The 129,687-nt window shown below is 34.9% G+C and overlaps 8 protein-coding genes and 3 pseudogenes across 10 annotated transcripts; 3 read left to right on the top strand and 8 right to left on the bottom strand.

Moving 5' to 3' along the window:
* Positions 1-685: 685 nt before the first annotated feature.
* LOC132253736 (uncharacterized) lies at positions 686-3,507 on the bottom strand. Its single transcript, XM_059736657.1, has 4 exons — positions 2,023-3,507; positions 1,189-1,802; positions 982-1,054; positions 686-819 (listed from the first exon to the last, which is right to left on the bottom strand). The coding sequence occupies exons 1-4, from the start codon at positions 3,482-3,484 to the stop codon at positions 686-688; spliced, it is 2,283 nt and encodes a 760-aa protein (XP_059592640.1). The 5' UTR covers positions 3,485-3,507.
* Positions 3,508-23,961: 20,454 nt separating this feature from the next.
* Positions 23,962-38,848, bottom strand: LOC132253764 (uncharacterized; annotated as a pseudogene).
* A 1,316-nt stretch (positions 38,849-40,164) lies between these two features.
* Positions 40,165-41,573, bottom strand: LOC132253735 (uncharacterized). Its single transcript, XM_059736656.1, has 3 exons — positions 41,036-41,573; positions 40,706-40,940; positions 40,165-40,625 (listed from the first exon to the last, which is right to left on the bottom strand). The coding sequence occupies exons 1-3, from the start codon at positions 41,336-41,338 to the stop codon at positions 40,165-40,167; spliced, it is 999 nt and encodes a 332-aa protein (XP_059592639.1). The 5' UTR covers positions 41,339-41,573.
* A 107-nt stretch (positions 41,574-41,680) lies between these two features.
* LOC132253734 (L10-interacting MYB domain-containing protein-like) lies at positions 41,681-42,720 on the bottom strand. The gene is made up of 3 exons (XM_059736655.1): positions 42,313-42,720; positions 41,742-42,218; positions 41,681-41,689 (listed from the first exon to the last, which is right to left on the bottom strand). The coding sequence occupies exons 1-3, from the start codon at positions 42,634-42,636 to the stop codon at positions 41,681-41,683; spliced, it is 810 nt and encodes a 269-aa protein (XP_059592638.1). The 5' UTR covers positions 42,637-42,720.
* A 14,440-nt stretch (positions 42,721-57,160) lies between these two features.
* Positions 57,161-58,873, top strand: LOC132253763 (uncharacterized). Of its 2 annotated transcripts, none has more exons than XM_059736734.1 (3): positions 57,161-57,315; positions 58,118-58,170; positions 58,248-58,873. In XM_059736734.1, the coding sequence occupies exons 2-3, from the start codon at positions 58,157-58,159 to the stop codon at positions 58,783-58,785; spliced, it is 552 nt and encodes a 183-aa protein (XP_059592717.1). In that variant the 5' UTR covers positions 57,161-57,315; positions 58,118-58,156; the 3' UTR covers positions 58,786-58,873. The 2 variants fall into 2 exon arrangements, with proteins under 2 accessions (XP_059592717.1, XP_059592716.1); XM_059736733.1 differs by having other exon boundaries at positions 57,169-57,315; positions 58,132-58,170.
* Positions 58,874-59,767: 894 nt separating this feature from the next.
* On the bottom strand, positions 59,768-63,431 carry LOC132253733 (uncharacterized; annotated as a pseudogene).
* Positions 63,432-77,880: 14,449 nt separating this feature from the next.
* On the bottom strand, positions 77,881-78,330 carry LOC132253732 (pectinesterase inhibitor-like). The gene has a single exon (XM_059736654.1). The coding sequence runs from the start codon at positions 78,328-78,330 to the stop codon at positions 77,881-77,883; it is 450 nt and encodes a 149-aa protein (XP_059592637.1).
* Positions 78,331-82,306: 3,976 nt separating this feature from the next.
* On the bottom strand, positions 82,307-84,288 carry LOC132253731 (nucleolin 2-like). The gene is given in 3 exon segments (XM_059736653.1): positions 82,307-82,548; positions 83,487-83,612; positions 83,615-84,288. Coding segments are annotated over 3 exon segments (783 nt in total). The 5' UTR covers positions 84,030-84,288.
* Positions 84,289-88,821: 4,533 nt separating this feature from the next.
* Positions 88,822-89,538, top strand: LOC104879269 (protein TRANSPORT INHIBITOR RESPONSE 1-like). The gene has a single exon (XM_010651722.1). The coding sequence runs from the start codon at positions 88,822-88,824 to the stop codon at positions 89,536-89,538; it is 717 nt and encodes a 238-aa protein (XP_010650024.1).
* Positions 89,539-92,540: 3,002 nt separating this feature from the next.
* On the top strand, positions 92,541-107,457 carry LOC132253761 (uncharacterized; annotated as a pseudogene).
* A 1,572-nt stretch (positions 107,458-109,029) lies between these two features.
* Positions 109,030-111,397, bottom strand: LOC132253713 (putative pectinesterase 14). 2 transcript variants are annotated; one of them, XM_059736634.1, is made up of 2 exons: positions 109,913-111,397; positions 109,030-109,692 (listed from the first exon to the last, which is right to left on the bottom strand). In XM_059736634.1, exons 1-2 carry the CDS (start codon positions 110,718-110,720, stop codon positions 109,031-109,033), a joined length of 1,470 nt encoding a protein of 489 aa, XP_059592617.1. In that variant the 5' UTR covers positions 110,721-111,397; the 3' UTR covers position 109,030. Both variants share the same exon structure in this region, with proteins under 2 accessions (XP_059592617.1, XP_059592618.1).
* Positions 111,398-129,687: the final 18,290 nt, after the last annotated feature.

Raw genomic sequence — 129,687 nt, 5'->3', positions numbered from 1 at the left:
ATACAAGTGCAGCTGCTTTATTTTCACAAACATCATATCACAAAATCCGCATATTAAACAACCAAGCTTTTTAAGAATATTTGCCCTCTTTACTGGAACAAGGAAAATGATGTAGATTATTAACAAGGAAAACACCTTGGTAAAAAGCCAATCCTAGCTGCTTTTCAGTGCAATTCAGTACTTTTAAGTACTGGAGGGGAGACCTGAAACAGGTTTAAATAAAATGGATAGAACCTGGATGCAGTGATCGCACTGGCTAATAATTGAAGATAAAAATGTTGACAAGTTTGATGAGATTCCAAGGCTCGAATATGGGTTATGTTCTCACACAGATAAAATAAAAATAATTTGCACACCTAATGTATTCACATATGAATGACGGTACCTATATCACCAGGCCAGGGATCACAGAATTGTAATGCTCGCCGAGTCCGAAGGCATGCCTGTGGTATGACAGCATAATGCTCGCCTATACTTCCATGAGGGACTGATAACAAATAGTAAAGGCCCATACCTCTTCTGCTGCCTTGTGGCCAAAGCCTTGTCTTGCTGCGAATGTTTCCTTCACTACTATGCCTGACTGGGAATTGGAAGGCTCAATTTCACGTCATCCCCATTAGGCTCAACACCTACTTCCCTGAGCATGTATGCAGCATCATCTCCATCTTATGCTTCTGAATTGTGATCATACTCCTTCCCACACCCTTCCCGTCTCCATCTCTACACTGCAGATGTATTCAGTGGCAACAAACATCTTGGTCAACGTAAGAATCTTCTCATCAAGAGCAAATTTCTTAGTCATCTCCTCGTCAAAAGTGACTTCACATCAGAGGGAGTTGCAATAATTATGTTCTTTATACACCACCACCACACCTGGGCTTCATTTCCTGGTGATACATGTATCATAGCTGATATCCCCCTCCCACAAGCTATCTATTAACCTTCTTCAAAGATTCTCTCAATACTACAATATTAACTTACAGCCAACAAGAGATGGTTCAAAGGGATTCTGTGAAGACCAGTATGCTGACTTTATATAGATAGCATAAGAAATCTAGTGTATTACAACAAGTAGATTAGAATGCTAACTCACAATACATAGAATGATAATAGTGTATTGCAACAAGTAGTAACTAATGTTCATGCCAAATCCAATTTACAATGTATGTCTTTACATAAAATCCAAACTGTACTACTTAAAAATTTTCTAATAGTAAAAGAAGAAGCATCCTTAAGGCTGATATGGTGGAAATTGGGAGATGTTCGCTCTAGTCTAGCTCCTGGACCTGTATTTTGGTATTCACCAAAATAGATAGACCTTGTCCTATTCTTCACTAACCATCCCAAAGGACTAATAGATCTATCTAAGTATGATTGCATAATTACAATCAAAGATGAAGGTCCAGAAGAAGCACCTAAGTAATTAATTGCTTTTTGGGTACTAGCAGAAAAGGTACATAAATGAAATACAAATCCCCCACCAACTAAGAACTTACTTCTTCTTTCTTGCAGTGCAATCACAGCCCCCACTTCTGGCTTCAAATTATTTACATGGATGGTACTTCTTTGAAACATGGCATGTCCATCTCCATAGATCAAGTGTTGTGAGCCACTAATATAGCAATCATGGTAGAGTTGTTGCCCCACATGATCACTATGAATGGAGACTTGTTGTGACATGAAGCTGCATCTATGGAAGATAGACTGATCTCCTGAATTTTTCAATGCAACACTCTCTAGTTGATCAGCTCCCATGTTTTCAAATGAAATATCCATTGCCTTGAATCTTTTTCCTAGAACCCCTATAAAAGTGTCACAAAAATAAAATATTAAATAAAACGGAATCATAACATTTAAAATACTTAAAAAAACTAAGGGATTAAAATACAACAAATAATTAACTAATAAAAGTCTTTTGCAATAATATTTTTTTCAGCCATAAAACTACTTTAACATGAAATAGCTTACATAATATAAACCTAAAACTGAAAAAATAAATAAAATTAAAGTTGAAAAACTTACAAATGGTTGCGAGTTCTGAAATATAGCGATCGGTGGACAAGACAGCTCCATTTGATGATATGATGGTTTTGTTAATTCCTTCCCCCACCAAAACCAAATTTCTTTTATTTCTTTCTATCACAATTCTTTCTTTATAAACTCCTTTCTGTATCAGTATACAGAAAGGCCATTCATTATCACCCGGTGCTGCATCAACTGCTGCCATGATAGTCCTAAAGAGGATGGGGGCACCCTGAACGGTGGAGCTAGGTGCATTACTTTCCTTGGTAACTGTCGCATTGGGAGTGGTGCACCAGATGTTCGCGTCATTCTTCTGTGATGTGTGAATGCTCCAACTAATCAAAAATAACAACCCAATAGCTGCTATCATGCATATAATCCACCATCTCCGAAGCCATAATTTCAACAACGTAGGGTGCATGAACAGTGGTGGTGGAGCTGGCTGCTGCAATGTGGCCTGCAGAGATGATATATGAATCGACTCTGACTGTAATGGGGATCCCGGATGCTCCAGCACCTGCTGCACTGTGGCCTGCGGAGACGACAGATGACTCGTCTCCGAATGGAATGGGGATACTGGATCCTCTCGTGGAAGTGGCTGCACCGTAGACTCTGGAGAGGATGGATGTGGAGCTGGCTGCTGCAATGTGGCCTGCGGAGATGATATATCACTCGACTCCGACTGCGATGATGATCCCGAATGCTCCAGCACAGGCAGCTGCTGCACTGTGGCCTGTGGAGACGACGAATGACTCGTCTCCAACTCAAATGGGGATACTGGATCCTCTCGTGGAAGTGGCTGCACCATAGACTCTGAAGAGGATGGATGTGGAGCTGGCTGCTGCAATGTGGCCTGCGGAGATGATATATCACTCGACTCCGACTGCGATGATGATCCCGAATGCTCCAGCACAAGCAGCTGCTGCACTGTGGCCTGTGGAGACGACGAATGACTCATCTCCGACTCAAATGGGGATGCTGGATCCTCTCGTGGAAGTGGCTGCATCGTAAACTCTGGAGAGGATGGATAAGTCATCTCTGACAGAAATGGCTGCTGCAATGTGGCCTGCGGAGAGGATACATGACTCAACTCCGACTGAGATGGGGATCCTGGATGCTCTAGCACAGGCAGCTGCTGCACTGTGGCCTGTGGAGATGACGAATGACTCGTCTCCAACTCAAATGGGGATGCTGGATCCTCTCGTGGAAGTGGCTGCACCGTAGACTCTGGAGAGAATGGATGAGTCATCTCTGACAGAAATGGCTGCTGCAATGTGGCATGCGGAGATGATATATGACTCAACTCCGACTGAGATGGGGATCCCGGATGCTCCAGCACAAGCAACTGCTGCACTATGGCATGTGGAGACGACGAATGACTCGTCTCCGACTCAAATGGGGATGCTGGATCCTCTCGTGGAAATGGCTGCACCGTAGACTCTGGAGAGGATGGATGAGTCATCTCTGACAAAAATGGGGATGCTAGATGCACTGTAGAAATGCAAAAATAAAATGGGGTTGGAAAGTATATATGAAAACCAAGATTTAAGAATTAATTAATCAAAATTTTACCATTCGGTAACATGAAAATTTCAACCAAAATAAAAACTTACAATAATTGGAAGGAAAAACTCTAAGAATATTAATAGAAATATCAGTTCAAATTACGATAAAATGAGGACAAAAACTAACTAAAAGATTGTAAGATTGCCAACAAGATATGAAGGGGGGACTGACAGATATGTGGCAACTAAAAATACCAAAACTCATGGTTGAAATAACTCTTAACATCTACAATGATATGATATGGAATGCACAAATGTGTGGTAATATGAAAAACAACATATGAAATGGATCTTACAATGATTCCCCTAAACATGTTATTTAAGCAAACACCATTTCAGTTTATTAGGATTTTTTATTTTATTTTTCTAGTTTTGCTTCAGAAAACAGACAGTAACTACTGAGAAAAAAATGAACAAATGAAAGCAGAAAAAACAGAAAACAAAGAAGAGAGTGGAATAAAATGAAATAAAACTAGGAAATGAAAAAAGCAAATTATTTGCTCCAAGCGAGAATGGATCACTAGTGATCATAAGTGAAGTTGAGAAAGGGTGTTTCGAGTCAAAAAATGGAAAAAAAACACAAGGAATGCATGTGATTTGATTTAGTACTGCAAAAATAGAACAATAAAAGGTGGGGTAACTTTAATTTTGCAAGCAAAAAGCAGCAAGAGACCATCAAGAAAAATTAATATTTAATAAACACCAAACCAAGCGTGACATAGGAATGTCCCATTGTATGATCTAACACCTAATTAAATAAAAGTTGCAGCTCCTTACTTAATTATGTGAGATGCAGGGAGGTAAAAACTACTTTTGTAAGGGTATATTCATGGTAAATCAAGTACTGGGATATTGAAAATTCCTATGCATACTATATGCCACATTAAAGGTCTTTGAGTTAAGATTCCAACGCATTTAACGGGACTTCATTAGGAGTTCTAGAGAGAAAGTTATATTTAGTTTTCCATAGAAAGGTCCAGCTGTCCAGTGCTACTTGAGAATTGGAGAAGTTCTACTTCTTAGGTATATTACAGTGGATTTTGAGATCTTAGTAAGGCTTTATAATTTACCTAGAAAATATAGTTTTGGAAATTGTTCATGCTTGGAGGGTTGTTCCAAGTTATGGTAATTGGAAGTCAAAGAGAGAAAGAGTATTTCTTAGTGTTTTCTTCTTGGATGGTGAGCTTGTATTTTTCCTTCCTATCTATTTAGTTCTTTTCTTTTTTCATTTATGTTGGGGTCAATCAGTATCAAAGCATAGATCCTAAGTTCTCATGGTTGGTCGTCGTCACATATATAAAATGTTGAAGAAGAACGTCCTGGTCATGAAAGAGACGTTTGTGACATTGAGGTGAAATAATTAAGGAGACAAGTACAACAACCACAACATCATTTAAAATGTTATGAGGCTCTTGGGCACAATAAATTCCATCATGATACAGAGCATGAGGCTCCTAGCAATGAAAATGAAGACATCAATCCTTTTCATAGAGATCCAAGCCAACATTTAAGAGAAGTCTCTCCTCCTCCTTGTGTACAAAGAAATCATAGTGTTCTAAAAGACTTTGATGTTAAAGTTGATATCCCAGAGTTTGAAAATAGAATGCAACCAGACGAGTTTATTGACTAGTTTCACACTATGAACAGGTGTTTGACTACAAAGAAGTTCTAGAGGTTTGTAGGGTGAAACTTGTTGCTATTAGGTTGAGAAAGTTCTTTTTTTTTTTTATGGTGGGAAAATCTTAAAAAAACAGAGGGCTCATGAAGGAAGGGGAAGCATAATGACTTGGGAAAAGATGAGGAGGGAACTGAAGAGAAAATATTTGCCAAACAACTCAAGGAAAATATTTTTCTTAACCTTCACAACTTCGAACAAAAGAAGCTGTTTTTAGAAGAATATACAGCAGAGTTTGACCACCTCACGATGAAATGTGATCTTGTTAAACTTAAAGAACAAACCATAGCATGTTTTCTTAGAGGTTTGAAACCTAAAATTGGTAATGTTGTCCAATTGTAGCCTTACTAGACTTATGGTGATGTGTGCAAGCTTGTTTTTAAAGTGGAAAAGCAACAGAAGGAAGTGAAGGGTAGTGGGAGCTTATGCCTCAAGATGGACCTTCTAGTTAGGGACATATCTCTAATGCAAAGGCCAATCCAATTGTGAAACCCACGTCTAAAATAGCTTTGAAGGGTGATTGTAATACCTAGTAGTAATGACATAAATAAACAACAATACCTAAGTACTTAACCTTAAACGTGCTTAATTAGAGTCTAAAACTAATTTAACGCTAATCTTGTTTAATTATGAATTAAAATTTGATTGAGGTTAAGTATGATTAGTTAACGGCTTAAGAAGATGTATTAGCTTCATGGGAGTTAATTATAATTAAGAGGACTTAAGTGATTGATTAGCAGCTACAAAAGCATAAAATATCACAAGTAGGAGGACTAAATTGGAATATGGAAAACTTATGGTTAGTGGTAGCCTTAGAGCTTGCCACCTCATGCATGGTTGCTTGTGGACCATTATATAAGAGTTGTGAGCCTTCATTTCAGTCCATTCTCTACAAAATTTTGGTGGGTTAGAGAGAGAAAGGGGAGGAATCAAGGTGAACAAAAAGACAAGGTTAGAAATTTTGGTAGATTTAGAGTCCAAATAGTCTTTTGAAGTAAATTAATGGTAAAGTATGTTTAAAAACTGAATTTAATTAGCTATAAATTAAAGTTAATTAGGGTTTTAAGTATTTCAATTTAAGTATCTTTTGATGGAAGAATCAGCATGCTCGTTTGTTTAGTTTGCTTTAATTGAAAAAAATAAATTAATGAATCATGTGATTAAGTAAGTTTATCTGTGCATTTGGAGCTTGTTAATGGGTTGAGTTTAAGGAGAATCAAAATAATTAGTGTATGTTCATTAGTTAGGGAATATCAATATGTAGATGAAATATTGTTTACTTCACCTTAAATTTGATTTGAAAACTTACGGGCATATAGATTAGAGAGTATGGAAATTAAAGTTAGCAACTGTAAATTGTTAAAATTAGGAATAAAGAAAAAATGTCATAGCCTTAATTGTGTAATTTTTATGGTAGGAAAACCTAAATTATATTGTTTCATTTCAGTTTCTTGTAATGGCTAAGAGTTGTCTACATAGAAAAATTGCAAAGGAGAAGTCAATGTAAGGTAAAGAATTTTATATCATTCTATTGTGTATCTTTATTTTCTTTTCCTAAAGTGTTTATTGGAAATTCATATCTTTAATATGATTTTATAAAATATTTCAATGTGCTATAGTGTTGTTAGTTCATTGTTTTAAAATATAGCAATGAAATCAAGGTGAACAATGATAGATAATATCCAAAGAACAAATTAGTATGTGGGAAGTATCTATGAGAAACTACAGACACTGCCTTTCGATATCGTGTGTCTATGGGTGAAAATCCTTAAAGCCCTTGAGAAAGACACTTTGATGTAGGTGTATAAGGTTAGTCTTGCCTCTAGGTTTTAGTCCCTAAAGACACGGGGTTGGTGATGTCCTCGGGTTGTAGTCCCAAAAGACAAGGTTGGTCCTATCATTGGGTATGAATCCTAAAAGACATGAAATATGACTTGTCCTTGGGTGGTAGTTTAAAATAGTCATTATTTATGATCAAGCATCTTTTGGAGCATTGGTGGTTAATATGTACATTGGTGGGGATTGACACTTTGTCATGTGTGAGAGAATATATGAGGCAAAGCAAAAATGAAACCATCACTCATATGCATGCATATTTGAAATTATTGCATATTTGTTAATGGTTATAAAATGTTTGTCATGCATGCTACTATATGTTTAATTTAAGGTTTTTAAGGATATATATAGGATGATCATACTCCTACTGAGTTGTATACGTACCCTATTCTTTCCACTTCTAGATGTAGAGTAAAAGACACTTGTTGGGATTAATGCTTGAGTTTTGCATGTGCTATTGATTGGATGTTGTTTTACTCATGTTGAGAGCGTCTTGAGGCTTTTGCCTTTGCATCATAGGAAGACTAAATCATTTTGAAGAAATGATATAATTTATGCTTGTTTTGTATACTTGTAGTATAGGCTACCTGTGGATCCTACATTTCTGCTCATGTACTTTCACTCGATGGCAAACTCGCTTTTTATTTGAAAACGATTTATTTTTTAGAAAATGACTTAGAGTCGCCACTTATTTTTGTTTTATTTTTAAAGAATAAACAAAATAAAAAAGAAAACCCTAAACATGACTCATGAAGGAAAACAGGTCTGTGAAAAACCGAGTCTGGGTCCGAGGGTCGGGTTACCTATTAGGAAGGTACGGTGAAAAACTGTAGCACCCTTCTAGGCCCTAAGAATTAGGTCTCTACTAATTAAGTCAAAGCAAGTGTGACAACTGATAGATCAAATATGGATACCAAGAGAATATCAATTTAGAAATAATCAAGTGGACAAGGAAGACAAGACGTGTAATTGAGTAATGAGTTGTTTGTTTCATAGAAAACAAAAGTTAGTAAACGAATAATCACATGTGTCACAGAGCAAATCAAAGTCAAGAATGACAATCAATCAATCAATGAGAAAATCCTAATGTTGGGCTCCACCAAAACCCGATTTATTTTTGCATGAATTAATCTCATGAATTTCCATTATTCGGAATTACGAAATTAAATTCACGCTTATTCCAAAACATTTTAAAAATAAAGGAAAATACGAAAGTTGCTTGCCGCAAAGAAAATGGCGGCAAATCTTATTGGAAAATGGATTTTTGGAACCTAATAAAAAAATCTAAGGATGAAGATTTGAAAACTTAAAATTATTTGGAAATCTAGAAATTGGAAAACTATTTGAAAACTAGAAATTGAGAAATTATTTTTAAATCAAAGGTGATGAAATAAAATAAAAAATAAAAAAATGACACGTGGCCCAAAGGTGACCATGCAAACCATTCAAGAGTGGGTCCCCAGGGGTGCAACTGTGTTGAGTTTTGTTGCTGTACATGAAAATGCAGTGTCTTCATGCCACGGATGATCAGATATGCGGCATTCGGGTAGAGACCACCACCCAGAACATGATGCAAATTCCGAATTGCTGATACACACTGCCAATATCACCACACCCAAGCCGTCTGAGCAGTGTGAAAAGCTTCCATAGATTTCATCCACATCGGCTGCTGGTACATAAATTGCATCCTGCAGTGAGCTGTGTCTTCTCCCATAGAATCCATAAACGAGCGTTCCCATCACCAACCATATAGAAACCCGGGTCCAGGTAGCAGATCCAAGATTCACCAATAAGTAGACGTTGATGAGAATGCAGGCAATAGGTAGGAGTGGGACGAAGGGGCAAATGAAACCTCATGAATGCCCAAAGTTGTGCCTTGTATCATCTTGATAAATGAAGCAGCAGATGTAAGGAGAACCACTTCATAGCATCATCCTTCGTAACCCTGTGCTGGATTCTAACATGCTACGAAGGCCAGCACGGTAACCCAGGCGCTCCAAAACAACAAAGAGGTTCATACCATAAATTCCAGTTGAGGGATCATATTGGATTCCAAGATCAATGTGCTCATGGAGATGCAGCCACTGGGTAGGATAGGAACTAAATCAGTGGGAAACGGACGGTGAATACTGTACCCGTAGAGACTGCATGCCAAGCTGTAGCAAGAACACCAAGATGTATACCGTGTTCCCCCTACACGAAGTCCCCCCTTTTTCACCTCTCAGGAAAATAAAAGCATCCCCTGTAACAAGCTTTTTTGAAACTGATAAAAAAAAGACTCCAACCACTTTGAAGAAGGTGCTTCTTTGGTTGGCCTCAAAAAATAGGGCGGAATCGCCACTCATTTCCATGCAAATCCTTGGCTACCAAAATCGAGCAGTGCAATCTTCAGAAAAGGTTACAGGTTTGAGTTTTCTGAGGCAAAAGTAACAGACGCTATGAATACTGGAGAGCGAAGGATGAGTTATGAGAAGCTTCGCTGTGTGGATGAGATCTCCGCTTCCCATCCTCCGAGTCGCGAACACGCCTCGCCCTGCCATTTCGGTGATCGAGACTCGAATCGGAGGGGGTCCCGGTGACGCCGGTTTCTCATTCTTTTCCTCCACTGTCCAACCAACATGGGTTTCCACAGATTTTCTCCCTACCCTTTCACTTTTGGACCCGTAGGAAGAAAACTCAGAACCAGTTTCTTTACCAATTCTAGCATCCATGTCCGCTATAGGAGATTCATGGTCTGCAATACACAGCTTTGCATAAAGGTGCCCAACATGTGGTAGTTACAGAAGAGGTGGCTTTGGTGCAGAGTGTGGTTGATGGTAAAAGGGCCATTTGTAACCGTTGGAAGAGCACTCTCTTGTAGTTGTTCGGCCAATCCAGATCTGATCCTCACACCCGGGACTTACCAGAAACAGGGGAATGAACAAAAGAAAATAGGAGCAAGGCAAGGACTGAAGAAATATCCAAAGGAGATCAAGCAAATCATGAACGTAATGAGCCTCATTTCAGGTGACATCCATGGGCTAATACAGGTGAGATCAAAAGGAAGCAAGAGTGTGATTTTTGAAAATCGGATGCAGTTATATATTCAAATCATTCATAAAACAGAGGAATGTTCAAGTTGTTCATAAACAGAGCCAAAAGTGCCAGACTAGAATCAGATAAAAAATGCATAAAAATTGTCTTAGATTCCACAAACACACATAGTATCTGATGTCTACATTCAAACATCCAAATGAACCTGAAAATCAGCAGGAAATAGAATGGAACAATCTGAAATAGAAAATGTAAAGCATGCTGAAATCATACCTGGACCGAAAAGACAAGCTCCTCCTCTGCTCAGCTCGAAACGCCTCTTTCTCCTCTCAACTTTCTCTTCCTCTAGCTATCCTCTTCAAGCTCTCTGAAAAGCTCCCTCCACTCTGTAAAAAAAAACTCACTCTAAACCTCCATCTCTCTCGCTAGACTGCTCACCTCCATAACAGCCCTCTCTGCCCAGCTCGGGTTTTCCTCCAGCCTGTGAAAAACTCACTCTGAACCTCCATCTCTCTCACTAGGCTGCTCACCTCCATAACACCCCTTCATTCCCCCAAGGCTCTCTACTGGTTCTCTCTGCCTTCTCTAAGCCTTTCCCCCAAGCTCTCTGTTCTTTTCTTTCTCAAAGAATACCCCCTGAAAAATCCCTTCTCCCACTCTGTCTTGCCTCCCAAGCAACAAAAATATCTCCTCCCCTCAAATATTCTTGCCCTCCAAGCTATCCACCCCCTCTCTGTAACCTTCCCCTTGAGCAACCAAAGACGCTCCCCCTCTGTTACGGCCTGTAGCAGCTCTCCACTATCTTCCCAAACGGTCTCCAGAATATTTCGAGTACGTGTCGTTCTCTGATTCCTCAAGAAAATGTCACTGCCGGCCTACTCTTTCATGCACGTGCTGCCAAAAATAAAAAAATGTGGTAAAATTGAAACCTTATCAATCTATTCTGGGGACGGTAATATTGGTCGATGATGATGGGATTCTCTGTATCATAGAACTTAATGCTATTGAATGTGATATTCCTGGCATGTCCAGACCCTCCCTGCCATGTCTTGATCCTTGCTCTATTTTGAGTTTCTTTAAAGCTGCAACTATCCACATGTATTGCTTCCACTTGGACTCTTCCTCCGTTCATTCTCAGGCTTCCAAAACTTATACCATTGCCCGAGATCACATGCTACACCTTTGACATATCTGAAACTCATCAGCTTCTAATGGATTTTCAAACTCATGCATCTTCCTTCTTGTCTTGGCTTTCTCTTTCTCCGCATACTTGTCGACATTCTTCCTCTTCTCTAGTGCTCGATCGAATCTGATTTCATGATGTGTAAAATGGATTCTCATATAACGCTGGGCCTCCAAAGCTGCAACCAAATATCTTGACAGGATTCAAACAAAATCTTGGACCAACCTCAACTAGGGTAATTTCATCTAAGCCTTCCTGATCCACCTTATAAGATTCGTTATGAGGAACAGAAAGCTGATGGTTCAGACTTCAGAAACCATATATGGTCATCGACTATTGAGAAAACAAAGTCATGATCATGATAAGGTTTAGCTTTCCTGAGAAAATGAATTCTTTCATGGGATCAGCGACTGTATTTGGTTGAGTGTCACATGCTTGTAACCCAAAGTCACATATGTCGTCTGGTTCACAGCCAAGCCGAGTTGCATGCAGCTGCAGGAGAAGTGAGTGATGCCTTGAATTATCAGTCTTTGTTCTTTCATTTGATTTTTGCTTTCTCATCAGTTCCACTGTCAACAGGACCATTTTCAGCAAGAAGGTAAAACCCGGTATCTCAAGCTTATTTGGAACTGAATCACCATTAAAATTCAACCCACTGCTCAAAGCAAAAGATTCCAAAACAGAACTCTTCACACGATCATAAGTCACAGAAGCATATAGAACACTGCTTTCCGACAATGGTACTGATGAATACCATGAATGAAATACATAAGCTCCAATAGTGGGAATGAAAGTGCCACATTCAAGGCTTGAGGGTGAACCGATGCCAGAGCTTCTTCTGGTACAGACCTGCAAGAGATCAGTATCATTCTTCCAGCTCGGGATGATACGTGTGCAGTGACTCTGGGTATTGCAAGGTGGCCATGCATGCATATTCTGGAGCTGAGTAGCCAAAAATTCCCTTTATGCATTTTACACACATCAATTTTTAAATAAAATCATAAACTTTTTTTTTCTTTTTTCTGTTGTCACTTGTGAAATGCAGTAATATTTTTATTAACATTTTTTAAAAGATTAATTTAGGGGGAAATTAATGAAGTTAACGTTTTTTATAAATTTTATAACAAGCTAATTTGCATTGATAATAGAAAGAAAAAGATGTAAAATTATTTGTTTTACCATGCCATGTTAAACTAAAATAAAATGTACTAAAAATAATTTAATAATTAAGCCAAAGTGATGAAACTTTTTATTGAAAAAATATATATAATCTAATAATTAAGTATTATTGTAAATGTACCATTATTTAATCAAGCATTCAAATCCAAATTGTTTAAAATTTTCAAAATCATATGAGAATCAGAATCTACTTTTAAAATATTAAATATAAAATTACAAAACTTTTAATTTAAAAAAATTAAAAACCTTTAATTTATTAGAAAAGTATATAAAACCAAAAATTGTACATAAACAAATATAAAAGTTGAAAAAGTAAAAGTTAATAAATTAAAAGAATGAAAAATAGATTAGAATGAGAAATACAATGATAAGTAAGTATATTAAATAGATTTATAAAAGATTTTACTTGTTTTTTATATCATTGTTTAAAATTTATGAAATTATATTTATTTAAATCCCAATTATATATCATATTAATTTGGATTCATTTTGAAATGAACTTGAGATTTATTTTTTTGAGTGATTTTTTGTTTTTTGCTTTTTAAATTTTTCTAAAAAAAATATAATCTCCATTTAGAAAATGTGTTTAAAAATAGTTATTAGAAACAATTTTTTTCTAATATTTTATATAACACATATTTAGAATCTAAAAGGTTTTTAATTTGTTTTTTGATATTTTTTAATGTTTTAAAAATATTATTTTTAATCATTCTCCTTTTTAAAAACAACTATTTTGGAAGAAAAGTCATTTTCATTTCTTATGATCTTTAGGTTAATGTTTTGCATTAGAGTTAGGGCTAGGTTTAGGATTAGGGTTAGGGTTTAGGGTTAAGGTTAAGGTTGGGATAAGGTGTATTTATGACACAGGTTCGTTCCCTGCAGTTCTCTCAACAAGTCTGAAGTATGTCATGATTGACTAAAATTTTGATGTGGAGGGTTTTTGATTAATCTTTTATGGGGTGGGTTTTTAATTAATCATTTATAAGGTTTAATCGAAAATGTCGAAATTGGGTACGTTTCCAATGTTCTATGGGCTTCAATGGGAGATTCATGTAAAATCCGACACTGGGCTTTCCTGAATTGCAATTTGCAGAGGTAAGAGATAGCCGAAACAATTTCATAAAGTTCCAAAGCCTTTAGATTTAGGTTATTGCACTTTAATTTTCTTTATTGTGTTATATTAAATTATAGTTTTGGATATAACCCGGAATAAGATAACTGAAACTAAAGGTTTCTGGCAAGAAGTTGAGTCGGTGGAAGGGGGAGAACACCCTGGACAATAAAGAGATTTTGGTGGGATCGACGCTTTGGACTAGGTACGTTTAACAAGAGCAATGTTCTGTTAGTTTGATTCTATTGGTTGGGAAGCTATTTGCTAGGATTCTCAAGGGTACTTTTCTAGGGATTCTGATTCCTATTTTTGTTTGTAGTTAACTTTCTTTTAAATTTATTATGTTTCCTACAAACGAAGATTCCACCTAAGACATAAGACTCCATGGTGGTGCAATATTTTTGGTCTTCAACTATCTCAAGTTTCATACTATCTATTAATTATTCCTACTCATCTGAAGCAATTTCCTAGTGAGTTTTTGACCCTGATTTTATAGGGTTTCTAACCTTTTGTCAGTTTTTGTCTAATCCTTCTAGATATGTTGAAGAATTATATGATACGAACATGCAAATTCAGGTTAAGAAAAAATTGAGGCCACTTTGGGAATTTATATTTTTAAATTTTTTTAGTTATTTTACCAACATCATGGTAGTATTAGTGATAAATGGTTTTAGATTTCTCAATTATTGAAAAAAAGGGTAAGAGCCATGCCCCTACTTTGATGGATTTGAGATGAGGTTGGAACCAATAAAGTTTGGAATTTGAATTGTTATAGGCTATCATTTGTTTCCCAAATTGGATATGGATATACTTTTGCCTCGTATCATTTGGGGAATATTTATATCAATAATATTGTGTCATTGTAGATGAGGTACTTTTCAGAAAAGAAAAAAATATATATAACTAGTTTTACAATCATGTTGGTTAAAGAGCGAGGAGGAGTGTGCCTACTTAGGCCTGCACACACCCTTCAATCATATTGTTTCTTTTTCTCTCTCTCAATGCAAATCGCTTTCTTTTTATCTCTCCCAAGGAAGATTATAGATACAACTTGATGATGAGTAGTGGAAAATTTTTCATGGTGATTGAGACTAACATGGACATTGGGTTGAAGTATTTCCTATAACTATGATAGATTGTCGCTTTCATTGAACATAATTACCTTTTGTATTTTTTTGCTATTATAATCATAGACCGTATGCATTTGAGGTTTTATTTATGATTTATAATGTCGACCAACTTTCTCATCCATCAATTCTCCTGTTTTTAGATTTTACTTCATGCATCCTATGGGTCTACTATGTGTCTACTTTCTAAATATTTGTTTTTTGTTGAAATGAGGGTTCCTACGTTTTTTTTGTGCTGATTGGTACAAGTTGAAATTATTACAGTTCATCTACCAATGACTTAAATGTCACGGTCTAGATGGCTCTGTTATGAACCTTAGAGCTTTGCATCAACAATTTCGATGTGATCCTTTATGTGGCATGAAGCTCTTTTAGGCAAGATAATTGGTGATGGTATCCAATTATTTGTTTCAATTGACTCACTTTTTTTTAATATATTTTTTTTTCAAAAATATAATAATTTATATAATATAATAATATAATAATATAATTTATATAATAATTATATATTTTTTTCTATTAATTAATATAATAATTTATATATATTTTTTTCTAAATAGGCATTTATAATTTATTTATTTTAAATAAATATAATTTATTATATTATATTTATATTTAATTTTAATTAACTAATTATATTTATATTAAATATAGTATCAATTGTTTTAATAAAATTTATTTATATATTTAAATAAAAATGTGATAAATTTTAAACTTAAATTAAACTTATATATATATACCACTTACATATAATATATAAAAAATTATTAATTAATATAATAATTTATATATATATATATTTTTCTAAATAGGCATTTATAATTTATTTATTTTAAATAACTATAATTTATTATATTTTATTTATATTTAATTTTAATTAACTAATTATATTTATATTTATATTAAATATAGTGCCTATTGTTTTAATAAAATTAAAAAATATATTTTATATCAAATTAAAAATATCAATTATTTAATTTCATATATTATTATTTTTTAAATAATGAAATAAGTATATTTAAAATCAAAATAATATAATATTTTTATTTAAAAAATTAAAGTTATATATAAATATATATAAAGTTAAAGTCACAGTTGGTGACTACGGCTTTGACCATTTTTAAAAAAAGTCAAAACCGTAGTCACCAACTACGGCTTTTAACTTAAAGTTAAAACCGTGGTTGGTGACTACGGTTTCTAAACATTTAAAAAAAATAAAACCATAGTCACCAATTACGGTTTTATGACATGACAGCTTATGTAGTACAAACGCACTAAATTGGGTATTATTTTGGAAACAATGTTAGTTTTTGGAATTTTTTTTTAAAATGTACTATTTTGGGTCAAAGCTCCATAAATTTAGTGGAGTAGTAGGTTTCATCAGAGACATGTAAAAGTAGAGCACCTCTTTAAAAATGTAGAAAGGCCTAGGAAGTACAACATTTACAGTGAGAGTTGAGAAAATGAGCTAAGAAAATTAACGTTAGGGCTTTTCGAGGAGGAAGAAGACTACTAAGACAAATCCTTATAGCAAAATGAAGAGAAAGAATGCTACTACGAAAACAAATCCGATTATGATGGCGAACACTATCCACGTCGTATCGAAGGACGTTATCACGTTTGCTCAAGAAATTTTCGGATCATCTGGTTAGATTAAGAGGAAACGAGATCCTCAAGCTCTCTATTTTGACTCACTTTGGCTAGGGTCGACTCTGTTGAAATGGGGTTCTCTATATCTTTAACTTAGAGTTTTTTTGTTCCAATTCATTTGGCTTGCTGATTGTTGCCTTTTTGGTTAAGCAAGACTGGTAGCAAAAGGGTACACTCAAACTTATGGAATTGACTACACAAAGACATTTGCACTTGTAGCTAAGATCAACACAGTTCGAGTATTACTATCTTTAGCTGCAAACCTAGATTGGCCATTACAACAATTCGATGTGAAAAATGCCTTTCTGCATGGCGAGTTATCTGAAGAAGTATACATGGATCTTCCACCAAGATGCATGGTGTTAGAAAAGCAATGTTAGAAGGTGTGCAAATTGAAGAAGTCATTGTATGGGTTGAAGCAATCCCCGAGAGCATGGTTTGGAAGGTTCACAAAGTCAATAAGAGCTTTTAGCTATCGTCAAAGTAATTCAGATCACACTTTGTTCCTGAAAAAGCAACATGGTAAGATTACGATACTCATCGTATATGTGGATGACATGGTAGTTACAGGAAATGATCCTAAAGAAAGAAAAGCTCTGCAAAATTATCTATCTAGAGAATTTGAAATGAAAGATCTAGGTCCTCTGAAATACTTTCTTGGGATTGAAGTTTCTTGATCAAGTGAAGGAATTTTTCTGTCTCAAAGAAAGTATGCCTTAGATCTTTTACAGGAGACTGGAATGTCGGGATGTCAACCTGTTAATACACCAATAGAAGAAGGTCTGAAATTGTGTGTTAAGCCTAATCAAGTATCAACCAATAAGGGAAGATACCAGAGACTTGTGGGGAGATTAATGTACTTAGCTTATACAAGACCAGATCTTGCTTATGCATTGAGTGTAGTGAGTCAATACATGCATAATCCTGGAGAGCAACATATGAATGCAGTCATGCGTATTTTGAGGTATTTGAAGAATGCTTTTGGGAAGGAAATTTTGTTCGCTAAAAATGTTGATCATCAGAGTATAGAAGTATATACTGATGCTGATTGGGCCGGTGCAGTGGATAATAGACGATCTACATCTGGTTACTTTACCTTTGTAGGTGGTAATCTTGTGACATGGAAAAGTAAGAAGCAGAATGTCGTCGCCCGTTCAAGTGCAGAAGCGGAATTTAGAGGTATGGCTCTAGGACTTTGTGAGGCATTATGGCTAAGACTTCTCTTACAGGATTTAGGTTGCCTATCTAGGCAACCAATCCGATTGTTTTGTGACAATAAAGTCGCATGTGACATTGCTCATAATCCAGTACAACATGATCGTACAAAGCATGTCGAGGTGGATAGATTCTTCATTAAGGAAAAGTTGGATGATAAGATTGTGAAATTGCCTAAGATTTGATCAGAAAATCAATTGGCCGATATCCTCACCAAAGCTATCTCAAGTCAAGTGTTCTCAAAATTTTTAGACAAGTTGGGCATGTGTGACATCTATGCACCAACTTGAGGGGGAGTGTTGAGATATTAGGAATGCTTTCCTTATATCATTCTTTCCTTATATCATTTAGTGTTGAGATATTAGGAATGTTTAGATATTAGGAATGTTTAGATATTAGGAAAGTTGAGATATTAGGAATATTGAGATATTAGGATATTAGTTGTTATTTCCTTATATCATTCTTTCTCATTCTTAGAATGGTGATTACCCTCTATATATACTCTGTACATGAGCAAATGAAAGAATTAATGAAAAAACTATCATTTATCAATTTGAAGACATCCAATAGTCCTTCTCCTGCTTCGAACAATCCCTCTGCCACCCCATGGCAACCAAGAGCCCATTATGCCTCCAACACTCCCAACCACACATCTTGGCTCATCGACGGTGGCGCATCTCACCATGCTACAACTGATCTACACAATCTCTCCATGCATACTCCATACAATGGCTCGGATGACATTATGATTGGTGATGGCTCGGGTCTCTCCATTACTCATATTGGTTCTTCCTCTCTCCACACAACTCATAACACTTTTAAATTGAACAATGTTCTCTGTGTTCCTACTATGAAAAAGAATCTCATTTCCATTTCTCAATTTTGTACCTCAAATAATGTCTCCATTGAATTCTTACCAACTGCTTTCCTTGTAAAGGACATTCAAACGAGGACAACACTTCTGAAGGGCAACACTAAAGATGGCGTCTATGAGTGGCCGATATCTCCACCTTTGCTTGCATTTTCCAGCCGCAAAACAACTTTATCTGAGTGGCATCAAAGATTAGGACACCCAACTTTCAAAATTCTGAAACAGATTGTTTCCAAAAATAAATTTGATTTCTCTTCTTCATTATCCAATAATTTTCCATGTAATGCTTGTTTGAGTAATAAAAGCCACAAATTGTCATTTTCTAAATCCACCATTGTCTCTTCTTAACCCCTTGAAACTATCTTTTCTGATGTTTGGACATCTCCTATTATATCAAATAATGGATTAAAATATTATGTCATTTTTGTGGATCACTTCACCCAATATATTTGGTTTTATCCTCTTAAATAAAAGTCATAAGTCAAAGATATTTTTATTTAATTTAAAGCAATTTTTGAGAAACACTTTGATAAAACCATCAAAACACTTTATTCGGACAATGGTGGTGAATATATTACCCTTGCCCATTTTCTTTCAACAAATGGTATTTCTCATCTCACTACACCACCTCACACACCTGAACACAAAGGATTTTCAAAACGTAGACATCTTCATATTGTAGAAACTGGACTAACCTTACTCTTTCATGCATCTCTTCCTTTAAGTTATTGGCCTTATGCCCTAGCCACAACAGTTTACCTAATAAATCGCATGCCAACACCCATACTGAACCTTTCCTCTCTTTATGAAATTTTTTTTACAACAACTCTTAATTACTCAAAACTCAAAATTTTTGGTTGTTTATGCTATCCCTGGCTTAGACCATATACTACCCACAAACTCCACACTCGATCCAAACCATGTGTCTTCCTTGGATACTCTTTAACTCAGAGTGCCTACTACTGCCTTGATCCATCCACGTCTAAAATATATGTTTCTAGGCATGTTAAATTTGTTGAGTTTGTCTTTCCCTTCCGTCATATCTCTGCTCCTTCCTCTTATCCTCCATCAGATTCCATTGCTACTTGGCTTCCACCACCCCTTCGCATTCCCAACTTGCCTTTAGTACCACCACTCAATCCGTCATCTGTCGTGGACGCTCAACAACAATCCCCCAGTGCCGCTTCACCACCACCAGACCTGCCTGCCACATCACCTCCATCACCATCACGTGAACCTTCACATCCCCACAATCCCTAACACCCATCAACACATATAAGCCCACATCAGCTTCAGCCACAACCCACCCACCCCATGACTACTAGAGCCAAAAATAATATCCGCAAACCCATCACCAAACCGAATTTTCACACTCAATTAACCAAAAGTGATGATCATGAACCACCCACCTTGACCCAAGCTCTCAAAGATCATAAATGGCGTCGAGCCATGTCTGAAGAGTATGATGCTTTAGTAAAGAATGGCACATGGGCTATAGTTCCACCGGATAGCAGTCAAAATCTGGTTGGTTGCAAGTGGATTTTTAGAACTAAACGCAAATATGATGGCTTTATTGACAGGTTCAAGGCCCGATTGGTGGCAAAGGCTTCCACCAACGTCCTGGAATAGACTACCACGACACATTCAGTCCCGTTGTAAAACTAACTACTGTCCGCATTGTTCTCAGTATCGTCGTCAGTCGTGGCTGGTCCTTAAAGCAACTTGATGTTAATAATGTCTTTATTCAAGGACATCTATCAGAGAATATATACATGGCACAGCCACCGGGATTTGTTGATAATGACAACCCCTCTTATGTCTGCAAACTCAACAAAGCAATATATGGCCTGAAATAAGCCCTTCGGGCGTGGTACCATGAACTCAGAAACTTTCTTCTATAGTTTGGCTTTCAGAATTCATATGCTGATACATCACTCTTTGTCTTTCATGCTGATGGCCACATTATGTATCTCCTTGTTTATGTTGATGATTTAATTCTCACAGGCGATAATGATACCAAAGTTAATCACTTCATTGCCATCCTTGCTCGGCAATTTTCCATCAAAGACCTTGGTTTACTAACTTACTTTTTGGGTGTGGAAGTTGTCCCAAACAAACATGACTTGTTACTCTCACAAAGGCGATATATTCTGGATCTCCTCACTCAAACCAAGATGCAAGATGCCAAGACTATTCCTACTCCCATCCCAACCAGTCCGACTCTCATGTTAAACTCAGGTTCTTCTCTGTTTGATCCCACTGAGTATTGCCAGGTAGTTGGGAGTCTCCATTATTTGCTCATAACAAGACTAGACATCGCCTTTGCTGTCAACAAATTGTCCCAATATATGCACTGCCCAACAACTGCATATTGGTCCTTTGTCAAACGCCTACTACGTTATCTTGTTGGCACCGTTGATGATGGTTTACAACTCTACAAAGACTCTACTCTCAACTTGCATGCATTCTCAAATACCTCTCTCAATCTCCAAGCCTTTTCTGATGCTGATTGGGCAAGGGACAAGGACGTTTTTTGCTCAACTGGTGCTTACGTTGTTTATCTTGGTAAAAATCTGATCTCCTAGAGTTCTAAAAAGCAACAGACTGTTGCTAGATCCTCCACTGAGGCGGAGTATCGCTCAGTTGCAAATATAGCTGCTGAACTTAATTTCATTTGTTATCTCTTGACTAATCTTGGTATTTCGCTTTCCTCCTGCCCTGTCATTTACTGTGATAATATAGGGGCCCCTCAACTCTGTTCCAATCCATTTTTTCATTCCCGTATGAAGCATGTTGCAATGGACTTTCATTTTATCAGGGATCAAGTTCAAAATGGAGCTCTTCGTGTAGCCCATGTCTCCTATGAAGATTAGCTTGCAGATGCTCTTACCAAGCCACTTCCACGACAACGTTTTCTTCAACTTAAACACAAGATTGGACTTCTCTCCCGAGCTTCATCTTGAAGGTGCATAATAGAGATAATCAGTTGCTTGACTTAGTTATTCATCTCAGCTTGACTTAGTCTTTCATATCAGCTTGACTTAGTCTTTCATATCAGCTTATTCAAATGTATTTAATTGTATTTATCTATCATCCATAGATATAGGATTCAGTTTGTAACCTTCTTAATTTGTAGGATCTTCAACCACTCTTGGATATGTATTTATACGTTGTTTCATTAATGAGAAGTATTGAGCTTTGCAATCTGTTAGTACTTATTAATGAAATATTCTAAAAATAAGAGTTGAAATATGTGATATGAAAGAAATATTTTTTTTCTTGAAAGAATGAAATATTCTACTAAAACAATATTTGAAATTTGTGATTTGAAAGAATCATTTTTTTTTTCTGAAATTTATAATTAATGGAAATGCACGCATAAAGCACACTCCCTAAGTGAAAATATTTGTATAGGTTAGAAAAGATAAATAATTACTATGAAACACATTTTTTTTCCTAAAAAAAATGATATATTCCATTGAAACAATAACTAAAATTTGTGATTCGAAAGAAACATTTTCTTTTTCCTAAAATTTGTAATTAATGGAAAGTTGCACAACCCTCTCTTATTAGACAATTTTCATGGGTATTTGAGGGGAGCCTGAAGCTTCCGTTTTTTTCGACTGGGGTTTGAAGGAAGAGGGGTTGAGGAGTGAATGTGGTATGAAGGGAGAAGGAAACTGGTAAACGAATAGGTTGTGGGTTTTTTGAGGAGTTTTCTCTCTGGTATATGGGAGGTTAGCTACAACAGAATACGGGAAGGGTTGTGCAACGAAAGAAAATAGTGAAGAAAAGGAGTTTGAAAGCTTGATTTTCGAGAAGGCGAGAAGTTGTGTTGGCGCCGGAAGACAGAGACAAAGCAGTAGACTGTAGAGAAAGGAAGGAAAATTAGTTGAGTTGCTTGGTATAATTTCTTGGATTGAAGGGTATTTTTGTCCGAATAACCACCCACCTACCTTAATCTGATCAAACAAAAGAAATGATAATGCATCTTAAAATACTCCTAATTAACACCCTAAATCTGTCAAATATATTAAAAAATCCGTAGACAAGCTCACAACTTTTTCTTTAAAAAAAATAATATTATTTCTGTCAAATATATTATGTACAATTCTAAGTTTTTATTTAACTTTACTATTAAATCTGATTATTATTTAAATATTCTTAAAATTGAGATTTGAATGAAAATAATACAAAAATAATACTTCAAATATGTAAGTTTCAATAAATTATACCAATTTGCTGGCCCAAAAAAAGAAATATTTTTTCTTGTTTCGACCATCTTGACAAAGCATTTATCAATTTTTTTATATTTAAAATGTTGCTAATAATTTCATACTATATTACTTGAAAGTCTTTATTGTTATTAGATAAATTTCACTCTAAATGCCTCATAAATTATGAATTCATTTCTCTATTTCGCTTTATTTCATTTCTTTGTTTAAAGCTTTCTTTTTTACATTACTCAATTTGTAAATAAAAAATTTTGATTAAAAATTTAATTGTCAAATGAAAAAACTAAAATATCTTCCATTTATATTTTCATTAGTAAATAAATAAAAATATATATTAAAATATAATCGGTATAAAGATTATAAAAATACTAATTATGTGAAGATTTTCATATTGTTAGATAATTCCATATAAATTAGACAATAAATGCAATTATATGTAGAAATGAATATATTAGGAGCATCCAAGAAAAAAAAGTAAATATTGTTGAGCCCATTAAGAAGATGCATTAAAATCTTCATTTAATAGGTGAAATGATGACAACCTTTATTTAGTAGTCTACCTACTCTTTCCATCCTTCCTTCTGATACCATCATTTGTTTTGAATTAATATCAAAACCTAAGTTTGATTTTAATAAATTTTATTCCACTCACGATGTCAACTTCGAATATTCCATAAGTTAGGTTTGAAAATTTGTACCTGCTTAAAATTAGAGATGATCCATTTATGGACACTTATATGGTAAAATCCAATGTTTTAAAATAAAAATTGGATTGAAGTAGACAGTCCACCGGTTAAACCGTCAATCGAAGCCTGATCAAGTTTGGTTCAAACTTTGGGCTACACATTAAATTGACCTTTGACAAATTGTGGATTGGATCATTGGGCTAGTGAACCTCGAATTTGCATTGGCCAACCCATTTTTGTCCTTTTGAGGATTTTTTTTTTCTTTATATACCTATTTTTGGAATCATTGTTGATAAGTTATTTAAAATTGATGATTATAGTATTTTAATTTTTAATTAAATATTAATTTATGTGGAAATCTCTATTGTCCTCAAATATTGATGAATGACGGTATCCATAAAGCCTTAAGTATTATATTTGAATTTTAAATATTAATTTTAGTACTTAACATACTCTTGAAAATAAAATTTATTACACAAAAATCTTGCCTAATTTCCTAAAATATAGATGGATGATCATGTTAGTCATACTTAACATTATTTTAGATTGCTATCCGAAAACCATAAGAGTCGGTTTTGAATTTTAAATGCATTTAACAAGTTCGATTCAAATATTAATTTGAGTATTCAACAAGTTTTTTCAAATAAAACTTATTAATGAATGACAGCAAATACATTATATATGATAACTCTTATCAAAGAACTCCCACAGCACACAACTCCATCACAAGGTGCATTGACCGCCTCGCCCTTGAATTCCGCAATATTTGGCTGCCCAGTCAGATGTTGTGTGATCTGAATATCTTAGGACCCCTAATGGTTGGGTCTGGCTGCACTTGTTTTCAAATTCCACCTTCATGAAAAACAGAGGGAAAGGAGATCAGGATAGATCATTGTAGACCAGTGTACCAACTCCCCATTCATTTCAGGGAAAACTAAATATTATTCCATTTGAATAGCAGTTTAGACGTACACTTGTAGGTTCTGGCTTGCTTCATATACTAAATAAAGGATGAACTAGTTCTGGCCATTTATAATGACACCATCAGGCAAGGGAAGGGGTCTCCTCAAGTCCAAAGTTTGCTGTAATGTCTACCAACATTAAGACGCACAATGGAACAAATTAGGAGCATGACATGAAGGTTGAATCATAACATACATAAGCATCTTTGTCCAAATTGCATCTCTAGCACATCAGCTTTTCTTTTTAGTGTGATGAAGGAGGGAGCCAACTAACCTGGTATAGTTTCCTGTCAAAGGTGAGTCTGATGGACATTTTTCAAGCCAATAGAAAGAGAGTAGGCATAGTTTCTTGTCCAAAATGAGAAAAGATTAGTTTGATGCACATTTTTAACAGCAAATAGAAACCAACCAAGTACTGCAGCCCTTTCACATAAAATTAGGACATTTGCATATTGTAAATAATAAGAAAAAAACTTATGAGGCTAGGCCCAAGAACTGAGGCTTCTGGTGTTGGTCGGATCATAACATCCTATTGCATTTGTAGAAATGTAAGAATAAGAAAACCAACTCTTTAGTAGATGCAAAGTGACAATGAGATGGGGACGTAGGATTATAAAAAGTTAAACACTCATCAGTTTGGAGCGTTTTAAGACATGCATCTTAAGATACATACTGATACCAAACTAAAATTCTCAAATAAGAAAACTAAAATGCATGCTTTTCATAATCTCTTTAAATAGTCTCTGCTTTTCTCTCTATGAATATCAAGAATAGATCATCATCATCAATGGCAGTAAACAAGTTTGGAACCAAACACCAACAAGATCACGCTTATTCTCATCTATGATGTTCTTGAATGGATTCTGATCCTTTTTCTCAACTCTTTTTTCTCTTATCTTCTGTGTGAAACCCACATTGCGGAGATTTCAAAACTTGGATGCTATTCGAATGATCGAAAATTGGTTGAATTACAGGATATGTGTGAGGATTGCTCATCCTCATCACAACTTGATTATTGTGAATTATTGAAGATCGCTTTCATTCCATGGGTGAAGCAGATTGGTATGATTCAGGGTGATGATGAGAAGATTCTGGAAAATGGGGAAGTAAATTTGAGGTGTTTCTATTGTGATGTTAAGTTAAACAGCAAATTCTACTATCTTTATCTTCTGATCAAACCCTCTTAGGGAGTTTTGGATTATACCCAGAAAAGGAATTTGATAATAGAAATTGGGATTGATGATGGCATTGACGAAGTCAATAATTCCAATAGAAGCAAATCGGATTTTGCGACTGATAGATGCGAGGAAGATGAGGGGACTAATGGAAACAAGATACTCTCTGATGTAGATGGAAGTTCTGGAACAAAAGAAGATGAGGCAGAGGAGGATTATTTCACAGGTGACAATAGGGAATGTGAGAACAAAGGATTGGAAACATGGAGAATAGGGATGCTCCTTTTGTTCTCTAAACAGTGGAAAAAACAAAGGAAACTTGTTTTTTTTGTTCTCTAAAAAGAAACATTTTGGAAACACACAGACTAATAAAAACAATAAGTGATTAAAGTTCCAAATGAGTTTTTGGTGTTTTTTGTTCTAAAAAACAAAACACAATTCTCGAAAACAATAACCAAACAGGCCTAAGTCCCTGACAAAGTGCATTAAATTGAAGAGGGGTAAACACGTAATAGGCTACATGCACTCTGCATGCCCAAAGACACCCACCCTATCAAGAGACTGTCACCCAACTTTAACAAAAGTGGAAGTCCCACCCACTACAGAAATAAAATTTCTACTAAGCTTAAAGAAGCCAGCCCAATGGCATCGGTCCAAATCACAAACGCAAGCAAATATTGGCCCAAACAAAAGCCCACAGGCAAACAGTCCATCCTCAGCCTTATTCAGGAAATGAATTCTTAATACAGACAGCTTTTTTGAACTAGGTTTCAAGTAGGCAACTAACCTGGAACACGCCCAGAACACGCCTAGATTTAAAGAAGAGTAAAAGCTAGCATCCAAAGCGAAATCTGCACACACACAAAAAATAAATAAAAAAATTTGAGACATTACTCCCAGAATTTAGCATCTATGGGTGTTAATCCCACATGGACACCGAGAGCCCCAAACAATAAACCAAAAAGCTATCAATCAGCAATCCAAATGAAAATGGAACACAAAACTTGAGTTAAAGATATAGAGAACCCCCTTTCAATTAGAGACCCCATTTCTTCTTTTCCATGATCACCACCTGCATCTGAAGTACTGGTTTTCTGGCCTTTCTTCAGCTTTCTTCTTTCAGCTTTTGAGATATAAGGTTTCTCTCTGACTTTAGCCTTTCTGTATTCATGATTGTGATCTTCCAAATCAACTTGAGAAGTTTCAAGAGCATACTTCTTACCAGATGCAGTATTAGATCCAAGTTCAAGAGCCCAATCAATGAGATCCTCAAGTTGTGGATTGACAGAAGAAACATGTCTTCCAGAAATATCATCTATATGCTCACTATCATTTCCATTCAACATATTCCTCTCTTCAAGAGGAACTTCAGGCAAATTGATGGATCCAACATTGGAGGTGGTCAATTCATTATGAGCAGAACTAATTTCAGAAAAGCCTTCTAATATTGGTTGATGTGTTGGTGGATCCGTTATGCTTTTTGACTCTGCAGTACGTTTTTCATCTGTTTCTTCCTTCTCTGACTCAGAATCAGAATTTCCTTTAAGAGATTCATTCTCCTCAAAATCTTGTGCCCCTTCCTCCTCACCTCTCACCCGCCTTTCATATAAATGTGATCCCAAGGAGCTCTCTCATCTAAGCAAAATAACAAGCCAAAGCCCATCATAAGAGGGTGTGGAGGAAGAAAGTTCTTCTTCCCATGGATCATGAAACTCCCAACTGTAAGATATTCCCCAGTAGGAGCAGTTTTACTGACCTGGTGAGGATAAACCCACCAAGCACTTGTGACAATCTTTGAATCCCACACCTGGCTGTGACAAACCTATTTTACAAAAAAATTGTAAGCTAAATAATTCAAAGTGCATATATGCTGTTCACTCCTACCTTAAGACACAATAAAATGAAATAATACCAAAAGAATATTGAAAGATGACCAACTTACAGTGAAACATCCTGCTTGGTTCAAAGTAAGAGGGGGTACTGGATGTTCAGGCTTGTGGTTCTTGATCACAGTACTTGAAGCTCCATGTGGATCTGCATGGATATACCTAATTCATAATCAAATGAGCAATATCAGAAGAAACAACAGGGACATTAAGATTTCAGATTTTTTTTTTTTTTTTTAAAAAGAGGGATATTAAGACTCCACATTATTGGATCAATTTATATTCCATAATAACAATAATCAGCTGAGGGATAACAGCAAGCTGATAAAAGCTGAAATCATGGAGGTCTATGAATTAGATAAGACACATTTCATAGAAATCATATTTCCCTTTAATCCTAAATTCCTAAATCCCATTTCATAACTCAAAGAATTAATAACTGTTGGAAAACCGAAGCTGATATGGAAAGAAATAACTTTGTAAAGGTGTAAGTTATTTATTAGTTGTCAATCTTTGTATTTTTAGGAAAGTAATTGTTAGGAGTTATTCTTTCCTTTTAATCAGTGATTTAGTTTCCTAATTTGAAGGATTTGTATATGCTGTAAACTCTATAAAAGAATAATCTCAATGAAAGAAAATTATTCCCGTGAAACCCTATTCTTCAACTTGGTATCAAAGCTCGCAATTTGCTTGCCGAAATCCTCCTCCTTCCTCTCTTTCAATCCCTGTTCTTTGAAACCATGTCGGATATTTCAAACGAGTCCACTACTGTTCCTCAACCTTCTCTGAACAATCCCATCATCACTGATTCTTCAAAAATCAATCCTACCACCTCGAAATCTCACTCTATCCAAATCACCACGATTCGCTTGAATGGTGACAACTTTCTGAGATGGTCTCAATCAGTTCGGATGTACATCAGAGGACGTGGAAAGATGGGCTACCTAACGCGTGAAAAGAAGGCTCCTGCAGTGGATGATCCGAACTATGCTATATGGGATGCTGAGAATTCCATGGTGATGTCATGGCTTGTGAATTCTATGGAAGAAGACATTAGCTCTAATTACATGTGCTATCCAATAGCACAAGAGCTTTGGGAGAATGTAAATCAAATGTATTCTAATTTAGGGAATCAATCACAGATCTTTGAATTAACCCTCAAACTTGGTAAGATACAACAAGGGGAGGACAACATCACAAAGTACTTCAACTCCTCGAAGCGGATCTGGCAAGACCTTGACCTCTTCAACACCTATGAGTGGAAATCTACCGAGGATGGACTTCATCATAAGAAGACCATGGAAGACAATCAGATCTTCAAGTTCTTGGCTGGCCTTAATGTTGAGTTTGATGAGGTAAGGGGGAGAATCATTGGAAGACAACCCCTGCCTTCAATTGGTGAAGTTTTTTCAAAAGTTAGAAGAGGAGAGTCGAAGGAATGTGATGTTGGGCAAGAAGGGACCTGGAGTTGCTATTGAAGGTTCAACCTTGGTTACCACGAGTGGAGGCTATAATAAAGCTGCTGTGTTTCAGCACAAATCAGATGAAAGACCACGGGTTTGGTGTGATTTTTGCAACAAACCTCGCCATACTCGTGAGAATTGTTGGAAAATCCATGGGAAACCTGCAAATTTGAAAGGAAACAAAACCAAGCCGAGCCACTATTCCTACTGCTAATGAGGCTGAGACCAGCCCCTTCACTACTGAGCAAATGGAGCATCTTCTTGCACTGCTGAAATCCAACTTGACATCCGGTACTTCTAGTGTTTCTTTGGCACACACAGGTAATGAATTATATGCTCTATCTTGTCGTTTTAAATCTACTCCATGGATAATCGATTCTGGAGCATCCGACCACATGACCAATTCCTCAAACATGTTTGAATCCTATTCACCGTGTCCTGGAAATAAAAAGGTTCGGATAGCTGATGGTAATTTCTCACCTATTGCAGGAAAAGGTCTAATAAAAACCTCTGAGGGAATAGATCTTAAATATGTTCTCCATGTTCCTAAACTTACTTGTAATCTCTTGTCTATTAGCAAATTATCTAGAGATTCTAATTGTTGTGTTATCTTCTATGAATCCCATTGTATTTTTCAAGACCAGAGCTCAGGGAAGACGATTGGCAGTGCTAGGATAATCAATGGTCTCTATTATTTCGAGGATAATTTACCTAGTAATAAAATTGCTCAAGAACCAAGTAGTATTAGTTCTCTTTCTGTTCGTGATCAAATAATGGTTTGGCATTGCAAATTAGGTCATCCTAGTTTCTCTTATTTAAAACATTTATTTCCAGTGTTATTTCAAAAGGTTGATCCTTTATCATTTCAATGTGAAAGTTGTTTATTGGCAAAGAGCCAACAAAAAACTTACATTCCAAAACCCTACTATACATCAAAACCATTTTATCTTTTTCACAGTGATGTTTGGGGACCTTCAAAAGTAACCACAATTTCAGGAAAAAAATGGTTTGTGACCTTTATAGACGACCATACACGTCTTTGTTGGGTATATTTAATGAGGGAAAAATCTGAAGTCGAAAGGATTTTTAAAGAATTTTACAGAATAATTGAAAACCAATTTCAAACAAAAATCAGTATTTTGACATCTGATAATGGGACTGAGTACTTTAATAAAGTTTTGGAAACCTTTTCAAATGAGAAAGGAATTTTACATCAATCCTCGTGTTCTGATACCCCTGAACAGAATGGAATAGCTGAACGTAAAAATAAACACTTGTTAGAAGTAGCACGGGCTATGATGTTTTACATGAATATTCCAAAATACTTATGAGGGGATGTCATACTAATTGCTTCATATCTAATCAACAGGCTGCCTACAAAATTTTTGCAGTATACCACTCCTTTGGAGTGCTTGAAAAAGGTATTTCCAGAATCTCAAATTAATTCTGAATTACCCTTGAAAATATTTGGTTGCACTGCATATATACACATTCCAAAAAGGTCAAGATCTAAGTTAGACCAAAGAGCAGAAAAATGCGTTTTTGTAGGATATACTCCTAATAAAAAGGGTTACAAATGTTTTAATCCCCTTACAAAACGTTTTTACACAACTATGGATGTTTCCTTTATGGAAAATGTCTCATATTTTACCAAAAATTTACTTCAAGGGGAGAAATTAGTGGAACCAAATTTTTGGGAAATTGTTGAACCTTTGCCTAGTGTAATTCTTGATATCTCTCTTGAAAAAGAAAATAAAGAAACTAAGCCAATTGAATCCGAATCTGAAATTGGTCTGTCAGAAGAAGAAATACTACGAATGAAAAAAATAGAAACAATCTTGAGCCTGTGGTTTATTCAAGGAAAAAAGTCCCTGGAAGAAGTAAAGACCAGCCGATCATCCCAGCACATGGTCAACCGAAAGCCCTAGGCAATGGCTCTCTAAATGTCTCAGGTAACCCTTCTTCTATTCCTACTCATATACATGCTTCTTCTTCTTCTGTTACTGATCTAAGTTTACCATCACACTTTGGTCCAAGTCCAGAAATATTTGCACCCAAACCCGGTTTAGGATTAGCCCCAATTGTTCCTGCACAGGACCTTGACATTGATCTCCCTATTGCTCTTAGAAAGGGAACCCGAGCTTGCACTAAACATCCCATTGCCAAATATATCTCCTATAGTAACCTTTCTGACAACTATAGAGTATTCACTACAAATATTTCAAAACTTGTGGTACCTAAAAATATTCAAGTAGCACTAGATGAACCGAGTTGCAAATTGGCAATGTTTGAGGAAACGAGTGCCTTAAAAAAGAATGGCACTTGGGAGGTTGTAGATTTACAAAGGGAAAAAGAAGTTGTAGGGCGCAAATGGGTGTTTACAATAAAGAGTAAAGCAGATAAAAGTGTTGAGAGATACAAAGCCAGACTTGTGGCAAATGGTTTTACTCAAACCTATGGGATAGACTACCAAGAGACTTTCGCCCCCGTAGCTAAAATAAACTCAATTAGAGTTTTGTTGTCCCTTGCAGTAAATTCCAATTGGCCCTTACACCAATTGGATGTTAAAAATGTCTTTCTTAATGGAGACCTAGAGGAGGAAGCGTTCATGAGTCCTCCACCAGGTTTTGAAGAAAGTTTTGGAGTTGGGAAAGTGTGCAAATTGAAGAAGTCTTTATACGGACTTAAGCAGTCGCCTAGAGCTTGGTTTGAGTGCTTTGGCAAAGTAATAAAGCATTATGGATATACTCAAAGTCAACCAGATCACGATATTCTACAAACATTTAAATGAAGGTAAAGTAGTCATCTTAATTGTGTATGTTGACGATATTGTGTTAACTGGGGATGATTGCAATGAACTAGAGAAGCTGAAGGGGAAACTTGCTGAGGAATTTGAGATTAAGGACCTGGGGGCATTAAAATACTTTCTTGGGATGGAGTTTGCTAGGTCCAAAGAAGGTATCTTTGTAAATCAACGGAAGTATGTTCTTGATCTTCTTGATGAGACAAGTATGTTAGGATGTAAGCCTGCTGAAACACCTATAGAGCCGAATGTAAAACTGCAGCCTACAAAAACCAAGAATGTGAAGGACCAGAATCGTTATCAGAGACTTGTTGGGAGATTGATTTACCTATCCCATACACGCCCTGACATAGCATTCTCAGTGAGTATGGTTAGCTAGTTTATGCATGCGCCTAGACCAGAGCATTTTGAAGTTGTTTACAAGATTCTAAGGTATCTAAAGAGGACACCATGTAGAGGTCTTTTGTTCAAGTCACAAGGACACCTACAAATTGAAACCTACACCGATGCAGACTGGGCTGGAAGCATAGTGGATCGAAGGTCCACCTCTGGGTACTGTTCATTTGTAGATGACAACTTGGTCACGTGGCGAAGTAAAAAACAAAACATGGTTGCTAAAAGTAGTGCTGAGGCTGAGTTTAGAGTTGTAGCTCATGGTATTTGTGAGATTATGTGGATAAGAAGATTACTGGAAGAGTTAAAGATGACAGGTCCATCTCCTATGAAGTTGTATTGTGACAACAAGGCAACAATTTTAGTAGCTCACAATCCGGTTCTCCATGACCGCACCAAACATGTGGAAGTGGACAAGCATTTCATTAAAGAGAAGATAGACAACGGATTGGTTTGTATGACCTATATCCCTACTGAGGAACAAGTGATTGATGTCTTCAACAAAGGACTACAAAAAAGGCAATTTGATTTTCTAGTTGGCAAGCTGGCTATGGAAGATATCTTTAAGCCAGCTTGAGGAGGAGTGTTGGAAAACCGAAACTGATATGGAAAGAAATAATTTTGTAAAGTTGTAAGTTATTTATTAGTTGTCAATCTTTGTATTTTTAGGAAAGTAATTGTTAGGAGTTATTCTTTCCTTTTAATCAGTGATTTAGTTTCCTAATTTGAAGGATTTGTATATGTTGTAAACTCTATAAAAGAATAATCTCAATGAAAGAAAATTATTCTCGTGAAACCCTATTCTTCAACTATAACATCTACCAATGTACATGATTGACATGAAAAGAGACAAGAAAGTACAACTTACAATCAACATTTTTGAAGATTAATTCATAAAGCAGAAAAGGCCTCCCCTGATGTTAATAGGAGAAACAGGTCTATTAAATCTCAAATTGCAGAGGTATGGGAATAAGATACATAAGTGTGACTGAGGTGGTTTCCACAAAGTAAATAGATGAAGAAGAAATTACCTGGCATTAGAAAGATAACTAAAGCCTATAAGCTTCAGAAATACTTTCACCAAAATGCTGATGACTGTATTACAATAAGTTGGAAATTCGAAGTCTTTACACAACTCTTCTGAGTCTTCTCATCTAAAGAAAGTGTCCAATAAAAAATAAAAAATAAAATAAAATACCAAACTAAAATAAAATAAGTACTACAACAACAGACACAAAAAACAAAACCAAATAACAGACTATCACTTACCAATATTTAATGAATATGCACAATAAATCTTTTTATTGGTTGAATATTTGGCCTAAGACATGTTAAACTTTTGTGTAAATCATTAAAGGATCCTTCTGTCAGAAACATTTGAAAGAGATTTTATAAAATAATATCTACTTATAGAGAGTCAATGTTGGATTAACATGTCATAGGAGTTATGAGGAAGAGTAGTGGAGTAGTATTCTGCAACAGGTGTTTAGGTGCCTTTGGAAAAACAAAAATGTTGATGAGGAGTTGTTGTTGGTTGATTTGAAATGTATGAATCTGAAACTTCTTTTTTTGTGGCATAGTAATGGGTGGAATTGGGCCTCATTTTTTTCCTCCTTAACTCTCTTAACTTCCAGTGCCACTTTCCTTTTCGTCTCTTTTTTTCCCCTTGATATATTCCCCATACAGATAAAGGTTTTTGCCCTTTTTCTCTTCTTAAGAGTTAATTTGTTTATTAATGGAGAAAATCTACTTATAGGTCCCCTTTTGACATATAACGCTTGACAATCATCTCGTTCAGTTGAGCATCACGTCCACTGATAACAAAATAATTCTTACTGCTGATGAACCAATTAAATTTCTCAAACCAGTTAACTTTTCACATGTGTGAAATTGTGGCAACGGTTTTTTCCAGCACAATTATAGATGAGAAAATTCAGACACTTGACCATTGAGAAAAGACAACTTAATGGTTCATTTAAGCTCAACCAATAATTAAAAACAAAACTAAAATAATGCTTCATAATTCTTCTGGTGCTGAGAGGCAAGTGTGTTGTTAGTTTTTTTATAAGTAATGGTGAGATATTATAAACACGTGCCAAAGAAAGAACGCAACAAGGTACACAGGAAGTATACAAAGGGTACCATGTTGTTCAAATCATTTAAATCAAACTAGATGCTAATAAACATTCAACTTAGGTCCTAATCATCCATTCCTGTGAATGTTCAGCAAAGATATGGTTAAGTACTAACTCTCCTCACAGCACACATGTAACATAATACCAAGGGCCAATAACTCAGGACCAGCTGCATTTAATGATTCAAAAATTTGAAAATAGCATCAGTACAAAATAAATCAAAGGGGAAAAACAACTGCAATGTTCAGCTACCTGTGAAAGCTGGATGCAAGTCTTCTTTTCAGCAGCTTTAAAAGCTTTTCATGAGCTATAATAGTCTTTTCCCGCTTGTTTTCCTGCCTTTTCTTCTGTTCATACCACTGCCGAGCATTGGCGTGTGCTGAAAGTGCCAAATCAACTTCTACCTAGAAAGTGAAAAGAAAAGAGATGACAAGTTTGAAGAATAAAGATATGGGCTTTACATGATCTGTAATTTGTTTGATCAGACAGGTGTGAACCAGAGTGGAAATTAGCATATGTCACATCCAACAAGATAAGCTTAATGGTAATTTAGAATCTGCATGAATGCCTTCAAATGGAAGTAAACATAAGCAGTTTTGTTATTATGACGCAGTAAGATGCAAAAAAAAAAAAAAAATTGCATCATGCCACCACACCTTATCCACATGAAGTGTCTTTTCATCATCATCCATTTCATCAAGGTTGTTACTCAACAGCAGTGTCATGCAATTTCTCTCAAGATAAAGCTTGTCAATGAGGCCAGCTACAGGATTTCCAGATTTTTTCTTTTCTTTCACCATTCGGGCAAGATCCTCCCAATTCATACCATTTGCCAAAGCAACACGGACAGCTAATATGGCAGCATCAACATCTTCTAGGTTATATTCTATCAATTCTGCCATTTTAATGCAGCGGTCATCCTCTTTCTTCAGTGTATGCACACGATTTTCCTACAGCATCAAGTTGAAAGACTATAACACATGGCAATGATCATAAAATACTGAATAATATTTCTAGCAGAGAACCTTTTGACATGTAAAGAGAGAATGACCATAGCATGCCCATACAACCACTGATGCATTGGCTAGATTCTCATTGCTTGCAGCCCAAGTCACTATAACATAGTTGCAAGCAAGCAACTAGCTGAAAGGCTAGAAAGTATGTGAAACCACTCTTCTTAAAAGAAGGAAATGATTCTATTGGCTTCAAATATCAGACAATAATTTAAAGACCTGATCCATGCATATTTTACTGAGTTTCTGCATGGCAGAGACCTCTTTTGCCTTCTGTTGTTGTTCTGATCGTTGACCCTCAATTTTACTGTAGAACTCATCCGATGCAGCATCAAAAGTCTCAAATTTTACAAACTCCCTTGATTTGAACTGGTTCAATAAAATTGGGCAGAATTCATCATAGATCTGCAAAGGGTATTAAAACACATAATGAATAACACTATTCTAATGGTAAACCAAACAAACATGTTTACATTCACACATATGTGGAACTTGATTATATCATATCAAAGCAAAAAGGGAAGGAAATGACAGTTCTGCTCTAGATTAGCATACATAAATTTAAAAAAAACACATCCACAACCTGGCTACCACGATCTGGTTGAGATGGGCGGCAGTCCTTTCCAAAAATTTTATTCTGCATTAAAATATAACCTTCAGGAACTTGATCACCTAAGATAACATCTTCTAGCCAATTCTCAAACTTAGCAACAGATTGGGCTAAACGCTGAATTGTATCAAAGTCAAATTTGCTATCCTTAGTAACTTTTGTGTTTGGAATCAGACCAGCATCCAAAATAATATGCTCAGAAAGTGCAGGCCCATAACCCAGTGCCTCTCCAAGAACAGTCTTCAAGGTCGCTTGCTTGGCACGAGCACCATCATTAGTATTTTTGCTTGGCTCAGATGACTTCGCACCTTTGCGGTTACCCTGCTTCTCTCTAGGTGCATCAGACACTTTATTTCCACCCTCAACTGGCCTCGACTGCTTCATTGCTCTCAGATTCCTTGGGAGATGTAAGGGCTGCTTGCAACTTAGTAGTGGTAGTACACTCAAAAACTCGACAAATTTCAACTGGATACCAATGGCGTGATATGATTGCAACTCCTTTATCATCATCTCTGTTGTAAATAACTTGTTATCATGTAGCTAAAATTCAATTCTATAGACATTTAAGCAAAAAACTTACCCTGTTAAGGAAGGAAATCTTCAAGGCCATTAGGAGCTAGCAAACATGGTCTCAACTTGGAAGGGTTAAACACAAGCCAATTCAAGCAGTGGTTGTTCTTGGGCAACTTCCTTTGCATCTACGCTTTGACTCATATTAGAAAAGTTCAAGTTGGGCTTGGATTGAGGTTTTGTGCAACCCCAATCCATCAACACATCCTATACCCATTGCATACATGTGATTGATGGTAGCTAGTTAAAGAAGTTGAATATGGGAATAGGGTGTTAAGACTACGGATATTTACATGCACAAGGATGCTAAAAGGCGATCTGCCTTGGGCAAGCCAAAGAAAATTGGCCACCTCATAAGCTCTTTCCTCCTGTTCAAACAGATGAGATTTTAGACACAAGCTGCTCCTTGCTCTCCTTTACTTTCTTGTTTAAACTACGCACACATAGAGAGAGAGGGATTTTGAGCAATTATTCTCCCCCTATTTTTCCAGAGCACTCAGCCTCTAATTTTCCTTCAAAAGTGGTTCTTCTAAATGGTTTTTTTATTCGCTTAATGCACTTTTTCTGCTACAGCTTTAGGGCTTTCACAGTTTACTCTCTCCCGTTCAAAATCCAACAATTGCCGCCCCAAATGTTTTCTTGGATATGTTTATTTCATTAACAAAAAACTCCCATGTACCGCACTTGACCCAAAATTTGATGTATAATCACTAAAAGGGATTAAGACTCGAAATGTAAGAGTATAATAGTCACTTAATTGCAGTGCATTTGGGTTTTTTAATTAGATAAAATAAACATGGTCCAAACTGTTTAGCAAATTTGAGGACAAGTTTTGGTATTTGAATGTGAGGAGGCAAAGTACGAAATGCCTCAAGGTCAAGGGGATACAGTATATATAACCCTTTTTTATTTGATGTTTTGTTTAATTCTTCTAAATGAAATTTATCGAGGGTTTCACTCTTTCACCAGTGATACCAATAAGATCATAGCATGAACATCAATAATTTCATCATACCATGATGTATGTGCTAAACTCAACAGCTAATACACATGAATTGGCAGAGAAGGACAAAAGTTCTTGCTAAAAAAAAATAGTTGTGCTTGTATACAAATATGTGCATAAAGGAGCAAAAAAAAATGCAACATGAGAGATGGACTGCTAACCTGTGTGATCCAAGAAGAGTCATGACCATAAACTCAGAATCTGTAAGGAGAATGTTTCCTTGGGCACACAGCTCCAATATAACATAGTGTGCATTGGCACCAAGTCCAAATTGAAAAAGGATGACCTGAAAAAGAGAAAAAAATAGTTAAACAAAAAAAATCATGATCAGAAACAACACAGTCAATATACACTACATAAGTTAGAGAAAATGACAAGCATAAACAAACATCCCCTGGAGTAATACCCGATCATATCCCAGCTGCCGCACATCCTCTAGCCTTCTTGTGCATATGTGCTTTCTTAATTTAAGTGTAAACCCAGATGGAGTCATACTTTTGTCCCCATAGATGTGAGAAAATATGAACAGTAAGCAAAAACTTGTGGTATTAAAAACAGTGCCATTCTACTCTTTTCCTATCCTTTTGCTCTGTTTGGTTGCTGAACAAAGGCTAGAAAACATTGTCAACTTTAAAAGTTTTTCATTACTTGGGTCCCAAGTTAACATAAAACCTCAGTGAAGTATACCTTATAAAACCCTCTCGAAGCATAAAACAGAAAACTTGAATTCAAATTTATTTCATTTTATTTTCCAAGGTTTTCCAGGCAACAAAACTGAAGGAAAGGTTGGGCAAGATTAGGCCTAACTTTTATTTTTTCGAATTGGGGAAAATCTTACCGAACATATGCAGTGGTATGCAATCTAACACCACTTTTCATTAACAACAAAACCTTCTCGCTCCCTCCGGATTCAGTGACGCCACTACTGTTCATAAACTTAAACATATAAGTCTGGCAAAAATAAAAATAAAAATTGTAAATAGCGAAATCAACACAACAATCCAACTCAATTAATTCACAAAAACCATTACAAAGGCCCGTTCAACTCAGATTATTCATCAAACAGGTGGTGATCAGCAATGTAAATGAACAAGCAAACACACAATTATCCCAAAAACAAGAAAAATAATGAAGAGGTAAAAATTAAATGTTTGTTTAGAAGGAAAATAACAAACAGAGGATTGCAATTAAATTAGGGTTTGGCAGAGTGGATTGAGAAGTACTTTGGGAGAGAGATCGTAGACGTTGGCACAACGCATGCCGATTAATCGTCGCAAGCACTTGATCTCCGCGGCCACGTCAGCCGTGTTCATTCGGCCGCCCTTCACCATTTTCAACTTTCTTATTCGCAGTATCAGAGTTTGTGCGTGTTCGGAGGGACGATGTTTTCAGCGAAATGATTTGAGGTTGGACAAGATGGTATCGGAATACTTATGTCTGATTTCCAGGGTGTTTGGCAACGAGTAGAACACAATCCATTTTGAGTTCCGGCATGCAGCGACGTCGTTTTCCATGTCCCAGCAAGACGATGTCGTTTTGTTGAGTTGGAGTATTGGCGAAGTTAGTTTGAAAAATGGAAATGATTTTTAAAAACATATTATTTTAATAATCCTTAAAAAGTGATTCATTTTTAATAAACCATCTAAAAAAAATCTTGAATGAATATTATACTATCATAACATCTTGCTTTAATATTTCATTCAAAGAAAAAAAAAACTCAATATTTTTAAGCTATAGTTGATTATCAAAAAATTTGAGAGAAAATATGAAAAAAAGAAAATAGAAAAAAAGAAAAAAAAATTTAATTTAATAAATTAGTTCATACATTTTCTTTGAATAGTAAAATTAAATAATTTAAAAATATATAAATTTTAAATTTATTTTAATTATATTTAATTTTATTTTATATAAATCGGACATAGAAAAACTATTTTTCTTAATATTTTTTTTTTCTACTAAAACAAAATATAACCTTAATTTTTTCCGAACATTGTTCACTTTTCATAGAGGAGAAGACCAAAACAGAATGCAGTCACTTACTGGCTTACAAACAGAGGTTATTTTATATCATGATGTACAGATCTACATTCATATAAGATGCAAAAGATTGTTTTAAGGAAGAAAGTTAAAACACAATGACAATCTGCTAAACCTGCTGGGAGGTAATTTTATGTAAGAAGTTGCAGTTCAAAGTCCATATTTTGTAGATGACCCTACATGTGTATATATAGATATAAATATATATATCATATATGTACATGTACATCCAATCAAAAGGCCGGCACTTAGGTGGCATTTGTTTTTTTGGCTTAATTCTAAATAGAACTTTTTTTTAACTTAATACTAAATAATGCTTAATAGCATTAAGCATTAAGTTGTTTGTTTTTTTAAAATTTTATTTCTATTAAGTATTAAGCTGTTTTTTTTTTATGCTGAAAACCAATATCTTAATATTTTAATGTATTAAAAAAAATATAATTTAACTTATTTCTAAAAAGTTCCAAATAATAAAATTTTTATAATAAATAATTTATCATTATCATTCTTACAAAAAATAATTAATATATTTATTTTTTATATAATTAAAATAAAATATTTAAACTTAATAATATGAAAAATAATGGATTGATAAAAACCTAAATCAAATTAAAGAAAAAACATAACAATTCAAGTACATATTTTCAAATATCCGAAGACATCACATTTTATGCTAATATCTAAACATTGCATTTCTTACAATGGTAAAAAGCTAAAAATGACAAGTTAACTAAACACTTGAAAGAGTTCATTTGTGATTTGGTTTCGGAATTGTTGCATGAATTCTTGATCAGATGCTGCAAAAAAACTGCTTGTAGTTGAGTTTTGATTTTGATTGGCATTGTCACTTTCCAATTCCACTTCATTGTCATATTCAGAAAATAATTTATCCGCAACTGAGATTTGTCGAAGAAAATTGTGAATGGAGAAGCATGTCATGACAATTTTTGTTTGAGTAGTAAACGAATAAGGTGTCATTCTCTTCAAGATTGGAAAACGCGCCTTAACAACACCAAAAGCACGTTCAATGACATTTCTTAATCTTGCATGACATTGGTTGAATATCTCCTCTTTTCCTACAGCTTTACCACCACTACGAAAATCACTCAACCAATAGCGCACATTACGATATGGTGCCATAAAACCTCGACTGTGTGTGTATGTTGCATCTACTAAATAATATTTTTCTGAAAAAAAAAGGATTGAGTTGATTATTATAATGAATAAATACAAATTATATTAAATAAAATGAAAATAAAATATTTACCTGATGGGGGCATTGGAAAATTATGTTGCAGGTTACGAATAGTTTCTGTCAAGACTCTTGAATCATGAGTTGTTCCTTCCCATCCAACAACAACAAACCTAAATATCATGTCAAAATCACAAAGTGCCATAACATTTTGAAAACACTCTCCTCTCCCACGACCTCGATAAGGTACTTGTTGATTAGTGGGAATACATGCATGGATAAGAGTTCCATCAATTGCACCAACAACATCCTACATGGTAATAATTCTTTAAAATATAAATAATTATTTTTATATGAGAATAATACAAATATGATATGAATAATTAGAAATAAAAAATAATGTACCTTAAAAATTTGTCTTAGCCGACGATTGGAGATACCATTTGAACTATCATTGAATGATGGAGGAGTAATCATCTCTTTTGAGAAATTCACCATGGCCACTAAAACCTCATGGAAGTATTTATGAATTGTTTGACTTGAGTGTTGGAATCTATTCTTAATCAATCGATTCCGAAGATTATGACTAATAGTCATAAGAAACATGGTCATTTTCTCTTCAACATTCAAATGTTTACTGTCAACAAGCCATCCTTTTTCTCGAAACATGTGACATAGAGAAATAAATCCATGTTTTTCCATCCGCATTAGTTCATAACATGTGCTAGATGAACCATTTAAAAGCTCTTGAATGAAAAGTGAACCTGTAAATGATGAAGTAGAGACTCGTTCCTTATTAATGGATGAGTCACTCAATAATTTGAGCAACAACACAACCAATCTTCTTTTTAAACTCTTGTCACTTCTAACTTTGTATCTTCATCTTCACTTGATGATGATGAACTTGAACTATTTGAGTGATGTGAAGGATTCTCCATAAGAATATCTATTATAAAAAAAAAATAGTTATGAAATAAAAACATAAGTTTAAATGTATCAAATATCCAAAACAAACAAACCAAAAGTACCAAATTAAAATCATCATATAAGTCATATACCCTAGGCATTCCACAAATCTAAAACAAATATTTAAAAAGTTATTTTCGCAAGCTTGAATCCATCTCATTCGCTCTTCGTCACTTTCCATCTCCATCCACACCTCTCTGTACTCTTTCTTCTTGCAAAATGCATTAATTGCTACATAGTATAATGGATCCTCATAAGTCAAAAGCCTCTTCAAAATCTTCATGCATTCTTTGACTGTGGGTCCTTCAAAATTCTCCAACACATTCACTATTCTATACATTTCTTCTTGAGTTTGCTCTTTCTTTCCTTTCTTCTGTTTTTTCTTAGAACCTTCTGTTTCATCATTAGTATTTCTTGGCAAATCCTCATCTTCTTCTAAACTAATTGAAGTTTCACTAGGCATAGATGTAGAATGTGTTGATGATTCCTCAGCCCCAGAAGCTATCACTCCCCCAGAGCTCCAATTTTTAGACCCAGTAGCTAACACTCCTCCAAACAATGCCTCTAATTCTTCCACATTTGCTAATGGTTTAAAACGGAATTGTTTAGCTTCTGGATATTTCTATTTTACAAGATAAACAACAAATTAGTCATATATACATATATATATAAGATAATTATTTTTAAAATTCACTCAAATCCATAAAAAAAACTACCTGTAGATATTCTTCCCATTTTTCAGCTGGCCAATCAAAAGTTTTGGTTACAGAGTTGTAACCATGTCCTGTCATAGTCATCATTTTACTCCAAATGAGATATTGTCTTTTCATGTAATCCCACCCATTCTTAAGTTGTTTTGAAGTATAACGTTTTCCAAGTAACTTCTCCAACTCTTCAGCAATTCGAGGCCAAGCACTAGACTTTAAACCTCCACCTGATCTAAAGCCTTTGTTTGCCTCTTGAAGACAAAGATCAATAAAGTGTTTTCTTTGGATGGGGGCAGTCCAATTTGCCCTACTAATCTCAATATTTTGACTCATTACTGTACAAAAAACCAACCAACATTAATGACTAATTTTCAATTTTCAATTAAAGACAATAAAATAAAATAAAATAAACTTCAGTTGGTTTGGTATGTCTAAAAAGAAAAGGAAAATAATTTTTTCTAACAAAAATATTAAAAAGGATTATATGTAAAGTGGGAGAAAGTGAAGGGGTGCTTTTGAGGAAAGTAGCAGCTCATAAATGGTGGAAAGAGAGAGTAAATGGTGGGGGCTGTGATTCTGTAGGAAAGGATAGCACAAACACAAAGAGGTGAGAAAAAGGTCTACTATGTATTCATAGTAGACTGTACCCAAAAGTAAGAAAACTTTGGATTTTGCTATTGCACATTAAATTCATCATATCATTTTCAAGTTTCTGAGCATTTATATCATTTGATTGTGTAATAATTACACAAGATCTGCACTCTCAAAATTTCAAAGCTTTATAGGGTCATAGCTAACAAGGTAGAGTTGTGTGTGTAGAGTGTAGAGAGGAGGCACAGGCAAAGGCAAAAACATGGAGGTGGTTCAGATGTAGAGAAGATTTGTGGAGTATGCAGCATCCTTGCATTTATATGTATTATTAGATACATGGTAAATATTGTACAAACTTGAGCAAATGATTGAAAGGGACATAAGAAATACCATAATTTTTACAAGTATATATCCAGCAAACAATTTCAATGCCCCTAATTATGATTTCTCATTTTCAATAGAAACCCCCAGTCACATAAGTTATACTCTGATAGGCCAATGTTTCTTGCCATCTAAACCATTTGATCTAATGTCCATTGTTTGTGTCATTGTTTCAACCTCTACATGACTTTTTTTTTTTTTTTTTTACTTTTTATATGATAAGTTAAAGCCCATACAAATTCTAAAAGATAAAGACCCAGCAACCTTGGGGTGATTTAATCATTTGCTCAAGTTTGTATAATTGCTTTCTTTAATCACCACAAGGAATTCTCTGTCGGGTTCTACCATTGCTTTGTAATAGGACAAATTATCTTCCAAAGCTATTTTAATCTTGTGGGTTATAAAATATTGATATATTAGTTTTTTATAATCAGAACAAAAGAATATAATTTGGGATATGGAAAGGGAAGGGGCAGCTTATGATAGAAGATTACTTTGAAAGCCTGATAATCTATCTGATATTGATAATGGCATTATGTTAAAAATTCCAAAATCAGCATTGGGGTTTAAGAAGAAAATGATAGGAGGAGATGCTCTGTTTGAGCCTCATGCCTTTGATCCATCTTTAAGATTCTGGAACCTCATTGCTTCTTGGTAACAAATTGGGTTCTCAGCAGATTGAGTGGATATTGTATAAAAAAATCACTGCTCATGTAAAACTAAACATTTCATATGCCAAATCATTTTAGAATTAGGTTCCTCTGTAATTGGTTTCTGGGCTCACAGGAACTGTAAAGCCATCTTGATCTTTGTGGAAAAAGAAATGAATGATTTGAATTACCAATTTCTTTGGCAATGGGGGGCATACCATTCTTAAAAAAGCTGCTAATGACTTAAGGAAGGGTAAAACAGGATAACAAGAGCTTGGCATTGGAGTGGGGAACAAATTATGATATAAGAGTGAATAGGATTGCCAAAGAGCATGAGCCTCTGTTTAAACTGGGGGAGAAATGGGATATTGCTATGGCTGCCATGTACCTTGCATCTAAATCCTTGTCCATGTGAAATATATATAACTTCTCCTTATGAAAAGGAGATGATGATTCCTATGGAGAATGACCCTCACATTTAGCAGTCAAAATTGCCTCTAAGGATGGATTCTAATTGAATAGGTTACAAGGGTGACTATGTAAGCCTTGTTTAAGAGATTAAAAAATGATGGAGAAAGACAAAATCATAAATTCACTGTAGAGAAAAGCCCATGCTGCTCGGGATGGGCTGATCCTTCTAAACTATTTCACATCAGGACAAGATGATGCATAAGTCCAATGCAGTAGGCAAGTGTAGGAGCCATTTTTGGATGATCCAAACCCCTACAACCTTACAAAAAGGACTCAAAAAATCCTATAAACCCCCCAACAATCAGAGAAACCTTTCATCTCTACAACAACTTTCAATGGCGTTCAATCATTTGGAGGGGGTATTCCACGTTATTTAAGAACTCTCATGGGCGTTCTAACAAACAGTTTGAGCACAAATGCTCTACCCAACAAACTATAATATGAAATCAATAAGATTAAACCCAAAATTTTTCTTCCTTAAAAAATAACCCAACAAACCACAAAAATCACAACAATCAAACAAACCCAAATTAACAATGAGACAACAACCATATCAAATAGGCTCTAAATAATAAGATATCACCAAACAAAGTTTTTCTTCCTTAAAAAATAAACGGACCTGCAACACGTGAACCAGAATGCTCTATTGAAAATGAGAGTTTTAGAAAGAGAAGTACTGGAAAATGAGACTCAAATGCTCTATTGAAATCCTAAAACCAAAATAAATTTGGGTCAGTTACCTTCGATTAGATCAACGATGCTGAATGAAAGAGGAGCTTCTTTCCAACTCTGTAGTCTCGGAAGGAAAGCGATGGAGGAGGAGAATGAAGAAATTATTGCTTTGGGGATGAGGTGAGGGTTGAGGATCGGGGTTGCAGAGAGCTACAAGGGATGGGTGTGTAGGTTTGGGCGTCGGGTTCGGGTTCAATCGCATTTGGTAAAGGTTTAAAAAATTGGCTTTTTCTAAATAGAAAAAGCCAAATTTTTTAGCTTTTTTTATTTAGTCAAAAATTTTAAAAATTCAGTAATAAGTCATCAAAAATTAAAAAAACAAACAACCTAAATTCTGAAAGCAAATTGTTTTCAGCAAAAAGCCAAAAAAACAAACGCCACCTTATATTTACGTGTTTTTTGTATTCAGCCTCCACTCTGTCGATGCTTCAACGATCATCTGTTGTCACCTGCTAATCAGCTGTTTTGATCCCTCTACTCTTTCTGAACGATAATAAATTTTGATGAAACCCATCTCATGGAGTGATGACATCTATTGAGGACGCTCCTCTCAAATTAAGATGGGACCATGACATGGAGGATTTGGTGCATGGGCCTGGCATCTATCAGCTTAAATCAAAACCCGCATCCGCATTTATCACATACAACAATTTTGTTGCCATTTGTTATTTGCTGTATCAGAAACAAGCGTTATCAAGGTCAGTGATCGTGGTGTTAATTCAAGACGATGACAATTATTAGAGAGAAAAAGAAAGTAACTGATTAATTTTGTCTAACTAGTATTTCAGAACTCTGTTCCTATAAAAGTTGGCTACTTGGCGATTTGAGCTGCCTTAAGGTTTCTCAGGAAAGTGTACCCACATCTAGCCTGTTTTTTGGCTAGATGTGGGATGTTGTGTTTGAATACTGGTGAATAAACCAAGCTCTAAAGGTGAATAGAGAAGAGTCATCCTGTAAAATTTACCCAGTAACATAATTTGGCATGTTCTATGATGCTAGTATAACAAAAATAATTTTGTCAAGTGAGCTGCTTTTTCCTTCTCTTTAAGTGGTTTCTTGTGGGATATTTCCATTCAAAATAAAACATATCACGACTGCAACAATCTGAATTTGTTTAAATATCCTAAAGCTCATTGCACTTAACCAATGAACTTGATGGTTAATCAACAAAATTCCATATAGAGCCCACATTGTGTACCCGTATCCTGTTAATCAACAGCAATTTCCACCTGCATGACTTAACTCACATATATCCTAAGCTCGTTTTCTCAGCTCTCACTGTAAATGCCGTACTTCCCAAGCCTTTCTACATTTTTAGAGAGGAGCTCTACTTTTACAGGTCTGATGAAACCTACTACTCCACTAAATTTATGACTTTCCATATATATATATATATATATATATATATATATATAAAATTAATCCTTTGGAGTCAACGTGAGTTCGCTTCTCATTGGAGGGGTCCCGCGATGTGGGTCCCAATCGGTGAACCCCACTATCTTTCTTCCTAAAACACCCTCAGGTCATATTCCTTATTTTAATTAAAAAACCATTTAGAATATTTAAAAAAAAAATTAACTTTCAATCAAAAATAATAATTTATAATAGTTAAATAAAGATAAATTTTTTTATGTAAGGTATGGAAAAAAAATATTATTAATCATTTGCTATATTAATTGTAGGGACTCCTCCCTCTGATAACACGTGGCACACATCTCTTGATGACACGTGGCACACATTCTCATCCGGGTTAACCCCATCCGGATTTCCCCAAGAGTACACGTGACGCGCTTCTCCTATCCGGACTACCTCAAGGAGAAGCACACGACACTCATAAGCAATGCATCCGGACGACTAAACATAGGCCACCCGGATACATTGCCCAGATCATTAACTAAAGTAAGCAAGTCTTGCACGTTATCACAACAGCCTGTCATGGCCCACGTTCCGCCACCTGCAGAGTGAAAGGACAAGATGAAGTGACAACAAGTCACTTCCCACGATCACTTCACATGATCACATACCACGATCTCTGTCAGCCGCCCGTAGGGTGATGATGGCTCTGCCACCACCTAGTGTCATCATGACAACACAAAATATCTCCCCACCATTAAAGAGGGGAACAAAGCTTCTGATGTTATATATACGAACCTTCACACAAAAAGGAAGGTAAGCTTGCTATACCTAGTAAAAGGTCAACTGATTTATCTTCATCTCTCTAACCATGACTGACAAAACCTTCGGAGGGTACGTCCGGACACCCCGTTTGGACGCCTTTTGCAGGTGGAACGACTGAATCAAGAACCTATATTAGTTGAGATCGTGCGTCCATCCATTTGGCAACTACGTGGATCACCAGGGACGTGAGGCCTCAACATTAATGATTTTTTTTTAATATTTAGTAGATTGATCAGTGCCAAAATGACAATATTTAAGATAAATAAAGAAAAAAAAAGAGTAAAAGAACCACAAAAACGTGAATTAAATAAAAAAAAAAGTAAAATATAAGTGAAATAATGCATGTCTTACATAGCAAAGGTTTATTTTATATTTAAGTATTATTTTTTATTTATAATTATATTTTAGGTGTCTCACAAGTTTTTTAATTATATTTTATTTTCTTTACTAATTCTCACAAGTTTTGCTTCTTTTTTAATAATGTTAGCTACAAACATCACTACTAAACGCATTCTTAATTAACCAATTAAGTGATTTTTGGTTGGTTGGTGTTAGTTAAATCCTTTCACCATTTTAATGATTGATTAATTTAAATATAATTATATTTAAATAGGGCAAGCTAGACAATGAGTGTAAGGAGGCTAATTAATCACACAAGAGTGTGAAAAAATGGGAGATAATGTCTATTTTCTTCCTCCTCATTTTGCTATAAGGATTCATCCTAATCGGATAGTGGATGGTGTTCGCCATCCTAATCGGATTTGTTTTCATATTAGTATTCTTTTTCCTCATTTTGCTCTAAAGATTCATCTTCGTAGCATTCTTTCTCCTCAGAAAGCCCTAACATCTATTTTCTCTCTCTACATTTTTAGAGAGAGAAGCTCTCACCGTAAATTTTGTTACAGGTCTCACTGTAAATGTTGTGACCCTTTCAAAAGCCTTTAAAAAGAGCCTCGATTGAAGAATAACTCACTTAACCTTAAATCCACCATTGCCAGAGTGTAGAATCTTCGTCTTTGGTGCGCTGTCGGTGAGAAAGTAGCAGATCGTGGTTGTATGATAGTAGTGGAAAGGTCCAATAGTCTGAGAGGTTGTAGATCATGGTCTTCGTGGTGTGTTGGGGAAAAAGATAGTCATTGCAGATCGGTCTTCGTGGTGTTGGGGAAGAAGATAGAAGACAAGGGTTTCAAACCAACAGGTAATAACTAATAGAGGTAATAAAGGGAAGAATATCGATTTTTATTTTGTTTCCTTTCTTTTGCCTCAGTTTGGCTGTGAAATCATTATTTTATTACAAAATGCACATTTATATCTCTTTTCCCCCTTTTTGCTATCGTGTTGTGCTTAATGAACCATATGAGTATATATATACCCCTGTGTATATGGTTTAACACACTTTGTTGTTGCTATAATCTATCTTTCCTTTTCGTTTTTTTTTCTTTTGTAAAATAGAAAATGGTGGTAACTTTTATTGACAATCCAATAGTTTTTAATAACTCACTTTAAAATTTTTGAAAATAATTTTTAACAACATAAGATTAGTATATAGTAAGAAAGTTCTTACTTTTTACATATAAGTTTTTATTTAAAAAAAAAACAGAAAATGTATCCAAATGAAGTAAGGTATGGTTTGGATATACTTGTTATTTTTGTTTTTAAAAGCATAAAATGATAAATCCTATACAAAATGTAATAATTCTTTGAGACTCGCAATAATGATTTTTAAAAACCATTTACGAAAATGAAGAATTGGAAAATAATATTTATATAAAATTGGAGAATTCATAATGATAATATTATGATGATATTAAATATATTTATATGTAATGTTTTTATTTTATATAGAGATTATATTTTTAATTTATTAAATTATGTGATTTTTTTTTATCTTATAATATTAAATTGGTTCACTAAATTCTTTTTGTATGGTACAAAAATATAAAATACATTTATATGGTACAAATATTGTATTTTTAATTTATGTTTTTATCTTATAATATTACAAAATTAAATTACATTAGGAGATTAATAATTATTTAAAACAATTTTTTTTCAAATAATCATAAATGATTTAATAATATGGAATCAAGGGTATGTATTTACATGATATAGAAAAATTACATTTATATTTGAATCAATTTTACTTCATTATATCGTGTAGATTTTTTATTTTATAATATTCTACAATTAAATTACAATAGGAAATCAATAATTATCAAAAAATAAATTGGTTCACTAAATTATTTTTGTATGGTATAGAAATATAAAGTACATTTATATGGTAAAATTTATATGGTATATATATATATATATTGTATTTTTAATTTATATTTTTATCTTATAATATTGCAATATTAAATTACATTAGAAAATTAATAATTATTTAATTTTTTTCAAATAATCATAAATGATTTAATAATATAGAATGAAGGGTATGCATTTAGATGGTAAATTACATTTATATTTGAATCAATTTTACTTCATTATATCATGTAGATTTTTTATTTTATAATATTATACAATTAAATTATAATAGGAAATCAATAATTATCAAAACAATAAATTGGTTCACTAAATTATTTTTGTATGGTATAGAAATATAAAGTACATTTATATGGTAAAGTTTATATGGTATAGATATTGTATTTTTAATTTATGTTTTTATCTTATAATATTGCAAAATTAAATTACATTAGAAAATTAATAATTTTTTTTTCAAATAATCATAAATGATTTAATAATACGGAATGAAGGGTATGCATTTACATGGTTAATTACATTTATATTTGAATCAATTTTACTTCATTAGATCATGTAGATTTTTTATTTTATAATATTCTACAATTAAATTACAATAGGAAATCAATAATTATCAAAACAAACTTTTTTAAAAGATTTTTTTTAAAAAAAATATTCATTTATTTAACTATTATTTATTTTAATTAAAAAACATATAAATAAGTGGAAGACAAAAAATGATGTACTTAGGTGAGATCGTGTTTATTGTTTTTTTAGTAGAATTTATTTTTATATGGTAACAATATGAAACATATAAGTGAGTGGAAAATTGAATATTATAATTCTTATATAAATGTGTTTATATATATTTAATTTGAAAAGTAAGTTGTTTTCCTTTTATACATGGTTAGGTTAATATTTCAAAATGACTTCAAAACATTATATTAGTTGGGAGCATGTAGAACTTGTTGGTGGTAGTAGAAGAACCACAAAGTGTAAATATTGTGGGAAAGTCATACATAGCGGTATAACAAGATTAAAGCAACACATCGCACATATATCCGGACAAGTGGAAGGATGTCCACGTGTATCGGTAGAAGTGTCATATAGTGTTAGACAACATATGTCTGATACTTTAAAAGAAAAAACACAAATAAAGAAAAAAAAGAAAATGAACGACTTTTGAGTTCCTTAAATAAAGAAAATTTCTATGAAAATGATGAGGGTGATTCTGATGATGAAATTGAGGAAGTTGCTATGTCTGATTTTGAAAGAAGACAAATGAAACAAGCAATGAAAGAAATTCGTCGAATTTTTGAAGAAGGTAGACAAAAACATCAGAAGGGTGGTAGTTCCTCACAACCTTCTAATGCTAGGATTAAACGCAGATTGACATGTAGCTTCAGTGTAAGAGAATGAGCTAGCATACCTCCAAAAGGAATTGACCCCTACATGTTCCCATCAAAGCAGAAATCAATAAAAAAACTTGTTTTCTAATGAAGGTGTGAAGAAAGTATGTAAAGTTATTTCTAAATTATTTTTCTTTAATGCAATACTCTTTAATGCAACTGACAGTGGGCTTTACTATCAATCAATGATTGATACCATAGCAGAAACAAGTCCAGGCATCAAGGGTCCCACTGGATACCAAATTGGAAATACATATTTAGATGATGAGCTGCAAGAGCTTAAGGTATATATAATAACATTGAAGGCTAAATGACTTATATATGGGTGCACAATCATGTGTGATGGTTAGATTTCTAGGACTTGAAAGCCTATCATCAATTTCATGATTTATTGTGATAGAAGTATAATATATCATTCTTCAATTGACACTACCAATATACCTAAGACAGTAGACTACATCTTTTCCCTTATGGATAAGTTGTAAAGGAGGTTGGGAAGGAAAATGTTGTTCAAGTAGTCACTGATAATGAGACAAGTTTTAAAGTAGTCAGTATGTTGTTGATGGAGAAGTGGAAACATTTGTTTTGGTCTCTTTGTGCAGCCCACTGTATTGATTTCATGCTTGAAGATATTGCAAGCATGAAATAGATTAAAGAGACATTAGATCAAGCTAAGATGATCACAAGATTTATTTATAATAACTTGAAAGTAGTGAATTTAATGAAAGTGTTTACCAAGGATATAAATATGTTAAGGTCGGGAATAACCCGTTTTGCCACTTAATTCATTTCATTTGAGAGTCTTATATGTTATGAGGCTTATTTGAAGAGAATGTGCACAACAAATAAGTGGCATGAATTCAATAAAGATAGGAACAGAAAAGGTCTAAGAGATAAGGTATCCAACCTTATCTTAACTGATCGATTTTTGAAGAAGATAGGGGAAGTTCAAACCATTATGGAACCTCTCGTCAAAGTATTGAAATTGGTTGATCAAGATAAAAAGTCCACAGTATCAATCATTTATGAAGCAATGGATAGAGATAAATTGGCTATCAAGGCATCGGTCAAGCAATGGGAAAAGTATTGAGAAGTCATTGATAGAAAGTGGGAAGGTCAATTGCACAACCATTTGCATGCTGCAGGTAATAAAAAAATTATTTATATATTTTTTATTATTTTTTTCAGTACAAATTATTATAAACCGATTATTATTTAACTTATGCCGGCATATTTTTAAAATCCAATGTTCCAATATTCAAAGCACTTCTCCAACCATTTGGAAATTAAAGTTGGATTAAAGGAGGTTATCAAGAGTTTAAAGCTAGATTTGAATAGACAAGCAAAAGCTATTAACAAGGTATAATAATAGTTTGTGACCTTTATATAATACATTTTGTATATGTAATGTGCATTAACAAAAAAAAATGTTAATGATGTAGGTGAAATTATTTGTTGACAGTGGATGAGAATTTGGAAGTGCACTTACAAAGAAAGCAATAAATCAATCTCTTCCAAGTACTTAATACATTTACATCTATTACAAATAAGAAATTATCATCATTTTTTGTTAAATATATCATAGTGATTAATAAGTATGCATTTTCTTTATTATAGTTGAATGGTGGAACAACTATGGCGACGAAGGTCCACATCTACAAAAGATTGCTATTAAAATTTTAAGCCAAACTTGTTCTTCATCAGGTTGTGAAAGAAATTGGAGCACATGATCATTGATTCACACAAAGTTGCGCAACCGTTTGGCAATGAAAAAGTTGCATAAGTTAGTTTATGTGCACTACAATATGTGACTTCGAGTTAAGAATTTGATGCAAGAACGAAACAATGAAGATTTATACAATCCAATTGATCTGAATAATATCTTTAATGATGATGATATATTAGATGAGTGGATACGAGAAGGAGAGGAACCTATTTTATCATCTGATAATTTGGATTGGTTGGATAAAGGTCTTCCCTCTAATGAAGAAGGTAGAGAAACAGTTCATGAAGAAGATGGTGCCACAAATTGTAGAGTTAGTACGCGTACAAGTAATGCTACACAAGAAAGAAATGTTGATTCCCGCCGTAAAGGTAAGGCTTCTAGAAAAATTTCTTTAAATTCTAGTAGTGATAATGGTGACAATGAGGGCAATAGGCGGGGTGGTGGCACTAGTGGGGGTAGTAGAGGAGTTGGTGGCATTGGTGAGGGTACTAGAGGAGATGGTAGCATTGGGGGCAGTTATGTTAGTCAAGTAGATCCTAGCATGTCATGGGCACAAGGAGGTGAAAATTACTATACCACGCAAGATACAGATCATGGATATCGACTAGGGATATGGGAACAACGAAAGTATTTGGAAAGACTAACTACATTTCCTAGTGATGATGATTATTCTAGTGGGCATGATTATCATAAATCAAATTATCACCGTATCGATGGGCACTTGCAAAATTTGGGTATGAGATTAAGACCGTATTTCAGAGGGGTAGATGGTAGATCATATCACACCTTTAGAGACTGTAATAGCTCTTCTAGTACTTTTAGTAGAAATGATTTTGATCGATTTCCAATTATGCATCCAGAGGGATATTCAAATACTGGAACACAAGCTAGTGATTCATATGGATATGATCAATCTTCTGATAGCAGTAGCATTGCTTGTCGAGGTTTTGGATACTATCAATATAGTGTTGATCCCGAACAACCTTCAAAACCATATTTTCCTGATTATGGATCATCAAGTCAATCATCTCAGCCAACATATTCGAGTTATGAACAACTCTTTCAACCATATCCTCATTACGGGAATTGCCACCCTAATTTGTATACTGATTCATTCCCAATTGGTGTCTTAGCTGATTCATGTCCAGCTGGTGCTCTTTGATTGAGAGAGTAATCAACAAAATTTATAACCTATATCACCATGCATTAGGATAGCTTAGCTAATATAGCATAATGGCTCTAGGATCGTTCACTGGGAAGGGTTTTCAACTCTCAACTGATACCAATTCAAAGTAAATTGGTGCTTTTTCATTTCAAGGTTAGCTTAAGAAATAAAACACAAACTTTGTTTAAATGAGGTTTTGTTTAAAGTTAACTAAAAAGAAAGTAATGGAAATTACTTATGAAGAAAAACATTCCTTGGAGGTTTAGATTCACAGGGGAGGTTCCTTATGCAAAAACAAAGCTCTGGTCATTTGGTTCATTTCCTCGCATTAGAGAATTAACATATAGTCAATTCTTTAATCGGTGCTGTACAAATGCTTCCCTTTTATGGGTTCAAACACTAAATCCCTCTCACTGATGCAACTTGCAATGACTCGTGCCTTTCACCTAACATTTGCCATTCAAGGTGATCTTTAACTTTGGACTTCCCTTCTCAAGCTCGCAAGAGATAACTAATGGATGTCTCCTTAGAGTCCAAAAGCTTACCAAGTGTTGGTAATTCTAGAAAATCCTACCTCTAAGTCACTTCCCAAAAGCTTGCAAGAGATAAACAAGTGCATCTCCAGGGACGGAGATCACGTGCCTTACCAAGTGTTGGCTCAAGTGACTTGAAGGTGTTTTAAGTTAATTAAAAACATAGAAATCATTAAAGGATCACACTTTCTCTTCATTAAAGACTGAAACCACAAAGCTACTAATTCATGCACTTGGAACCTTTCCCGGCAACCTTAACTCCAAGGAACTAAAAGTCTAGCCACTCATTCTCTGAGGAAACTTCCTCAAAGCTTGTTTGGCTAGTAAGAAAACTAACGAGAAAACAATTATATGAAGGAAAAACAGAGCAAGTGCTCTATGAAATATATTTCTTTCTTCCTTTGATTACATAATAGATATCTTTGTAAAGAAGATTACACACTATATATAAGAGGTTATTCACCCTTTGTACTTACTTAAAGACTAAGGAATCCTATGATAGGTGGATTACAAGGAGAGTTTGGGGATTTAGACATCAAATATCTAAAGCAAAATATCCCAAAATATCTTAAAATGTCGGTCGGAAATATCATGAAGCTTCAGGAGAACACCGTGTCACTGTGCAAAATCCGGGTAATCTGAAATGTCGGGTGCAGATGCTCTCCGGATGAGCGCTATCAGAAGATCCGGATATATCTATCCGGAGAAGTTGAAACGTCTTCCTCTCCCATCCGGCTGTGAGATATCCGGATGTAAAATGTCGGCGCACGGAATTCCTCCCCGGGTGGACTGAGCTATGCTGCGCAAGGGGGACCGTTTGCTTGTGCAAGGTGTAAGGACCCCTCTCCCAGATGACACGGAGTGCGCAAGGCTATATCCGAATCAACTCCATTCGGATTTCCCAAGAGGACACGCACCGCCATGTTATCCGGAGCAACTCCATCCGAACGATAGCATATCCTATCCGGATATGTTGTCCGGATGGAAAACATTGGCTATAGTGAGCAAGCCTTGCTACAACCCACTTTCCACCGCTCTCCAATGGTGTGTCCGGACGCCCTGTCCGGACATCTTTGCCATGGATTCCTAAGGACTCTCCTCAATCTCTGATTGCTTTGATGATCAAAAAGCTATCAAAACACCAAAACTTAACACAATTTGATTAAAATTGATTACAAGGATCCTTAATATGTTAATTGGGTTAAAAGGTAATAACTACTACTCAAAAGTATTTAAAAGAGTTAATTACAAGCTATCAAATAACACTTTTTGAGTAGTAATCATATACTCGTCGTAGGACTGATGATAATGATTTTGAACCCCCTCGTCATTCAACATGGAATTGATTATTGTATTGTATGTTTGTTAGTAAAAACATTATTATATTTGAAATAAAATAATTTTCTTTTATTAGCATTATCATAAATAACTCTGAGTAGGTACTTTTATAACTATTTAAATAATGTTAAATGTGAGACAATTTTATTTTATTAATTTTTTGAGCTTATTTAATTGTATATATTTTTCTTATAATTTACATAATATTTTTATAATTTTTTGAATTTTCTAATTAACTTATTTTACGTATCGCCCGATACCAAACCGATACGCCTCGGGGCCCTCCAAATTAGTGACCGATACCGCGACTTTGAACCATGCGTGACGAGGGTTACAACTAAAATGGGAGAAAATGGGGGCAGTTGGGCCTGTTCCATTAATAAGTACAATAAATATTTTCCATTAACATTTTAAGTGTATCTATATTTAGCTCTAATTTTTTTAAAGGGAAAATCAACCTAAATTATATCTAAATATTAATGGGGTTCTTATTATTTATAATTTTAAAAATGATTATATTTAATGCATTTAAATATTTATCTATTTTTTAATATAAGTTGGTGAGTGGTGCAGTGGTCATACCCGACAATCACCATTGCAATAATTTTATGGTAATTGTTTATGTTTTCTAAAGTATGCGATTATTTTCACTTTAAGGAATCAATAATTTTATAATAATTATTTATTTTTTCTAACCTAACCTTTGCTAATATTTTCACTTATGGAGTGTTTTATGCGTACATTTCCATTAATTACAAATTTCAGAGAAAAAAAATATTTCTTCTCAACCACAAATTTCAAATATTGTTTTAGTAAAATATTTTATTATTTCAGGAAAAAAAATTATTCTTTCATATCACAAATTTCTTATTCTTTTTGTTAGAATATTTTCCATTAACAAGTACAATGAATATATATATATATATATATATTAATGAAATATTTTCATTAATTTTAAATCTTCAAGGAAAAAAAATGTTTCTTTCATACCACAAATTTTAAATCTTGTTTGTTAGAATATTTTCATTAATTTCAAATTTCATAATTACTATGATGATTTATGCTTCTTTCATATCATAAATTTCAAATCTTGTTTATTGGAATATTTAATGCATTCAAATCCCAAATTTAATAATATTTAAATAATAATAAGATTTGGTGGTAAAATTAAATAAAAATTTAGAATTATATATAATATATTTGAAAGAAATATTATTAATTTTTTAAGAAGAAGTTGTCATTTAGGTAAAAATATTTTTATTAAAACATTTTTTAAATGAAAAATTAAATTAATTTATATAAAATATTTTATTTAAAATTTAATTTTTTAAATTTTATTTAAAATACTAGTAACAACCTTTTTATTAATATTAATTTATTTAATAATCAAAATAAAGGTCGATAATTAATAATTATTTATAGAGAGAGGAAAATTGTTCTCATGATTTGTTTATTTTCTTTTATCTCTACTAAATATAAAAATCAAAAGGCACACACTTCTCTCACTCGCGCATCAAGAAGGCCTTTCCTGAAGTTGTCCTCCAGGCGAGAGCATCCCTAAAAAAGCCCTATTTTCCTCTGCCACTCTCAATCCTCGCAGGTACTAATCTAATCATGTTATTATTATTTTTTTTGCAACCCCCGTTTGATTCCCAAGAAAATCCAACCCCCATTCGATTTCCGGGAAAATTCATCGTCGTTTGATTTCCGAGAAAATCCATGCAAAACCCCCAAAGAAAACCAAGAAAAATTGCTTTTCTTTTGCTCCCTGTGTTTTCTGGATCTGTTTTAGGGGTCTCTTTGCTGTTGTGCCATTGGATTTAAATTTCACGAACCCTAAATCCACGATTTTTGAGCCAGGCTGAAAAACACAACCTTTGCCCGCAAATCATGATCAGATTACCCCAAATAGCATTTTATGTTTTTTTAAAAAAAAAAATTGGACAGATTTTGTATCCTGTGCGCGGGCTGGACTGGTAGGAAATATCGGGAAATTTCCCGAAATATCGGCGATTTTTTTAAATTCTCTTCCGGGTTCTCCGCCCGTCAGCTCCACTCGCGATTTATCGCCTATTTATCGGTCGAAATATAGGCCATTTTGCCGATTTTTTAACGATATTCCTGGAAATCGATAATCGGGTTCGAATATCGGGCCCGACCGATATCCGATATTTCGGCGAACAATTTTCCTCGATGTAAATAATTATTAATTATTAATTTCGATCATCACTATTTACTTTACAGTCCGGGGATTATCTGGCTTGAACTATGATGCTCGTTGATAATTTATGTTCATTTTTTCATTTTTTTTTAATTGAAAATTTATTGTTTTACATAGTTGATAATAGCAAATATTTTTTCTTGCCTTTTATCCACTCTTTTTCTTAACTAATTCTCACCAGTTTTTTATTTACAGCACCTGCTACAAGACTGTCTCAGAAATGAAGGCCCAACAGTATCTATCTTAATTTCAACATTTTTTTACTTCCTTTTATAAATCAATATAAATTAACCTATTACTTTTATTTTCAGGGTTATTCAAGTAAAATCAAGAGAGGAGATAAGAGATGACATTCAATTCGCTGCCCTTGATACCGTTGTGAGTTTCAACTCCTTATACGCTGTCTCCTCATTTCTGGGATTCTCCCTCACCACCATAGGACTACATAGCATTGATGGTCGTCTTGGCTGCGATGCCAATATCAGCACGATCAGGACCCTGATGTTCTTTGAGGTCATTTCCTTTGCATTTTTTCTCACATCATCATGGGTGGCTCATGGCTTGAAGATAATGATCAAACTTGTCAATGCTGCTGAATCAAATAAAGAGTTTAGAAGCCACTTCAATAGAAAGTCTATTCGAAAGGTGATGCTTTGTGCCGTCTTTAGCTCAATCTTGGGATGTATTTTTCTAATTCTCTCAATAGTGAACATCCTTCAGATTCGACTAGGAATTTTGAGTTGTAGGAGTCCATCCACAGTCCAAGGAGCGGTTGCTCTTGTTGTTATTGTTTCATGTGGTGTTGTTTTCCATGTTGGTATTACTGTCTTGGCGTTTTTATATGTATGACTTTTGGTTTATATTCACCTACTGGTATGTATGAAACATTATTAATGTGTTTAATTATAACATGAGTATTTGGTTTTGTTTGTATTCATCTACTGGTATGTATGACATATTATAAATGTGTTCAATTATAATGTGACTATTTGGTCACTAATATCCCATCCCTTTTCTGTTCTAAGCTTAGTTTCTTTTAAGTTAAAATTTTCAATAATTGATTGAACATAATGGTTGTTGAGTTGCTTTGCAGCTAACTTTAGGGGTTGTTGCTTCTCATGAGAGAAGTATTAATGGAATAATTCTTTGACTGCCAATGGTAAATCAACCCAAAAGGGTATTTAATTTTTAAGAGTTTTTGATTAATAACAAACAATTTCAAATTTATGTTGTGCTTTGTTGTTGGATCTTGAAGTTGCTATTACTTTTCAGTTTGAATTATTTGACAAATACAATGATTTTATCATGCTATAACTTTTTCTTTTTCTTTGGTAGAATTTGCATACTTCAATTGTTTTGGTTTGGTAAGTAAAACATAGTGTTTGTAGTTAGAGGGCTTCTTTGTCACCTGAGATGTTTGTTTCATTGCTGCAGTAGTATAAAAACTAGGAAAATGGAATGATTCTAATAATTTCATTTTGTTCTAAAAGGTTCCAGGTGGATGCCTTTTTTGGGCAGGATGTTTTTTAATTTTGAAACCTTGGTAATTTCAATTCGAAGTGCTTTAAGGAATTCTTTTTAGTTGTTTTTGATAGTGAAGAAAAATCTTGGGACGCTATAGGCCCAAAAGTATGAAAATTGGATGGTTTGACTTAATACTTGTTCTTCAAATGCTCCAAACTGAGGGGTCAACTTTTTTATTGTGGTATTCGATTTTGGGTGTTATAATTGAGGTGAAAGGAAGTAGATCTGATGTAAAAAAAAAAAAAAAAAAATGCTTTGGTAGCTAGTATTGAGAAATAGACCAGGCTACATGATTTCATGCACTTCATCTTTCATTTAGTGAAGGATTGGTTGTTCTTGTCTTGTTTAGTGGCACTGAAACAAAAGTATTGCACTGCCAAACTCTCACACCCCAGTTTTTGCGCCTATGCCTGTTGGTCATACTTATCAAATACACTAGCATATGAAGCAAGCCAGAACCTACAAGTGTACATCTAAACTGCTAAACAAATGGAATGAAGTGTTTTCTTTTGTTACAGGCGCAAAATTTGTGTTCATTTTTTTCTCTGACTTTGGTAGCTAGTATAAGGTTTCTCTCTGACTTTAGCCTTTCTGTCTTCATGATTGTGTTCTTCCAAATCAACTTGAGAAGTTTCAAGAGCATACTTCTTACCAGATGCAGTATTAGATCCAAGTTCAAGAGCCCTATCAATGAGATCCTCAAGTTGTGGATTGACAGAAGAAACATGTATTCCAGAAATATCATCTATATGCTCACTATCATTTCCATTCAACATATTCCTCTCTTCAAGAGGAACTTCGGGAAAATTGATGGATCCAACATTGGAGGTGGTCAATTCATTATGAGCAGAACTAATTTCAGAAAAGCCTTCTAATATTGGTTGATGTGTTGATGGATCCATTATGCTTTTTGACTCTGCAGTACGTTTTTCATCTGTTTCTTCCTTCTCTGACTCAGAATCAGAATTTCCTTTAAGAGATTCATTCTCCTCAAAATCTTGTGCCCCTTCCTCCTCACCTCTCACCCGCCTTTCATTTAAATGTGATCCCAAGGAGCTCTCATCTAAGCAAAATAACAAGCCAAAGCCCATCATAAGAGGGTGTGGAGGAAGAAAGTTCTTCCCACGGATCATGAAACTCCCAACTGTAAGATATTCCCCAGTAGAAGCAGTTTTACTGACCTGGTGAGGATAAACCCACCAAGCACTTGTGACAATCTTTGAATCCCACGCCTGGCTGTGACAAACCTATTTTACAAAAAAATTGCAAGCTAAATAATTCAGAGTGCAGATATGCTGTTCACTCTTAAGACACAATAAAATGAAATAATACCAAAAGAATATTGAAAGATGACCAACTTACAGTGAAACATCCTGCTTGGCTCTAAGTAAGAGGGGGTACTGGATGTTCAGGCTTGTGGTTCTCGATCACAGTACTTGAAGCTCCATGTAGATCTGCATGGATATACCTAATTCATAATCAAATGAGCAATATCAGAAGAAACAACAGGGATATTAAGATTTCAGATTTTTATTTTTATTTTTTTTTAAAAAGAGGGATATTAAGACTCCACATTATTGGATCAATTCATATTCCATAATAACAATAATCAGCTGAGAGGGATAACAGCAAGCTGATAAAAGCTTAAATCATGGAGGTCTATGAATTAGATAAGACATATTTCATAAAATCGTATTTCCCTTTAATCCTAAATTCCTAAATCCCATTTCATAACTCAGAGAATTAATAACGTCTACCAATGTACATGATTGACATGAAAAGAGACAAGAAAGTATAACTTACAATAAATATTTGTGAAGATTAATTCATAAAGCAGAAAAGGCCTCCCCTAATGTTAATAGGAGAAACAGGTCTATTAAATCTCAAATTGCATAGGTAGGGGAATAAGATACGTAAGTGTGATTGAGGTGGTTTCCACAAAGTAAATAGATGAAGAGGAAATTACCTGGCATTAGAAAGATAACTAAAGCCTGTAAGCTTCAAAAATACTTTCACCAAAATGCTGACGACTGTATTACAATAAGTTGGAAATTCTAAGTCTTTACACAACTCTTTTGAGTCTTCTCATTCAAAGAAAGTGTTCAATAAAAAATAAATAAAAAAATAAAATACCAAACTAAAATAAAATAAGTACTACAACAACGGACAAAAAACAAAACCAAATAATAGACTAGCATTTAACAATATTTAATGAATATGCACAATAAATCTTTTTATTGGTTGAATATTTGGCCTAAGACATGTTATACTTTTGTGTAAATCATTAAAGGATCCTTCTGTCAGAAACATTTGAAAGAGATTTTATAAAATAATATCTACTTATAGAGAGTCAATGTTGGATTAACATGTCATAGGAGTTATGAGGAAGAGTAGTGGAGTAGTATTCTGCAACAGGTGTTTAGGTGCCTTTGGAAAAACAAAAATGTTGATGAGGAGTTGTTGTTGGTTGATTTGAAATGTATGAATCTGAAACTTCTTTTTTTGTGGCATAGTAATGGGTGGAATTGGGCCTCATTTTTTTCCTCCTTAACTCTCTTAACTTCCAGTGCCACTTTCCTTTTCGTCTCTTTTTTTCCCCTTGATATATTCCCCATACAGATAAAGGTTTTTGCCCATTTTCTCTTCTTAGAGTTAAATTTGTTTATTAATGGAGAAAATCTACTTACAGGTCCCCTTTTGACATATAACGCTTGACAATCATCTCGTTCTGTTGAGCATCACGTCCACTGATAACCAAATAATTCTCACTGCTGATGAACTAATTAAATTTCTCAAACCAGTGAACTTTTCGCATATGTGAAATTGTGGCAACGGTTTTTTCCAGCACAATTATAGATGAGAAGATTCAGACACTTGACCATTGAGAAAAGACAACTTAATGGTTCATTTAAGCTCAACCAATAATTAAAAACAAAACTAAAATCATGCTTAGTAATTCTTCTGGTGCTGAGAGGCAGGTGTGTTGTTAGTTTTTTTATAAGTAATGGTGAGATATTATAAACACGTGCCAAAGAAAGAGCGCAACAAGGTACACAGGAAGTATACAAAGGGTACCGTGTTGTTCAGATCATTTAAATCAAACTAGATGCTAATAAACATTCAACTTAGGTCCTAATCATTCATTCCTGTGAATCTTCAGCGAAGATACGGTTAAGTACTAACTTTCCTCACAGCACACATGTAACATAATACCAAGGGCCAATAACTCAGGACCAGCTGCATTTAATGATTCAAAATTTTGAAAATAGCATCAGTACAAAATAAATCAAAGGGGAAAAACAACTGTAATGTTCTCCTACCTGTGAAAGCTGGACGCAAGACTTCTTTTCAGCAGCTTTAAAAGCTTTTTCATGAGCTATAATAGTCTTTTCCTGCTTGTTTTCCTGCCTTTTCTTCTGTTCATACCACCGCCGAGCATTCGCGTGTGCTGAAAGTGCCAAATCAACTTCTACCTAGAAAGTGAAAAGAAAAGAGATGACAAGTTTGAAGAATAAAGATATGGGCTTTACATGATCTGTAATTTGTTTGATCAGACAGCTGTGAACCAGAGTGGAAATTAGCATATGTCACATCCAACAAGATAAGCTTAATGGTAATTTAGAATCAGCATGAATGCCTTCAAATGGAAGTAAACATAAGCAGTTTTGTTATTATGACGCATTAAGATGCAAAAAAAAAAAAAAATTGCATCATGCCACCACACCTTATCCACATGAAAGTGTCTTTTCATCATCATCCATTTCATCAAGGTTGTTACTCAACAGCAGTGTCATGCAATTTCTCTCAAGATAAAGCTTGTCAATGAGGCCAGCTACAGAATTTCCAGATTTTTTCTCTTCTTTCACCATTCGGGCAAGATCCTCCCAATTCATACCATTTGCCAAAGCAACACGGACAGCTAATATGGCAGCATCAACATCTTCTAGGTTATATTCTATCAATTCTGCCATTTTAATGCAGCGGTCAGCCTCTTTCTTCAGTGTATGCACACGATTTTCCTACAGCATCAAGTTGAAAGAGACTATAACACATGGCAATGATCATAAAATACTGAATAATATTTCTAGCAGAGAACCTTTGGACATGTAAAGAGAGAATGACCATAGCATGCCCATACAACCACTGATGCATTGGCTAGATTCTCATTGCTTGCTGCCCAAGTCACTATAACATAGTTGCAAGCAAGCAACTAGCTGAAAGGCTAGAAAGCATGTGAAACCACTCTTCTTAAAAGAAGGAAATGATTCTATTGGCTTCAAATATCAGACAATAATTTAAAGACCTGATCCACGTGTATTTTATTGAGTTTCTGCATGGCAGAGACCTCTTTTGCCTTTTGTTGTTGTTCTGGTCGTTGACCCTCAATTTTACTGTAGAACTCATCCAATGCAGCATCAAAAGTCTCAAATTTTACAAACTCCCTTGATTTGAACTGGTTCAATAAAATTGGGCAGAATTCATCATAGATCTGCAAAGGGTATTAAAACACGTAATGAATAACACTATTCTAATCGTAAACCAAACAAACATGTTTACATTCACACATATGTGGAACTTGATTATATCATATCAAAGCAAAAATGGAAGGAAATGACAGTCTACTCTGGATTAGCACACATAAAGAAAAAAAAAAAACACATCCACAACCTGGCTACCACGATCTGGTTGAGATGGGGGGCAGTCCTTTCCAAAAATCTTATTCTGCATTAAAATATAACCTTCTGGAACTTGATCACCTTAGATAACATCTTTTAGCCAGTTCTCAAACTTAGTGACAGATTGGGCTAAACGCTGAATTGTATCAATGTCAAATTTGCTATCCTTAGTAACTTTTGTGTTTGGAATCAGACCAGCATCCAAAATAATGTGCTCAGAAAGTGCAGGCCCATAACCCAGTGCCTCTCCAAGAACAGCCTTCAAGGTCGCTTGCTTGGCACGAGCACCATCATTAGTATTTTTGCTTGGCTCAGATGACTTCACACCTTTGCGGTTACCCTGCTTCTCTCTAGGCGCATCAGACACTTTATTTCCACCCTCACTGGCCTTGACTGCTTCATTGCTCTCCGATTCCTTGGGAGATGTGAGGGCTGCTTGCAACTTAGTAGTGGCAGTACGCTCAAAAACTCGACAAATTTCAACTGGATACCGATGGCGTGACATGATTGAAACTGCTTTATCATCATCTCTGTTGTAAATAACTTGTTATCATGTAGCTAAAATTCAATTCTATGGACATTTAAGCAAAAAAACTTACCCTGTTAAGGAAGGAAATCTTCAAGGCCATTAGGAGCTAGCAAACATGGTCTCAACTTGGAAGGGTTAAACACAAGCCAATCCAAGCAGTGGTTGTTCTTGGGCAACTTCCTTTGCATCTACGCTTTGACTCATATTAGAAAATTTTTATTCTGCATTAAAATATAACCTTCTGGAACTTGATCACCTTAGATAACATCTTCTAGCCAGTTCTCAAACTTAGTGACAGATTGGGCTAAACGCTGAATTGTATCAATGTCAAATTTGCTATCCTTAGAAACTTTTGTGTTTGGAATCAGACCAGCATCCAAAATAATGTGCTCAGAAAGTGCAGGCCCATAACCCAGTGTTTTCAGTTGTTTCAAGTTGTTTTTTTAGAGTTGTCTTAAAGAATAATTATACAATTAAAAATAAAGTTATGAACATAAAATTATTTCTAAAGTATATTTAAAAATATTAAAAATAGGTTAAAAACAATTTTAGATTCCCAAATAAACTTTTATTTTATAAAACATCATAGAACAATTTTTAAAAATTGTTCTTAAAAACTATTTTTTCATAATTATTTTAAAAAATAATTACCAAACAAAGCCATATATATCAACAATGATTTTTTCGAAAAATTTAAAAAGTAAAAAACAAAAAATCACTACTTAAAAAAATAAATCTCAATTTCAGTTCAAAATGAATCCAAATTAATATGATATATAATTGGGATTAAATGAATCTAATTTCATAAATTTTAAACAATGATATAAAAAACAAGGAAAATCTTTTATAAATCTATTTAATATACTTACTTATCATTGCATTTTTCATTCTAATCCATTTTTCATTGTTTCAATCTATTAACTTTTAACTTTTTCAACTTTTATTTGTTTATATAAAAATTTTGGTTTTATGTACTTTTCTAATAAATGAAAGGTTTTTAAATTTTTTTATTTATTAAAATTTTTGTAATTTTATATTTAATATTTTATTAAATAATATTTTAAAAGTAGTTTCTCTTATGATTTTGAAAATTTTAAACAATTTGGATTTTAATGATTGATTAAACAATGGCACATTTACAATGATACTTCACTGTAAAAATTATATATAATTTTTAAATAAAAAGTTTCATTACTTTGGCTCATTTGCAGTGAAATTATTAGAGAAATCCTAGAGTTTATTAGAGAAATTATTCAATTGTTTTAAAAAAATTAAATTTTTTATGCAAATTTTGGTAAAATTATTGTAAATTTTCTAATGAAATCCTTTGCTATTTTTTTTTGTTAATTCTTATATATATATATATATATATATATATATATATATATATATATTAAATATAAAGAACTAGAAAATGTATTATATTTTTATTATATTATATTTTATTTTAATTTAACACTGGAGAAAACAAATAATTTTACATCACCAATGCAAATTAGCTCGTTATAACTTATAGGATTTATAAAAAATGTCAACTTCATTAACTTCCTTCTAATTTTTTTTTAAAATGTTAATAGAAATATCCTTGCCTTATACAAATTACAAGATGTTAGGCTTTGTGGAGCCTAGTTTTGTTTGATCCGATTTGACGACCCGACCCGAATAATATTGCGTGGTTTTTTAATGGGAGATTTACTGAGTCTTAGTCCATGGAGCGAAGGCTTGGGCTTTTGGGCCCGTTTATCCCATTGTGGAACCGCATTTTGTAATTAGGGTTTTTTTAGTGTGGTGTGGTTACTGTGTTATATATAGAGAGAAAATATTGTAGCTGACTGAAGTACTCTATATTCTTCTCTGATAATAGTGATATCCTTGCAACTCCGTGGATGTAGGCAAATTGCTGAACCACGTAAATACTGTTTTGTGCGTGTGATTGTTTTTCTTTGGCGTGTATTTACTCTATTTTTTTTGTTTCTCACAGGTTGGGAATTCGGCCTATTCCCTTCAACTGGTATCAAAGCCTAGGGTTAGGTTTGAGTGGGAGCAATGACAGAGGAAGCAGGAAAGACGTCTGGAATAGAAAAGTTTGATGGCATAGACTTTGCATATTGGAGGATGCAGATTGAAGATTATCTCTATGGGATGAAATTGCATCTGCCCCTTTTGGGGACAAAACCTGAGAGTATGAAGGCTGAGGAATAGGTGCTTCTTGACAAACAGGTTTTAGGAGTTATTAAGTTAACTCTATCTAAGTCTGTTGCACACAATGTTGTAAAGGAGAAGACCACAGCAGATCTGATGAAGGCTTTGTCCAGTATGTATGAAAAGTCGTTCGCAAACAATAAGGTGCATCTGATGAAAAAATTGTTCAATTTGAAGATGGCAGAGAATGCATCAATAACACAACATTTGAATGAATTTAATACAATCACAAATCAATTTTCGTCTGTAGAAATTGATTTTGATGATGAGATTCGTGCTCTAATCGTCTTGGCTTCTTTGCCAAATAGTTGGGAGGCAATGAGGATGGCAGTAAGCAATTCTATGGGAAAGGAAAAGCTCAAGTACAATGATATACGAGATTTAATTCTGGTTGAGGAGATTCACCGAAAAGATGTAGGCGAAACCTTAGGATTTGGTTCTACCCTAAACCTTGAGACAAGAGGTAGAGGTAATGACATAAATTCAAATCGGGGTAGATCAAAATCCAGAAATTCTAATCGGAACAGAAGCAAATCTAGATTAGGCCAACAAGTACAATCCTGGAACTATGGGAAAATAGGTCACTTTAGAAGGCAATGCAAAAGTCCTAAGAAGAAAAATGAAGATGATTCTACTAATGCTATAACAGAAGAGGTACAAGATGCATTACTTCGTACAGGAGACAGTCCACTTGATGATTGGGTTTTGGATTCAGGAGCTTCATTTCATACCACTCTACACCGAGAAATCATACAGAATTATGCTGCAGGTGACTTTGGTAAGGTGTATTTGGCTTATGGTTCAGCCTTGGATGTTGTGGGTCTGGGAGACGTCCGGATATTGTTGCCCAATGGGTCTGTTTGGTTACTGGAGAAGGTTCAACATATTCCTGACCTGAGGAGGAATCTGATTTTTGTTGGACAACTTGATGATGAAGGACATGCACTACTATTTGTTAGTGGTACTTGGAAGGTTACAAAAGGAGCTAGGGTATTGGCTCGTGGAAAGAAGACTGGTATTCTGTATATGACCTCATGTCTAAGAGACACAATTGCAGTTGCTGATGCAAGTACTGATACAAGCCTATGACCACAAACTTGGTCACATGAGTGAGAAAGGGATGAAGATGTTGTTATCAAAAGGAAAACTACCAAAATTGAAGTCCATTGATTTTGACATGTATGAAAGTTGCATCTTAGGAAAGCAAAAAAAAGTAAGCTTCTTGAAAACTGGCAGGACACCGAAGGCTGAAAAATTGGAACTAATACACACTGATTTGTGGGGGCCTTCTCCGGTTGCATCCCTTGGAAGTTCAAGGTACTACATCACTTTTATTGATGACTCAAGCAGAAATGTATGAGTTTATTTTCTGAAAAATAAATCTGATGTATTTGAAACTTTTAAGAAGTGGAAAGTCATGGTTGAGACAGAAATAGGTTTGAAAGTAAAATGTTTGAGGTTAGATAATGGAGGAGAGTACATAGATGGAGGGTTCAGAGAGTATTGTGCGGCATAGAGAATTAGGATGGAGAAAACCATTCCTGGGACACCACAGCAGAATGGTGTGGTTGAGCGCATGAGCATAACTCTCAATGAGCGTGCTAGAAGTATGAGGCATGTTGGACTACCAAAAACTTTTTGGGCCGATGCTATTAGCACTGCAGCTTACCTGATAAATCGAGGACCATCAGTTCCCATGAAGTTCAGACTTCCTGAGAAGGTTTGGAGCGGTAAAGAGGCAAAGTTTTCACATTTAAAAGTTTTTTGCTGTGTTTTTTATGTTCATATTGATTTTGATGCTCGTAGTAAACTTGATGCAAAGTCTAAAATATGTTTTTTCATTAGCTATGGTGATGAGAAATTTGGCTATAGGATTTGAGATGAACAAAATAGGAAAATTATCAGAAATAGAAATGTGATATTTAATTAACAGGTTATGTACAAGGACAGGTTAACTGTAGTGTCAAATGTTACAAAGATAGATTAAAAGAAATCTGAGTTTGTCAACTTAGATGAATTGACTGAAAATACTGTCCAAAAAGGGGGTGAAGAAGATAAGGAGAATGTAAATTCACAAGTAGATCTGAGTACACCTGTAGTTGAAGTTCGTAGATATTCCAGGAACATTAGACCTCCATAGCGTTATTCACTTGTTTTAAATTATCTCCTGTTGACTAATGGAGGTGAGCCAGAGTGTTACGATGAAGCCTTGCAAGATGAGAATTCAAGTAAGTGGGAGTTAGCCATGAAGAATGAGATGGATTCCTTGTTGGGGAATTAGACATGGGAACTGACTGAATTGCTAGTAGGAAAGAAGGCTTTGCACAACAAGTGGATATGCAGAATAAAGAATGAGCATGATGGTAGCAAACGTTACAAGGTCAGATTAGTTGTTAAAGGGTTCTAGCAGAAGGAGGGCATTGACTACACAGAGATATTTTCTCCAATTGTGAAGATGTCAACAATCAGACTTGTACTGGGAATGGTGGTTGTAGAAAACTTCCATCTTGAGCAGTTAGATGTGAAGATAGCATTCCTTCAAGGTGACTTGGAGGAAGACCTTTACATGATTCAGCCAAAAGTGTTCATTGTTCAGGGACAAGAGAATCTAGTCTGCAAACCGAGAAAGAGCTTGTATGGCCTTAAACAAGCTCCTAGACAGTGGTACAAGAAGTTTGACAGTTTTATGCATAAAATTGGGTTCAAGAGATGTGAAGCTAATCACTGTTGTTATGTTAAGTCTTTTGACAATTCTTACATCATATTACTGTTATATGTGGATGATATGCTTATTGTAGGGTTTGACATTGAGAAAATTAATGATTTGAAGAAGCAATTGTCCAAACAGTTTGCAATGAAGGATTTAGGAGCTGCAAAGCAAATCCTTGGTATGAGAATCATTAGAGACAAGGCTAATGGTACATTGTAGCTTTCACAGTCAGAGTATGTGAAGAAAGGTCTCAGCAGGTTCAACATGAATGAAGCTAAACTAGTGAGCACACCCTTGGGTAGTCATTTCAAATTAAGTAAAGAACAGTCACCGAAGATAGGAGAAGAAAGAGACCATATGAGTAAGGTGCCCTATGCCTCAACTATTGGCAGCTTGATGTATGCTATGGTGTGTACAAGGCCAGACATTGCACATGCAGTGGGAATTGTGAGTAGATTCATGAGTATGCTTGGAAAACAGCATTGGGAGGTAGTCAAGTGGATTCTAAGATATTTGAAGGGTTCATTAGATACATGTCTTTGCTTCACAGGTGCAATTTTGAAACTGTAGGGTTATGTAGATGTTGATTTTGATGGCGATATTGATAGTAGAAAGAGTACTACTAGGTTTGTTTTTACTCTAGGTGGTATAGCTATATCATGGGCTTCAAATCTACAGAAGATTGTTACTTTGTCTACTACAGAAGCTGAGTATGTTGCAGCAACTGAAGTTAGAAAGGAGATGATTTGGCTACATGGTTTCTTAGATGAATTGGGTAAGAAGCAGAAGATAGACATTCTACATAGTGATAATCGGAGTGCAATTTTCCTTGCCAAAAATTTGGCTTTTCATTCAAAGTCGAAGTTTATACAAACAAAATACAACTTTATCCGTTACCTTGTTAAAGATAAACTAGTAATATTTGAGAAGATTTGTGGATCTAAGAACCCGACAGACATGTTGACTAAGGGTGTCACTATTGAGAAGTTGAAGCTGTGCGCAGCTTCAATTGGTCTTCTAGCATGAGGACAAGAGGATGAGTTGCAGGGATGAGGGATTGTTTCTTGGAGGATAACGGTTTGATGTTGGTGATTGAACTAGTCTTCAAGTGGGAGATTTGTCGGGCTTTGTGGAGCCTAGTTTTGTTTGATCCGGTTTGGCGACCCAACCCGAATAATATTGTGTGGTTTTCTAATGGGAAATTTACTGAGTCTTAGTCCATGGAGCGAAGGCTTGGGCTTTTGGGACCGTTTAGCCCATTGTGGAACCACCTTTTGTAATTAGGGGTTTTTAGTGTGGTGTGGTTGTCGTGTTATATATAGAGGGAAAATATTGTAGCCGATTGAAGTACTCTGTATTCTTTCCTGATAATAGTGATATTCCTGCAACTCCGTGGACGTAGGCAAATTGCTGAATCACGTAAATACTGTCTTGTGCGTGTGATTGTTTTTCTTTGGCATATGTTTTCTCTATTTTTTGTTTCTCATAGGTTGAGAATTCGACCTAATTAGTATAGATTCATTTTTTGTAAAGAATATTATATAGAATATTTCTAGGTTGATATATTATTGTAATATTAGACTTTCTTATAGAATAAGGAAGATTGTTGGAAATATCTCTAAAAATATTCTAGGTCATGAGGGGAAAAAGTTATAAGATGGAGATGGACTTGTAGAGACTATACGAGGTGGATAGAGATGTGAAGAAGAACGAGAGGTACTCTGTGGAGCGAGATGACTCATAGTAGGGTATGGATACAAGGAGTGGGGAAACATGTGATGTTTCGGGAACCCAATAGTTGTATTTGGTTCTGTCCTCTGTAATATTCTCTATTGTATAGTGGAATCATTCTCTCTCATCCGTGGACGTAGGCATGGTTGGTCGAACCACGTTAAAACCTCATGTACCGTATGTGTGATTGTTTTATCTTTGTATTTTTGAACTAACATTGTGGCATCATAGCTTTGGCTGGCATAACAATTGGTATCAGAGCTTGGGTTGAAGATTTCTGGAAAAGTAAAAGATCACAAAGCACATAAGATGAAAACAAAAGGAATTTTCACTGAAGTTGGAGTCGATTGCTCTTTCGTGGTGATATGATACAAAAAGGTTTGTGTCATGGAGAGATTGAAGATTAACTTCATGGAATTTGTTCTAAGGTGGAGATTGTTAGGAAGTGTCCCAAATTCCTAACACAAGAGAGAAGAAAAGAAAGAAAAGAGGAGATATGGCTATTTGAGACATTCAAATATATTATTTTATTTAAAAATTGAAGTATGTAAAACCTATAAAAACTTAATATATAATTTTATATTAAATATAAGAATTAATTTCCTAACAAGGACATTTTTCCTTTGAACATTTGGGTTTTGTTTAAAAATTAAAGTGTCATAAAGGGATTTTTCCTTTTTGTATACAATAAAAGGAAAGAAAGGAAGAAGAAAAAATTAATTAGAAACTAAGATCATATACTACAAATTTTATTTTGTGTAGTTCCCTTTTTACATAGATTTTTTAAACTAGCTAGTGGATCCCGTATTTTTCTATTAGATTTTTTAAACTATCTAGTGGATCCCGTATTTTTCGCATGTGTTCATACTCAATGGTGAGACTTACTTTTTATATCTGAAAAACTGATTTTAGAAAAAGTTTTATTTTTAAAAGAAAAAATAAAGTAAAAAAGAAAAACCTTAAATGTGATTTTTGACAAGTCTTTGAAAAATCGAGTATGGTATGAAAGTTAAGTTACCTATTAGAAAGGTAATATGAAAAACTATAACCCTTTTTTTAAGTCCTAAAAGTTAGGTTTCTACTAAATAAATTAAGAGAATTATGACAATTGATTGGTCAATAGATGAATAAAAAATATCAGGATATAAAATAAAGCAAAACATGTATGATCAACGTAATGAATGAATAAATAAAGAAGATGGAATTAGAAACATAAGTGAATTGCAAGTTGAGCACCCTCTCTTCCTCACAGAATCAACAAAGCTCCCTCCTCTCCTGCTAAGCTCCCTTTCTCTAAGTTTTCTTCTTTGAAATGCGTCTCACTCAGCTCACCACCCTCCTTCTGGTTCTTTGCTGCCCAAGATCTCCACCAAAAACCCGGAATACTCATCTCTGTTCTCTCCCTCTCTTTCAGGTTACTCTCATGCTAGCCTGGAATCTGCCCTCACTCCAGCTCACTCTCAAAGCCTGGAACCTCACCCTGTCCCACTCACTCTAACCCACTCTCTCTGCAAAACCTTTTTTTTTTTTTCCATCCAGCCTTCGTGCACTCCTCTAAAACCCTATTTTCTTCGCTTCTCTCTCATAGTCAAGGATGAAAATATCGGTAATCACGGATATATCGATACTTTAATTTTACGGATATATTAGATATATCGACGAATATTTTGAAAAAAAATATTGATAAACCTAAATCAAAATTTATAAAAAAATATAAAAAAATTTCATAAAAATATAATTAGAAGTATAATGATATTTTTAAAATATCACGATATTTTCTTCCTTGCTCATAGCTCACTACCCAACCTAATAGAATAGGCAATCACCCTGAAAAACGTGTCTTCTGCTGCTCTCAACAAACTATCATGACATCCTGCTATACCACGTGTCCTCCCCAGCTAAGGTCTCTAGACACTTCTAAAGAAACCATTTTTTGATTTTCTAAACTATTCCTTATCAATTTTTGAAAGAAACCATTTTTTTTAATGTTTTAATACATTGATATTAGAAAAAAAGGAATGAAGGAGAAGAAGATTAATTTGGAGATAATATCTTTTTGAAAAAAAATTAAATTGCAAATCTAAGATGCTATACAGATTTTGTAGTTCTTTTTTACAAAGATTTTCTGTTCTATCCCTCACCAATTTTGAAAAAGAAAACATTTTTTTTTTTTATGTTTTAATATATTATTGTCCATCGAGAGAATGAAGGTATATTTTTTTTCTTTTTTTAATTTCATTTAATTTTTCAAAATTAGACAAATAAAATCACTTTTTTTTATTTAAAAATAAATTTAAATTCAGATCATTTTTATAGAAATAAAAGAATAAATATGTTATATTCTATATGTAAATTTCTAAAAAATAGATCAATCCTATAATCATCTTTATTTTCACTTTTACAAATTATGTTGTATTTCCTATATAATTTTAAAAAAAATAAAAATCAAACTTATAATCGTCTTTATTTTCATTTATTTAATGTATCCATTAGCTGATCAATAAAATGTTTGTTTATTAGATATAGTAGAAATTGTTGACTTGATTAGGTGAACAAATATGTAATCTTGCATATCACCAACTTCTTAAAACTATGGTCATAAATAAATCATCAACTCTTCATGTACCAAAGTCTTGCAATAGATGAAGACAAAAATGATCGTACAAATATAATGCATGAGACAAAGATAAATAAAAATGAAATTAGAATCATATTAAATAAATAATAAATTTAAAGAACTTTATCCTAACAAGTGTAACATGAGATTTAAGTATATAAAAAAAAAGATTTAGGTAAAACATTGCAAAACAAGCTTAAGAACCAAATCCAATTTATGTTCTTATGTTTAGATAGAACGGACACAAAATTTCTTAAAATTGGGTAATAGTTTCAAATTCATTGGTTCTTGTTTGGGGCGGAGTAAAATGAATTCAGTTGAAGCAACTCAACTTTTTATTGATGGCTAGAAGCTTTTCTTATGTCTAAGGTAGATGTGACTCAAATTTACAGCCTCCTCCCAAATTAAGTTCTATTACCATGTTAAAATCTAAAAAGGATTAGAAAAGAAAAAGAGAAAAGAAAATTTAAGATTTCTTATTATGAATTCTCTTGAAAAATGGTATAATATCATTAAAATTTAAATAGGCCTAATAAAAAAAATAAAGATATAATTATCTTACTATTAAAAAGAAATATAACAATTAAATAAATAATAGATATAATAATTAAATAAATAAATATATAATAACTAAATATATAATTCTAATATAATAATTAAATTTATTAATAACTTCTAACATATCAATGGATAAGGTGAAACAAGTTCAAAGGACTAGAACAAATCCATAATCATCTAGAAATCAAAACATCGGCGATTATGATAATCATCTCACCCAAAAGTCTAGCAAATCTATTTCTATCTAACATTGGGGAAGGGTTTGTGAAAAGTTGATCACATTCGTCTGCACCATCCATGATATTTCCTCCTTCAGTGTCCAGATCATGATAGTCTAGAGCTTGCAAAGATGTTTTTGCATCATCAGTGGTGGCTATTATATCTTCGTAAAGATAAGAACATTGTTGATATGCGGCTTTGATCTTAGGATCATTATTTTGTCGTGCATTTAAGTTCACAAAATTTCAGGTATCAGTGGCATTGGCCTTTGTCAAGTTGATCGCAATTTGCTCAAAAGTTGTGATGTCTGCGATGGCACTACGAGGGTCAGATTTAGAGCATTTGCACAAAATGAAGGATTCGTGCTTTTACCACAAAGTTTTTCTACCAACGCATCATTTTAAATGTTAATAAAAATATCCTTAACTTATACAAGTTACAAAAGAGAAGAAAAGAAATAGAAGAGGAGATATGGCTATTTGAGACATTCAAATATATTATTTTATTTAAAGATTGAAGTATGTAAAACCTATAGAAACTTAATGTATAATTTTATATTAAATATAAGAATTAATTTCCTAACAAGGGCATTTTTCCTTGAACCTTTGGGTTTTGTTTAAAAAATAAAGTGTGATAAAGGATTTTTCCCTTTTTATTTTGTGTAGTTTCCTTTTTATATAGATTTTTTAAACTTTCTAATGAATCCGAATTTTTCGCATGTGTTCCTACTCAATTGCGAGTCTTACTTTTTATGTCTAAAAAACTGATTTTTAAAAAAAGTTTTATTTTTTAAAGAAAAAAAAAATAAAAATAAAAAATTTAAATGTGATTCCTAGTAAGTCTTTGAAAAAGTCAAGTTACCTATTAAAAAGTAATATGAAAAACTATAATACCTTTTAAGTTCTAAAAGTTAGGTTTCTATTAAATAAATAAAGAGAATTATGACAATTGATTAGTCAATCCATAACAAAAATCAAGATATGAAAACTGATTTTTAAAAAAAGTTTTATTTTGTAAAGAAAAAAAATAGTAAAATCTTAAATGTGATTCCTAGTAAGTCTTTGAAAAAAAGTCAAGTTACTTGTTAAAAAAGTTAATATAAAGCAAAAATGTATGATAAACGTAATGAATGTATAAATAAAGATGGAATTAGAAACATACGTGAATTACAAGTTGAGCACCCTCTCTTGCTCACAGAATCAGCAAAGCTCCCTCCTCTCCTGCTAATCTCCCTTTCTCTAAGTTTTCTTCTCTGAAACGCGTCTCACTCAGCTCACCACCCTCTCTCTGGTTCTTTGCTGCCCAAGACCTCCACCAAAAACCCGGAATACTCCTCTCTGCTCTCTCTCTCTTTCAGCTCACTCTCATGCTAGCCTGGAATCTGCCCTCTCTCCAGCTCACTCTCACAGCCTGGAACCTCACCCTGCCCCGCTCACTCTAACCCACTCTCTCTGTAAAACTTTTTTTTTTCTTTTCCATCCAGCCTCCCTGCAGCTCTCCTAAAACGCTCTCTCCTTCGCTTCTCTCTCACGGCTCACTAACCAACCTAATAGAATAAGCAATCACCCTGAAACGTGTCCTCACCTGCAAAGAATCTCTGCTGCTCTCAACAAACTATCATGACATCCTGATAGACCACGTGTCCTCCCCAGCTAAGGTCTTTAGAAGTGTCTAGAAGGTACTCAAAAAGTGCTCCAAAAAATCTCTCTCCTAAGATCCAAAATTAGGGGTCTCCACATCCGTTATCAAATTTTGAAAGAAACCATTTTTTTTTTAATGTTTTAATATATTGATATTAGAAAAAAGGAAATGAAGGAGAATGAAAGATTAATTTGGAGATAATATCTTTTTGAAAAAAAATTAAATTGCAAATCTAAGATGCTGTACAGATTTTGTAGTTGTTTTTTACAAAGATTTTCTGCTCTATCCCTCACCAATTTTGAAAAAGAAAACAATTTTTATTTTATTTTATGCTTTAATATATTATTGTCCATTGATAGAAAAAGAATGAAAGTATAAATATATTTTTTTAGTTTCATTTAAATTTTCAAATTCAGGCAAATAAAATCACTTTTTTATTTAAAAATAAAATTAAATTTAGACCATTTTTATATAAATAAAAGAATAAATATGTTATATTCTATATATAATTTTATAAAATACAAATCAATCCTATAATCATCTTTATTTTCACTTTTACAAATTATGTTGTATTTTCGTATATAATTTTTAAAAAAATAAAAATATAACTCACAATCATCTTTATTTTCATTTTTGCAAATCAATTTCCCCGTTACTTTTTGCCCATCATGTACATCATTATATGTTCTTTTATTTAATGTATCCCCTAGTTGGTCAATAAAATATTTGTTTATTAGATATAGTAGAAATTATTTACTAGACTAGGTGAACAGATATGTAATATTGCATATCATCAATTTTTTTAAAACTATGGCCGTGAACAAATCATCAACTCTTCATGCACCAAAGTCTTGCAATAGATGAAAACAAAAATGCTTCGTACAAATATAATGCATGAGACAAAGATGGATAAAAATGAAATTAAAATCATATTAAATAAATAATAAATTTAAAGAGCTCTATCCTAACAAGTGTAACATGGGAGGTAAGTATAAAGAAAAAAGACTTAGGTATGACATTGCAAAACAAGCTTAAGAACCAAATCCAATTTATGCTCTTATGTTTCGGTAGAATAGACAAAAAATTTTAAGAATTGGGTAATAGTTTTAAATTCATTGGTTCTTATATTTAGGGGAATCAAACGAATTCGGTTGAAATAACTCAACTTTTTATTGATGGCTATAAACTTTTCTTATGTTTAAGGTAGATGTGACTCGAATTTACAACCTCCTTCTAAATTAAGCTCTAATACCATGTTAAAATCTAAAAAATATTCAAAAAGAAAGAGAAAAGAAAATTTAAGATTTCTCATTAGGAATTCCCTTGAAAAGTGGTATAATATCATTAAAAATTAAATAGACCTAATAAAAAATAAAGAAATAATTATCTTACTACTTAATTTTAATATAATAATTAAATAAATAATAGATATAATAATTAATTAATTAAATAAATATATAATTCTAATATAATAATAACTTCTAACATATCAATGGATAAGGTGAAACAAGTTCAAAGGACTTGAACAAATACATAATCATCCAGAAATCAAAACATCACCGATTAAGGCAATCATCTCACCCAAAAGTCTAGCAAATCTGTTTCTATCTGACATTTGGGAAGGTTTTGTGAAAAGTTGATCACATTCGTCTGCACTATCCATGATACTTTCTCCTTCAGTGTCCAGATCACGATAGTCTAGAGCTTCCAAAGATGTTGTTGCATCATCAGTGGCGGCTATTATATCTTCGTAAAGAGGAGAACATCGTTGATATGCGGCTTTGATCTTAGGATCATTATTTTGTCCTGCATTTAAGTTCACAAAATTCCAGGTATCCGTGGCATTGGCCTTTGTCAAGTTGATCGCAATTTGCTCAAAAGTTGTGATGTCTGCGATGGCACTACGAGGATCAGATTTTAGAGCATTTGCACAAAATGAAGGATCCGTGCTTTTAGCACAAAGTTTTTCTACCAACGCATCATTCATGATGCTTGACCTTGCAAAAGATAATCTAATACATGAGGACACAAATGCAATGAAAACTATCGAGGAACAAACATGGACATAAGAAACCATATCTCTTTTCATTCTTTCACTCTTGTCTTGTCACTTGTAGGATGCAAGGACTTTTTATTAGCACTTTTCTAAAGGATTAATCTGGAAGAAAGTTAATGAGTTTTTGGAAAAAGGGAAAGATGAATATATTAAAACATAAAAAGGAAAAAATATGGATTCTTTCAAAAATTGATAAGGAATAGTTTAGAAAATCTACGTAAAAAAAACTACCCAAAACAAAATTTTTAGTATATGATCTTAGGTTTCCAATTAAAAAAAAAGAAAAAAGAGAGACCATCTTCAAATGAATCTTTTCTCCCTCTTTTCTTTCCTTTTATTATATACAAATGAGAAAAATTCCCTTTACACACTTTAATTTTAAAATAGAACTTGAATGTCTAAGGAAAAATTCCCATGTTAGGAACTTAAATCTTATATTAATATAAAATTATACATTGAGATTCTATAAGTTTTAGACACTTCAATTTTTAAATAAAATCATAAACTTGAATGTTTCGAAAAGCCAAGTATCAACTTTTCTTTTCTTTTCTTTTCTCTTGCCACTTGTAAAATGTAAGAATATCTTTATTATCATTTTTCAAAAGATTAATGTAGGAGGAAGTTAACGAATTAATGGCCAGGATGAATTTTTTTAATTATAATATATATTTTCTAAATTTGAAAAGATAAAAGAAATTAAGGAAAATGAAAAAATAGGTTTTTTTTATAACTATTTAAAAAAAATTCTAAAAAATAATTTTTGAGAACAATATAAAAAAACTGTTTTATGATTTTTGTAGAACAAAAGTTTATTTAAAAACCTAAAATATTTTTCACATGTTTTTAATATTTTTAAATATGTTTTAAACATAATTTTTATATCAAATGTTTTATTTTAAATTATTCTACATATTTATATAATTATTTATTAAAAAAAAACAAAAAATAATAAAAAAAATAATTAAAATATATTCTCTAAAAATACCATATTTTATATTTGTAAGAACAAAAAAATATAAAATAGTTTTTGGTTGTCAAACGTGTTTTATGCATTTTTTATTTTGAAAAATAAAAAACTATTCTCAAAAACCAAAAACTATTATAAAAAATAGTTCTCAAATAGGAACATAGCCTCATTCTTTTTCTAAATATGAAAAACAATATATTAAAACATAAAAAGAAAAAAAATGGTTTTTTTTTCAAAATTGCTAAATGATAGTGCAAAAAATCTTTGTAAAAAAAAATTAAACAAAACCAAATTTGTACACGATCTTAGATTTTCAATTTAATTTTTTTTCAAAAAAATAATATCTCCAAATCTTCTGTACGTGTCATTTCCTTTTCTTGTAATATGAATATATTAAAACATAAAAGGAAAAAAAAATGGTTTATAAGAGATAGTTTAAAAAATCTAGGTAAAAAAAGAAATACACAACAAAATTTGTAGTACCTGATCTTAGGTTTCCAATTAAAAAAAAAAATATTAATTCCAAATGATTTTTTTCTCCTCCTTTCTTTCCTTTCATTGTATACGAATGAGAAAATTTCCCGTTACACACTTTAATTTTTAAATAAAACCTGAGTGTCCAAGGAAAAATTCTCTTGTTAGGAACTTAAATCTTATATCTAATATAAAATTATAGCTTTTATAGGTTTTACACACTTAAATTAGGAACTTAAATCTTGTATCTAATATAAAATTATAGCTTTTATAGGTTTTACACACTTAAATTTGTAAACAAAATCATAAACTTGAATGTTTGAAAAAACCATATCTCATATTTTCTTTATTTTCTTTGTTCTTGTCACTTGTAAAATGCAAGAATATTTTTATTAGCATTTTTTAAAAGATTAATTTAGGAGGAAATTAGTGAAGTTAACATTTTTTATAAATTTTATAACAAGCTAATTTGTATTGATGATAGAAAGAAAAAGATGTAAAATTATTTGTTTTATCATGCCATGTGAAACTAAAATAAAATATACTAAAAATAATTTAAAAATTAAGCCAAAGTGATGAAACTTTTTATTGAAAAAATATACATAATTTAATAATTAAGTATTATTGTAAATGTACCATTATTTAATCAAGCATTAAAATCCAAATTGTTTAAAATCATATGAGAATCTACTTTTAAAATATTAAATATAAAATTACAAAACTTTTAATAAATAAAAAAATTTTAAAAACCTTTAATCTATTAGAAAAGTATATAAAACCAAAAATTTTATATAAACAAATATAAAAGTTGAAAAAGTTAAAGTTAATAAATTGAAAGAATGAAAAATACAATGATAAGTAAGTATATTAAATAGATTTATAAAATATTTTACTTGTTTTTTATATCATTGTTTAAGATTTATGAAATTATATTTATTTAAATCTCAATTATATATCATATTAATTTGGATTCACTTTGAAATAAAGTTGAGATTTATTTTTTTAAGGATTGATTTCTTGTTTTTAAATCTTTAAATTTTTCTAAAAATAAATGTAACATATATAAATTCCGTTTAGAAAATGTGTTTGAAAATAACTATTAGGAAAATAGTTTTTATAAACAATTTTTTTAATATTTTATATAACAGAAAATTTAGAATCTAAATGGTTTTTAATTTGTTTTTGATATTTTTAATGTTTTAAAAGTATTATTTTTAATCATTCACCGTTTTAAAAACAACTATTTGGGAAGAAAAGTCATTTTCATTTCTTATAATCTTTTAGGTTAATGTTTTGCATTAGAGTTAGGGCTAGGTTTAGAATTAGGTTTAGGGTTTAGGGTTAAAAGGTTTAAGGTTGGGGATAAAGGTGTATTTGTGACACAGGTTCTTTTGCTGCAGTTCTCTCAACAAGTCTCGTGTCATGATTGATTGAAATTTTGATACCGAGGGTTTTTACCTTTTGATTAATCTTTTATGGGGTGGGTTTGTGGACTTCGCATTTATGCTCGTACACTTCTACTCGAAGGCGAACTCGCTTTTAATTTAAAAATAATTTATTTTTAAAAAAATGACTTAGAGTTGTCACTTATTTTTGTTTTATTTTTAAAGGATAAATAAAATAAGAAAAAAAACCCTAAGTGTGACTTCTTATTTTGAAAAAAGTGGTCTGTGAAAAACCAAATCAGAGCTCGGGAGTCGGGTTACTTATCGGGAAGGACTGGTAAAAACCATAACACTTCTCTAAGTCCCTAAAAATAAATTTCTACTAATAAAATGAAACAATCATGACAATTGGTAAGAAAATTAATGGATATTAACATGATCACACACTGAAAACCAAAGCATACATGGTGAATGATTAGAGTGAGAGATGATGCATACCTTAGCAGTAATCGATAAAGCGCTAGCATGAAATGTGATTAGTGCATAATAATGATCATAGAATATGCTATACATGTCACTAAATAGATCTAAAGATCATCAGATATCACACTGCATTTCACTCAAATTTATTTTTAAATCTCTGATGTTGGGCTCTTACTAAAACCTAATTTATTTTTGTGTAAATTAATTTCATAAATTCCATCACTTGGAATTACAAAATTAAATTTATGCTTATTTTAAAATATTTTAAAAAATCATGCAAGATGTGAAAATGAGGCTCGTTCGGAATAAAATGGCGGCAAATTTTATTGAAAAAAAAAAGATTTTTGGAGCCTAAAAAATGTGGAGTGAAAGCAAGATTTGTTTGAAAACCAACTTTTTTATAAAAAAAAACATGCATGAAGATGGATGAAGACACGTATGAGTTTTGAAAAGGAGCAAATGAGGGTGGCTGCAAGGGATCGTTAGCACCAGTAGTCCAATACGGAATACCAACAGCGGAGAAGGCCCAAGTGACTACTGTGGGTCCAGATGGTACAAATGTCCCTTTCTTTATACCTGCATTTCTTTCTAGCAGAAGTCAGCACCCGAAGCTATCCATTCCAGCAATTTGGTTCCCAAAATCCTTCTCAATTAAATCAGCCTCAAAAAGACCATTGTCAAAATCATTGCTGTTATGATGGAACATCATACCCCGCACCAAAGTCCTTTGGTTACTCTTCTTCTTCTGGTGATACCTGTCCCCAGTGATTTCCAGTGACAATTTCGCCCTCCGCCAGCATGTAGTCAACCTCCACTCAATAACGACATTTATGGTCCTTCCTAACCAAAGCAAATGTTTGGCGGACAAAATGTGAGGTTGCATCTATGATTACATAATGATTCCACCCATGATTACATCATGACCTTCATTCAGTGTAATCACAGGGAGTGAGGCTGCACCAGATCGAGTGGAAAGCACAGATAAGCAATCATGATAGCATCTGATTGCCTCATCGAAACCAAACTGACCCCCCACTTACCATATTAGCAACTGTTTCACTAACTAGGCTAGTCACTAGAATCAAGGTCCCGCAAACAGTTTCTACCCGAGCTTAGCTTTTGACACTGATTTGGATGAATTATCCTACCAGATGCATTCGATTGAGGAAAGTGTCTTTAGTCCCCTCAAGAACTCAACATCATCAGACCTGCAGCTTGTCTTGGCAATGCTTTTAATCGCAACAACGGACCCACATCTTCTAAGTCAAACCTGACACCCTCAAACTTTGATCAGTGCCATTCGGAGACAATGAAAGAGGGGCAAAGAGATGATTGCTTGCCATTAAAATGGAGGGAAGAACCATGCTGGACGTTAGCGACATGGCTGGTACCAGAAGCACCATTTATTAAGTCCATTGAATTCTGTGCATGCAAACTATCAGAGACTTACCATCAATAAAATCTGTCCATTTTTAAAGGTGCTATGCTGATCAAACCAGGAAGGTGCCTTCTGGGGATTAATACGAGAATACTCAGCTGTAGAAGAAACTGAGCTACTGCCACAGGAGTCACATTGAAGTCTTCATATAGGAGATCATTATCATCACAAATCCCTAGGCATTTTGTCCCGAAATGGCATAACTTGGTAGTTGGTGAATGCACAAGGCTTGTTGGCTGGTCTGCATTGGATTAGTCTCTATTATATGGTGAACAGTATATGTGTCAAATATATCAGGGTCACGAGCACATTTTTGAAGATCCAACTGAGTATTATCTACCATCTGTGAAATCCATGTCAGCAATCTCCTTAACAGAATCGGATTCATAATCTTTAGGGATCGAAATCCTTGAAACCTCCCCACAAGACCCAAAATACTCTTCCAGGGTGCTCCTAACCTGGTCTCATCGCAACTTTTATTTTAGCCCCGAACAAATATTGTCTGTGCCTGACTCCCTCCCTTTTGGAATGAATTGCTTTCTTTTCCGTTATATGGAGTATATGCGCCCCTTTTACGGGCCAAATCAAGTCTGACAGCACGACCCAATAAGTCTTTACCATTCACTTTGAGAGCCTTCTGTGCTGCTTCGGGAGTAGCAAACTCAACATGACCAAAGCCCTTGAACCTCCCGTCTGCATCTGAAGAGAAACGGACATCAACAACTTCACCGGCATCTTTAAAGAAATGCTCAACATCCTCTTTTTGAATACTAAAAGATAGATTGCTAACAAACAGTGTCTTGCTTCCAGTGCTCTGCACTTGAGGAGTGGCAGGGGTTTTGGGAGCTTTCTTCCCAGATTTTTGAATCAGTCTGCTTAGCATTGGTTTTTTTTTTTGGGTGCTCCGGCATCTACCATTTCCACATCAGTGTCATTCTTCTTTGGGGTCTTGGAAGGCACTTCCTCATTGCTTTCTTCCTCGGATGAATCCTCCTCAGGACCGATGCTTTTCTTTGACACTTGAGTAGCCTTCTTTGGCAATGGTACCTTTGAGGGCTCATCTTCTGAATCAGAGCTTTCCTCTTCGCTACTGCTTGATTTACCAGCACTGGAAGAAACTGAAGTCGGAACTTCCAACTTTCTCTTTTGAGGCTCTTCATCACTTTCATCAGCACTGTCCTCTTCATCGATATCTTCTTTAGGTGATGGTTTTTTCTGTGGTTCCTCTTCTTCCTCTGAAGAGGTCTCAGAAGAACTATCACTAGACTGTACTTTCTTTTTAGGTGCTGCAGCAGCTACATTCTTTGCAACAGTTGGTTTTTCTTCATCAGAATCACTGCCATCAGAGCTATCACTTGACTCAGCTTTCTTAGGAGCCGCCTCTGGAACATTCTTTTGGCTAGAAGGTGGCAATTTCTTGGCTTGAGAAGCAACCTTTGAAGCCGTTTCAATACCATCAACCTGCTATATTCGTCTAATTCTCTTTGCTGCCATGCCAAGATCTTACTTTGCAACACAAAAACCCAGAAATCTCTACCGTAATCCATCCCTCAATGTGGAGCCACCAAGTGTTGAAGATGCCGAGATGGAGAATAAGCTTGCGTGCTAGCTGCATGCGTATGAGAGAGAATGAAAAAGAGTTTAAGTGAAGGGAACGGTGAGAAAAAATGGTGTGGTGGTAAGATGAGTGGGGGTAGTGAGAGAAGTAGGCTTATAGGCATGAAAGATGGATATGAATGGTGTAGGAGGATGTGGGAAGTTGTGAGATGGATAGCCGGATGAAGTTGAAAGTGGTGGATATGAGGGTGGAAGAAGCAGCTAGCAGTGGGTACAATGAGCATGAAGAATGGTAAAATGGGTATGAAGACAAAAAAAAAATTAAAAAAATGAGATGGAGATGGCTATGTACACGAGACTTCATGCACGTGAAAAATAATAGAGATGAGATGAAGGTGGGTCCGATGGATGGTGGGGATGATAGGTGAGGTATGTGCATGATAGGGATGAATGGTATAGGAGGATATGAGCAGGACTTTTCTCTATAGTACGGTAATTTAAAAAAGTTATACTTAAGTTATTGTAGTAGAAGAAGTTATTACAAATATATGGTAGTTTTTGCCACATAGGAGAGAGGAGAAAGGAGAGAGGAGAGATGGTGAACGGATAAATTTTTTTTAAAAAGGGAACTCGTCTCTTCAAGAGACGAGTTCCATGAAAAAAAATATATATATTTTTTAAAAAATTCCCCATTTACTCAAGGGAACTCGTCTCTTGAAGAGACGAGTTCCCATGGAAAAAAAATATATATATATATATTTAAAAAATATATATATATTTTAAAAAATTCCCAAAAAAAAAAAAAAAGAATTTCCTCAAGGGAACTCGTTTCTTAAAAAAATATATATATTTTTTAAAAAAATTCCCAAATAAAAAGAAAAAGAAAATATTTAAAAAAAAAATCATAAATTAAAAAAAAATTCCACAAGGGAACTCGTCTCTTCAAGAGACGAGTTCCATGAAAAAAAATATTTTTTTTTTAAATTCCCAAATGAAAAAAAAAAAAAAACAATTCTCCATGGAAAAAAAAATTCCCAAATTAAAAAAAAAAAAAATCCTGGGAATTTCCATGAAATATATATATGAAGAGACGAGTTAAGAGACGAGTTCCCTTGAAGAAATTTTTTTTTTTAATTTGGGAATTTTTAAAAATATATATATATATATATATATATATATATATATATATATATATATATATATATATATATATATATATATATTTTTTTTTTTTTTTTTTTAAAAATAACTTTTTTTTTCATGGGAACCCGTCTCTTGAAGAGACGAGTTCCTTGAGGAAATTCTTTTTTTTTTTTTTTCTTTTAATTTGGGAATTTTTAAAATATATATATATATATATATATTTTAAAAAAAAAGATATATTTTTTTTCCATGGGAACTCATCTCTTCAAGAGACGAGTTCCCTTTAGTTCCAATTATTTATTTATTTATTTATTTTTTTAATTTGTGAATTTTTTAAAAATATATATATATTTTTTTAATGGGAACTTGTTTCTTAAAGAGACGAGTTTCCTTGAGGAATTGAGGAATTTTTTTTTTTTAATTTGGGAATTTATATATATATATATATATATATATATATTTTCATGGAACTCGTCTCTTGAAGAGACGAGTTCCTTTTTTTTAAAAAAAATTTCCGTTCTCCTCTCTCCTATCTCCTATCTCCTCTCTCCTCTCTCCTATGTGGCAAAAACTACCATATATTTATAATAACTTTGTAGACCCCCATTTTGGGGAGACATCTCTACAGCCCGATTATGACAAGTGTCATCGTCTGGGATGACCACGTGTCACTCCAAGACTGGTTGATAGGGTATCAAGTTAGTGGTTTTGATGGCCAATGGAAGCTTGACACGTGGAGATTTCTTTCAGCAGAAAAAGTTGAAAACCATTGAGGATGGCAGCTGCAGGGTAGTGGAGAAAGGCAACTATGTGAGGCCGTTGGGGGCAGGCTGGATATAGAGAGAGGGGGAGAGATATTTTTGGGGGGATTTTTTTGAGTTCCAGAGGGAGTTTTTCGATGAGGGAGGGAGCTGAGAGAGAAAAAGGGAAGGAAAAATCAGAGCTGGAGGTTGCAGGGCATGCCTTTGGGCTTGGAGGTCAAGATAGAGAGGATTCCAGAGTGCTTTGAGAAAGAGGAGAAAAAGAACCAGAGAGCGAGAGTTTTCCAGAGAGAACAGAGAGCTAGGAGGATTTTGAAGGGAGGGGAGCAAGATCAGAGGAGAGAAAAGTGAGAGAGGGAGAGAGTTTCCATGAGAGAAGGAGAGAGTTTCCATTAGAGAGAGAGAGGTTTCTAACTTGGGCATCAAGCTAGAGGGGGTCTCCAGAAGGTGGTTTTTCGGGAGAAGGAGGAGATAACAGAGGACGAAGAGGGGTTGCAGGTGAGATTGGGGTAAGTTTCACATTCACCTTGTTCCATGTTGTTTTTTTTTGGGTTGTTCTACGTTGTTCTTCTTGTTGATTTTCTGGTTTGTTTTGAAAGGGTCTTAATGTGTTCATTCTCTTTTGTTTGGTTTCCATTGAGGTTTGCTTGGTCTTGACCTTTTGACATTTGCAGTTATGTTTCTTGTTTGCATTTGCAACTTCTTTCATTCACCCCACCTGTTTCTTCCAACTCATTGGTTGTCGTGAGATGAAGACTGAATCATGTTTTTTTTATTATTATTAAATTGGTTTTTTTAGTTTTTTTTTTTATCTCAGTCTATCCCTCCCTTTTATCTTCCCCTGTTCCTGGCTTATAGCGAGAGATGAACTTTCTCTTCTTCTGGAAAGGATTTTTGTGTCGTTCCAGGGTGTTGTTGATTATGACATCGGATGGTCAAATTTGTTCCTATTTATATCATGTCTCTGGGTTCTTTAAGGTGTGAGAATTGATGAAGGAAAGTCACAGTTCCTGCTTGTTTGAAGACGGTTTTCCCATTGTTATCCTTGGGCCATCAGATCATCCCATCATATTCAAAATCGGACTTTGGAACAAGTCAAGTTATAGAGGCTCCGTCAGCAGATTTCAGCCAATATTGGAAGGAGGAGTCCTGATTCACGCTATTTTCCTCAATATTTCTCCTCTGCACCGTGTTTGCTGCATACTATCATGTTGTCTTTATGCTCAGTCGAACAGGTCATGCCGAAGCATTGATGAAGCAATTAGAATACATGGGCTTTCCTTGCGACATGAATTGTTGTAACCAAGATATGAGAGTATCCTATGGGCTTCACTGTGATGAGAATGGCCCACACCCCTCCCAATTTGCTTCTAAACCACTCTTGTGCTCATGCCACTGCACCTTTCCATTTAATCCACGTCTTCTATGCTTCTTTTCCTTCCCACTTTTGGCCATGACCTTCTCACTCGTTAACTTCATCATCAATAATCTCCTTCACACCCATCTCTATACATAAATTCATCACCACTCGCACTCATGCTTCTACTCTCCATGACCATATCATTTCCTCTCTCCACCATACCACCCATCTTCCCATACCCGTGACCTTATTCGCAGCTAAATCCATACATCCTTTCTCTCACCACTTCACTCCTCCATCTTTGCATGCATACATGGGTCCAATACCCATTACTTGAATGAGAGGCGGAGGTGCATTCAGATGAGGGCACCAGTGGGTCTCGTTGTGATATTCCGAAGGGGTACGTTATGCATGTTGCTTGGGGTTCTCTTACAAGATTAACAGCTCACGCGTTCATCCAGAGGTACGCGACAGTTGGTGCAATGCAATCCATTGAGGCCTTACCCGATTGAACCTGAGGGCACTGTTGGTCAACACTCCAATCCTTACAGAAGATTCTTTGATGGGTGCCTATGACAAAAAAAATTGAATATTGCTTCACGACGCTGATGTACGCTGTGTATTGTGACCTCGTAATCCTGATGATGGTGGAAGTATAGTTCGGGGTTTACGGATTTCTACCATGTTCACTCATCACCTGAGGTTTGTTGTGGTGGGCCGCGAGATGCTCAGTGGAGTTTCAGGAATGGAAGATCCCTGGAAGAGCAAAACTCGGTCTCTATAGTTTCGGTTCCGAGACTGCTTCCGAATCACCGTCAATCGTCAGTGCCGCCATTGCTACTCATTGCAAGAATATGACGGAGCTTGACATACAGGAGAATGGCATTGATGACCTTGGTGGGGGTTGGTTAAGTTGCTTTCCCGAAAACTTCACGTCACAGGAAGTGCTAAATTTTGCGAATCTGAGCAGTGATGTCTCTTTTGATGCTCTTGAGAAACTAGTGAGTAGGTGTAGATCTTTAAAATTCTTGAAGGTTAACAAGAATATCACCCTGGAACAATTACAGAGGTTGCTTGAGTGTGCTCCTCAACTGACAGAGCTTGGTACTGGGTCCTTCCATCAAGAGCTCACAACCCGCCAGTATGCAGAGCTTGAAAGTGCATTCAACAACTGCAAGAATCTAAATACTCTCTCTGGTTTGTGGGAAGCTACTCCACTGTATCTCTCAGTTCTATACCCTGCCTGCATGAATTTGACGTTCTTGAATTTGAGTGATGTTGCTCTGCAAAGTGGTGAACTTGCTAAGCTTCTTGCCCACTGTCCAAATCTACAGCGTCTTTGGGTTCTGGATACAGTAGAAGACAAAGGGCTGGAAGCTGTTGGATCTAGCTGTCCTTTGCTCGAGGAACTACGTGTCTTCCCTGCTGATCCATATGAGCAGGATGTTGTCCATGGGGTGATTGAGATGGGTAATGAGGCATTTTCTATGTTACCCTCCATGCTCACGGACATGCTCGTGCCGAGACTAAAAGGTTGCTTCGAGATCAGCAAGCAAAACGACATGAAATAAATGATTTGATGAAGCAAGTTGAAGATAAACTGCTTAGGAAAAGCAGTGAGGAATAGGACCGAGTCAATTCTGCAGTTCAGTCTATTTGATGCACCATCCAGACTCACTGAGTCACGTGACCAGTCAGAAAAGCACCTGGAATTCCCAATGGCTCCACTCGGAACTTGGACTTGTTGGTATGGGACCTGCAGGCAGTGTCTATCAGCAGCCCTAGCATGCACAAGTCAACTGGGCCCTATCCCTACCAGGCCATGCATTGGCCATCTTTAGTATGGGCCACCTTTGGGCCACGTGACATTCTTGGTTTTCTTTTTATTTGATTTTGAAAAGGTTTTCTCAAACCCCATTTTGTAAATATCTTTCTCAAAATTCTGATTTTCAAGTAATTCCAATTTTCTCATCTTTCATCCTTAGAATTTTCAGGATCACCTAAGAGTCTCAATTTCAATAAAATTTGGCCGCCATTTTCTTTTCGGCGAGCAGCTTTCGAATTTTTTCATGATTTTAAAATGATTTAAAATAAGCAAGAATTAAATTCCGTAATTCCGAATAATGGAATTTATGGAATTAATTCATGCAAAAATAAACGGGCTTTGGTGGGGGCCCTACATACGTTACTTCACGACTAATTGATTGTTTGACTAATTTATTTGCCATGTATGATTGGTTTATTCTGTTCCTTGATATGCGCTTAATTATATCTTGTTCATTGCTCACTAACCCTGTTTCATGATTGCGCATTCGTGATTGCCGCCCAGGTACGCATCTATTCACATTTTGCTCATTCTTTATACATGCTTTGCTTCTCATATTGTGCATGATCGATTTGAGTATTCATCGATTTTCTTGTTGACTGCCACGTCAGCTTCATCTCATTAGTAGAGACCCGACTTTAGGGACTTAGAGGGGTGCACGGTCTTTACCGTACCTTCCCGATAAGTAACCTGACCCCCGAACCCGATTCGGTTTTTCACAGACCGCCTTTTCCAAAATAAGGAGTCACACTTAGGGTTTTTCTTTCTTATTTTGTTTACCCTTTAAAAATAAAACAAAAAATAAGTGGCGACTCCAAGTCATTTTCTTAATCAATAAAAATCATTTTTCAAATAAAATAAAAAATCGAGTTTCGCCCATTCGAGTGGGAAACGCATTGAGCGAGCGCGAAATGCGGGGTCCACAAACTTCTTCTACTACAATAATTTAAGCATAACTTTTTTAAATTACCGTACTATTGAGAAAAGTCCGGAAATTCTCATTATCAAGAGCATGGATGGCAGCCTTTGCCCCTCTTAGACTTCTTGCATTTACAGCGCATGAGTATCCGCATCGTCATCCCAGTGAGATCCCCCAAAGGCAACAACTTATCGGCCTGCATTGAGAACTCTTGGATTCCAATTGATGACAAATGCTGTGATACTGTCATAATATAAACACCCAATTCTGCAGGTAATAAAACCGGAATAGAAACCTTGCATAATCAAGCTCTCATCATTCTTTGCATTTCTAAAAACTGAAGAGTGAAAAAAATGAAAAAAGCCCCCGTCCTTCATCTAAATGGATGACCCCAATGTAGGGACCCCACCCTCTGAGGACACGTGACACGCATCTTGCAGTGACACGTTTCTTACAGTGACGCATGACACGCATTGTCATCCGGGTCACCCTCATCCGGACCTTCCTATAAAGCACACATGGCGCACTTTTTATATCCGGACTGCCTCAAGGAAGAGCAAACGACGCTTACAAAGCATAGACATCCGGACGGCTTCCATAAATACGTCCGCTCCACAATACATCCGGATAACCAGCATGGCTATCCGGATATAATTGTCCGGATCATTGACTAAAGTAAAGCGAGTCTTACACGCTATCGCAACAAACCAGCCATGGCCCACGTCCTATCACCTACAGAGTGAAAGGACGAGTTGAGGTGACAACAAGTCACTTCTCACGATCATTCTACATGATCACTTCCCACGATCTCTAACAGTAGCATCACCTACCACGGTTTTTGACAGCCGCCAGTAGGGTGGTGATGACCATGCTGCCTCCGAATGTCATTATGACAAACATAAAATATCTCCTCACCATTAATGAGAGGAACAATACTCCTAACACTATATATAAACCTTCACACGAAGAGGAAGGTAACCTCCTGATACCTAGAAAAAGGCCAACTGATTTATATCTCTCTCTCTAACCATGGCTAACAAAACCATCGGAGGGTACGTCCGAACACCCTGTCTGGATGCCTTTTGTAGGTATAACGATTGAATCAAGAACCTTTGTGGGTTGAGATCGCGTGTCCATCTATTCAACAACTACGTGAAACACCAGGAGCGCGAGGTATCGACACCAAAGCCTTCACCGAATGGAGTACATGCCATGACCTTTCTGACTGTCCGTGTATCGAAACCTACAGAACTTGCTTTTCCTTCCCCATGCCTAACTGAACTGGCTGCAGTCACTAAGAATTCTAGGAAAAAAATGAGATGTCTCAAATCCTCATTCTCATCTTCACTACCAGCATATATCTTATCAGACCCAGATGGCAAACCAAACACGAACACAAAACTCCAATGCAATTCCGTGGCCACCATTTTGAACCAATAGATTGAAGCACAGATACAATCACAGAAATCCCCTATTGAGTTCATTTCCCCTCATGACCACACTCATTGAATCCCAACAGCTTGGTTATTGCAGACAACACTCCACCCTCAACAAGAAACAGTGCAATAACCAGGGAAGAAAGAAAACATAATAAAAACAGAGTATAAGCTTAGCTCTATGCCATGGATCGTCAAAGAGCTTTGAGTAGTGGAATCCGGAGGAAATGAAAGCATAGTTTTGATCAAGTTATGGGAAGGAATACAACATCAGATATTTTCAAGAGAAGTCAAAAACAGCAAAAATAAATCTAAAAACAGAGCATGCATACCCAGAGCCCCACAAAACTAACGAGTGGCCTATAATATCCACACCAATCAATAAACCAAATACTCATAAGAAATACTGAAAGTGAGAGTTAATCAAGGTGGAAATGAGAAATAAGGAACTCACGAATGATCATACCTGGAATGCTTCTTTCAAGCCAAGAGTGGGTTAGCTTCCAGCTGTGCTTTTGCTCCTCTTGTAATTCTCTACTTTGTTCTTTCCTCTCACAGTTCTGTCTTTCTCCTCTCAGCTCAGGCTTTTCTTCCCCCAAGTATCTCAATATCTCTATATAACAGCAACCAAATCCTCCTCACCTCCCTGTAACCAGCCCAGAAAAAATATCGCATCTCTCTCTTAACAAACAAAATACGCTCCTCCTTCCTTTGCAACCGCCTGCAACTTTTTTTTTTTTTTTTCATTTCTTTCAAACCACCCCAGAATATACTCTCATACGTGTCCAACCCTCTTTGGTTCTCCAAACCACTAGCCTGATTCCTCACCAGCCAACCATGAATCAACACGTGGCTCCTTGAGAGCCCTCCACCTGGTAAGAAAAGTCTGCAGAAAAGTGAGAAAAATGAGCCCCCAAAATGGGGGTCTACAGGGTTTTTAATTAATCATTTATAGGGTTTAATCGAAGATGTCGAAATTGGGTACGTTTTGGGCTTCAATGGGAGATTCATGTAAAATCCGACACTGGGCTTTCCTGAATTGCAATTTGCAGAGGTAAGAGACAGTCGAAACAATTTCATAAAGTTCCAAAGCCTTTAGATTTAGGTTATTGCACTTTAATTTTCTTTATTGTGTTATATTAAATTATAGTTTTGGATATAACCCGGAATAAGATAACTGAAACTAAAGGTTTCTGGCAAGAAGTTGAGTCGGTGGAAGGAAGAGGACACTCTGGACAATAGAGAGATTTTTGTGGGATCGACGCTTTGGACTAGGTACGTTTAACAAGAGCAATGTTCTGTTAGTTTGATTCTATTGGTTGGGAAGCTATTTGCTAGGATTCTCAAGGGTACTTCTCTTGGGGTCTCAATTTTTATTTCTAGGGATTCTGATTCCTATTTTTGTTTGTAGTTAACTTTCTTTTAAATTTATTATGGTTCCTACAAATGAAATGGAAGATTCCACCTAAGACATAAGACTCCATGTTGGTGCAATATTTTTGGTCTTCAGCTATCTCAAGTTTCATACTATTTATTAATTATTCCTACTCATCTGAAGCAATTTCCTAGTTAGTTTTTTACCCTGATTTTATAGGGTTTCTAACCTTTTGTCAGTTTTTGTCTAATCCTTATAGATAGGTTGAAGAATTATATGATACGAACATGCAAATTCAGGTTAAGAAAAAATTGAGGCGACTTTGGGAGTTTATATTTTTATATTTTTTTAGTTATTTTACCAACATCACAGTAGTATTAGTGATAAATGGTTTTAAATTTCTCAATTATTGAAAAAAAGGTAAGAGCCATGCCCCTACTTTCATGGATTTGAGATGAGGTTGGAACCAATAATATTGGTTTGGAATTTGAATTGTTAGAGCTATCATTTGTTTCCCAAATTGGATATGGATGTACTTTTGCCTCATATCATTTGGGGAGTATTTATATTAATAATAATGTTTCATAGTAGATGAGGTACTTTTCAAAAAAGAAAAAAGAAAGGAAAAAAAGTATATGACTAGTTTTACAATCATATTGGTTAAGGAGAGAGGATGAGTGTGCATACTTAGGCCTACACACACCCTTCAATCATATTGTTTCTTTTTATCTCTCTCAATGCAAATCGCTTTCTTTTTATCTCTCTCGAGGAAGATTATTGATACAACTTGATGATGAGTATTGGAAAAATTTTCATGGTGATTGAGACTAATGTGGACATTGGGTTGAAGTATTTCCTATAACTATGGTAGATTGTCGCTTTCATTGAACATAATTATCTACCTTTTGTATTTTTTTTTGCTATTATAATCATAGACAATATGCATTTGAGGCTTTATTTATGGTTTATAATGTCAACCAACTTTCTCATCCATCAATTCTCCTGTTTTTAGATTTTACTTCATGCATCCTGTGGGTCTACTATGTGTCTATTTTATAAATATTTGTTTTTTGTTGAAATGAGGGTTCCTATGTTTTTTTTTTTGTGCTAATTGGTACAAGTTGAAATTATTGCAGTTCATCTACCAATGACTTAAGTGTCATGATCTAGATGGCTCTGTTATGAACCTTAGAACTTTGCATCAACAATTTCGATGTGATCCTTTATGTGACATGAAGCTCTTTTAGGCAAGATAGTTGGTGATGATATCCAAAACATTTATTTCTTATTTGTTTCAATTGACTCACTTTTTTTGAAGGTTAATTTGAGGCAATCTCTTGTTTGAAGGTTAATTTGGATAAAAGTGAGCTGATCCTTGTGGGAAGGATGGAGAACGTGGATGATTTGGTTTGTGAGCTGGGCTGCAAGGTGGGTAGTTTACCTTCTAATTACTTTGGGATGCCTTTGGGGGCTTCTTTTAACTCCGTGGCAGCTTGGGATGGTATTGAGGAAATATTCCGCAAAAGGTTGGCCATGTGGAAGCGACAATATATCTCTAAGAGTGGGAGAATTACATTGATTTGTAGTGCCTTGTCCAACCTGCCTATTTATTTTATGTCCAACCTCCATTTTCCAAAAGTGGTTAAAATGAGATTGGAGAAGATTTAGAGGGATTTTATTTGGGGAGGTGCAGCTCTTGAGCGAAAACCTCATTTAGTGAGGTGGTCAACAGTTTGTTCACATAAAAGTAAAAGGGGGTTGAGGGTTAAGAGTGTTGCTACGCTCAACAAGACTTTCCTTGGTAAATGGACGTGACGTTTTGCAAATGAAATGGAGACTTTTTGGAACCAGGTTATAAGGGGGAAATATGTGGAGGATCAAGGTGGGTGGTGCCCCCATGAGGTTAGGGAGGGGCATGAAGTAGGGTTGTGGAAATAAATTAGGAAACTTAGCTACCTTGTTAGCTCTAGAATATCTTTTGTGGTGGGTAATGGCCCAAGGGTGAGCTTTTAGAAGGACAAGTGGTGTGGAACCTCACTGTTGTGGGATTCTTTCCCCTTCTTATCTGCGTTAGCTGCAGCCAGGCTTAGGTAAGTGATTTATGGACTGTTTTAGCAAGTGGGGAAAAGGGTGGGGGGTGGAGAGTTGGAACCCTGGTTTTACTAAGCTTTTCAATGATTGGGAGCTGGATGAGGTGGAGAACCTGCTGGGGCAATTGTGTGGGGAAAAAGTGATGTTGGATGAGGAGGATGGGGTGAGGTGGTTGGAGTCCAAAGATGACAACTTTTCAATAAAGCCCCTTTACAAAGTCTTAGAGCCTAATTCATCAGTGTGCTTCCCAATGAAGATAATCTGGAACTCTTGGGTGTAGGAAAAAATTAGTTTCTTTGCTTGAGAAGCCTCATTGGAAAAATTCTAATTTTAGACCAAATTCAAAAGAGAGGATGGGCTTTAGTAAATAGATGCTTTTTGTGCCAAGTTTATGAGGAGTCTATTGACCATCTTCTCCTCCATTGCAAAACAACGAGGGAGGTGTGGAAACTGTTTTTTACCCTATTCGGTGTGTGTTGGGTGTTCCCTTCTTTAGTAAGGGAGACCCTTTTTGGGTTAGGATGAAGCTTGGGTGGGCAAAAAGCGCAGAACAGTGTGAAAAGCAGGCCCTCTGTGCTTGTTTTGGTCTGTTTGAAAGACTAGAAACAGAATTGCCTTTAAAGATGGGGTGCAAAAACTGAAAACTTCTTTTGTTTTTTCACTTTGGTCGGAGACCAAACTGTCTATAGAAGATGGTCTTTCGACGTTAATAGATTTCATTGATTGGATGAGTTCTTGTTGGGGGTGGGGGGGTGCTGTTTTTTTTTTTTTTGTACATCTTGTTTGGACAGTTTTCTTTTTGGTTACAATTGTAAGGGGGTGACTGTATCTTGTTCTTATATATCTTGAGCTGCTATTTTAGCGTCTCTTTTTAATACAATATCTTTGCTTACTTATCAAAAAAAAAATTGTCTCAGCTTTTTTATTCATTTGGTTTTCATTTTTGTGCACCAGAGCTTTTCTATGTTCCTTTTAGCATGGAGAATGGGTTTGCCAACCCTTTTGCCCCTTAATTTTCAATGACATCCTTGGAGATTCTTACAAGTGGAGATTCTTAAGGTGATATCTGCAGAAGTGTTACCTGTGGTATGTCTAATGGGAAAAGAGATCTCTATGCTTTACTTATCTTGAAAAAATTAGTTACTAGGAGCAAAACTAGGGTAAGGGTTTGACTGTCCTAGCTGAGATTCTTTTGGTTTTTCTTTTATGTTGGGAGTATTCTAAAGGTGCTTCTACTTTCTATTTTGAAGAAGCTTTGCTTCTTTTTTTTTTCCTTGGACCTGTGGGGCATCATAATGCACAAACACTTAAAAGGAGATGACACCCATAGGTGTTGAATGGGAAGTCACCTGAGCTCTTGCATAAATGTTGTGTCCTGAAATTCTTATATTGGAAGTAACTTTATCTCACTATGCAGATTATGGGTTTACTTAATTTTTGGTTTTTTTTTTTTTTATGCTTTCAGGTTGTGAATGATAGCTTGAATCCCGTTTGGACTCAAAACTTTTTACTTTGTTGTTGAGGATGGATTGCATGATACATTTGGGAAGGTAAAGATAACCTGTTGTTATGATCAATTGGTTTTTCATTTGTCATTAACATAAGATCTAATAAACTGGCTTGAACAATCAAGTATTGCATGAGAGGTAGAGAAACAAGGATTCCCCGGTTATATGGAAATCCTACCCTTATCAAGGGTAGCAGCTCTTATTAGTAAATTTGCTAAAGAATGCCATAAGGTTGCACGAGTATATTGAGCGCAGACAAGGATTACCCAAACCAAAGCGCACACAAAATCAAAGGCAAAAAAAGGGAAGCATCCTCAACACAGGGCAAAGAACCCCTTAACGCCATAACCTACCCAAACTATCAATGAAGCTTAAAACTGTCTCCTACTCTTCAAATGCGTTTCAATCCACATGCCCAGATCACAAATTAGATTCAGCAAGCTTGCTGTCATATGTTTTTATTCTTTTCAAAAATTGACTGACACTGTTTTCCAAGGCACCACAATAATCTCATATGAGCCTTTCTTCATTCCTTCTTATGAATTTAATTACATGCCAACTCCGTAGAATATCCCTCACTGAAAGTACCTAGGAGACCTCAAGTGAAGCAAATCACATTTCTCATATGTCTTGGGCAACCTGAAAGTGAAATAGGAAATAGCTACTTGATTCATCAGACTTTCTACTTGTACAACACCAGTCGTTTAAAATGAATATTTGGTCACCATGCTTGAAATCATCCAGTATAATCTTCAGATTGTCACTTTGAGATGAGTTTGAATTTTGATATGTGGTAGTTTTGGATCTAGATATGAATCTCGAATATATGAATTTTGTGTTGCACAAGAAAAGTATTATGCAGGCTACTACAAAAAATTAAATTAATGACACTTGATTTCCTAGTGCTTGTAAAAAGCATGATAATTGATTACTAAAAAATGATTATTGCTGATGCTTGTATATTGGTGCTTTATAGGAAGAACCAATAACATTTTGAGATAATGGCGCTTCTGGAACGTCATTTCAAGATGAGCTTAACATTGGTGCTCTTTAAAAGCGCCATCTTCTGTTTGGTATATAAATTACCCTTATTTTCCCAAGTAAAAAAATACCCAACGTTTCCTACCCTATGTCCATACTCAGCTGTCGCAGATCTTCCACCTGAAACTGCACTCGCCACTCCAATTGCAAAGGGCTGCTGCTGGCAAGCAAACCAAGAGCTGTTGCCAGGAACTTCACCAACAGCTACATCTAGCTCTTACTTGTATCGTCTTCATAAGGTCACCCTCGAGAAGCTCCACAACCCTTGGTTTTGGAAACCTACCCAAGAGAAGGTGGTTTGATGGGGTTGGGTTCAAATTCTCACTCTCTCTCTTGTCCTTCAAATGGTGGCCTCCCTTTCCCTCTCATCTTTCATTTTCAATCTAGGGTTATGATTTTTTTTTTTTTTTTTTTTGTCTCTGATTTTTTTAAGATCTGATCAGCTTCTATTTTTGATTGTTCATTTTGGTTTTGGAGCTTCCCAATCAATGAGTTGTTGATTACCTGAGCTTTCAAGCTGCTTGTCATCAGTGACGATGGAACAGGTAGATTTCTGTTTTCTCCAGAAGTCTGGATTTTCCAGAAATGTTATTTTCTGTTTTCTTGCCCAGAAAGTGTTGGAAAATTACACTTTTTAATAAAGGATTTTTGACATAGTTTGGGATTTGGGTAATGGGAAAAATCTTTAATTTTTTTTTTACTGGATCTTTTGGCTAATAGGGGAAGAAAATAGTTACATGCTAGGTTCAAACTTTGCTTCTGTGTGTTTTTAATCATTTCCTTATTTTTCTCAGCAAACAGTGGAGGATTATGAGAGTTCTGGATCATGTTTTTTTAAACGATAGGCAATAAAATAAAATTTAAAAAAAGAAAAAAAGAAAAAAAGTCATATGTTATTACTGTTGTGACGTGGAGTCCCCGGGACACTTGATCAGCATGAAAATAAAATCCAAGATTTTCTTTCCCTCATTTTACTCAAGAGGATGACTCTGCAGTTAAAGCATATGATGGTGGTGTTTGAGAAGGTGCACTTGGTTTGCTATTGAATTCAGTAAGAACTCAAAATTGAGCATCAGCAATTCTACTTTTTTAGATACCATTCATAGTTAATCAAAACTAAGAATAATAATTTTGTAAAATATATTAAAGGCGATGAATTCACTTATCAAAAAAAATAAAATAAAAATTAAAGGCTATGAATTCAATGAGTTCTATTCATTTTACCTTGCTAGTAATAGTTAGTTCAAAACTGATATTTTTGTTGCATAGGTTGCTCTTGGCATTAGCTCTTGCAAATGCAGAGAATACCTTGTTGGCCTTTCACTTGCTGGACATCTGAAATGTTTTTTCTCCATGACCTCCTCAGATCATTGTACTTTTCTATTTGAGAGGTAGAGTGGTTTATTTTGCTTATGCATGTTTATGATATTGTTATCAAAAGAGCAACCGAACTGGCTGGACTCATGTGGAGACTCATCTGGACAAGCTCTTTTGATGCGAAAGATCTTTGTTAAATCCAGTACTTTCCAAGGTGATCATATTGTTGTACTAAATAATGGAATTCATATTGTCTAAAGGAATATGGTGCTTATCTGCTGGAAGCAATTGGTTTGTTGGACGCTAGACCAGTTATGACTTCTGTTGATCAACTGTTAAGCTTGAGATTGAACAAAGTGAACCATACAACCTCAAATTTTATTTCTAAAAAGCACAAAGAACTTCCAAAATCTCAAAAATACAACATCATTAAACACAAGATTTCTAATAGACTTAAAACTACTAAAGTTGATCAATTGTTATGCCGTTTTCTTGGGTCCTAGATGCATAGAGACTCACATTTTATTCCTAAAAACCTCAAACAACTTCCAAAATAAAGAAAATACAACATCTTTAAACACAATATTCATCTTTAGCATAATTTCAGAACAATTATGCTTTATGTGGAATTTTCGGAAAAATTGCCTAAATCCTCTTTAATGCATAATTTCCTGGAAGGTATTATACTTCATTTAGATGGGTCTTCTATGTCTATGATGAATTTGGTTGATTTTTTAGGGGATAATTAATTGGGGGTGGGTGTTGTACTCTTCTTTCATCTCTCTTTTTGCTCATCGCCTTTTGTATACTCCCTATATACTTTAGTGTGCCTTACCTCATCTTTCTTGTATCTTCTCCTATAGCTATAATATGCTTTTGTTTTCCTATCAAAAAGACACAAAAAAAAAAAAAGATTCCTAACAAACACAAAATGCTAAAGTTGATCAATTGCTATGCCATTTTCTTGGGTCCTGGATCCGTCATGTTGTTTATAGATGTAGTTTGGAACTTTATTTTTGTTTCTGAATCTTGTAGTGGAAATGCCTGTTGCATTAAAACAAGCATTGTTTATGCTGAATCATGTCTACAGGGGATTTAGATGGAAGAGTTTTTGAAAGTACAATGTCTTTTTATCACATTGCTAGTGAAAAGATAAATAATTATTGATTCTCAATTCTAGTGATGGCATAGTATATATATATTTGCTTCTTGTAACTAGTGCAGTGGAGATGTCTTCTTACATTGCAAATATTGATTTCACTTATTTGGCACTGGAAGAATCCTTGATTCCATTGGAGAAACGAGACCTGCAAATTGCCAAGAGCTTGATGTTAGAGATTGTACAGGTAACGCATTCAACTTCACAGCATGTTGATCTCTTTCAATTATATTCAATTGCTAAATCAATTTCTAAACGATTACATTGGTTTATATACTATTCGTACAAAGGTATATACATGGAAACTAAATGAAAGAAATAAGGAAACGGAGGAAACTAAATAAATGAAATAAAGAAACAAATTAGTATAAAATACTGGGTTGATATCAAGGAGAAGCTCAAGGAGAATCAAGGGAAAGAATCAACTCCATATCTTCCATATCTACCCTTCAAGATGGCATCTGGAGATCATGAACACCCATTTTAGAAAGCAAGCAATGGAGAAGATCTATACCAAGAGATTTCATGAAAATATTAGCTGATTGTCGTTGTGATCGAACAAATTGAGTACAGACAATTTTGTTTTGAATCGTTTCACAAACCATGTTTCAATCAATTTCAATGTGCTTAGTTCGTTCATGGAAAGTTAGATTAGCAACAATCTGTAAAGCTGCCTTGTTGTCACAATATAGATGCATTGGGTGAGGGTATTGAACTCTAAAATCTGCAAGTAAATAATGTAACCAATTAATCTAATAGCAAGTGGTAGTCATTGCACAATATTTTGCTTCTACTGATGAGCGTGATATCATTGATTGCATCTATGAGATAAAGCAACCTTTCTATCAAACGCCTATAACAAGAAGCATCTAACAAAGGTTCTCCATTTTATTTACTTAATTTCAGAGTTGGCTCCATAGGAGTTTATGAAGAACATGTTCCAAGGAGACGAAACCCTTTGAATAATTCTTGAGTATATTTTTGTTGACTTAAATAAATCTCGTTTTTAGAAGTTGGAACATGCCCCTTCAATGTGGAGGAAGTACTTGAAGATTCCAAGATTTTTTAGTGTGAAATTTCCATGTAGATTTTCCTTGATCACCTTAATTCCTTCAATATAATTACTTGCAATAATTATATCATCAACAGAGACAAGAATGATTGTGAAGGAGTTATTTGAAGCTTAAGTGAACAGGGAGTAATTTGCCTTGGATTGCTTGTAACTTGTAGACATCGATGTGGTTGATAGTTTGGCAAACCATTGTTACGAAGCTTGCTTAAGGTTCTAAAGGGATTTTGAAGTTTGTAAACCATATTTTCAGTTCTAGTGGGAGTTACATGTATATCTTTTCATCTAAGTCTTCCTAAAGAAAAACATTGTTGATGTCAAGTTGGTGAAGATGCCAATTTTGAATTGCAACAATAGCAAGTGAGCAATGCATGGTTGTGAGCTTAGCAACTAGGGCGGAAGTCTCTTGGTAATCAATTTCTTCTTGTTGATTATAACCCTTAGCTACTAAGTGAACCTTGTAACATTCAATGGCACCATTTGGATTATGCTTAATTTTATAAGCCTACTTGCATCCCATTGCTTTTTTATTTTGAGGCAAAGATGTAAGAGTCTATGTTTTGACCCTCTAATGCTTTAATTTATTGTGAATCAATCCATAGGTCTCTTGTTGTGTCTACATAAATGACATCTCTTGCATGTTCTTCGTTAACGACATTCACAATCCATGAGGCAAACCAAGTCATCACATTGTTTCCACCAACCACAGGTTGGACTTGTGGCAAGAGGCTTGGTTATGGATTGGTTGATACATCCAGACTTGTTATTTGCACTAAAAGCAAGGAATATGTAATAGACCTTCTCAGGGAAACAGGGAAGTTGACGTGTAAACCAACAAGCACACCAATAGATCTTAATCATAAGCTTGGAGAGACTGAGGAAGATATTGTGGTAGATAGAGAGATGCATCAACGTTTGGTAGGAAGACTCATTTATATCTCTCACGCGAGCCCGGATATAGCATCTACTGTGAGTGTGATTAGCCAATTTATGCACAATCCAAAAGAGGTTCATCTGCAAGCTGCTAATCGTGTACTACAGTACCTTAAGGGGCCTCTAGGAAATGACATGCTGTTTAAATGAAGTTCGGGACTAGTACTTGAAGCATACAAAAATGAGCCCGGATATAGCATCTACTGTGAGTGTGATTAGCCAATTTATGCACAATCCAAAAGAGGTTCATCTGCAAGCTGCTAATCGTGTACTACAGTACCTTAAGGGGCCTCTAGGAAATGACATGCTGTTTAAATGAAGTTCGGGACTAGTACTTGAAGCATACAAAAATGCAGATTATGCTTGATTTGTGTTTGATAGAAGATCAACTATTGGGTATTGTGGGAATTTGGTGACATAGAGAAATAAGAAACAGAGTTTGGTAGCAAGATCTAGTGCATAAACATAATTTAGCCCAAGGAGTCTGTGAACTACTATGGTTGAAAATTATTTTGGAAGATTTAAAGATGAAATGGGATAGGCCAATGAGACTTTAATGCAACAATAAATCTACAATCAGTATTGCACATAATACAATGCTACACGATGGAATGAAACACATAGAAATTGATAGGCATTTTATCAAAGAGAAACTAGATAGTGGATTGATTTGTACCCCTTATGTATCCACTGACCGCCAACTTGTAGATATACTCACAAAATGTTTAAGCAGTACAAAGTTTCAAGTAAGTATATTCAAGTTGGGAATGGAAAACATCTATTTAGCAGCTTGAGGAGGACTGTGGAATATTGAAATTAATAAAGATGTGATTCTAAATAGAGAATTAGGCAATCTTGTAATCAATGAGATTTTGTTGTAATTGAGTTGAGAAGGTCCTTAAATTTAGGTTTTTGGATTTTTGTATATATATATATATATATATATATATATATATGTACATTTCTCTGTGCAGAATAATCAAGAAGAAGAATTTTTACCTTTTATTCTTCAATCCCTCTTCTCTTCTACACACACACACACACACACACATATATATATATATAAGAAATCTACAATATCTATGGATTATCGATAAATAAATTTTCATATGACAATGCTAAATATACCCATTTTATTTGCTTCCTTCCCTAACATATCTTCTTCAATGTCCGAAAGCTCATAAGTCGTGACTGCTGATTTTTGCTTTATTTGGTGTATGGTGGGTGATGCACTCCTCGGTGTGAGGTTTGCTCTTGAGTTGGGGAGGCTTTTTTGTTGGTAGAAAAAGGAAAAAGGCTTGAAAGGTTGTTCCTTTATGTCTTTTTTGGATTATTTAGAGGGAGAAAAATAGGAGAGCTTTTGAGACTTGTGAATGTTCTATTCATTTTTTTAAAAGTTCGTTTTTGTATCTATTTTAGGATTGGGTAAGACTATATATTGGGGATGGCTCCATGTCGATGCTTGATTTTGTGGATTGGTTAGGAACTCTGTAGGGTGTGGGTGCTTATTTTTGTGTTTCCACGCTTTTTTGTTTTTTTGGTTGCTTGTATACATTGTGTATACTCTTCTCTTTTTAATATAATTGCTTTCACCTATCAAAAAAAAAAAAAAAAGGATAAAAATATCCTTATGTTCTTTGCTCCACTGAAACTAATCCTACCTCCACTTTCTCTCTTCATGAAGTAAAAAAAGAAAACAAAAAGTGGCAATGGTGGTCCTCCTTGGTCGCCACCACCACCTCTACTTTTTTTTTCTTTTTCTTTTTCTTTTTCTTAAAAAATGAAATGGAAGAAGGGAAAGAAGAAATGAAGAAGCGGATATTTTTGCCCTTTTATATTTATATGTCATTTAAAAAAATATATATGCAGGGTGGAGAGAGATTGGGAGGCCCATTTAACAAATTCTCTTTAACATTTCCCCTTTATAAAATTACTTTATGAGGAAGTGAATAGTAGATGGACAATATTGCCCTCATAGACCCATTTAAGATCCGACCCGGAAGACACCCATTAAAGCTTTTGCACAAGCCCTGGAGTTTGGTCCTTTCTGCCCTTGTGAGTTGCAAGCAGCACACATAAGTGTGCATATCAATCGACGAATGTTGACTTCAATGGCTATGACCAAAGAATTGGAACTGTTTACCATATCTTCTGTTTGCCTATAAATCAGTTATCTGAATTGGCATGCTGTTTGCTTCAAATTCATATATTAAGCCTTCACTTTTTTACTGTTCAATCCCACAGAGGATTTACATTATAGATATACTAGTTTACAACAATTTGTGGATCCTTGATATCGTTTACCTTACCCCTTCTGTGCCTCTATTGATTTTCTTATAAAGACTATGACTTCCTTCTTTTTTCAATAAGCTGATACAGACTTTCTGCAATAGCTGATGTGGGCATTGTCTATTGTGTCACAAGCTTATTAGGATAAGGAGGGTGTCTTGGGCAAGATGATGGATGAGGATGGGTATGATACGGAGCTTATAACTTGTAATCAGTGGTGTTGTTTTGGAGAAAGAGAAAGGATGATTGACAACATCCTTGTGATAATTGAGCTTTTGAAGGATAAGAATTTAAGTGTCCAGATTTGGCAAAGAGAATGCTTTGCCAATGTGGACCTCCAACTCTGCTATGTTAGGTGTGAGCCAAGTAGTGGTAGTGTGGTGATGCCTAGTTAGTTAAGCAATAGGCTCTAGGTGGTCATAAAGATATGTCTGCCAAAATGCTACTCAAAAATTCTAGTGTACATGCGACATATCTGACATGGTGTGGTGTACAGTTTGATGATCCTTGATTCCTTATTAGGCTGGCCTATGGCGCAGTGCTCCTCAACTTGCAAGTTGCCTGGGCTGTAAGAGCCTAAGAATCAAAATGATTAGATGATTTTAGAATGTAGACCATTTTGCATGTGGGTGTAGAGCATCCATTTGTAAAAGTAAATTTATATATATTTTGAAATAAATCACTAAAATATATTTTTTTCTTCTTAAGCAATATATGGTAAAATAATCCGTTCATCCCAAACTTTTCACAATTTTGATTTTCAAGGTAGGCCCATTGACTGTGGTGCCTTATGTATTCATTGTGGTTTCTGCGTCTCTTCTTTACTGGTTGAACTATGTGTTTCAGGTGCTTTGGAAAAGAAGAATAAGTTATCAATGGAGACTGTCAAAGAAGTTGCAGCTATTTCAAACTCAGAGGCACAACCTGAAGAAAGTGGTAAGAGTGTAAGCTGTTTCTTGAGACTTAATTCTTTTTATTGATGTTTTCATTATCAAAGCTAAGGATTAGTAATGCCACATAAGATAGCTGACAAGCCACTTCATTCTGCTAAAAAGAGAATCTCAGGTAGATGCTGTGTGGGAGCAAATGAATAAAGGAGTATCTGTTAAGGTGCTCAAATCTTTTACAAACAAACCCAGTTCAACTGTGAACAGAACTTCGACTGTGAGGATTTTCTGATTATCCTGTTCATTTGGGAATGGTTGGCCAGACTTCTGTCTTTTACCTTAATTTTATGATACAGGTGTATGACATTTATATGGGCCTGGGGCCAAAGAAGAGAGTTTATCTTCAGCAAGATGTACAACAGAAGGGATCTAGTGTTACAGAGAATAGCACCAATGATGAGGTGAAGAGACTTGCTGCTGCTGCTCTTTCCGCAGTTAGGATGCTGCAGCAGCTGCTTCAGGCAGAGGAAAAGTTGAAGTAAGCTTATTGTATCACTTGTACTGCTACATGCTTCCCTAGCTTGGTGAATTGGCTTCCTGGTTACAATCAATTTAATTGACCCAAAAAAGGAAAAAAAAAAAAGAAAGAAAGAAAAAGAAAAAACTCAGGCTTGGTTGGTGCTTGTTCCTGGTGGGTTAAGGATTCAACTTAAATAATGAAGACAAACAGTAATAGTTAAGCTAATTTATTTAATTTCCTATCTTGACATCTTATCAGTATGATCTCAGTGGGATTTACTCCTAGTTCAAAAACTGCATATGCTTTAATACCCAAGCATTGAGGTGAACTAAAATTTGTTTGGCATAGCTTCAAAAATGATAAATTTGAAATTCATTTGAACGCCTTAATGGTATAACCTTTCACTGGTTCTGTGAACCATATGACAGTTGTATTTGTTTTTTGTTTTTTTTCCTCCCCATGTCACAGATTGCAGAGGTATGGGACTTTGCGGGTGGAGATAGAAGTAAAGAAGCTTGTTGATGCTTCAGAGGAGGCATCTGAAAGGGCCAAAGGTCCAGCTGGTACAGCATCTGCAGCTGATCATGCTCGACAAGACAAGAAAGGATGGGGGTGAGTTCAAGGAAGACAAAAAGGGTCTGGAAGAGGAGTTGGATGCATATAAGATCTCAGACCAGTACCTGGAGAAGGTTTCTTTATTGCAAGGAGCAGATTGCAGGGAATTTGAGTGGGAGAGGGATGCTCAGCTGGCTTTGCAGGCCAGGAGAAAGGCCAGATATGAGAGAGGATCCATGAAAGTACCATGCCTTGGTTGGCTAGTTTTTTTTTTTTTTTTTTTTAATTTTTATTATTGTTGTTGTTTGTAAATTAAAGGGAGAAGATAAGGAAGAGTTGCAAATTGAACGAGGCTAATTGTTTTTGTATAGTGTGTAGGATGAGATATTCGCCCCTAGCTGCAAGGTTTTGTAACTATTTGTATACAAGAAAATATGTCCTCTTTTCTTAGGTGGTCACAGGTCCCTTTGATTCCCCAAATTGTGAAACCGAGGGATGGAGTCTTGTGCAGTGTTCTGGTATCTTCCCCTCGTTTATTTAATGAATACCAATGTCTAATTCTATAATCTATATGCTACCATCAATATTTTTCCTTTGCTACTGTCATTGTCATCTTAGTTGATCATGGAATCAATAATTTTTAGGCCCAGTATTTATGTAAGCCTTTTCACACATGGAAAGCAAAACTTCACTCGAACACTTGATCTAACATTTGCCTATACTTCCATGAAGGATTGATAAGAAATGGGAAAGGCTTTTGTTGCTTCTGCTGCAAATTCTTTAAAAGACGGGTTTGTGTGTTAAATCCCTTTTGAAGGTTCCTCAATTTCTTCCTTTCCAAGTTGGTTCAAAAAAAAGCAAAGAGGAACCATTCTTCAAGCCTTTCTCACCTCTTGTCCATGCTATGAAGCATTATTCGTCTAAATGAGCAGAAAACTACTTCCCACAGAACAAAAAAAGCCAGAAACCAGGTGTGCTGACCCTTTTCTTTTTGGTTGCATACAAGTGCAGCTGCTTTATTTTCACAAACATCATATCACAAAATCCGCATATTAAACAACCAAGCTTTTTAAGAATATTTGCCCTCTTTACTGGAACAAGGAAAATGATGTAGATTATTAACAAGGAAAACACCTTGGTAAAAAGCCAATCCTAGCTGCTTTTCAGTGCAATTCAGTACTTTTAAGTACTGGAGGGGAGACCTGAAACAGGTTTAAATAAAATGGATAGAACCTGGATGCAGTGATCGCACTGGCTAATAATTGAAGATAAAAATGTTGACAAGTTTGATGAGATTCCAAGGCTCGAATATGGGTTATGTTCTCACACAGATAAAATAAAAATAATTTGCACACCTAATGTATTCACATATGAATGACGGTACCTATATCACCAGGCCAGGGATCACAGAATTGTAATGCTCGCCGAGTCCGAAGGCATGCCTGTGGTATGACAGCATAATGCTCGCCTATACTTCCATGAGGGACTGATAACAAATAGTAAAGGCCCATACCTCTTCTGCTGCCTTGTGGCCAAAGCCTTGTCTTGCTGCGAATGTTTCCTTCACTACTATGCCTGACTGGGAATTGGAAGGCTCAATTTCACGTCATCCCCATTAGGCTCAACACCTACTTCCCTGAGCATGTATGCAGCATCATCTCCATCTTATGCTTCTGAATTGTGATCATACTCCTTCCCACACCCTTCCCGTCTCCATCTCTACACTGCAGATGTATTCAGTGGCAACAAACATCTTGGTCAACGTAAGAATCTTCTCATCAAGAGCAAATTTCTTAGTCATCTCCTCGTCAAAAGTGACTTCACATCAGAGGGAGTTGCAATAATTATGTTCTTTATACACCACCACCACACCTGGGCTTCATTTCCTGGTGATACATGTATCATAGCTGATATCCCCCTCCCACAAGCTATCTATTAACCTTCTTCAAAGATTCTCTCAATACTACAATATTAACTTACAGCCAACAAGAGATGGTTCAAAGGGATTCTGTGAAGACCAGTATGCTGACTTTATATAGATAGCATAAGAAATCTAGTGTATTACAACAAGTAGATTAGAATGCTAACTCACAATACATAGAATGATAATAGTGTATTGCAACAAGTAGTAACTAATGTTCATGCCAAATCCAATTTACAATGTATGTCTTTACATAAAATCCAAACTGTACTACTTAAAAAATTTCTAATAGTAAAAGAAGAAGCATCCTTAAGGCTGATATGGTGGAAATTGGGAGATGTTCGCTCTAGTCTAGCTCCTGGACCTGTATTTTGGTATTCACCAAAATAGATAGACCTTGTCCTATTCTTCACTAACCATCCCAAAGGACTAATAGATCTATCTAAGTATGATTGCATAATTACAATCAAAGATGAAGGTCCAGAAGAAGCACCTAAGTAATTAATTGCTTTTTGGGTACTAGCAGAAAAGGTACATAAATGAAATACAAATCCCCCACCAACTAAGAACTTACTTCTTCTTTCTTGCAGTGCAATCACAGCCCCCACTTCTGGCTTCAAATTATTTACATGGATGGTACTTCTTTGAAACATGGCATGTCCATCTCCATAGATCAAGTGTTGTGAGCCACTAATATAGCAATCATGGTAGAGTTGTTGCCCCACATGATCACTATGAATGGAGACTTGTTGTGACATGAAGCTGCATCTATGGAAGATAGACTGATCTCCTGAATTTTTCAATGCAACACTCTCTAGTTGATCAGCTCCCATGTTTTCAAATGAAATATCCATTGCCTTGAATCTTTTTCCTAGAACCCCTATAAAAGTGTCACAAAAATAAAATATTAAATAAAACGGAATCATAACATTTAAAATACTTAAAAAAACTAAGGGATTAAAATACAACAAATAATTAACTAATAAAAGTCTTTTGCAATAATATTTTTTTCAGCCATAAAACTACTTTAACATGAAATAGCTTACATAATATAAACCTAAAACTGAAAAAATAAATAAAATTAAAGTTGAAAAACTTACAAATGGTTGCGAGTTCTGAAATATAGCGATCGGTGGACAAGACAGCTCCATTTGATGATATGATGGTTTTGTTAATTCCTTCCCCCACCAAAACCAAATTTCTTTTATTTCTTTCTATCACAATTCTTTCTTTATAAACTCCTTTCTGTATCAGTATACAGAAAGGCCATTCATTATCACCCGGTGCTGCATCAACTGCTGCCATGATAGTCCTAAAGAGGATGGGGGCACCCTGAACGGTGGAGCTAGGTGCATTACTTTCCTTGGTAACTGTCGCATTGGGAGTGGTGCACCAGATGTTCGCGTCATTCTTCTGTGATGTGTGAATGCTCCAACTAATCAAAAATAACAACCCAATAGCTGCTATCATGCATATAATCCACCATCTCCGAAGCCATAATTTCAACAACGTAGGGTGCATGAACAGTGGTGGTGGAGCTGGCTGCTGCAATGTGGCCTGCAGAGATGATATATGAATCGACTCTGACTGTAATGGGGATCCCGGATGCTCCAGCACCTGCTGCACTGTGGCCTGCGGAGACGACAGATGACTCGTCTCCGAATGGAATGGGGATACTGGATCCTCTCGTGGAAGTGGCTGCACCGTAGACTCTGGAGAGGATGGATGTGGAGCTGGCTGCTGCAATGTGGCCTGCGGAGATGATATATCACTCGACTCCGACTGCGATGATGATCCCGAATGCTCCAGCACAGGCAGCTGCTGCACTGTGGCCTGTGGAGACGACGAATGACTCGTCTCCAACTCAAATGGGGATACTGGATCCTCTCGTGGAAGTGGCTGCACCATAGACTCTGAAGAGGATGGATGTGGAGCTGGCTACTGCAATGTGGCCTGCGGAGATGATATATCACTCGACTCCGACTGCGATGATGATCCCGAATGCTCCAGCACAAGCAGCTGCTGCACTGTGGCCTGTGGAGACGACGAATGACTCATCTCCGACTCAAATGGGGATGCTGGATCCTCTCGTGGAAGTGGCTGCATCGTAAACTCTGGAGAGGATGGATAAGTCATCTCTGACAGAAATGGCTGCTGCAATGTGGCCTGCGGAGAGGATACATGACTCAACTCCGACTGAGATGGGGATCCTGGATGCTCTAGCACAGGCAGCTGCTGCACTGTGGCCTGTGGAGATGACGAATGACTCGTCTCCAACTCAAATGGGGATGCTGGATCCTCTCGTGGAAGTGGCTGCACCGTAGACTCTGGAGAGGATGGATGAGTCATCTCTGACAGAAATGGCTGCTGCAATGTGGCATGCGGAGATGATATATGACTCAACTCCGACTGAGATGGGGATCCCGGATGCTCCAGCACAAGCAACTGCTGCACTATGGCATGTGGAGACGACGAATGACTCGTCTCCGACTCAAATGGGGATGCTGGATCCTCTCGTGGAAATGGCTGCACCGTAGACTCTGGAGAGGATGGATGAGTCATCTCTGACAAAAATGGGGATGCTAGATGCACTGTAGAAATGCAAAAATAAAATGGGGTTGGAAAGTATATATGAAAACCAAGATTTAAGAATTAATTAATCAAAATTTTACCATTCGGTAACATGAAAATTTCAACCAAAATAAAAACTTACAATAATTGGAAGGAAAAACTCTAAGAATATTAATAGAAATATCAGTTCAAATTACGATAAAATGAGGACAAAAACTAACTAAAAGATTGTAAGATTGCCAACAAGATATGAAGGGGGGACTGACAGATATGTGGCAACTAAAAATACCAAAACTCATGGTTGAAATAACTCTTAACATCTACAATGATATGATATGGAATGCACAAATGTGTGGTAATATGAAAAACAACATATGAAATGGATCTTACAATGATTCCCCTAAACATGTTATTTAAGCAAACACCATTTCAGTTTATTAGGATTTTTTATTTTATTTTTCTAGTTTTGCTTCAGAAAACAGACAGTAACTACTGAGAAAAAAATGAACAAATGAAAGCAGAAAAAACAGAAAACAAAGAAGAGAGTGGAATAAAATGAAATAAAACTAGGAAATGAAAAAAGCAAATTATTTGCTCCAAGCGAGAATGGATCACTAGTGATCATAAGTGAAGTTGAGAAAGGGTGTTTCGAGTCAAAAAATGGAAAAAAAACACAAGGAATGCATGTGATTTGATTTAGTACTGCAAAAATAGAACAATAAAAGGTGGGGTAACTTTAATTTTGCAAGCAAAAAGCAGCAAGAGACCATCAAGAAAAATTAATATTTAATAAACACCAAACCAAGCGTGACATAGGAATGTCCCATTGTATGATCTAACACCTAATTAAATAAAAGTTGCAGCTCCTTACTTAATTATGTGAGATGCAGGGAGGTAAAAACTACTTTTGTAAGGGTATATTCATGGTAAATCAAGTACTGGGATATTGAAAATTCCTATGCATACTATATGCCACATTAAAGGTCTTTGAGTTAAGATTCCAACGCATTTAACGGGACTTCATTAGGAGTTCTAGAGAGAAAGTTATATTTAGTTTTCCATAGAAAGGTCCAGCTGTCCAGTGCTACTTGAGAATTGGAGAAGTTCTACTTCTTAGGTATATTACAGTGGATTTTGAGATCTTAGTAAGGCTTTATAATTTACCTAGAAAATATAGTTTTGGAAATTGTTCATGCTTGGAGGGTTGTTCCAAGTTATGGTAATTGGAAGTCAAAGAGAGAAAGAGTATTTCTTAGTGTTTTCTTCTTGGATGGTGAGCTTGTATTTTTCCTTCCTATCTATTTAGTTCTTTTCTTTTTTCATTTATGTTGGGGTCAATCAGTATCAAAGCATAGATCCTAAGTTCTCATGGTTGGTCGTCGTCACATATATAAAATGTTGAAGAAGAACGTCCTGGTCATGAAAGAGACGTTTGTGACATTGAGGTGAAATAATTAAGGAGACAAGTACAACAACCACAACATCATTTAAAATGTTATGAGGCTCTTGGGCACAATAAATTCCATCATGATACAGAGCATGAGGCTCCTAGCAATGAAAATGAAGACATCAATCCTTTTCATAGAGATCCAAGCCAACATTTAAGAGAAGTCTCTCCTCCTCCTTGTGTACAAAGAAATCATAGTGTTCTAAAAGACTTTGATGTTAAAGTTGATATCCCAGAGTTTGAAAATAGAATGCAACCAGACGAGTTTATTGACTAGTTTCACACTATGAACAGGTGTTTGACTACAAAGAAGTTCTAGAGGTTTGTAGGGTGAAACTTGTTGCTATTAGGTTGAGAAAGTTCTTTTTTTTTTTTATGGTGGGAAAATCTTAAAAAAACAGAGGGCTCATGAAGGAAGGGGAAGCATAATGACTTGGGAAAAGATGAGGAGGGAACTGAAGAGAAAATATTTGCCAAACAACTCAAGGAAAATATTTTTCTTAACCTTCACAACTTCGAACAAAAGAAGCTGTTTTTAGAAGAATATACAGCAGAGTTTGACCACCTCACGATGAAATGTGATCTTGTTAAACTTAAAGAACAAACCATAGCATGTTTTCTTAGAGGTTTGAAACCTAAAATTGGTAATGTTGTCCAATTGTAGCCTTACTAGACTTATGGTGATGTGTGCAAGCTTGTTTTTAAAGTGGAAAAGCAACAGAAGGAAGTGAAGGGTAGTGGGAGCTTATGCCTCAAGATGGACCTTCTAGTTAGGGACATATCTCTAATGCAAAGGCCAATCCAATTGTGAAACCCACGTCTAAAATAGCTTTGAAGGGTGATTGTAATACCTAGTAGTAATGACATAAATAAACAACAATACCTAAGTACTTAACCTTAAACGTGCTTAATTAGAGTCTAAAACTAATTTAACGCTAATCTTGTTTAATTATGAATTAAAATTTGATTGAGGTTAAGTATGATTAGTTAACGGCTTAAGAAGATGTATTAGCTTCATGGGAGTTAATTATAATTAAGAGGACTTAAGTGATTGATTAGCAGCTACAAAAGCATAAAATATCACAAGTAGGAGGACTAAATTGGAATATGGAAAACTTATGGTTAGTGGTAGCCTTAGAGCTTGCCACCTCATGCATGGTTGCTTGTGGACCATTATATAAGAGTTGTGAGCCTTCATTTCAGTCCATTCTCTACAAAATTTTGGTGGGTTAGAGAGAGAAAGGGGAGGAATCAAGGTGAACAAAAAGACAAGGTTAGAAATTTTGGTAGATTTAGAGTCCAAATAGTCTTTTGAAGTAAATTAATGGTAAAGTATGTTTAAAAACTGAATTTAATTAGCTATAAATTAAAGTTAATTAGGGTTTTAAGTATTTCAATTTAAGTATCTTTTGATGGAAGAATCAGCATGCTCGTTTGTTTAGTTTGCTTTAATTGAAAAAAATAAATTAATGAATCATGTGATTAAGTAAGTTTATCTGTGCATTTGGAGCTTGTTAATGGGTTGAGTTTAAGGAGAATCAAAATAATTAGTGTATGTTCATTAGTTAGGGAATATCAATATGTAGATGAAATATTGTTTACTTCACCTTAAATTTGATTTGAAAACTTACGGGCATATAGATTAGAGAGTATGGAAATTAAAGTTAGCAACTGTAAATTGTTAAAATTAGGAATAAAGAAAAAATGTCATAGCCTTAATTGTGTAATTTTTATGGTAGGAAAACCTAAATTATATTGTTTCATTTCAGTTTCTTGTAATGGCTAAGAGTTGTCTACATAGAAAAATTGCAAAGGAGAAGTCAATGTAAGGTAAAGAATTTTATATCATTCTATTGTGTATCTTTATTTTCTTTTCCTAAAGTGTTTATTGGAAATTCATATCTTTAATATGATTTTATAAAATATTTCAATGTGCTATAGTGTTGTTAGTTCATTGTTTTAAAATATAGCAATGAAATCAAGGTGAACAATGACAGATAATATCCAAAGAACAAATTAGTATGTGGGAAGTATCTATGAGAAACTACAGACACTGCCTTTCGATATCGTGTGTCTATGGGTGAAAATCCTTAAAGCCCTCGAGAAAGACACTTTGATGTAGGTGTATAAGGTTAGTCTTGCCTCTAGGTTTTAGTCCCTAAAGACACGGGGTTGGTGATGTCCTCGGGTTGTAGTCCCAAAAGACAAGGTTGGTCCTATCATTGGGTATGAATCCTAAAAGACATGAAATATGACTTGTCCTTGGGTGGTAGTTTAAAATAGTCATTATTTATGATCAAGCATCTTTTGGAGCATTGGTGGTTAATATGTACATTGGTGGGGATTGACACTTTGTCATGTGTGAGAGAATATATGAGGCAAAGCAAAAATGAAACCATCACTCATATGCATGCATATTTGAAATTATTGCATATTTGTTAATGGTTATAAAATGTTTGTCATGCATGCTACTATATGTTTAATTTAAGGTTTTTAAGGATATATATAGGATGATCATACTCCTACTGAGTTGTATACGTACCCTATTCTTTCCACTTCTAGATGTAGAGTAAAAGACACTTGTTGGGATTAATGCTTGAGTTTTGCATGTGCTATTGATTGGATGTTGTTTTACTCATGTTGAGAGCGTCTTGAGGCTTTTGCCTTTGCATCATAGGAAGACTAAATCATTTTGAAGAAATGATATAATTTATGCTTGTTTTGTATACTTGTAGTATAGGCTACCTGTGGATCCTACATTTCTGCTCATGTACTTTCACTCGATGGCAAACTCGCTTTTTATTTGAAAACGATTTATTTTTTAGAAAATGACTTAGAGTCGCCACTTATTTTTGTTTTATTTTTAAAGAATAAACAAAATAAAAAAGAAAACCCTAAACATGACTCATGAAGGAAAACAGGTCTGTGAAAAACCGAGTCTGGGTCCGAGGGTCGGGTTACCTATTAGGAAGGTACGGTGAAAAACTGTAGCACCCTTCTAGGCCCTAAGAATTAGGTCTCTACTAATTAAGTCAAAGCAAGTGTGACAACTGATAGATCAAATATGGATACCAAGAGAATATCAATTTAGAAATAATCAAGTGGACAAGGAAGACAAGACGTGTAATTGAGTAATGAGTTGTTTGTTTCATAGAAAACAAAAGTTAGTAAACGAATAATCACATGTGTCACAGAGCAAATCAAAGTCAAGAATGACAATCAATCAATCAATGAGAAAATCCTAATGTTGGGCTCCACCAAAACCCGATTTATTTTTGCATGAATTAATCTCATGAATTTCCATTATTCGGAATTACGAAATTAAATTCACGCTTATTCCAAAACATTTTAAAAATAAAGGAAAATACGAAAGTTGCTTGCCGCAAAGAAAATGGCGGCAAATCTTATTGGAAAATGGATTTTTGGAACCTAATAAAAAAATCTAAGGATGAAGATTTGAAAACTTAAAATTATTTGGAAATCTAGAAATTGGAAAACTATTTGAAAACTAGAAATTGAGAAATTATTTTTAAATCAAAGGTGATGAAATAAAATAAAAAATAAAAAAATGACACGTGGCCCAAAGGTGACCATGCAAACCATTCAAGAGTGGGTCCCCAGGGGTGCAACTGTGTTGAGTTTTGTTGCTGTACATGAAAATGCAGTGTCTTCATGCCACGGATGATCAGATATGCGGCATTCGGGTAGAGACCACCACCCAGAACATGATGCAAATTCCGAATTGCTGATACACACTGCCAATATCACCACACCCAAGCCGTCTGAGCAGTGTGAAAAGCTTCCATAGATTTCATCCACATCGGCTGCTGGTACATAAATTGCATCCTGCAGTGAGCTGTGTCTTCTCCCATAGAATCCATAAACGAGCGTTCCCATCACCAACCATATAGAAACCCGGGTCCAGGTAGCAGATCCAAGATTCACCAATAAGTAGACGTTGATGAGAATGCAGGCAATAGGTAGGAGTGGGACGAAGGGGCAAATGAAACCTCATGAATGCCCAAAGTTGTGCCTTGTATCATCTTGATAAATGAAGCAGCAGATGTAAGGAGAACCACTTCATAGCATCATCCTTCGTAACCCTGTGCTGGATTCTAACATGCTACGAAGGCCAGCACGGTAACCCAGGCGCTCCAAAACAACAAAGAGGTTCATACCATAAATTCCAGTTGAGGGATCATATTGGATTCCAAGATCAATGTGCTCATGGAGATGCAGCCACTGGGTAGGATAGGAACTAAATCAGTGGGAAACGGACGGTGAATACTGTACCCGTAGAGACTGCATGCCAAGCTGTAGCAAGAACACCAAGATGTATACCGTGTTCCCCCTACACGAAGTCCCCCCTTTTTCACCTCTCAGGAAAATAAAAGCATCCCCTGTAACAAGCTTTTTTGAAACTGATAAAAAAAAGACTCCAACCACTTTGAAGAAGGTGCTTCTTTGGTTGGCCTCAAAAAATAGGGCGGAATCGCCACTCATTTCCATGCAAATCCTTGGCTACCAAAATCGAGCAGTGCAATCTTCAGAAAAGGTTACAGGTTTGAGTTTTCTGAGGCAAAAGTAACAGACGCTATGAATACTGGAGAGCGAAGGATGAGTTATGAGAAGCTTCGCTGTGTGGATGAGATCTCCGCTTCCCATCCTCCGAGTCGCGAACACGCCTCGCCCTGCCATTTCGGTGATCGAGACTCGAATCGGAGGGGGTCCCGGTGACGCCGGTTTCTCATTCTTTTCCTCCACTGTCCAACCAACATGGGTTTCCACAGATTTTCTCCCTACCCTTTCACTTTTGGACCCGTAGGAAGAAAACTCAGAACCAGTTTCTTTACCAATTCTAGCATCCATGTCCGCTATAGGAGATTCATGGTCTGCAATACACAGCTTTGCATAAAGGTGCCCAACATGTGGTAGTTACAGAAGAGGTGGCTTTGGTGCAGAGTGTGGTTGATGGTAAAAGGGCCATTTGTAACCGTTGGAAGAGCACTCTCTTGTAGTTGTTCGGCCAATCCAGATCTGATCCTCACACCCGGGACTTACCAGAAACAGGGGAATGAACAAAAGAAAATAGGAGCAAGGCAAGGACTGAAGAAATATCCAAAGGAGATCAAGCAAATCATGAACGTAATGAGCCTCATTTCAGGTGACATCCATGGGCTAATACAGGTGAGATCAAAAGGAAGCAAGAGTGTGATTTTTGAAAATCGGATGCAGTTATATATTCAAATCATTCATAAAACAGAGGAATGTTCAAGTTGTTCATAAACAGAGCCAAAAGTGCCAGACTAGAATCAGATAAAAAATGCATAAAAATTGTCTTAGATTCCACAAACACACATAGTATCTGATGTCTACATTCAAACATCCAAATGAACCTGAAAATCAGCAGGAAATAGAATGGAACAATCTGAAATAGAAATTGTAAAGCATGCTGAAATCATACCTGGACCGAAAAGACAAGCTCCTCCTCTGCTCAGCTCGAAACGCCTCTTTCTCCTCTCAACTTTCTCTTCCTCTAGCTATCCTCTTCAAGCTCTCTGAAAAGCTCCCTCCACTCTGTAAAAAAAAACTCACTCTAAACCTCCATCTCTCTCGCTAGACTGCTCACCTCCATAACAGCCCTCTCTGCCCAGCTCGGGTTTTCCTCCAGCCTGTGAAAAACTCACTCTGAACCTCCATCTCTCTCACTAGGCTGCTCACCTCCATAACACCCCTTCATTCCCCCAAGGCTCTCTACTGGTTCTCTCTGCCTTCTCTAAGCCTTTCCCCCAAGCTCTCTGTTCTTTTCTTTCTCAAAGAATACCCCCTGAAAAATCCCTTCTCCCACTCTGTCTTGCCTCCCAAGCAACAAAAATATCTCCTCCCCTCAAATATTCTTGCCCTCCAAGCTATCCACCCCCTCTCTGTAACCTTCCCCTTGAGCAACCAAAGACGCTCCCCCTCTGTTACGGCCTGTAGCAGCTCTCCACTATCTTCCCAAACGGTCTCCAGAATATTTCGAGTACGTGTCGTTCTCTGATTCCTCAAGAAAATGTCACTGCCGGCCTACTCTTTCATGCACGTGCTGCCAAAAATAAAAAAATGTGGTAAAATTGAAACCTTATCAATCTATTCTGGGGACGGTAATATTGGTCGATGATGATGGGATTCTCTGTATCATAGAACTTAATGCTATTGAATGTGATATTCCTGGCATGTCCAGACCCTCCCTGCCATGTCTTGATCCTTGCTCTATTTTGAGTTTCTTTAAAGCTGCAACTATCCACATGTATTGCTTCCACTTGGACTCTTCCTCCGTTCATTCTCAGGCTTCCAAAACTTATACCATTGCCCGAGATCACATGCTACACCTTTGACATATCTGAAACTCATCAGCTTCTAATGGATTTTCAAACTCATGCATCTTCCTTCTTGTCTTGGCTTTCTCTTTCTCCGCATACTTGTCGACATTCTTCCTCTTCTCTAGTGCTCGATCGAATCTGATTTCATGATGTGTAAAATGGATTCTCATATAACGCTGGGCCTCCAAAGCTGCAACCAAATATCTTGACAGGATTCAAACAAAATCTTGGACCAACCTCAACTAGGGTAATTTCATCTAAGCCTTCCTGATCCACCTTATAAGATTCGTTATGAGGAACAGAAAGCTGATGGTTCAGACTTCAGAAACCATATATGGTCATCGACTATTGAGAAAACAAAGTCATGATCATGATAAGGTTTAGCTTTCCTGAGAAAATGAATTCTTTCATGGGATCAGCGACTGTATTTGGTTGAGTGTCACATGCTTGTAACCCAAAGTCACATATGTCGTCTGGTTCACAGCCAAGCCGAGTTGCATGCAGCTGCAGGAGAAGTGAGTGATGCCTTGAATTATCAGTCTTTGTTCTTTCATTTGATTTTTGCTTTCTCATCAGTTCCACTGTCAACAGGACCATTTTCAGCAAGAAGGTAAAACCCGGTATCTCAAGCTTATTTGGAACTGAATCACCATTAAAATTCAACCCACTGCTCAAAGCAAAAGATTCCAAAACAGAACTCTTCACACGATCATAAGTCACAGAAGCATATAGAACACTGCTTTCCGACAATGGTACTGATGAATACCATGAATGAAATACATAAGCTCCAATAGTGGGAATGAAAGTGCCACATTCAAGGCTTGAGGGTGAACCGATGCCAGAGCTTCTTCTGGTACAGACCTGCAAGAGATCAGTATCATTCTTCCAGCTCGGGATGATACGTGTGCAGTGACTCTGGGTATTGCAAGGTGGCCATGCATGCATATTCTGGAGCTGAGTAGCCAAAAATTCCCTTTATGCATTTTACACACATCAATTTTTAAATAAAATCATAAACTTTTTTTTTCTTTTTTCTGTTGTCACTTGTGAAATGCAGTAATATTTTTATTAACATTTTTTAAAAGATTAATTTAGGGGGAAATTAATGAAGTTAACGTTTTTTATAAATTTTATAACAAGCTAATTTGCATTGATAATAGAAAGAAAAAGATGTAAAATTATTTGTTTTACCATGCCATGTTAAACTAAAATAAAATGTACTAAAAATAATTTAATAATTAAGCCAAAGTGATGAAACTTTTTATTGAAAAAATATATATAATCTAATAATTAAGTATTATTGTAAATGTACCATTATTTAATCAAGCATTCAAATCCAAATTGTTTAAAATTTTCAAAATCATATGAGAATCAGAATCTACTTTTAAAATATTAAATATAAAATTACAAAACTTTTAATTTAAAAAAATTAAAAACCTTTAATTTATTAGAAAAGTATATAAAACCAAAAATTGTACATAAACAAATATAAAAGTTGAAAAAGTAAAAGTTAATAAATTAAAAGAATGAAAAATAGATTAGAATGAGAAATACAATGATAAGTAAGTATATTAAATAGATTTATAAAAGATTTTACTTGTTTTTTATATCATTGTTTAAAATTTATGAAATTATATTTATTTAAATCCCAATTATATATCATATTAATTTGGATTCATTTTGAAATGAACTTGAGATTTATTTTTTTGAGTGATTTTTTGTTTTTTGCTTTTTAAATTTTTCTAAAAAAAATATAATCTCCATTTAGAAAATGTGTTTAAAAATAGTTATTAGAAACAATTTTTTTCTAATATTTTATATAACACATATTTAGAATCTAAAAGGTTTTTAATTTGTTTTTTGATATTTTTTAATGTTTTAAAAATATTATTTTTAATCATTCTCCTTTTTAAAAACAACTATTTTGGAAGAAAAGTCATTTTCATTTCTTATGATCTTTAGGTTAATGTTTTGCATTAGAGTTAGGGCTAGGTTTAGGATTAGGGTTAGGGTTTAGGGTTAAGGTTAAGGTTGGGATAAGGTGTATTTATGACACAGGTTCGTTCCCTGCAGTTCTCTCAACAAGTCTGAAGTATGTCATGATTGACTAAAATTTTGATGTGGAGGGTTTTTGATTAATCTTTTATGGGGTGGGTTTTTAATTAATCATTTATAAGGTTTAATCGAAAATGTCGAAATTGGGTACGTTTCCAATGTTCTATGGGCTTCAATGGGAGATTCATGTAAAATCCGACACTGGGCTTTCCTGAATTGCAATTTGCAGAGGTAAGAGATAGCCGAAACAATTTCATAAAGTTCCAAAGCCTTTAGATTTAGGTTATTGCACTTTAATTTTCTTTATTGTGTTATATTAAATTATAGTTTTGGATATAACCCGGAATAAGATAACTGAAACTAAAGGTTTCTGGCAAGAAGTTGAGTCGGTGGAAGGGGGAGAACACCCTGGACAATAAAGAGATTTTGGTGGGATCGACGCTTTGGACTAGGTACGTTTAACAAGAGCAATGTTCTGTTAGTTTGATTCTATTGGTTGGGAAGCTATTTGCTAGGATTCTCAAGGGTACTTTTCTAGGGATTCTGATTCCTATTTTTGTTTGTAGTTAACTTTCTTTTAAATTTATTATGTTTCCTACAAACGAAGATTCCACCTAAGACATAAGACTCCATGGTGGTGCAATATTTTTGGTCTTCAACTATCTCAAGTTTCATACTATCTATTAATTATTCCTACTCATCTGAAGCAATTTCCTAGTGAGTTTTTGACCCTGATTTTATAGGGTTTCTAACCTTTTGTCAGTTTTTGTCTAATCCTTCTAGATATGTTGAAGAATTATATGATACGAACATGCAAATTCAGGTTAAGAAAAAATTGAGGCCACTTTGGGAATTTATATTTTTAAATTTTTTTAGTTATTTTACCAACATCATGGTAGTATTAGTGATAAATGGTTTTAGATTTCTCAATTATTGAAAAAAAGGGTAAGAGCCATGCCCCTACTTTGATGGATTTGAGATGAGGTTGGAACCAATAAAGTTTGGAATTTGAATTGTTATAGGCTATCATTTGTTTCCCAAATTGGATATGGATATACTTTTGCCTCGTATCATTTGGGGAATATTTATATCAATAATATTGTGTCATTGTAGATGAGGTACTTTTCAGAAAAGAAAAAAATATATATAACTAGTTTTACAATCATGTTGGTTAAAGAGCGAGGAGGAGTGTGCCTACTTAGGCCTGCACACACCCTTCAATCATATTGTTTCTTTTTCTCTCTCTCAATGCAAATCGCTTTCTTTTTATCTCTCCCAAGGAAGATTATAGATACAACTTGATGATGAGTAGTGGAAAATTTTTCATGGTGATTGAGACTAACATGGACATTGGGTTGAAGTATTTCCTATAACTATGATAGATTGTCGCTTTCATTGAACATAATTACCTTTTGTATTTTTTTGCTATTATAATCATAGACCGTATGCATTTGAGGTTTTATTTATGATTTATAATGTCGACCAACTTTCTCATCCATCAATTCTCCTGTTTTTAGATTTTACTTCATGCATCCTATGGGTCTACTATGTGTCTACTTTCTAAATATTTGTTTTTTGTTGAAATGAGGGTTCCTACGTTTTTTTTGTGCTGATTGGTACAAGTTGAAATTATTACAGTTCATCTACCAATGACTTAAATGTCACGGTCTAGATGGCTCTGTTATGAACCTTAGAGCTTTGCATCAACAATTTCGATGTGATCCTTTATGTGGCATGAAGCTCTTTTAGGCAAGATAATTGGTGATGGTATCCAATTATTTGTTTCAATTGACTCACTTTTTTTTAATATATTTTTTTTTCAAAAATATAATAATTTATATAATATAATAATATAATAATATAATTTATATAATAATTATATATTTTTTTCTATTAATTAATATAATAATTTATATATATTTTTTTCTAAATAGGCATTTATAATTTATTTATTTTAAATAAATATAATTTATTATATTATATTTATATTTAATTTTAATTAACTAATTATATTTATATTAAATATAGTATCAATTGTTTTAATAAAATTTATTTATATATTTAAATAAAAATGTGATAAATTTTAAACTTAAATTAAACTTATATATATATACCACTTACATATAATATATAAAAAATTATTAATTAATATAATAATTTATATATATATATATTTTTCTAAATAGGCATTTATAATTTATTTATTTTAAATAACTATAATTTATTATATTTTATTTATATTTAATTTTAATTAACTAATTATATTTATATTTATATTAAATATAGTGCCTATTGTTTTAATAAAATTAAAAAATATATTTTATATCAAATTAAAAATATCAATTATTTAATTTCATATATTATTATTTTTTAAATAATGAAATAAGTATATTTAAAATCAAAATAATATAATATTTTTATTTAAAAAATTAAAGTTATATATAAATATATATAAAGTTAAAGTCACAGTTGGTGACTACGGCTTTGACCATTTTTAAAAAAAGTCAAAACCGTAGTCACCAACTACGGCTTTTAACTTAAAGTTAAAACCGTGGTTGGTGACTACGGTTTCTAAACATTTAAAAAAAATAAAACCATAGTCACCAATTACGGTTTTATGACATGACAGCTTATGTAGCACAAACGCACTAAATTGGGTATTATTTTGGAAACAATGTTAGTTTTTGGAATTTTTTTTTAAAATGTACTATTTTGGGTCAAAGCTCCATAAATTTAGTGGAGTAGTAGGTTTCATCAGAGACCTGTAAAAGTAGAGCACCTCTTTAAAAATGTAGAAAGGCCTAGGAAGTACAACATTTACAGTGAGAGTTGAGAAAATGAGCTAAGAAAATTAACGTTAGGGCTTTTCGAGGAGGAAGAAGACTACTAAGACAAATCCTTATAGCAAAATGAAGAAAAAGAATGCTACTACGAAAACAAATCCGATTATGATGGCGAACACTATCCACGTCGTATCGAAGGACGTTATCACGTTTGCTCAAGAAATTTTCGGATCATCTGGTTAGATTAAGAGGAAACGAGATCCTCAAGCTCTCTATTTTGACTCACTTTGGCTAGGGTCGACTCTGTTGAAATGGGGTTCTCTATATCTTTAACTTAGAGTTTTTTTGTTCCAATTCATTTGGCTTGCTGATTGTTGCCTTTTTGGTTAAGCAAGACTGGTAGCAAAAGGGTACACTCAAACTTATGGAATTGACTACACAAAGACATTTGCACTTGTAGCTAAGATCAACACAGTTCGAGTATTACTATCTTTAGCTGCAAACCTAGATTGGCCATTACAACAATTCGATGTGAAAAATGCCTTTCTGCATGGCGAGTTATCTGAAGAAGTATACATGGATCTTCCACCAAGATGCATGGTGTTAGAAAAGCAATGTTAGAAGGTGTGCAAATTGAAGAAGTCATTGTATGGGTTGAAGCAATCCCCGAGAGCATGGTTTGGAAGGTTCACAAAGTCAATAAGAGCTTTTAGCTATCGTCAAAGTAATTCAGATCACACTTTGTTCCTGAAAAAGCAACATGGTAAGATTACGATACTCATCGTATATGTGGATGACATGGTAGTTACAGGAAATGATCCTAAAGAAAGAAAAGCTCTGCAAAATTATCTATCTAGAGAATTTGAAATGAAAGATCTAGGTCCTCTGAAATACTTTCTTGGGATTGAAGTTTCTTGATCAAGTGAAGGAATTTTTCTGTCTCAAAGAAAGTATGCCTTAGATCTTTTACAGGAGACTGGAATGTCGGGATGTCAACCTGTTAATACACCAATAGAAGAAGGTCTGAAATTGTGTGTTAAGCCTAATCAAGTATCAACCAATAAGGGAAGATACCAGAGACTTGTGGGGAGATTAATGTACTTAGCTTATACAAGACCAGATCTTGCTTATGCATTGAGTGTAGTGAGTCAATACATGCATAATCCTGGAGAGCAACATATGAATGCAGTCATGCGTATTTTGAGGTATTTGAAGAATGCTTTTGGGAAGGAAATTTTGTTCGCTAAAAATGTTGATCATCAGAGTATAGAAGTATATACTGATGCTGATTGGGCCGGTGCAGTGGATAATAGACGATCTACATCTGGTTACTTTACCTTTGTAGGTGGTAATCTTGTGACATGGAAAAGTAAGAAGCAGAATGTCGTCGCCCGTTCAAGTGCAGAAGCGGAATTTAGAGGTATGGCTCTAGGACTTTGTGAGGCATTATGGCTAAGACTTCTCTTACAGGATTTAGGTTGCCTATCTAGGCAACCAATCCGATTGTTTTGTGACAATAAAGTCGCATGTGACATTGCTCATAATCCAGTACAACATGATCGTACAAAGCATGTCGAGGTGGATAGATTCTTCATTAAGGAAAAGTTGGATGATAAGATTGTGAAATTGCCTAAGATTTGATCAGAAAATCAATTGGCCGATATCCTCACCAAAGCTATCTCAAGTCAAGTGTTCCCAAAATTTTTAGACAAGTTGGGCATGTGTGACATCTATGCACCAACTTGAGGGGGAGTGTTGAGATATTAGGAATGCTTTCCTTATATCATTCTTTCCTTATATCATTTAGTGTTGAGATATTAGGAATGTTTAGATATTAGGAATGTTTAGATATTAGGAAAGTTGAGATATTAGGAATATTGAGATATTAGGATATTAGTTGTTATTTCCTTATATCATTCTTTCTCATTCTTAGAATGGTGATTACCCTCTATATATACTCTGTACATGAGCAAATGAAAGAATTAATGAAAAAACTATCATTTATCAATTTGAAGACATCCAATAGTCCTTCTCCTGCTTCGAACAATCCCTCTGCCACCCCATGGCAACCAAGAGCCCATTATGCCTCCAACACTCCCAACCACACATCTTGGCTCATCGACGGTGGCGCATCTCACCATGCTACAACTGATCTACACAATCTCTCCATGCATACTCCATACAATGGCTCGGATGACATTATGATTGGTGATGGCTCGGGTCTCTCCATTACTCATATTGGTTCTTCCTCTCTCCACACAACTCATAACACTTTTAAATTGAACAATGTTCTCTGTGTTCCTACTATGAAAAAGAATCTCATTTCCATTTCTCAATTTTGTACCTCAAATAATGTCTCCATTGAATTCTTACCAACTGCTTTCCTTGTAAAGGACATTCAAACGAGGACAACACTTCTGAAGGGCAACACTAAAGATGGCGTCTATGAGTGGCCGATATCTCCACCTTTGCTTGCATTTTCCAGCCGCAAAACAACTTTATCTGAGTGGCATCAAAGATTAGGACACCCAACTTTCAAAATTCTGAAACAGATTGTTTCCAAAAATAAATTTGATTTCTCTTCTTCATTATCCAATAATTTTCCATGTAATGCTTGTTTGAGTAATAAAAGCCACAAATTGTCATTTTCTAAATCCACCATTGTCTCTTCTTAACCCCTTGAAACTATCTTTTCTGATGTTTGGACATCTCCTATTATATCAAATAATGGATTAAAATATTATGTCATTTTTGTGGATCACTTCACCCAATATATTTGGTTTTATCCTCTTAAATAAAAGTCATAAGTCAAAGATATTTTTATTTAATTTAAAGCAATTTTTGAGAAACACTTTGATAAAACCATCAAAACACTTTATTCGGACAATGGTGGTGAATATATTACCCTTGCCCATTTTCTTTCAACAAATGGTATTTCTCATCTCACTACACCACCTCACACACCTGAACACAAAGGATTTTCAAAACGTAGACATCTTCATATTGTAGAAACTGGACTAACCTTACTCTTTCATGCATCTCTTCCTTTAAGTTATTGGCCTTATGCCCTAGCCACAACAGTTTACCTAATAAATCGCATGCCAACACCCATACTGAACCTTTCCTCTCTTTATGAAATTTTTTTTACAACAACTCTTAATTACTCAAAACTCAAAATTTTTGGTTGTTTATGCTATCCCTGGCTTAGACCATATACTACCCACAAACTCCACACTCGATCCAAACCATGTGTCTTCCTTGGATACTCTTTAACTCAGAGTGCCTACTACTGCCTTGATCCATCCACGTCTAAAATATATGTTTCTAGGCATGTTAAATTTGTTGAGTTTGTCTTTCCCTTCCGTCATATCTCTGCTCCTTCCTCTTATCCTCCATCAGATTCCATTGCTACTTGGCTTCCACCACCCCTTCGCATTCCCAACTTGCCTTTAGTACCACCACTCAATCCGTCATCTGTCGTGGACGCTCAACAACAATCCCCCAGTGCCGCTTCACCACCACCAGACCTGCCTGCCACATCACCTCCATCACCATCACGTGAACCTTCACATCCCCACAATCCCTAACACCCATCAACACATATAAGCCCACATCAGCTTCAGCCACAACCCACCCACCCCATGACTACTAGAGCCAAAAATAATATCCGCAAACCCATCACCAAACCGAATTTTCACACTCAATTAACCAAAAGTGATGATCATGAACCACCCACCTTGACCCAAGCTCTCAAAGATCATAAATGGCGTCGAGCCATGTCTGAAGAGTATGATGCTTTAGTAAAGAATGGCACATGGGCTATAGTTCCACCGGATAGCAGTCAAAATCTGGTTGGTTGCAAGTGGATTTTTAGAACTAAACGCAAATATGATGGCTTTATTGACAGGTTCAAGGCCCGATTGGTGGCAAAGGCTTCCACCAACGTCCTGGAATAGACTACCACGACACATTCAGTCCCGTTGTAAAACTAACTACTGTCCGCATTGTTCTCAGTATCGTCGTCAGTCGTGGCTGGTCCTTAAAGCAACTTGATGTTAATAATGTCTTTATTCAAGGACATCTATCAGAGAATATATACATGGCACAGCCACCGGGATTTGTTGATAATGACAACCCCTCTTATGTCTGCAAACTCAACAAAGCAATATATGGCCTGAAACAAGCCCTTCGGGCGTGGTACCATGAACTCAGAAACTTTCTTCTATAGTTTGGCTTTCAGAATTCATATGCTGATACATCACTCTTTGTCTTTCATGCTGATGGCCACATTATGTATCTCCTTGTTTATGTTGATGATTTAATTCTCACAGGCGATAATGATACCAAAGTTAATCACTTCATTGCCATCCTTGCTCGGCAATTTTCCATCAAAGACCTTGGTTTACTAACTTACTTTTTGGGTGTGGAAGTTGTCCCAAACAAACATGACTTGTTACTCTCACAAAGGCGATATATTCTGGATCTCCTCACTCAAACCAAGATGCAAGATGCCAAGACTATTCCTACTCCCATCCCAACCAGTCCGACTCTCATGTTAAACTCAGGTTCTTCTCTGTTTGATCCCACTGAGTATTGCCAGGTAGTTGGGAGTCTCCATTATTTGCTCATAACAAGACTAGACATCGCCTTTGCTGTCAACAAATTGTCCCAATATATGCACTGCCCAACAACTGCATATTGGTCCTTTGTCAAACGCCTACTACGTTATCTTGTTGGCACCGTTGATGATGGTTTACAACTCTACAAAGACTCTACTCTCAACTTGCATGCATTCTCAAATACCTCTCTCAATCTCCAAGCCTTTTCTGATGCTGATTGGGCAAGGGACAAGGACGTTTTTTGCTCAACTGGTGCTTACGTTGTTTATCTTGGTAAAAATCTGATCTCCTAGAGTTCTAAAAAGCAACAGACTGTTGCTAGATCCTCCACTGAGGCGGAGTATCGCTCAGTTGCAAATATAGCTGCTGAACTTAATTTCATTTGTTATCTCTTGACTAATCTTGGTATTTCGCTTTCCTCCTGCCCTGTCATTTACTGTGATAATATAGGGGCCCCTCAACTCTGTTCCAATCCATTTTTTCATTCCCGTATGAAGCATGTTGCAATGGACTTTCATTTTATCAGGGATCAAGTTCAAAATGGAGCTCTTCGTGTAGCCCATGTCTCCTATGAAGATTAGCTTGCAGATGCTCTTACCAAGCCACTTCCACGACAACGTTTTCTTCAACTTAAACACAAGATTGGACTTCTCTCCCGAGCTTCATCTTGAAGGTGCATAATAGAGATAATCAGTTGCTTGACTTAGTTATTCATCTCAGCTTGACTTAGTCTTTCATATCAGCTTGACTTAGTCTTTCATATCAGCTTATTCAAATGTATTTAATTGTATTTATCTATCATCCATAGATATAGGATTCAGTTTGTAACCTTCTTAATTTGTAGGATCTTCAACCACTCTTGGATATGTATTTATACGTTGTTTCATTAATGAGAAGTATTTAGCTTTGCAATCTGTTAGTACTTATTAATGAAATATTCTAACAAATAAGAGTTGAAATATGTGATATGAAAGAAATATTTTTTTTCTTGAAAGAATGAAATATTCTACTAAAACAATATTTGAAATTTGTGATTTG

Source organism: Vitis vinifera, chromosome 5 (assembly GCF_030704535.1).
Source record: "Vitis vinifera cultivar Pinot Noir 40024 chromosome 5, ASM3070453v1".
NCBI classification, from domain to species: domain Eukaryota; kingdom Viridiplantae; phylum Streptophyta; class Magnoliopsida; order Vitales; family Vitaceae; genus Vitis; species Vitis vinifera.
This window is presented reverse-complemented; position numbering and strand designations above follow the sequence as displayed.

Bases quoted from the DNA above. Each gene is read 5' to 3' on its own strand.
- LOC132253736 (XM_059736657.1), bottom strand. From the start codon at position 3,484: ATGACTCATCCATCCTCTCCAGAGTCTACGGTGCAGCCATTTCCACGA. The intron at 1,803-2,022 runs GTAAGTTTTTCA...ACACTTTTATAG, and splicing joins TTCAGAACTCGCAACCATTT to GGGTTCTAGGAAAAAGATTC. The intron at 1,055-1,188 runs GTTTGGATTTTA...GTAATACACTAG, and splicing joins GAAAATTTTTAAGTAGTACA to ATTTCTTATGCTATCTATAT.
- LOC132253735 (XM_059736656.1), bottom strand. From the start codon at position 41,338: ATGCGGATGGAAAAACATGGATTTATTTCTCTATGTCACATGTTTCGA. The intron at 40,941-41,035 runs GTACATTATTTT...ATTACCATGTAG, and splicing joins GGCTAAGACAAATTTTTAAG to GATGTTGTTGGTGCAATTGA. The intron at 40,626-40,705 runs GTAAATATTTTA...TTTTTTTTTCAG, and splicing joins TTTTCCAATGCCCCCATCAG to AAAAATATTATTTAGTAGAT.
- LOC132253734 (XM_059736655.1), bottom strand. From the start codon at position 42,636: ATGAGTCAAAATATTGAGATTAGTAGGGCAAATTGGACTGCCCCCATC. The intron at 42,219-42,312 runs GTAGTTTTTTTT...CTTGTAAAATAG, and splicing joins AATGGGAAGAATATCTACAG to AAATATCCAGAAGCTAAACA.
- LOC132253732 (XM_059736654.1), bottom strand. From the start codon at position 78,330: ATGAATGATGCGTTGGTAGAAAAACTTTGTGCTAAAAGCACGGATCCT.
- LOC104879269 (XM_010651722.1), top strand. From the start codon at position 88,822: ATGACGGAGCTTGACATACAGGAGAATGGCATTGATGACCTTGGTGGG.
- LOC132253713 (XM_059736634.1), bottom strand. From the start codon at position 110,720: ATGGTGCAGCCACTTCCACGAGAGGATCCAGTATCCCCATTTGAGTTG. The intron at 109,693-109,912 runs GTAAGTTTTTCA...ACACTTTTATAG, and splicing joins TTCAGAACTCGCAACCATTT to GGGTTCTAGGAAAAAGATTC.